The 137,018-nt window shown below is 43.6% G+C and overlaps 1 protein-coding gene and 1 long non-coding RNA gene across 11 annotated transcripts; one reads left to right on the forward strand and one right to left on the reverse strand.

The window, feature by feature from the left end:
* The first annotated feature begins 21,347 nt into the window (after positions 1 to 21,347).
* On the forward strand, positions 21,348 to 42,631 carry PLEKHF2 (pleckstrin homology and FYVE domain containing 2). 10 transcript variants are annotated; one of them, XM_058564654.1, is made up of 6 exons: positions 21,348 to 21,565; positions 22,336 to 22,480; positions 22,600 to 22,855; positions 23,322 to 23,494; positions 29,804 to 29,863; positions 40,042 to 42,631. In XM_058564654.1, exon 6 carries the CDS (start codon positions 40,059 to 40,061, stop codon positions 40,806 to 40,808), a length of 750 nt encoding a protein of 249 aa, XP_058420637.1. In that variant the 5' UTR covers positions 21,348 to 21,565; positions 22,336 to 22,480; positions 22,600 to 22,855; positions 23,322 to 23,494; positions 29,804 to 29,863; positions 40,042 to 40,058; the 3' UTR covers positions 40,809 to 42,631. The 10 variants fall into 10 exon arrangements, with proteins under 10 accessions (XP_058420637.1, XP_058420642.1, XP_058420641.1 ...); XM_058564659.1 differs by lacking the exon at positions 29,804 to 29,863; XM_058564658.1 differs by lacking the exon at positions 23,322 to 23,494.
* Positions 32,649 to 75,971, reverse strand: LOC131419490 (uncharacterized). Its single transcript, XR_009223266.1, has 3 exons — positions 75,792 to 75,971; positions 32,976 to 33,179; positions 32,649 to 32,767 (listed from the first exon to the last, which is right to left on the reverse strand). It is a non-coding gene; the product is annotated as an uncharacterized LOC131419490 (long non-coding RNA).
* Between the last annotated feature and the right edge of the window lie 61,047 nt (positions 75,972 to 137,018).

Genomic DNA, 137,018 nt, shown 5'->3' on the forward strand with positions numbered 1-137,018 from the left:
TTATTTATTTTTTGTGAGGAAGATCAGCCCTGAGCTAACATCCGTGCTAATCCTCCTCTTTTTGCTGAGGAAGACCAGTTCTGAGCTAACATCTATTGCCAATCCTCCTCCTTTTTTTTTTCCCCAAAGCCCCAGTAGATAGTTGTATGTCATAGTTGCACATCCTTCTAGTTGCTGTATGTGGGACGTGGCCTCAGCATGGCTGGAGAAGCAGTGCGTCGGTGCTTACCCGGGATCCGAACCTGGGCCCCCAGTAGCGGAGCGCGCGCACTTAACCGCTAAGCCACGGGGCTGGCCCAGAAAACTGGAATTTGAAGAGAAGTGTTAAAATTTTTTTTATTATTAAGAAATGTTTATTGTAGAAAATTTGGAATATATAAAAAAGTATAAAGAAAATAAACCATCTGTAATCTCATCACTCTGAAGTAACATCCTGGTATTTTGTTGTACTCTTGTCTTTTAAAATTGAATATATAATTTTTTAAAATTATAGTAAAATACAGATAACAAAATTTATCATTTTTTTTTGTGTGTGAGGAAGATCAGCCCTGAGCTAACATCTATGCTAATCCTCCTCTTTTTTTTTGCTGAGGAAGACTGGCTCTGAGCTAACATTTATTGCCAATCCTCCTCCTTTTTGTTCCCCAAAGCCCCAGTAGATAGTTGTATGTCATAGTTGCACATCCTTCTAGTTGCTGTATGTGGGACGTGGCCTCAGCATGGCCGGAGAAGCGATGCGTCAGTGCATGCCCGGGGTTCCGAACCCTGGCCGCCAGTAGTGGAGCACGCGCACTTAACCGCTAAGCCATGGGGCAGGCCCCAAAATTTATCATTTTAACCATTTTTTTTTTGTGAGGAAGATTAGCCCTGAGCTAACATGTATTGCCAATCCTCCTCTTTTTGCTGAGGAAAATTGGCCCTGGGCTAACACCGTGCGCATCTTCCTGTGGTTTATATAGGACACTGCCACAGCATGGCTTGACAAGCAGTAGGTTGGTCCGTGTCCGGGATCCAAACCTGCGAAGCCCAGGCTGCTGAAGCGGAGCTCGTGAACTTAAGTGCTAAGCCACCAGGCCAGTCCCTCATTTTAACCATTTTTAAGTGTATAGTTCAGTAGCATCAAGTACATTCACATTGTTGTGCCGATGTCACCACCATCCATCTCCAGAACTCTTTTCATCTTTCAAAACTGGAACTCTGTTTCCATTAAATGCTAACTCCTCATTCTCCCCTCCTCCAGCCCCTGGCGACCAATATTCTACTTTCTGTCTCTATGATTTTAATTGAACATATCATTTTTATTTAAAATTGAAATTATACCGTATACAGAGTTTTGTGTCCTGCTCTTTTTAAATTAATGTTATATTCCTCATATCATTAAATATTCTTGCCAGAGTCATTTTGCGATATATTCTACTATATGGATATTTCTCTCTTTTTTTCTCTTTTGCTTTTAAAATTGTCCATATGCGTACTTACACATAAAGTTTTGTAAGGGACATTCTTTTTTTTCTTTTAAAGACTGTTGATTTTTATTTATTTATTTTTTTAAGTTGGTGTTCCATATTTTCAAATCAGGTACAAACGTTCATCTATAAAATCTATTCTTAGTTCACTGTCTATACAAAAATAGATCCTGGGCTGCATTGAGTCCACAGGCCACAGTTTTCTCGCCTCTTATATAGAGTCTTTATTAAAAAATTATTTCATTAAGGTCGTAGTGGTTTATAACATTGTGTAATTTCAGGTGTACATTATTATTTATCAGTTTCTGTAGAGACTACATTGTGCTCACCACCAATAGTCTAATTTTTATCCATCACCATATATATGTGAAGAGACATTCTGTAGAGTGTTTTAAGTGACTCCATAAAATTAACAGCTGTTGAAACATGTTTGACAAAACAAGATAAATTCTGTCACATTGTTTATAATTTTTCTATTTTGGTAGAGAAGCTACACTTGTTAGAAACACAAGAAAAATACTTAACTAATCTGTAACTTAGTCAATTTTCTGAGACTATCTTAACATGATAAACATGTGTGCCAACATTGTACACTTTTTCCTAGTGTGATTGTTTACATAGTAAAATAGTGGATTATAAAACACAAAGAAACTTATAGATATGAATAATAGGAGAGTTATAAGATTTTGGGCTTTACTTCCACTATTTCTTGTTTAGACCAAATTTAGACTAAATGCAGAAAAACCTGGGTGGTGGTTGCTTTTAACCTAAAACACTTATCAAGAGGAAAACTTTTCACTTGTGACTTGAAAACAGGAAAAAAGGAAAATCTTTCTTTGGAGGTTCTGGCAAAAAGGCAGAGGCCTGGTTTTGGCCCCACCCACTCCCCACAACCGCTTGATAAGGTGTTAACAGGAGTTCTGTGTGGTATCAGGATCTTTGTGGGGCAGGCACCAAGCTGGTTGGTACCTGGGACCTGGTCATGCCCTTCCTGGGACCAGAGCACCCCTCCAGATGGAAAGAGCCAAACTTACAGTTATGGCGAAGGTAGGGTAGAATCCCTGAATCCTGGAAACATATTTCCTCCTAAGGGCCTCATTTCCCAACAAGCCCTTCCCTAGGACCATACACTATGAAAAGAGTAGAGTGTCTTTTTCCTTTTGACCTTAGAAAATACACCCATGCTTAATCAGCCATGTTCCAAGCATATTAAAACAGGCTGTTGCTAACGATAGATTTCAGCTAGGTCCATCCTCCAATGTAGAGAGCTCAAAGTCTTTAATACAATGGAGGCCTCTCTTCATGTTCGCCAATGTTGTGGGGGCACCAACCCAATCCAGAGAGATCCATTTTCCTTGAAGCCTGGCTTCCCTCTCACGGTGTGTTCATATGGACCACCACCAGTGACCACCAGTTCTTCCAGGCTTTCGGCTGGCCAACAAAAATGACTGCACTCATCACGCCTGCTTCCACGTTCTCTGCAATCCTTCACCTCCACTGCCTGGCCACACTTCTGTGGTTCACGCAAGGGACTGACTGTGAAGAGTTCCTGGTACTTTCCCTGTTCCAGACAGAAAAGAGAGCTCCTCTAGCAGTGGGCTCTGGAGACCAGCCTCTTGAGTGTTCCACATTTTCCTTCTCTTCACTCCAGGGTACAGAGCCCAGGCCTTCTTACTGGGGCTTGCTGGAGGCACACACGTCCCTGGGGTTCAGTTCTCCTCGTTCCTAACTATCACACTTCTCTTGTCTCATCTCTAAAGCATTTCCTATAAGAGGGCATCTGCAAGTGCCTATGAAATAATTAATCTTCCATTAGCAAAAGTTTGGCCTCTAATGCTTTCTCTGGTGCCCCTTTCTTTGCTCCAGGCTTCAGGAAACCATCTGCAGATATGCTTTCCCAAATCCTTCTCTGAGGCGGAGCATGTTGAGGCTCTTCTGCGTTGGTCTGGGCTGCAGATAATGATGCTAAATCAGACATGAGGCTTTGGAGTGAATTGAACATGGATGGGTCTATCTGATCTGGAAACTGATTTTATCTGATCAGGGAAACCAAGTTGTAAAGGCTCAATCCAGAGGCAGTCCCTACCCTTCTCGGCTCCTAATCAATTCCTGCCTTCTCTTACTCTGTGTAAGGAACAAATAAGCAATCACAAAATGTCCCTGAAATGAGGATATCCGTAAGAATTAGGTTTTAAAATGATTTCCTCCTCAGGATGTGGTCTGCATGCAAAAAATAAATAGAGGGAACAATAGTAAATAGAAGGACAAAGCAAGTAGTTAAACTTGAAAGCAAGTTTTGCTCTACAAAAACTGTGATGGAGCTGTGGTTGGATTTTTCCCTCTCAAAGAAAAGCAAAAAATTATTGATAGTGGAAAGGAAATGATCTGATTTGCTGAAATGTTTGGTCTAGAGGACTACTCCATATAAAGTCAGAGGCAAAGTTGCTTCTGACTTCCTGAATATATTACGCCTTTGAGTACACTGTGTTACTGATTTTCTATAGGTTTTAGTTTCACTTTCTATGTTGCTTTGGTATATGTTAAACCAACTTATCCTGAGTGCTAGAACTAGCTAGTTTTGGATCAGATATCTTTAGAAGTTATATTAATTCAGAGGGTGTTCGGAAATATTGGCCACATAATGCAGCTTTCAGTATAATTTATGCCCAGAAAACTTTGCATTAAAAGATTCTGACTCAAAATATTTATTATGTCCATAGATGAATACATTGTTTTCTATTTTTTGTAGGCATTTCCTGTTTAACTTTCACATACTCTGTGATGTAGGTGTGACTATTGTTTTGTTTATTCCTGTACTAAGACCAGCCAGAGCTCAGCAAAATCAAGTTCTTTTTCTTCTTCCACTCCACCCCCGACCCCTTGCCCTAAGTTCACTATAAAAAGCAGTCACTGTTGGCTTCCTCCCAGCTTAATGTTCCGTACCTTGGGTGAAGCCAGATCTTGGAGCACTTTTCACTTACCTACTCATCTAAGCAATCTAATTCTGAGTCAGGGAAATATGCTTGAGCCAAATTAAAACCAAGTGTTTAATATGCTTATTTTCAGAATGATTTTATTTACGTAACTGCTTTCCTGTTTTTCATGCAATACATTGTGTTCTTAGCAGGGCAAAGAAGTCTATTTAAACAGCCATATCAGGTGACTTAGCCCATTTTCTTTGCATCTGATGATAACATCTGGCAGTACCCAAAGCTCCAATCCCAAGTGATTCACATAATACACAATGTTGCCCTTGTCTGGTTTTTCCTTAACTGGGACTTGTCTACTAGGATTTAAGCTAAGGAATTTCCACAAACCTACTAGCAGAATCTTAGATTTGGGAGGGATTTTATGGGGCATTTAGTTGCATTTTCCACCCACGCAATAATCTCTTCCATAGCATACCTGCCAGTGGCTGTCACTCCGTGTCCCCCAACACTTTGAGGGACAGCACCCTCACAATGGACAAAGTTCATTCCACTTTTGAACACTGAATTGCTGGAAAGTTCTTCCTCATGCTGTCATGATGAACTGAGATTCTGTCTCTCCATAACTTCCACCAATTTTGGTCCTAATTTGGTCATCAGATGACAAATTATATTATGGTCATATGATCCAAATTGACCCTAACATTCAAATTCTTCTTTCACATGATGAAAATGTAAATAGTTCTCACACTGCTTCCTAAGAAGATGACATTTTTTTCTAGGTAAACATTTCTTGTTCCTTCTCCTTTTGTGGCTTATGTAATCGAGGTTCTTTAATTTGCCAGAGGCAGAAAACCCAACTCAAAATGGCTCAAGGAAAGAAAAAAAGTACTGGCTTATGTAACTGGAAAGTCCAGAGGAAGAGATGGCTTCTGGTCCAACTGATGCCATCAGGGTCTGGTCACACTCACCACCTGTGTCATTCAGAGTCCCATTAGGAGAGAGAAGCCACATGATCATTTGAACAGGGAAAGTTTAATCTAACGAATTATTAAGTATAACAGAGGATTGGAGTAACAAGGGATTGGCTAGCAAGAAGTACAGAGAATTCTAAGGACTGCAGGAATAGCAGACATAAGGAGCAATACTCCCCCTGGGGCTGAGATAGAGCACCCAAGAAAGAGCCAGCTGCCTCCGTCACCCTACCTCAGGTTGAGATCAAGACCTTGTTGGAGAGGGCACAGCTATGTCTCACTGATTGACAGACAAGTCACTGTCAGGCTGTCTCAGTGCAACTTGCTGAAAATCTACCCCCTGGAACTTGCTGGAAATTCATCCTCTAGGTTGCTGGGAAAGCTGTTCATGAGGAAGTGTACCTGAGGGAGGTGCCAGGGTAAGCTACTGGCCACTAAATACTGCTGGCACTGAAGGAGCCATACGCTAGAGAAGCCATTGATGTTGTAAGAGCCAGACATTGGAGAAGTGGCCCGCATTCCCAGTGAACACACTGCAGCCAGGGGGCAAAACTCTTTCCTTCTGCCATGTTTTCCAGTGCCCTCTACCAACAAAGAGTAATATCACGACAGGTAGTAAAGAAAAATATTTAAGGGTCCACTACATTTTTGCAGAGTAGACAATAAAGGGTGAATTTGGAACTAAAAGGCAATCAATTGATAACTGGCATACCACCTTTACATTCTCAGCCTTCTTCGTGTTTGTTTGTTTTTCCCCATCAAGGTGTCATTGGATAATATCCTTTCTGGATCCCAACATTCAGTGTCAGCTCTAAGATTTGTGTTGCTCTGGAAAATTTCTAGCTGAATGCAGTTTTTCTTATACTTATTGGTAAATAACTTGTAACTTTTTGAGCAATGTGTTTCTGGAAAAGAATTATTATCCTATCTCTGATCTACTTGGAGGTGAAGCCTGGTGGGCTCGCTGACTCTGAGAGGCCCCGGGCGGGATGGCTGAGTTTCTTACCCACAGCTGTGAAGGGGGAGCCAAGACTCCTACCTAGACCAGTTGAGGGCAGCCAGTGAATTCAGAAATTTTATTTGAACAGGTCATGTAAACAAGGTAGAGTTGAGGTAGGTAAAGAGAGCTGAAGCAGGAAGGAAGGAGTCAGAAACCTGGTCAGGACAGGAGCAGAAAGACGCAAGCCAAAACGTTGCTGGAGGGCATTCCGGGCAATTTGGAGCAACTCTGTGCAAGATCAGAGACCAGAAAGCTATTGCCAGAAGCAAAGCCACGTTTAAATAAACTTCACAGAAAACTTAAAATTCTATTTAAATCTTTATTAATTTAGGGATCCCTTAAATATACATGTAATCAATATGAACAATTCTGTACACGTTTTTTACTTAGTGTTAATAAAGCATTTCCAGGAATCAACATAGTCCACATTCTTGGATTTCTGATAGTTTTATGACATTGCTTTCTATTGCTGCATAGCCATTTCCTTATTCTTAAATCGGTTCCAGTATCTTTCTCTACTGGGCGATGCTTTGGTAAGGCGGTGTGGAACTGTGCCTGTTAAAGCAGCATTCCACCCACCACACAGAACCTTGACCAAAATAGTCATCGTGGTCCATCTTGTCCAGCTGTCCACCTATAACAATAACCAAACGGATCCTGGAATTCAGGGCTTCGTAAAAACTTCAAAGGATTAATTGAGAAAGGCCAAACCCAGAGTATGAAAGAAGAAAACTATGTCTTATACCAGTTATTTCTACACATGACCACATATTCCATAAGTTTAAAAATATTGCTTCAGGTGCTTCTATGTGAACTTTTATATCCTCTGGCCACGGCTAACCCTTTTGTCCCTGCTCTCCAGTGAGATTCTTCTTCTAATTTTGTCATCCTGATTCTTCTGCTTTCAATCCTCTGCTTGAAACCCTTCACTGAGTCCTACCGCTCTTAGAAAAAAGCTCAAGTTCCCAACTATGGTCAACAGAATAATGGCCCCCAAAGATGTCCACATCCTAATTGCTGGAACCTGATTATGCTCCAGAGACTTTGCAGATATGATTAAATTAATGATCTTGAGGTGGGAAGGTTATCCTGGATTATCTGGATGTGCCCAATGTAGTCGTAAGTTTCCTTACAAAAGAGAGATAGGAAGGCCAAAGTCAGAGAAGGAAGATGTGATGATGTAAGCAGGGGTGGGAATGATGTGAGGCCATGAGCTGAGGTATGCGGGTGGCCTCTAGAAACTGGAAAAGACAGGAAAACAGATTCTCCCCTAGAGCCAGAGCAGCAGAATGGTGCTGAGGAATATTTCTGGGTAAGTGCCAAGGCTCCCACATTATACTCTTGAATGTCATAGAATTACAGTCTTCTGAAAATCGTCAAGCACAATATAGACACATATCAGCCACAGTATTTATTACATGCCCTCTGTGTGCAAAGGCCTCTGCTTTTCTATATAATTGTAGGGTTGAATAGTAGCCCCCCAAAAGATACATTCAAGTCTTAACCCCCACAACCTGTGAATGTCACCTTATTTTGAAAAAAGTTCTTTGCAGATGCAATTACATTAAGGATCTCAAGATGAGATCACCTTGGATTTAGGGTGGGCCCTAACTCCAATGACAGATGTCTTTATAGGAGAAAGGCAGAGGGAGATTTGAGGCACAGAGACACACAGGGGCACGGCCACATGAAGACGGAGGCAGAGAGTGCAGTGATGCTGCCACAAGCCAGGGAATGCCTGGAGCCACCAGAAGTTGGAAAAGGCAAGGAAGGATTCTTTCCTAGAGACTTCAGAGGGAGCACGGCCCTGCCAACACCTTCAGAGGGAGTTCGGACATCTGGCCTCCCAAGTTGTGAGAAAATAAATTTGTTTTATTTGTAAGCTGAGTCTGTGGTCATTTGTTTTCGCAGCCACAGAAAAGTAACACAACAATCTCCCCCACACTTCTCTATTATGCTGTGAGCATTAGGGTCCTGTTTGCCTATCATGTTGCAGACAGAAGACACCTTGCCATCCTGCTCCCCGCCATCCCTCCGTGCTTCTGCTTGTGATTCCTGTCTCACCCCTCCTGTACTTTAATGACTCATGAGGGTGACTTTGCTTTCAGCACACATAGTACAACGAGCATTAAGATTAAAAATGTTTAGCAACCAGGATGGCTCATGCTCTGCCCAATCGGAATGGATGCTGGCTGCAGTGATGGAGCAAAGTCCAGGAGGCCCCTGCCGTGCCAGGCACTACCCATTTAGGTGCTGGATCGTGGCGACCAGATGTTGGCAAGAGTCCTGACGTTCATTCTTACTGTGTACCAGGAACCCTGCTGTGGACTGTCTCTTTGAAACCTCACCACAACCCAATGGGTGAGGAAATTGAGGCTCAAAGGGATTCAGTGATGTGCCCGAGGTCCCACAGGTAACAAGCAGCTGGCAGAGCAAGGGCTGGACCAGGCAGCCTGACTCTGTGCTCTGTTGTGGGTTTGCGAAGAAATGCCTGGAGAGGGTCATTGCTCTACGGAGTAGGAAATAGAAAGAAGTGTCATCCAATCTGGGGCCTCAGAAATGTAAATTATTTCAGGAAAATGGCGACAGAGGGGTTACTAGTTGACTCTGTCATTCAGTCCGGAATGGAACTGCAGGCCCAAGAATGCATCAACCCTGAGGGAGAGTGGGCTGGCTGGAGTGTGGGGTGCTCCCTCATCCCCACCCCAGGGAGAGGTGAGCTCCGTGCTCACGATACAATTGGGTGCAGAGAACTCAGAGTATGCAGGTGCCAAGGGACTTCCTGGGAGCTGGGAGTTACAGCCAGGACCCTGAAGGTGAGAACTTGGTTAGACTTCTTGAGCCCCGAGGCTTCCCCACACTTGGTGTTCTTTCCCTGCCCGCTTCCCTGAGCTGGTCTGCAGTGAAGCCTTGGCATGGAAAGGGCTCCTGTGCTTTTGTGAGGGAGGAGCAAAGACTAGATAAAACAAGCAAACCTGTGTCTCTGGGCCGGCCCCGTGGCTTAGCGGTTAAGTGTGTGCGCTCCGCTGCTGGCGGCCCGGGTTCGGATCCTGGGTGCGCACCGACACACCACTTCTCTGGCCATGCTGAGGCCGCGTCCCACATACAGCTACTAGAAGGATGTGCAACTATGACATACAACTATCTGCTGGGGCTTTGGGGGCGAAAAAAGGAGGAGGATTGGCAATAGATGTTAGCTCAGAGCCGGTCTTCCTCAGCAAAAAGAGGAGGGTTAGCATGGATGTTAGCTCAGGGCTGATCTCCCTCACAAAAAACAAACAAACAAACCAAAAACAACAAAAAAACCCCTGTATCTCTGGCCCTGGAGGGGAGAAGTGAAGCCAGAGGTAAAATGAGTGGTGTTGGCTTGAAAGAGAGAAGAGCCCTCAGCAGCCTGAGGCCTGTGGAGGAGAAGAAAGGAGAACCAGAGAGGCCTACCTCAGCCTCAGCCAGAGGCGTCGCCCCTGGGGCTTAACCACCAGTTAACACCCAGTGCTCCCCAGACAGGCAGGTGGAGGAGAAAGTGAGAGGGCCTACTTAAAGTAAGAGCAGCTGGTGCCATGGAATTTACCAATAGGCCACCTCCTTGTCTTTTCCCCCTTATATGCTGAGAGCCATGTTTGCTGAAAGTGACATGTTCTGGTACTGTATATGTAGGTGTACTTTACAGGAACTTTTAAATAAATCTAGTCCCAAGTGATTCATTATTCTATTACATTAGTTGTTGGCGGATCTGTCACATCATATACAAAAACCTGAGCTATTTCAGTGCTTGTATTTATGAGTCATCTTGCTGACTTTCTGTATTATATATTTTCTACCACTGTTCTATAATCGCATTCTTTCCTTCAGTGTATACAGGTGATAATTACATTCTTACCTTCTTCTACCTTCTTTTTTTCTGTGAGATCAAAATAGTAACAACAGCAAAAAAAAGGCAGATATGGTTTTCTTTAATATTTCATGCAGATTTATAAAACTAACCTTGACTCTAGTACTTCAACATAGATCTGAAATTACAAATAAGCTAATGTAAATGCTCTTCTGAGATTTGCCATAAGCAAAGGCATATATCAAGATAGCCTTGCATTTGAAGGACCTATCAAATTGTATGTCCATCATGCCAAATTGCCAACTCTTCTAAAATTCTTTTTTATGTTGAATGGATCTGTTTCATCCATCATTGCTACTGAAATCTGAAAAGTTCATCTTGAACACCTCAATATTTGTCAACACCAAGAGAGTTGAAGGAGAGAGGGAAAAAATTATATAGCGACTCAAGAAAGGATGGATTTGTATGACTGAGAAGCCCACAAACCATGTGTTTTATTTACTACACTATTTCTGGAAGGTCTCCCTTGGCAACTTTTAAATGTTGTTATATCATCCTTTCTTGGAGGCTTCTTTAGCTGTTCAAATGTGGTGAGAGGAAGAGAGAATTATGATATGAAGGGAAGGGAGAGTATGGCTTCTTTGACTGAAAAATGTTTCTCCATTTCTGCCTTTTATGTTACCTTGAAACCCTCTCCAGTTGACTCAGCCACACTGGTTGGAGCTGTGTTGCACATACCCAAAGGGACACGCACTTCCCCATTCATATGACCACATCAGGAAGTTAGAAGCATAACTTTGACTCAGCAGGAGTTTTTCTATCCACATGCTTTCTGTACTGGAGCTGTCAGGCCTCAGATGAGGGTCTTGATGCTGTGCCAAGGTTTCTTCTTTGTGGCGCCCAGCCAGATTGCTCAGCAGATAGTTTTGAGAGACCTCAGAGAGCTGCCCATGGTCATTTGTCCAGGCAGTTGCCCTAAAATTACAGATGTCTACAAGTCAATGCTTAAGGAATGGCACTCCTCAACAGCTGCAAATCTAGAATGTTCTCAAATTTTAAAATGTTTCCTAGATGCTGCAGATGCTGATTTTGTTCTTCAGCCATGACTGCAGGGGCCTGCACCATGCTTTTTATGGTAATTATGCTCAATACATTTTGGGCTCAGTTTAACCATATTTTGAAGTAAAAATACATGTATTTTAGAGAACCGAAAGTGACTTAAGCTGGCTTGATCATAATGTTGGTATTATTAATTGGGAGTCTTCTGGTTGAAATCAAGAGAAAACTCTGACTTAAACAATGAAGGGAATTCATCGTTTCACCTAAAAAGCCAGAGGTTGTTCAGGCCAGAGGTGGTTCAGGCTACAGATAAGGCTTGGTGGTGTCCAAGACCTCATTTCTTTTCCTCTCTCTGTTCTGGCTTCCACTGAGTGAGCTGCATCCTTGGGCAGCCTTCCTCTGTGGTCCCAAGGTGGATGCCAATAGTCCTGGGGTTAAATGATTCTTTGTTCTTGTCAGAAGGAGAGAAAATATCTCTTTCCTCAATTGTCAAACAAAATTCCTGGGCTTCATTCTGATGGGACCAAGTACTGCACCCAGGAGTATGTGATAGACTGCTGGGCAAAAGCCAGCTCATCCTTGGAGCTGATGGAGGGTTAATCCCACCCAAACTGTTTTGCTGCAAGTGGGGAAGGAATGGTTAAGCAAAAGAAAATTTGGTATTGTTTTACCAAAAGAAGAGTACATGGATGCAATGGGGGAAAAATAACCAACATCCTCTCTTGAGTGTACTGGGGGGAAAACTGTAAGCTATCCAGAAGGGTGGGCTGAGGAGTGATAGTGAAGGGCTTTGTTAAGGAATCTGAACGTGACTTCCTTTGAAGAGTTGTAATCAGCAATTGTCACCTAACATCCGTGGAAAGCTCTCCAGGAGCATTTAATATCCAATAATCTTTTTATAAATAAAGCTTTTTTCTGTATGATTGTAAGAGTTAGACGTCTGGTTAGTGAGTAGATGGGTGCCTGTTATTTTTGTTAGTGTATTTTTTGTTATGTTTGGAGTATTTTACAATTAAAAAGTGAAAGTAACATACGGGCATAGTAGACATTACCAGTGCTCACCAATATATCATTTTTTCTTGTTACCAGATGCACAAGAGACTACATTTCCTAGGTTACCTTGTGTTGACCAATAGGCTGTGAGCAAAAATGACGTCTGCCTCTTCTGGGCTGAGGCAGTGAAAAGTCTTAAGCAAGTTTCAGCTCTGCCTTCCCCTTCAGAGTGCTGGTGTAGGCCAGATACTGAGATGGTGGGGCCATAAGAGCAAAGCAGCCTGGATCCATGAGTCACTGCATGGATGTCGGCTGCCTTGGAAAGTGGTCACATGTTCTGGTTATTGATTTTTGTGGGTCAAATCACTCCAAAACTTACTGGCTCAAAGCAACAATTTACTGTTTTCTTTCATGGTTCTGTGTGCTGACTGGGCTCAGCTGGGCAGTTCTTGCCATGGTGCTCTCATACTATGGCAGATGGTCGTTGCAGATGGCTGGAGCTGTAGTCATCTAAGGACTCACCTGAGCTGGATGTTTAAAACGACTCACTCATCTGGCTAGAATTGATGTTGGCTATTGAGTAGTGCTCTGGAGCTGTTAACAAGAGCACCTGTGTGGCTTGGGCTTCTCACTGCATGGGTCCTGGGTTCAGAGAGGAAGCATCCCAAGACCTTGTGATCCAAGAGACACAGGAGGAATTGAAAGGCTTCTTATGATCTATCTTTGGATGTCCTGAACCATCATTGCTTCCATATCCTATTGGTCAAGGCAAGTCACCAACACCAGTCTGGGTTCAAAGGAAGGGGAATTAGACTCCTACTCTTGATGCAGGGAGTAGCGTATGGTACAGAGAGGGAAAGTATTGATAGTGGCCATCTTTTATTATGTGCTATTCTTGACCTCCGGTGAACTTTGGGTGAGCAAGAAATAAATTTTATGCATTAAGCCATTGAAATTTCAGAGGTTGTTTGCCACCTTAGCATAAGCGTAGCTAAGCTGATTAATAAAAGGGGAATTATAGAAAATACAGAAAAGGGGGCCAGCCCTGTGGCTTAGCGGTTAAGCGTGCGTGCTCTGCTGCTGGCCGCCTGGGTTCGGATCCCGGTCACGCACCAACGCACCGCTTGTCCGGCCATGCTGAGGTGGCGTCCCACATACAGCAACTAGAAGGATGTGCAACTATGACATACAACTGTCTACTGTGGCTTTGGGGAGAAAAAAGGGGAAAAAAAAGGAGGAGGATTGGCAATAGATGTTAGCTCAGGGCCGGTCTTCCTCAGCAAAAAGAGGAGGATTGGCATGGATGTTAGCTCAGGGCTGATCTTCCTCACACACACAAAAAAGAAAATACAGAAAAGACTGATATACTAATATACTAACCTTGCATATATTTCCTTCTTGTCTTTTCTTATGTATATTTTATATAGTTATATACATCATGCCATGTAGACAAGTTCATAGTGTTTTCTTCCCACTTATCATTATAATATAAACATGCCCCTTTCCTATCAAGAAGTCTAGTAAAGACTTTTAATTATTGAATAATATTTCATTGTGAAAACGTACTCAACTGCTCCCAAATAGACATTTAATGTTTTTGCATTTGATATTATAAATAATACTGCAATAAATATCTGTGCATAAAGCATTATTTCTTTATGATAGATTATATTCATTCATCTTTAGCTCTTTGATTTTAGAAGATTTTATTCTAATAAATTTCTTGGGAGCATCTCTAACATACTCTCCTTCCCCATCTCTCTGTGGACAATGCCCAAATTTAGATTTTCAGTCCTGATCTCTCCCCTTACTCTAGACTTGACATCACTCTTTGGGATCAATAATAAGCATTTCAAACAAAATATGTCAAATCATTCTTGAGTCTCCTCCCATTTTTTCAAGCTAGCTCCTCTCCCAGGCATCTTTATGTCAGTAAATGGGGCCACAATCTACCCAGATGCTCAAGCTAAATCAAAGAGTCATTCGTCATTCCTCCCATTCTGTCACCTTCTTGCAGTCAGTTAGCAAATCCTACCTATTCTACCTCACTTGTCTATTTCTCTTTCTTCCCAAAGCTGCCACCCTGGTCTAAGCTATCGTCGTCTTCTTCTAAACTACTGCAATGACCTGCTGAGAGGTCTTCCTGCTTCCATTTTTGCCTTCCATTCTGAGTTAAATCTGTTAAAACTGTAAATCAAATAGTATCACTCTCTTGCTTGTAACTCTTCAGTTCATGCCCTTCTGGTTCAGGCCAGAACTCTTCTGGCCTCTGCCTACCTCATTTAGCTCTTTACGTCTGCTCCTCCCCAAGCCACACTGATCTTTCTAGTCAGAGTTCACTATGAACTCTTTCTGCCTCAGGGCCTTTGCACATGTTCCTACCTTGGCTTAGAACACTTTTCCCTAGCTCTTCCAAGAGTGGCTTCTTTTTAATCTTTCAATTCAATTGTCATCTCCTTAGAGAGGGTGTATGGACCATACTATCTACAATAGCCAGTCACTTTCCATTAAATACCTTGAGATGGCTCAAGAACTTTTATAGAAGAATAGTTTAGGGACAACAATCTGAATTAGAGTGTGTGATGGTGGGAGGGGCTGGTGGTGATTTTTGGCTAGGACACTTATCTTGAAGATGCAATTTCATAGCAATTAACACGAGATTGAGAGGCTATCGATTGTCCTTCTCAAAGAAGAGTAATAGTGGTTGTGGGGTTGATGAATATTATGCGGCTAAAGTACCCCCCGCCCTAAGCAGTCCTAAGTGACATCATGGTACTTACCACATCTATTTCCTTTATTGCACTTATGATTGTTGGCATTTATCTTGTTTATTCTCTGTCTTTTCTCCCCTTGCTAGAATGTAGGCTCCGTGAAGACATGGTTCTTATCTGTCTTACAATACGTAGCTCATAGCAGTCAGTAGATATTTTTTTAATAAATTTATGAATTGATATATAAATAAATAAGACTAATTCACTCTAGCTTTTCTTTCCACACCAACCTTATCCCCAAGAGGAAGACTTCCATGGATAATTTGGTCTTCAAATCCATGATGTATATATTTGTATTTCTACACATATACACAATACTCCATTTCTGGAAGAGTAGAATGTGTTGCAGGAAAGCAGGGGCTAGGAGAAAATAAGATGAAGATATGCTGGAGATGATATGGAAGAAAAATGATTGGAAAAAAATCCAGTACTTGGAGAAAGTGGGAAAAAGGTGCTGCATGACAGGAAGGGGCCCTTCGTACTTTTGCCTCATCGTCAAAAAGTTATTCAGTATTTTCCAGATCAAAATGTCCTTTCCAACGCTTTGGAGTTTTGACCCTAGCTTTAGAAACAGTCCTCTGCACTACGTCCTATGGTCTCTGTCTGTGAGCCTGTGTCTCGCGCCTCTGTTCCCTGTTTCTTGTCTGCTTTCCCTGCCTTGCCCCTGAGTTTCATTTCCAAATTTGGGTTTCCTTATGTGTGAGTCATAACACAGCACTATTGCACTGTATGTGCTGAGGCCCAGTGCAGGTGGAGCAGGGCAACTGCTCTGCAAGGAGTATGGACCCTTCCTCTGAGTACCCTTGGTCCAGCCACTTTGCCCCTCTTCCAGAACCGGGTGCCCTGTTCAATCTGGCCTTGCCTGTCTGTCCTGGTGCCCACCAGGCCTGGTGGCTGACCTTGAGATAAGAAGTGAAGAAACGTGGGTGGGTTTGAGTAGAAGTCAGGGCTGGAGGTGGATGTTGGGGGCGGCTCCATACAGAGTCAGAGGGAGATGAGGTGAGGAGCGTGATTGGGTGGTTGCTGCTGAATGACGGCTTGTTACATAGGATTTGTCGCGCTTGGGAACGTTCCTTCTTTGTTCTCAGTTCAAAGTGTATAAAGAGTCACTAGAGAGGCAAAAATGTGGAGGAAGGAACTTTGCAAGAATTAGTCAGGGATCTGTGCATCAGGCATGTAAAGTTTTAATATAATATTTCCTGCCTTTTCACATAAGCGGTAAAAATTTATATTTTATTAATAATTTCAACAGCAGCAACATTTAGTACTACAACTATTACCACCACATCCACTGTTTATTGAGCACCTACTATTTGCCAAGCACCTACTATTTGCTATGTGCTTTACTTATATTGTCCCTAATTTTTATAATCCTAAGGGAGCAGGGATTAATTTTCCCATTTTACAAAGTTTACTAATAAGAAAATTGGGGCACAGAACAGTTAAACCATTTACACAAGGTTATACAGCTAATAAGTGGCAGAATCATAATTTGAACCCAGGTCTATCTGGCTCCAAACTATAAAAGTTTTTATTTTTATTTGAAAATGAAATTTTTAATGAAATCATGCTTAAATTTCTTCTCTTTACATAAAAGTATGAATAACCTATTTATACCAGTATTTTAGAAAAGTACATTGCTTTTTAAAATAGAGTCTCTTGATAATATTTGGATTTAAAGTTTCTGTTAAATTTTACTTACTAACTTTTAAAAACTTAATACAGTGGTCTAACTTGGCAGGTTGCATACTTACTTTGAGCTAGTTTTATGGAAGGTAAGCTTACTCAGTAACTGCTTGTTGAGGTTAATGTTTTATTTGTCATTTACAGGAGGTAATGTTGAGGAATAAGGCATTTGTTGTATAATTTCCCTCTACTGGCAGGGAAGGTAATGTGCAAATAATTTAGGAATTTTTTATAGAAGAAAGCAGCCATTGTGTCTTTTAGGGTATGAGTACTTGAATATGACTTATACCACTTCATTGAAAAACTTACCCATGACTATGCCTTGTGTGTTTTTTAAAAAAATGAAACAATACATACTTATTATAGAAGTTTAGTAAAATATAGAGAAGAAAAAGAATCATGCACAATACTACCAAAGATAAAAAATTAATATGGTTGTATATTTTATATGTCTTTTTTGTACAAAAGTTTACATATTTTACATGTAATTCACTAATCTAGCTGGAATTTATTTCGTGTACAAATTGATCTAGACTTACGTTTCTAAGACAGAGATGAGCATGAAACTAGTTCCTTAGTTTCTGATATGACAAATAAATGATATCCCTGTTAGAAATATGTAAACTTAGTTTGGAATGAGGCAAATTCCTGATCAATTTATATCCATTGTTGGGAAAATTCATAGGATTTTTGATACATACTAGGTTTATATGTTAAAACTCCCAAGGTCAAGATCAATCTCTGCCAAGAAAATTTGATTTGTTAAAATATGGATAAGCTTCTCTGTTTAAATTTAAACCTCATTTTTTGATTCTAAGGTAAGATAGCTTGACAGATGGTTAAATGAGCAGTAGTTTGAGTAATATGATTTACAATAAATCTTTCAAGAAATGAATTTAAGTGCCTGCCAAAAATCTTCTTGAATAACTCCCCAAGCTTAAATTCCAACTTCTCCAAGAGACATGTGCAATAATTTTTTTTTGAACAGATGTTATTTTTAAGAGCAGTGTGTGTCAGGTTCAGAGCAAAATCGAGTGGAAAGTACAGAGTTCCCATATATCCGCTCCCCACACGTGCACAGCCTCCCCAACTATCAACATCCACACCAGAGTGGTACATTTGTTACAACTTGTGCACCTACATTGACAGGTCAATATTACCCAAAGTCCATATTTGCACTAGGGTTCACTTGTGGTGGTGTACATTCTATAGCTTTTGACAAATGTATAATGACATGTATCCACCATTACAGTGTCACACAGAATAGTTTCACTGTCCTAAAAACTCTCTGCGCTCTGCCTGTTTATCCCTCCCTCCCAGCTAACACTGATCTTGTTACTGTCTCGCAATATTTTCAAGGGAACCTTCTATGTCATTTAATTGGGAAAATTTTCTAAATGATCTTCTAAGAGCTGACTATAAGGCTCTCTGATAAGACAGCATAGAACTATATTTCCACGAGTCCTGGGGCCTTCCTGCTTCAAAGCAAAAATTACTGCAATTTGGGGATATAGTTATAATCTGGGTTATTCTCCTTACATAGTGAATTTTTATAAGGAGTAAAATATCTGTTCCCACTTCATGCAGCCAGGATCTGCAGCAAATGTGATTGTGCCAAACTGGTCTGTAGGACACAGTGGCCAGCAAGCCACATGTGTCCTATATTTAAATGTTTAGAAAGACACCCTGTGTGTTGTAGGTTATTTTCCCATAGCCGGGGAGCATCTTGGCTGCAAGAAGAGTAAATTCACTTTTTGTTCACTGGGGAATTAGAAAAAAGCATAAAAGTATTATTTTTTAATCATATAGCTATCAGTCTGGGCCTATTCTGAGACTGGATATTTAAGACAACTATCCCAGTTTGTCTTGCTTTATTCAGTATAGTTTATTTAGTGCTTTTTTTTGGGGGGGGGGGGAGATCAGCCCTGAGCTAACATCTGCCAATCCTCCTCTTTTTTTCCTGAGGAAGACTGGCCCTGGGCTAACATCCATGCCCATCTTCCTCCACTTTATATGGGATGCTGCCATATAAAGTGCGTCGGTGCGCGCCTGGGATCTGAATCAGGGAACCCGGGGCTGCCGCAGCGGAGCACGCAGGCTTAACTGCTTGCGCCACCGGGCCGGCCCCTTTAGTGCTTTATTATATATATTTTTTAACTTTTTTCTTGGGGGGGAAATAATTTCAAACTTACAGTTTGCAAGATAGAAATAGTACCAAGAGCATCCATATACTCTGCTCAGATTGACCTAACATTTTACTCCATTTTAAAAATCATTTATATAGGTGGTTTCTCTCTTTTATATATAATATTTAAATTATATGTTATATATTTAAATTTTTTCTGAATCATTTGAGGGTAAATAGTTCAGTGTGTATATCCTAAGAATAGAAATGTTCTCTTATATAACTAGAACAGAAAATTTAACTGTGATACAATTTTATTTAATATTCTGTTCATATTCCACTTTTGTCAATTGACCCAAAAATGTCCTTTATAACATTCTCCCCTTCTAGTATAGGAACCAGTCTAGGGTCAGGTATTGTAATTAGTTGTCATTATCTCTTTTGCCTCTTTATTCTGGAACATTTCCATGGCCTTTTTTTTTTTTTAGAATATAGCCCCCATCCTCCCTTTTAAAAACAGGATATTAGTTTTTTTGGGTTTGTCTAATATTTTCCCAGAAGTCTAGGGAAACAGCCCCCAATGATCTGAGCTGCCTGTTTGAAGATATACTGGAGAATAATGGTTTCCCCTTTTCTTCTGCCTTTCAGATCTAACACGTGTCTCCCTTGGCAGAATTTAACCTGGAACCATTTAAGGAAAAGTCCTCTGGAAAATAGAGTTCTAGGCTTTCTCCCCGCAGCGCAGAGGAGAATGTAGAAAGGGGTGGCAATAAGGCTAAGTCGACCACTGACAAGGTGGCACACACTCCTGTCCTGTGAGGACCTGGGGATAGAAAGGCAAGAAGACAGGGAGCTCCTGCCCTCATGGAGCCTGCCGTCTCCAGGGAGATCTATAAGTACTGTGAGGGAAGCGCACACCCGCACTGTCTCAGGGCACAGAGGCCTGAAAGACGACAAGGGGCCACAGCTATGCAAAGGGCAGGATAGGGTGGGCTTGTGATTGTCTCGGTAGAGAAGCAGCCAGGGCAGTGGGCCCCATAGCAGAAAAGAGCTGGGTGTATTTGAAAAGTGACACAAGGTCAACGTGACTGGACTTGGGTGGAGCTTGGTATCTTTTTAAGGTGGAGAGGATGGCAGACGCTGGGTTGTGCTGGGTCTCATAGGACCTAGTGACCAGCTGGCATTTTGTTGTAAGTGAAACAGAAATGTTCCTACTCCATATGGCACCTTTGGGCAAATTAGAAAAAGGCATCCATTCCTCAAGGCGTTTCCATCTTGTTGGAAAACGGTTGTAAAATACTTTTATTAGAACAAGGCACTTTACTGAAATCTGCCAGAGAATATTTGTAATAAGTATAAAATTTTCAGTGCTCCAATGTGAAAGGACTCTTCCATAGCGTTGTTCTACTATAACTTGTACAATTGTAATTGGCAGCCCCAGTGGGGAGCCATGGAAGGGTTTCTGCAGGCGAGTGACACAATCCTATGTGGTCCCGAGTGGAGGGGAAAAGAGAGGAGGAGGCGTGTTTTAGAGGCAGATTCTACAATATGTTTGAGGAAAAGGGATAGGATGAAGGCGACGGAAGAGAGGATGGGATGGTGATGACTCGGTAGGTTTGCAGATTTCCACCTACATGTTTTGTTTGAGGTTAGTATGCCGTCCCCCCCGCCCCCCCCCATTCCTTGTCTATCCTAGGCATCTTTGGTATCTTCTCCACGTACCCAACAGCACGCTTAGCAAACAGCTGCTGTGGTATAAACGAAAAGGGCAGATTTAACCTTACATACTATCTTGCATTTTTCAGGTATGTGAAGTAGGTAGATGAGGTTTTGTGTCGCCAGAGATAAGTTTTGGAAAGACCAGAGTTCTAAGGCACAGAATAAAGCCAGTCGCTTAAAAGAAAGGGCTGCTAAGAAGAGTACCTGGGGGTATGCAGGTGTATTGCCACCGCAGCTCCCTCGGTTTCAAGAGGCAGGGGTTTTAGAGAAAGCAAATGGAAGATGTGACGGGCAGGATCGCCAAGGTAAGTGGAAACAGGAAACAAATATCTGCCTAGACGCCTTTGGGCATCTAAATCCAAAGCCTTTCCTTCCCGGCTGCGGAAAGTTCTTGAGTGCCGTGGAGATGCCCGTTCGGTGAGGAGGCAAAGGGGGCCTAGCCTTCCTTCAATTCGTCCAGTCTCCTACAAGAACTACGTAGAGAGATGAACAATCTTTTCCAAGAGCTCGCCGCAGCCAGGCGGGCCAGGTAAGGAGTCTCACCTGCACCCAAAGGGCGCCGGGGCACGCGGTCCCACACTGCGCGGAGGAACCAACCGCAGGCGCCAGCTGCCCAGGTGGGTGTGGCCTCCGCGGTGGCCCCGCCCCCTCGGGCGCGTCGCGCGGGGCGGCACGGGCGGGGCGAGGGAACAGGCAAGAAAGGCGGGGAGCGGGCGGTGTGGGTGTGCTCGTGCCCGCGCGCTGGCGTGTGGGCGGCGGCGCGCCCGTGCGCGCGCAGGGGAGCGGCCAGCGCCGGCGGCCGTTGTGGGGTTCGACTGGAGGGGCGGGGGAGTCACCTGCGAGCGGCTGCGCCGGCCGGCCGCCCGTCCGTCCTTCGCGTCTGGATCTGGCCGGCTGCGCGCGGTCGCGGCCGCGCACACCCTGGGAGGCCGGGGCGGGGAGCCGGCAGAGTCCGCGCCCGGCGCCTGGGACGAGGAGCAGTCGGACTTTCGCCGCCGCCCGCGCCTGGCCGGGTAGGTGAAGCCCGGGTTGGTTGTCCGCCGGCCCCTGGCGGGCCGGGAGAGGAGAAGCGAAACTTTCCGGGCGCTTCCCCTCGCGGTCCCTGGCCGTCGGCGGCGCGGGGAGGTGTCGTCGTCGCGGGCGGCGGCGGCGGACGCCATGTTGGGGTCTGTGAGAAACGGGGCGCTCCCGGGCCGCTCCCCTCGCGCTGGGGTCGGCCGGCGCCCGCCCGCAGGACGCGGCTGCCGCCGCCGGCAGGCTGCGGGGCCGCCCGGGGGTCCGCGCTCCGCGGGGCGGGGCCGGGCGGACGCGGGAAGGGGGCCCCGAGGTCGGGCGAGAAGTTGCGGGGCGTGAGGAGTAGGGATCCAGTCGTGGCCGGTGGCGTCTTAGGGCCCCAGCATCTCTCTGTCCAGAAAGTTTGCGAAGTCTGGGCGTCAGAGACGTTGTAACTCGAATAGCATATATTTATGTGACTTGGGGCAAAAAATGGCACCGTAGAATTTGCTCGGATAGGCGATGGCTCTTACACATTATTCATTTTGGAGTCTTTTGAAGTTTCATGGTCTTTTGCCGAATTTATTTTTCCTTTTTAAAATCTTTTTGAAGGCCGAGAGCTTGCTGCTCCCGTGGCCTGAAGACCCTGTGTGCTTGTGCACCACAGCAGTCGCTTGTGTGCGCGAGGGAAGGGGGTAGGGTTACGGGGACGGAGAACTGAGCCTTTCTCTGTGATTCACGGACTCGCCAAGTGTGGAAGTTTTTAAATGCCTTCTTTGTTGTGTTTTAGTACGTTACTGAAGAGACTCATTAAAGAAAGATTTAGACACGAACGTTGACTGAGGGACTTAAAGGTGTGTGTTGTTTTCTTAACAATAAGGTGAAGTGATCTTGACATTGCGAAATTTTTTTCCGCTCCCTTCGGATCCTTGAAGGTGCGTGCCTACCATGTTTTGAGCATTTACCTTTTTCTGTACTCTGGTAGCTCATGGGATCCTCAGGTTGATTCACAATTAACGAAGGCTTCTATTTTTATCTGTTCGGGTCCTGACAGCGCTGGAGAGGTGAAGAGTATTAAGTTACTTATTTGGAAAGCACATAGAATCGCCTCAAAAAGTAAAACTGATATACTGACCAAGGCATCGAAAAAGGTTCAACTTGAGTTACCCCAGTAAATGAATGTATATTACTATTTTTAAGTAAAGACATCTTCGCTTTAAAATTCTGTTAAATGAACTGAAAGGACTCTTAACCACAAATAAGGTCAACTCTAAAACATGTTTTGGAGAATTTCTCTTCTTAATCTACAGGTAAAAATATAGGTTTTGCTCAGATTTGATTGCTAATTTCCTTAAATTCTTAAAAAAAAATTCTTTTTGCTTCATTGTCAAGTAAATGCCATTATATATGTTTGTTTTTCTGGGTGAAGAGTTCTCTAGAAATGAGGTGACAGCTAACTTCACAAATCTAGCAGGCAAGCTGGTATTTAGCTGAGCTCTTATGACTCGGAAGCCTTCTCATTTTTCTTATAGCTAACTGTGTAGGATACATAACTCATTCCTGTGGAGCAGTCTCTGTCCACCTTGTTTGCTTTGTCTTTGCTGCTCTTTCCATCTTTAATTTTGTTCCTCAGTCTACTTATCTCCTAGAGAGCTGATTTACAAGGGTTCTTGTACTGAAATTTTTCCCCTTAAAAATACTCACTTAAGCTAACTGTACTCTTTGAAAAGCCTTTTCTGCCCTGTTCTCCTTATCCCACCCCCTTTGTCTCCCCAGGAATTGGTTCGCTTCTCCCATGGCATCTCCATACATATTACGTTGACCTGCCGTGGCACCCCCTTGACAGCAGACGTTGCATGGGGTCTGATTTGCCTCTCCCTCCCCAGTGTGCAGAGAACATAGCAGATGCTCAGGAAAGGTTTGAATGGATGAGTACACATATGCTCCTTGTAAATATACTTATTGAATTTCTTACTAAAAATTGCAGTTTCGATGGGCATAGTACTTAAATCTTCTCGAATCCTTTTTTTTTTAATTTTACATTGGTAACTCAATAAGTTTTGGCCTGGGGATACAGAACTTGCATGTTTATGAAATTTACAAGTAGATAATGGACTGAAGTATAATCAACAAAGCAGCAGCAGCCCTGGTTCAACAAAAGGATAATCATAATTTTAAAGTGCAATTGAATTTATTTTCACTGGAGGGAGATAGAGTTAATGCCTGAAAATTTTGAAGGTCGTGTTTATACATTTAAGCTCTTTGATAGAGCAAATCTCATTTCTTTATCAATTATTGTTTTGTCAGAATTCTCTTAGAATTTTGTTTTAGAATGCCTCGCTTAATGGAAAGCATATAGAAATTGCTTTTCTATTGATAAGTTTATCTTTGAGAACCAGCTTTGTACACAAGCTGCATGTTTCATAGCAATGTGCATGTTGGCGTAACCAAATAAAATATACTTCATAGATATGCTTTCAGAGGGCTGTTTTAAGTTGCAAGACCTCTCTAGGTGAAGGTGTTCTGTAATTCTGTAACAAAATTATTGTAGAATTTAGGGTTAATTCCCTGCCCAAGATGACTTTCTCTTCAGTCAATCTATAAACCACAGACTGGTGTGCGCAATTTGGGAGGTCCTGAGAAGAGAAGGCATTCAAGAAGTTGCTATGAGTGCTCGAGAAAGCAAGTTGCATGTAGGGTGGACTGGAACAAAAAAAAGCAATTCTGAATCCTAGTTCTGCTCCTTATTAGCTTGTGACTCTTGAACAAGTTTCTTCACTTCTGTAAGCTTCACTGGACTCATTTGTGAAATGGGCACAGAAATATTTGCCTCATAGTGTTGTGAGGATTTACTAAGCTGTTTGTGGAAGTGCCTGGTGCATGATATTCATATTCAGTAAGTTATATTAACAAATGAACAGAGTGGCAGTGAATTATATAGAATCATAGAATTTTAAAATTTTAAAAGGGAAGCAACTTTTAGAAATACCTAGTTTGGTTCTCAACCTTGGCTACACATTATAATTCCCTGAGGAGCTTTTTAAAAGTACTGATGCCTGAACACTACCCTAGAACAAATAAATGAGAATTACTGGGTTTGGGGTCAAAGCATAGGTAGTTTTGCCTGTTTTTTTTTTTTTTTTTTAAGCTAAGCACTCATGATTTTAATGTTCAGTGGGGATTGAGAACCATTAATTCAATCTCCCATTTCCTTATTCTCTTCATTTTGTGGTTGAAGAAAGTGCAGAGAGAGGTTAAGTGCCAGCTGAATTCCTATCAGTCAGGCTAGAAAGGATGTGTTTGCAGTGCAGGAAAGCGAAGTGCATAGAGGTTAAAGTAACGCTTAGATTCGTTTCAGACCAGAAAGGCCGAATTTGGAACTGTAGTTCACTAACTCTCTGACCTTCACCTCCACTCTACATCAAAACCTACGTGGATGACGATGTTCTTTAACCTCGTTGTCATTCAGAACTACCTCAAGTCTTAACCACTGTGGCCAGGGATGGTGATTCAAGGGCCTGTTTTTCTATTTTCTATTTTTCATTATACCTGATGAACCAGCTTTTTGTCCTCATTACCACCTCCAGTCCCTCCCAGGCTGTTAGTTTCCTTCCTTCTTGCCAATCCTGAACTCTAGTTCATATTCCGTGAACTCGCTAGTGCTGCATATGGGCCTCCTCTCCTTGACCTTTGCTGTGCATAGCTGGTCAACTTGTAAATATCACCATTTACTTTTTCTACTTCTGTCCCTGCCCAGCACCCCTGAAAAGAGTCACAGCTGTGGTGACTGTTAAATATTTGTTTTCCAGCTGCCTGAGTACTAGTTGCTTTCTAATCCTTTTCCCATCCCAAAATGAGTTGACTCATTTTCTCTATTGTTTTTTCACTCTATTCAGGTTGCTAACCTCAATCTTGAAATGCTTGACTCTTAGCAGATGACCTTGCTTCCTTCTAAAATGATTAAGATTTTATGATGTGAATTTTCTATTTTCTTCTTTGCGTCAGTTTTTTCATCTTTTTTTTTCTTTCCATTTTCGTAAGTGAAACTGCCTTTAATTCTTTATAGTTGTTTCATTTAAACAATACTTGGGGAAAAACCAAAAAGATTTTTGTATTCTTTGTTCATATTTTTATTAATTGTGTCTGTAACTTTATATTTACTTATTAAATTTATATTTTTCTAAACTTTCTTTGCATTTTATCACTTAATTAAAAAGCTTTTTTCTTTGTCTGTGAGAGACTGTGTGTTCACAGAAAATAATTTAGGCGGTATCAAACTATTTTACCCTAGTACTTGAGAGACAGCCGGTACTCAATTTTTGGTGTGTATCTTTCCAGATTTTTTAAAAAAAAGTTTATATTGTGTGTGCTATTTAGAAACCTTTTTTTTTTTAAGATTTTATTGGCTTTATTTATTTATTTATTTTTGAGAAAGATTGGCCCTGAGCTAACACCTGTTGCCAATCTTTTTTTTTTTTTCTTTTTTCTCCCCGAAGCCCCCAGTACATAGTTGTATATCCTAATTGTATGTCCTTCTAGTTCTTCATGTGGGATGCCGCCTCAACATGGCTTGATGAATGATGAGTAGGTCCTCGCCCAGGATCTGAACCGGTGAACCCCGGGCCGCCGAAGTGGAACTCGTGAACTTAACCGCTGCACACTGGGCCAGCCCTAGAAACCTTTTTTTAATAAATACCTTTTTAACAATTTTCCATATTAAATATTAATCTTTCTTCTCTCAAAAAGTGTCTAAAAATCCATTATATGGTTATGCCATAATTTATTTAACCAATCTCCTGTTGTTGACCATTTAAGTTGTTTCTGGCTTTTCAACATTGTAGACAAAGCTACAGTCTGTATGTCAACAACTTTGTACACTGGTCTAATTATTTTTTGCATATATTCTTGGAAATAGAATTGTGCAAAACTTTCTGAAGTGCTGATATTGCCAAAATGGCATTTAGAAAAGTTCTTTTCCCTCAAGAATATTAGTGCCCATTTCCCCCACATCTTAGAGAGGTGAATGGTACATTATTTTAATTTTAACTTTTTTGATTAGCACTGAGAGCCAGCATTTTTCTATTTACTGGTCATTTTCATATGTTCTTTTGGAAATTGCCATTTGTATCATATTTATCTTTTAGGATATTTTCCTTTTTTCTTATTGATTTACAGGAGCCCTTTATATATTAAAAATGTTGGCCCTTTATCATATGTTGCAAGTATTCTTTTTAACTTTAATGCTTTTTTCCCCTCAGTGTTGAAGTTTAAAAATTTTATGTAGTAAGATGTTTTCTTTTATGATGTTTGGCTTTTTCATTTTATATTAACCATTCCTCTCTGTGACTAGAAATTTAGTTTCTATTTTTCACTATTTAAAGCCAGAGAGAAAACTTATTGTATACAGTATCCCACGCGCACCCCCCCGCCATAGTTTATTTCTTGGGATAAATTTCTGTGGTTAAAAATTCCAGGGTCAAAGGTCAGTGCTTTCTGAAATATTTTATTATTTTTACATTACCATTAGTCCTCAGTTTTTCCATGTTTCACTGCTTATTGTGACCATTTGGCTCAATAAGGTTGTGTTGTTTAGTCTCTGAGACTTGTGAAATGTGTGAAAGCATGTTGAAAAGGTGCTGTGTGCTCTCTCCTCTGCCCTTCTTTCTTCTCTTGCTTCTCCTCCTCTTTCTAAATTAGATGTTCCTTGAAGTTGAGTCCTCTGCCTTCCTCTCTCTTCCACAGCATCAACCAGCATCTCTACATTGATGACGACTCAATCTCTTTCTAACCGGGAGCGCCCTGCTCATCCTTGTATTTCTCTTTGTCTGACAGATGTTTGTCTTGTAGATACCCTGAAGGTACTTCAAGATAAATGTGTCCCAAACCAGTTTCTTCTTCCTCCTGAAACAAAACTAGCATCTGCCCAGTGGCTTATGGGTAAACTTGTGAAGTCATCTTACACTTTAACTTTTCAGCCACATATTCAGTTCATTCCTAAATCCTATCTGCTGTACCTCAGTCATCTCTCTTATTTCTGTCTTCCCCTTTTATTTCTGCTGTCATTTATTGTCGCTCAGGCTTTTGTTACCTTTCACTTAGAGACTATTGTAATACCCTTCTGACTTGTTTTTTTGCCTTCAATCTTGCTTCTTCAATAGTCTCTCCAGTTCATCCTGTATACTGCTTCTGTATACTGATTAATATTTTCCTGTTTAAAAGACTTTGTCTTCCCATTGCCTGTATAATAAAGTCTGAACTCTTCAATCTGATGCTTATTGTCCTTTGCAGATTTCTGTTCTAGCGCCATACTTTCTCCTGGCCCTACCTCTTCCAGCCTGGGCTCAACTGTTTCCTCTCTGAGGAATATATTTATACACTATCATCCCCTTTCTTTCTCCCTCTCCCCCAAATAGTTTGACCAACTACTTTTGCTTTAAGGCCCAGCTTGAATTTCTAGTCATTTAAGAGTTGTTCCTAGATGTTCCCCCTGGTAAAAATTACCTCCCAACTAAACTTTTTGGCCCTAGCCTTCATCACTCTTTTTATTTTTTCAAACAAACAAAAAAAAACATGTGTTTTGGTTTGTTTTTCTCTGTTCATTTAGACCTCGAGTCTGCACATTTGAGTTAATCATATTCCTTAGTCCCTAGCACATTACGTGGGTACCAAACCTTTTTCTGGTTTTGTTTTGTTTTTTGCTTCCTTATTAATAACTCCCATCATCCTCTTTCCTGTAGAAACACGCTCAAATGTGTAATACATGAATTATATAGACTTGGGAATATGGCTGTCTTTATCCTCTTTCTCCTTCATAAAGATTGTTAGTTTTGAGTACTTCTATCTTTTAATACTACTTTGTACAGAGTAAGTGGTCAATAAATGTTCGCTACTTGAAATTCATTGAAAATTATTATTGGTTTTACTAACTTCCATATTTCTTAGTCTGAAAACCTAGGGATTTAATTTCAGCTTTACACTGCTACAGTAGTTAGTCAGTCATGACGATTCTGAATCTGATCTAGCCTTTCTTTTCCTGTTGCAAACTTCAGACTCGCATGAACTTTCCCCCCGTAACAATTATCTTGCAATAATTTTTCACCAGGGTTCTGCTTTCAGTCTCTCCCTTCTCAGTTTATCTTTTGTTGTTTCCACAGTTATCTAAGAAAAATCCAGATCAAATCCTAGAAAAATCCAGATCAAATCAGGCCATTTCTTCCAAAAGCTTTAGAAAGAACTTTCAGGAACCAACAAGATCTCTTGTCTTATTTTTTCTCCTGTTTTTCTACTAAATAACTCCCTCTAGCTTCTGCTGCAGCTGTACATGTCCTTTTTTTTACACATTTTTACTTGCAGAGCTTTGTGCCTTTACTTAGCATTTTTTGCCATTTGAAGTTCCACTTACTGTTCAGAACCTGTTTCAAGTGTTCAAATGTTATGTTCTCCAAGCCATGCCTTCATTCTTTCCGTTTTTGCTTCCTTACCACTTGGTTAATATTTTTATTATACTGCTTATTCCATTGTGCTTTGTATTTAAACCTTGTGGTACATGTCTTAATTCCCAGTGTCTGGTTCCTTCTTTTTTCCTCTAACACAAAGCATAAAGCCTTGAGTGTAGTGAGCAGATTGTAACTGCTTTGAAAAATACTAAAGAGAATTTGTTAGGGATGTGATGGGGTAGCCAGTTGCACAGAGTATTTTAGTTGAGCTTTACCAGCTTTATTTTTCAAATATTATACGGTGTTTCTTTACAGCTGTCAGCACTGTACAGCTGCCCCTGTACAAACACTTTTTGAAATGATGCAGTTCTTTATCTGAATTTTGTTGATGATGAAAATATGCGCACATCATCATTTTTTATTTGCTAACTAAACAGCTGTGCGTTTTGGCAAGAGAAGAAGAAATCATTTTTATATATTATCATGAGATTGAAATTTTTTTAAAAACAAGATCTGCCATGCTCAATACTTAAAATTCATCATTAGATACTATAGTTAAATGGACCAGAACATTTGCTTGTAAATTTAAAATCTCTGGGGCTGGTGAAGCCGTTGATATGTGGGGCGTGGTTCCTGTTTTCTGTGAAAATTAGTTATAGACATCAAAAACGAAGTCTTTGATTTTTGTCGAACTCCACGTCAAGAAGCTGTTGCCACTTTTAACTGCTGGTCATATTTAACTCAGTGTATATTGATAGTTTGTATTTGCAAGCATTTTTGTAGGTGCTGTTGGGAATACAAAGATAATTTTCTTGTTTTCAGGAACCTCCAGATCTGTTGGGGATTAGCAGATACACAAATCTTCATAAAACATAATAGAACGTAAGTGCATTAAAGTGGTACAGATAAAACAGAATGAGGATTTAAAGGTGAAACAGTAGCTGGCTGTGAGGCTGCTGAACTGACTGCATCTTGAAGGACTGGTAAGATTTCAGAATAGCAAGGGAGGGGAGGACATATTGAGCTCAGAGGTAGCGGAGGAAGCCTAGAGCATATTCTGGGAATACCTAGTAGTCTTGTTTGACTATAACAAAGAGAACATATGGAAAGAGGTAAAGCTGGAAAGATAGATTGGAACAGGCTGGGGCTTGACTGTAAAGGTCTTTGAATACTAGGTTAAGGATTTTGGGTTTAATTCAATTAGCCAGAGAACCTTTGGTTTTTGAATAAAGAATTATCTGATCATAGCAGTAGTTAAAGAATGCAGTCATATGTTGCTTAATGATGGGGATAACTTCTGAGAAATGCATCGTTAGGCGATTTCATAGTTGTGCGAACATCATAGAGTGTACTTATACAAACCTAGATAGTATAGCCTACTACACACCTAGGCTATATGATACTAATTTTATGGGACCACCGTCCTATATGTGGTTCATTGTTGACTGTATTGATCTTGCCTTATGTGTTATGGTTTAAATGCTAGTTAAAGACTGGAGAGAGGACTTGTTTAAAAGTTGAGGTCCATATTCTTCCCCTCTCTCCTACCTTTCTAAAGACCTTTTGTAACTCCCAGTGTGGCTGTTCTGGTTTTCCAAATTAATTTTCTAACTATGGCTTAGTTGTTCTTGTATACCATAGTGAGTTTCTCTATCAAGCCTAACCTGTTTGAAACTGTTAGTACTGGCACCCTAAATTAGTCACAACTTTAGTTTTCACTTCCCTTTAGTATTTGAAGAATCATTTTGAGCATATTTTATACTTATTACCATGTGTTTTAAATTTTTTTTCTTATTTTATCAGTGGCTTTCCCCAAATACATAATAAGGTCCACATGAGTGAAATAGTTCTAGAATATTTATTTCTGAAGGTAGCAAAGTATAATGGAGAGAACATTTTTACAAAAACTAGCTGTGAGACCATGGGAAAATTGCTTAACTAGTCCATGACTTAATTTACTTTTTTGTAAAATGGATGTAATTATCACTTAACAAAATTGAGATTGTTAAACAAAATAGTAAAATGTGGACATGCCTAGCACATGTGTAGGTGTTGAGTAGATGTTTTTTCTTTTTTCATTTCTTGGCTAAGACTACATAGTAACGCATTTGAGTCTGCTGTTCAGTAATAGGCATATTTGGTGCCTAGGAGAGACTTTAAAAAAATTACTATGGCTTCTCTCTAAATGTGATGCAAAATTTTGAAGTTTCAATTCTTCTCAATCCAGCTTTACATGGGTTTAAAATTAAAACATTAAAGCTTCTTCCTTTTTTTTTTCTACCTAAGAAATAAACTTGTTTCTTTTATCACTACTGATTTCTACAATACATATTGAGTAGTTGGTTTGCCACAGTGCCAGAAATCCTACTGGAAAGGGGAGGAAAAGACTTTGTCTCTTCTTGTTGATGGAATAAGTAAAGTTTACTAAAACTTCAAATTTAATTTGCTAAATTTTCCAGTAGTTTTTCTTTTCTTTATCATCCTAATATTTTATTGAAAGTCTTACCTAGAATTCCCTGATGATTGTTGTGCTTACTAAACTATAAAACTTTTGAAGTTAAGAACTGTCTTGTCCTTTGCATATGGTGGGCACTCAGAATAATTGCTCGTTTGACTTAGGTGGTTTAGGAGAGGGAGTGGTTTGCTCTGATACTTAGACATTTGCCCAGGGAGGATGGACCTCTGAGAGCTTGTTGCCTTTTGCTTTTACCTTTTCTTTCTCCACGTTCCTGTTTGTCTCTCTCTTTCCTTTTACATTTTGTAAAATCTCAATTCAGCAGTAACACAGATTTTAAAATCTTGATTGATACTAAGACAGTCAAAACTTTGATCAAAAATTAGTTTATAGGCAAGTGAGGCTTGCAGTAAACCAGAAATATGGCCCATTTACTATCAAAGTTCATTATTTTGAGGACAAAAAGGGCTTTGCAGATTATTTTATGCAAGGTGGTGGCTGCTGCTGCTGCTTTTTTTTAGAGCAGATAAGTAATCTCTGTAAAATCTCTCATTCACTGCCTGAGCTGAGATTAGAATCCAGGTCCTTTTGGTTCATGGTTCATTGGTTTTTCCAGTATAACGCACAGTTGAATACTGAAGCTCACTGATATCAGATGTCATGGTTACGTGTAAGAAATTAATTACACGATTTTTCATTTTAAACTCACTTGAAAGGATGAGGTAAGAAGTATTGATTTTCAGTAAGAAGAACTGGGCCATGGTATTCTGTGACAATTGGGCTCTCTTCTCAATTGTAAATAGTATTCTGTCTCTTTTTTTAAAAGAGTTTTTCCCTCTTCTAATATTACGTTTTTAACAGGTGGTAGACACTCCACTGAAGAACATACTACTTTAGAAACAAGATGTTACCAAAAGACTAGGGTGTAGCTTGCACGGTTCAATGCAGTGCTTGTCTACAGTTGTGAAGGAGATGACTTGAAACTTTTGGATTGTTTAATTTTTTTCAATTGGTGTATAAAGCTGGCTTCCTGAAAGTTAAGAGAGTTTTTTTTGGTATGTTTTTACTATAGTTCTTACATTTTTAACTATGAATTAGGGCTGCTAGACACTATTTGCTGGACAAGACGACGAAGTCAGTTGGAAACCTGTTGGAATTTATGAGTTCTGTGAAAAAAACAAAACACAGAAATATCAGTAGTAGTAAGTAGTTAGGAAATATAATGTACAAAGAGATTAAATTCAGATTCAGAATAGCAACAAAAAGTATAAAATACCTGGGAAGCTACTTCAGAAATGTAACAATCTTGTGAGAAGAAACCTATAAAATAACTGGGGCACAAAAGATTTGAGACCTTGGAAAGAGAGTCTATCAGCTTGGCTAGGAATACTCAAAACTATAAAGATGTTAATTTATTCCAAATTAATTTATGGGTGTAATATGAGTTCCATCAAAATTTCAGTGGATTTGTCTTTATTCTTCCACTTATTTATTGTAATTGAAAAATGGTTTTGAATCTTAGTTGCACATTAGAATTACCTGGGGAGCTTTAAAATATTCCAGTTCCCAGGGACCAGCCCTGTGTCGTAGTGGTTGGTTTCACATGCTTCACTTCTGTGGCCTGGGGTTCGCAGGTTTGGATCCCGGCTGCGTACCTGTGCACTGCTCATCAAGCCATGATGCGGCGGCATCCAGATGTACAAAGTGGAAGAGGGTGGGCCTGGATGTTGGCTCAGAGCCAATCTTCCTCAGCAAAAAAAATTAAATAAATAAATAAATATTCCAGTGCCCAGGCCATACTCGACATTCCCCGGACCAATAAAATCAGAATATCTGGGAGAGGGATCTAGGTAGACATTTCAGAACTATTAGACAAGTCAGAAGATGACGGGAAAGAAACAGCAACACTTAAACTAACAATAATAGTGAATCATTGTAAGTACAAGTGAAATCTCAGACATCATCAGTCTTCAGATGATGACTTTTAGATGTTTGTTTTTTTTTTTTTTTTTTTGTGAGGAGATCAGCCCTGAGCTAACATCCGCCAATCCTCCTCTTTTTTTGCTGAGGAAGACGGCCCTGGGCTAACATCCGTGCCCATCTTACTCCACTTTATATGGGACGCCGCCACAGCATGGCTTACCAAGCAGTGCGTCGGTGCGCGCCCGGGATCCGAACCAGCGAACCCCGGGCCGCCGCCGCGGAGCGCGCGCACCTAACCGCTTGCGCCACCGGGCTGGCCCCGACTTTTAGATGTTTACTCATTAATTCTGAGTTTGAGAAAACAATATTCCTAAAGACAAAAATGGAAATATTACAGATTTGTGCATGATAACTTATGAGTGGTTTGTTGCATTATTCAAAGGACGCTGCTATTTTGGATATATATATACCTTCAATACCAGCGAAATACGGAATAAGAAATTTGCTGTATTTAAATTTTTATAAAGATTCCTCTTAAAGTTATTGGTTTTTTTTTTTTTTTACTGTCCCCTTATTTCTGTGAATTAGTCATAAAATGGCTTAAAATATTAAAAATAAATGAAAAGGGTATTTTGGACCCAGATAGTAAATTGGGATGACTATTTTTTTCTGGTGTACTGAAGGTTAAAGCTCCCCTGTGATTCCAGTGTGCAGCTAAGGTTGAGAACTGTCCTTCATCTGGACAAGTAAACAGATTAGGTAAATCATTTTTGAAAAGTTAAGTAATGGGGGATAGTCCAGACTAGTTCTACCAGATGCTTGATACTGACACAAGAATTACAAAACAGATTAATGGGGTAGACCAGACAGCCCAAAAGCAGATTTTAGAATATATAAAAATTTAATATGGTAAAGAGAGTGTTATAAGTCAGTAGATTAGATAATTAATAAGAGCTAACCACTTGCTGACTACTTGCTAAACATTTTATATGCATTTCTCATTTAATCCTCCCCCTGACATAGCTGCTGCTATGATTCCCATTTACAAGTGAAGAAACCTGAGGCCACACAGTAGCTGGTGATTCTGGAACAGTTATCTCTTTTAGAATGCAAATAGTTGAAAAGAAGAAAGGAATTTTTACCTGTGCCAGAATAATTCAAGTGGATAAAAGAATTAAATGTAAAATTCATGTCGTAAAACATAGATAATAAATAGGTGTATCTGATATCTGGTTAAGGGAAGCTTAGGAGTCGTGGAAGAAATCACAAAGGAAAAGATCTGTAAGTTTAACTTCTTAAGAAAGAAAACTGCTTCTATGTCAAACACCATAAACTAAATTATAGATTAATATACTAGGAAAAGCAAAGAAGTAAATGGGTTAATAGCCTTTATGTGTAAAACACTCATACAGATTAATAACCCCTAAGTATATGGACTTAGAAATACAAGTGGTTAATAAACACATTAGAAAGTGGTTGACCTCGCTAGGTAGCTATGAAATAAAACATTCAATTAAATTAAGAGAGTACTATTCTTTCCTGTCTTAGGACCTTTGTCCATAGTATTAATTCCTTTGCATGACTGACTCTTTATCCTTTAAGACCCAGCGTATAGCACCACTTCAGGGAGGCTGTTTTGAACTACTCAATAAGTGACTTTTTCCCTGTATCTTAGCATCCTACCGATTTCCTTCTTTGCACTTCACCTTTCGGAAAACCACCTGTTTGTTTACTTACTTGTTGTCTTTGTCTTCCACTAGATTCTAAGCTCTGAGAGGAAAAAAAACGTGGTGTCTAGAAAGTGTTCAATAAATAATTGCTGAATGGATAAATGATGAATAAAAGAGAAGTGAATGAATTGGATAAAATGAGATACCCTTTTTAAAATCTATCCTGTTTGTTGAAATTTTTTAAGAAAAATACTCTGTGAGACAAGATGGGATGGGTACAGTCATTGTGCTGCCTGGTAAATTGGTGTTACCTTTCAGAGTGGAAATTTTGTAAAAGGTAGCAAGAGCCTTCAACATTCATGCCTTTGACCCAGTAATTTTACTTCTTGGAATCTGTCCTAAAGAAGTCATCTCTGCCAGAGGATGGGCAAGTTTTCTTCCTAGCTCTTCCTATAGTCACTGGTATTCCTTCTTAGAACAGGAGACAGCAGTCCAATTTGGCCACGTTTTATAGCTGTCTTTGGCTTCCCCTTTCTGCGCCCCTCAGTGAGTAAGATGTGCGAAGGGCTCAGTCCTTGGCTAGGTCTGGTAATCTTGTATTCTAATACTCGCACAAAAGTCATCTGAGAGTTCATGCTACTTGGGGAACCTCAATGTGCTGTGGGTAAATTTGGATTTGGGCTGTGGGGGAAGGCAGAGAGGCCCCGCTTAGCCTCTGAGCCAAAGGATGGTGCACTAATCGAGTTTACCAAAGAACCTTGCTCTGGAGTATCTAGCAGTCATCCAGATAAGAGTGGTACTTTGATTTCCCTTTGCATTCTCCTCATCCCCTGCTGTCTCCTCCTCAACCATCTTTTTCGTGTGTGTGTGTGTGTGTGTGTGTGTGTGTGTGTGTGTGTGTATAGGGCATTTGTGTATTCCTGGGTTTTCTAGCTCAGTGCTTTCCTTCTTTTTCATGTCAGACACATACAGAAAATATTGCAGGACCAACAGGGATAATGGAAGGTGCTGCTTAAGGCCAAAGGCTTAATCTTCATGCTCATTGTTTCTAAAATATAGGTCACAAACCATTAGTGAAATCAATCAGGTGGGCTGCAACTATCATTAAAATAAATGAAGATAATAGAATACATTATTCATAGTTGAAAGAATTATATGAGTATGTGTTTGTAACCTTGCCGTATGAGATGTATTTCTTATGTGGGTCACTGTCAAACTTTGAAAGCTATTTGTTCTAGCCAAATACCGGTTGATAATGCCCCAAACTTCTTTTATGTTGCATCATTCTTAAATAGGGGGACAGATTTATGAACAGAGATTCAGGCTTAATATATTGCAAAATTGAAACAATGAAACATTATCAGGAGACTGCCTAAATAAATCATGATGACCTATCCTTTCAGGTTTGCTCGGGTTAGTATTTTCTTATCTTTCTACAGTATTTGTGGGTTTGTAGTGAATGTCCAGAGGTTAGCCATAGCTTTCTTAGTTCTTATAGAGTCAGTGGAGACTTAAGGAATAATTAGTGTACCATAATATGCTGGTTAGAGCACAGAGGACTTGGGTTTAAGCCCCAGTTCTCTGACAGCCTTGGGCAGGGTACTTAACTCCTTTATGTCTGTTTACTCATCTATAAAATGGCGATAATAATGCGTATCTATTATAAGTTTGCCCTGAGTAGGAAATGCAGTAAGGTGTGCACAGTGCTCAGCTCGGTGCTTGGGCTCCCAGTGAGTAGAGTTAATTCCAGGCTGTTTGCCTCTTACGTTATTGAATCTCTCTCTTTGTGCCTTAATTTCAAACTTCAGCTCACGTTTCAGCTATATTATTAGATGCTTCTTGGGGAGATAAAAACTTCTCTAGAAGTTTTGCTTCACAGGAGTTTGAGACAGTTAAAATCAGAAAATGATAAATGTGAAAAGCACCACTCAGGTTTGTGGTGGTATTAATTCCAGTAGTAGCAATAGTGGGAAACCTGTTTGCATTGCGTATGAGCTGATTAATAACTGGATGTCCAAATGAGTAGAATTGACAGTTGATTCAGATGGAATAAATAGATACTTTCACTTCTCTAAAAGTGCCAGCCTCTTTCCTGCCTCAGGACCTTTGCAGTTATTCCTTTTGCCTAGAATATTCTCCCTTGTCCCCACCCCTCATATTTGCATATCTAGTTCCTCCGTATCAGCTGAAACAATACCACTTTAGAAAGGCCTTCTCCGACCATCCAGTCCGAGGAGCTCTCAGTTGGCTTTTTAAAAATCACTCTAAAATATCGTAACATTAATTGCTTCTGGGTTCTTGATTTTGTTTTCTGTTTTCTCCCTCCCCAACTGGGGTGTAAGCCTTGAAGAGCAGGGACCTTGCCTGGGTTGTTGTTTATTTTTTTTCCTTCACTTAGATCACTGGCTAACAAAATAAATACTTGTTGACTGTTTGAATATAATGTAAAGTGTGAAAAATTATCCATAATTGTACTTCCCAGAGATAAATAATCTGTGTTGATACTATGGTATATAGTTTTCTAATTTTATTTTTTGGGCACGTGCTTACATATTTACAAGTGTCTGTGGTTATGCATTTACACCATATTTCATTGAGTCTAAAGATGAACATGTTTTACCGTATTTTATATCTCTGAAATTGGGATGTCATATAAACAGGTATGCCATGATTTAATTGGCAGCATTTTTCTTAGTGGCACCTAAAATGGGTATGTCTTAAAATCTGTAGCATCTTAGATTTGATGAAATGTGATATATATTTGAAACAAAAATGAGATTATGATGTTCAACTCTTTCCCCACCTAGGTATTTTGAGCATTTTCCCATATAACTATATTTAGATCTAACTCATTCTTAACAGATATCTAGTGTATTATTAGGGGTGTATCATAAATTGTTCAGGTAATTCCTCTTGGTGGACATTTGGAGCTTTTTCCAATTTTTTTTCTGTTACCGACTGTGCTGTGTTGAATATCCTTGTACATATCTTTATGCACTTGGGTCACATTTCTTCTTTTTTTGTGTGTGTGTGTGAGGAAGATCAGCCCTGAGCTAACATCTGCCAATCCTTCTCTTTTTTTTTGCTGAGGAGGACTGGCCCTGGGCTAACATCCGTGCCCATCGTCCTCTACTTTATATGGTACGCAGACACAGCATGGCTTGCCAAGCGGTGCGTCGGTGCGCTCCTGGGATCAGAACCAGCGAACCCCGGGCCACCGCAGCGGAGTGTGCGCACTTAACTGCTTGCGCCACCCGGCCGGCCCCTCAAATTTCTTTTGATTAAATACCTAGATCAGTGGGTACACATTTTCTGTGGTATATAAGGGTGTCTGTTTTCCTATATCCTCAGTAGTACTGCACCTTAGGAAATGTTTTAAATTTTTGTTAATCTGATAAGTGAAAAAATATCATATTGTTTTATTATCATTTTTTAAGTTATGAATGAGCATCTTTTCAAGTTTATTGGCTGTTTTTATTTCCTCTTCTGTGATGTACTTGTGCATAGGACAGTAGACCTTTAATGGGCTGGCACACTTGCCCTAATTAGAAAGAGAAGCCATCACAGTTTGGAGCTATGCATTATCATATTAATTCTTGGAAATAACTTTCAGGGCAGAGCCCACACTTGTGGAGGGCAAGAGGGCTTTAGAAGACCCAAGATTGGAGGAGAGACAGAATTCGAGAATTATCAGAATTATGTCCTTTATAATGGAGGCCAAGAAGGGCTACAGTATTATCAGTTCGTGAGCTGAATCCTGAAACTTCCACTATGTTGTTAGTCTTGGAACTTTAAATGCTCTTCTTCTCTTTACTGTGATTTGGTTATAGTATAGTAGTATTAGGTTAGTAGGTCTGAATTAGGGCACACCTCTGGGACTTGAGTGAAGTCAATATTGGATCTAGAGATTAAATCTGTAATCTTTTAAGATTAGATTAATATGAGTTTTTTGCACATTGCCAAAATGTTCTTGTCAACATTTTTGAGCACCTTTGCTATGCCACATGGTGTCAGTTTAAAGATAGATATCAAATGGTCTGTGCCTTTTAGGTTCCACTGCAGCCTGTGGAGGAGACAGAGTTCAGTGCTTTGGTAAGAGTGAAGCTAGAAGGTACATGGAATATGAAAAGCACAGAGGAAGGTGTTGAGTCTAATAGAGTTTAAAGAAGGCTTACTGAAATAGATATGATAACCTAAACTGAGTCTTGCAGGATGAGTAAGAGTTAGCCGGTAGGGTAGTAAGTAGTGAAGGATGCAACAGCGTGAGAGAAGACGTGGGTGGATGAAATGGACTGCAAGTAGTAGGGTATTCTTAGAATATAAAGTTTGAAGTGAAGAGTGACTTAGGATAAGTCTAGGGAGATAGACAAGAACCAGATAAGGAAGGGCCTTAAATGTCATGCTAAAGATTTTGTAGGTTAAGGGGAGGCGTTTTGAGTAAGGGCCTGATCAAATTTGCATTTGAGAGATCATTGCCTGAAGACAGCTTTGGGGGGCAAGACCAACAGTAAGGAGATGTGTCGGGAAACAGTTCTGGGTATTCCAGGTGAGAGAATTAAGGCCATTGCTCAGTAGTAATAGCTTATTGGAAAAATCATGGTCATTTCCCTTAATTTATATAATATTTGGCCCTCTTGTTCAGAATCCCTCTGAGATTAAATTTCATGGAACTGGGTTTATTATTTTGCAGAGATGACTTATATTCATTGTCCAATTGTTTGTTGTTCCTTTATGTCTGTAAGAAGTTTACACTTTTATAAATACCTGCTTAACTAGTGTGGTGCTATAATGTAAATGGTTAATAAGTGTTTTTGATGATTATAAAAATTAGGTGATGTTAGCCCTTATCGTATGCTTAGTGATTATCTTAGAGGTAAACTGTTTTGGAGCATTTTGCCTTTGGGTAAAAGTAATGACTTATTAGATTAAATTTAGGTTATATAGTTTCTTAATTTATATGAATTTATAATTTCTATGTGCTAATTGGTTTTTCCTTTTTTTTTTTTTTTAAGGCTATTAGCAAAAAAAGATGGTGGATCGCTTGGCAAACAGTGAAGCAAATACTAGACGTATAAATATAGTAGAACACTGTTTTGGAGCAGCTGGTCAACCCTTAACTATACCTGGACGGGTTCTTATTGGAGAAGGAGTATTGACTAAGTTGTGCAGAAAAAAGCCCAAAGCAAGGCAGTTTTTCTTATTTAATGATATTCTTGTGTATGGCAATATTGTCATCCAGAAGAAAAAATATAACAAACAACATATTATTCCCCTGGAAAATGTCACTATTGATTCCATCAAAGATGAGGGAGACTTGAGGAATGGATGGCTTATCAAGACACCAACTAAATCATTTGCAGTTTATGCTGCTACTGCCACCGAGAAATCAGAATGGATGAATCACATAAATAAATGTGTTACTGATTTACTCTCCAAAAGTGGGAAAACACCCAGTAATGAACATGCTGCTGTCTGGGTTCCTGACTCTGAGGCAACTGTATGTATGCGTTGTCAGAAAGCAAAATTCACACCTGTTAATCGTCGTCACCATTGCCGCAAATGTGGTTTTGTTGTCTGTGGGCCCTGCTCCGAAAAGAGATTTCTTCTTCCCAGCCAGTCCTCTAAGCCTGTGCGGATTTGTGACTTCTGCTATGACCTGCTTTCTAGTGGGGACATGGCCTCATGCCAGCCTACTAGATCAGACTCTTACAGTCAGCCACTGAAGTCTCCTTTAAATGATGTATCTGATGATGATGATGATGATGATAGCAGTGACTAAGGAAATATTTTGAAATATTTAATTGGGTGCGACTATCTAAAAAATCAGCTTTGAGGGGAATGTAAAATTCTGAGCGCTCTCACTTTTGCTCTAGCCATGAATTTGCCTGAGAAACTTTTAACCTATGTGCCTCAATATATTCTATAGAAAATAGGTCCTGTCATCGTCCCCCTCCCCACCAACTCCCCACTCTTCTACAGGGATAGACTATTGAAAATATATCAGATAAATATTTTGTTTCTTATTCTTGTTTAATTCTAGATTATTTTCTTGGAAGTTTGGGGAAAGATGTTTATTTAACAGATCATGTACTACATTGTTGTTTATTATATGTTCTGTTACGTGGAAAAACTGAGAGCAAAGAATGATGGAAAAAGGAGTGTAATGTGGTTAGTTAATAATATTGTTAGCTTTTTTTTAAACCTTCCTATCTAATGGTTAAGACACCAGTAACAAAAATATATGCTTTGGAAATCCTTTGTTTGGCTTTTTCGTATACCAAATGGTGCCTTATCACAGTAGCACTGTTACATGAAATAAGCCCCGACTTGCTCACTTTTCATTTTGTTTTAAAAATACACTGGTGCTCTTTGAGGTGATAAAATGAGTGTTGGTGAATGGATGTAATTGGAAAATACTTCTCATCCAATAGCTACCAAGTACTAAATTTAGAGGTTCTTCATTCTATATGAATATTTTCCATATAAAATAGTTGTGATTATATTTTGTTTTATACGTACCAAATTATAATTTGTCAATACATATTTTAAATAGGTTGTCATTATTAGGAATTTGGTTTGAAATTTATCAAATATAGAATGGTCATATTGCATTAATTTCTACTTTTAGTAAGACATTTGTAGATAAAAATTCATCTGATTTAATAATATTTCTAAAATGAAAAATCTTATAAAACCTTTGAAATTAAATAATCTCTTAAAACAAAAAAATCCCATAATAGAGCACAGATCTACTTAGGCTGAATATTTGGAAGAAATAATGTGTAAGAAAGGTCAAGACAGACCAGTTAAGTTTGACTAGACTTCATACCTGTAGAAGTGTTATCTATTTCAGTGTGAAACTATCTTGAATTTACAAATATAGTGTTATATTTTATAAAGTTTTGTAAAGTCCCAAACAATATTTCTATTTTTATAAAACAATTGTATGTTTAATCTGTTTCTGAAATCATTTTACAATCTATGGAAATAGAGTAGCAATTGATCTTTCTAAATTGTGATCTTTATTGAGTCAGTGTAGATTGCTTATGAGAAGTGGCAGTTTTTCACTCTTCGCTTCTGAGGCAGCCATTAGGTTGAAGGTATATTTATGATATAAAACGTGATGCATTTTGCACAACTCTCCATTTGTATGCTGCAAATAACTACAGTCTTTCAAATATGAAAAATCAGTCTAAAGTTTGTTTTAAATATTAAATTCTTTTGTTTTTAAATATTTAAATCTGAACATATTGCAAATGTCATAAGAGTTGATTCAGTAACTTGTGCTGGAGGGTTCTTTGGTTTGGTTAAGGCGTTAACTTTACTGTTAAATTGTGAAAGCTCCTGAGATATATAGATCTCCCTGTAGGAAATGTGAAAGAAAGGCACAGCAGGTTTTTTGTTTGTTTTAATATCAGATGGACATTTCTTTCTAAGCAATATATACATATAATCAATCAACATATCTGAAAAGGACCATGAAACCTGAGAAGTGCTAATGGAGACTTCCTGGTACATGGGAACCACGGGGATGTTCTGAGATATTTGCATTGTCAACCTCTATTGACTCTGTTTTTACAATAAAAAATATTTTACAACTCACCTTCTCTTTTGTGCATATCATGACTTGATTTTTTCCCCCTTGCTGAGGTAATGGAAGTGGTTAAGTGTGTTTTGCCTCATTCAGCAGCTGTGAGTGCCTTCTATGTGCCGGGCATTGTTCTAGGCACTGAGGGTAGAGCAGGGAACAAAATTCCCTCCTTTTCATGGAGTTTACACGCAAATAGAATCCAAAGTTGTGTTTCTTCCAGAATTTTTTAAACTTTTATAAATCTTCATTATAAGGAAACCTGCAATGATTTTGGTGCTGATTTCTCATGCCATTCCTATTGAATGAAGTTTACTTGGACTGTACTGGACCACCAATATACTGACCAGATTGGTAACTGTTGGTGTAAAGGGAGCAAGGTTTTGTAGACACCAAGGAAAAATAGTAAATTGAATATACCTTAATACAGGAATTCATGCCCCTGGGTCAAGTGCATAAAGTGGCCATAGTTAATATAAAGCATTTGTTTATATATCTTTGTCACCTTTATGATGAAGTTCTTATAAGTAGGTAGTATTAAATTGTGTAACTTAAGAGTCTTGAAAGGTCCCACTACTTGAGCTGCAATCTCCTTTCTCTTGGATATGCTAATTTTCTCAAATACACACGTTGTAGATTTAAAAATATGGTAACAACTACATATCCACAAGTATTAGATTGCAATACATTTTACGAGATAAAATTTAATAGTGAAGTCTAGGATGAAAATACATGAAATTGCATTTTAGTTCATTTTAAAGTCTTTTTTTTTTTTGAGGAAGATCAGCCCTGAGCTAACATCCATGCTAATCCTCCTCTTTTTGCTGAGGAAGACCAGCTCTGAGCTAACATCTGTTGCCAATCTTTTTTCTCCCGGAAGCCCCCAGTACGTAGTTGTATGTCCTAGTTGTAGGTCCTTCTAGTTCTATGTGGGACACTGCTTCAGTATGGCTTGTTGAGCAGTGAGTAGGTCTGTGCCCAGAATCCGAATCGGTGAACCCCAGCCTGCTGAAGTGGAACATGTGAACTTAACCGCTATGCCACCGGGCTGGCCCTGATTATGACTCTTGGTTATTGATAAACAGAATTAGAGTTGGGAACTGTTTCCTAATGAATTAGATAAATTCATTAGTGAATTTCCAGTCAAGTAAAATAGCAACGTGTTCATGTCAGCCTTTTCTTTCAAGTCTGTCAAAAACTATGCTTTTGGGAGCCAGTCCTAATGGCCTAATGGTTAAAGTTCAGTGCTCTCACTGCTTGGGTGGCCTGGGTTCTTTTCCTGGTCGCAGAACAACACCATCCGTCTGTCAGTTGCCATGCTGTGGTGGCAGCTCACATAGAAGAACTAGAACGACTTACAACTAGGATATACAACCATGCTCTGAGGCTTTGGGGAGAAAAAAAAAAAAAGTAAGATTGGCAACAGATGTTAGCTCAGGGTGAAGCCTGCAAAAAAAGAAAAAAAAATTATGCTTTTGGATCTCCTGCAGACAGGCTCAGAAAACAGAAACATTCTTCCATATGCTGAAGACATGGTTGGTGTTATTGGGAGCTGCCTTAATATAATTTGGATCTGTCGTCCAATTACAGTGGACGAGAAAGAATGACTCAAACTATTCTGACTTATAAATTATTACAAAAGTATTGGTAAAATTTTAAAGTTTCGATTTTTTGTATAGATCATGCTTTCTTATAGGAATATTCTAATCACTTTAAGAAACCAAAATTCCAGAGCTATTTAAGGCAAACTTTTTACTCCGTAAACATTTATTGAGCACTTTTAACGTGTCTACTACTGTTGGAAAGAACGACTTGGAACAGCAACTCATTCTTTCCTTGATTTTCGTGACTTTGATATTTTTAGAGATAGTGCACCAGTGATTTTGTAGAATGATCCTCAGTAGGAGTTTGTCTGACATTTTCTCATTAAATTCAGGTTATGCATCTGTGAAGCAGGAATATCACAGAAGTTATGATGTTTTCTCATCACATCAGCTGGTGCTCAATTTCAATTTGTCTTATTATTTATATTCACTTTGATCACTTGATTAAGGTGGTTTATCCCAGACTTTTTATTGTCAAGTTACTCTTTTTCTCTTTAAATATTTTGTGAGGTGGTATTTTGAAGACTATGTAGATATCATATTCCTCATCAAACTTTCATTTTATTCATTTCTTTTGATATTAGTAGGGACTCATGTTTTCTTAGTTTGGTGGTTCTCAGACTTCAGTGTTCATGAGAATCCCTTGGAAGGCTTGTTAAAACCACCCCGTCTCTAGAGTTCCTAATTCTGTAGGTCTAGAGTGGGACCTGAGACTGCATTTCTAACAAGTTTCTGGGTGATGCTGTTGCTGCTGGCCCAGGGGCCGTATTTTATTACCTGTTATTATCGTTTATTTTGATGCTCAAATTTTCCCTAATTTGGCCAGTGGCAGGCTGGCCTCTGTGGCCTATTGACAAATCTCCTTCATTATTTGAGCCCTTCTTTACTTTTTTGCTACATGATGTTCTAGATAATCTTGAACTTTCCCTGTCCCAACCCTAGAATTGACCATTTCTTCAAGGAGCCCTAGTTTCTTTTAGGGCAGAGTGGTGCTTAGAAGCCAAGATCTGGGCACAAAGTGTGCTTGTTGCTTTGGAGAAAGTACCACTCCCAGTCCCTTTCAGCAGACAAATCTGGAGAATATAGGCATGCACATACATATATATACACATTTATATCTAAACATCTGTATTTCTATATTGAAACTCGTGACTTCATACTGATACTTCCAATTCTAACCACACTGTAGGGTTCCTCTCTGACAGTGAAAAACTGGGTCTCATTAGCTTTAATATATTTAAATTATTCAATCAGTCTCTATGTATATAGGTTATCTCTCGTCACCCCTGCTGCCTCTCTCCCGTGTGAGATACCCCCTCACCCCACTCAGGCTCTGATGGTTCAAACCAGGCTGCTCCTATATGAATGCCCCCCTTATCCCACTTAGGCTCCAACACCCCATGCTGGGTCTTCCGCACAAGTGGATGTCCTTCTCATCCTGTTTGTTTTCAAATACCTCGTTCTGGGCTGCCCTCACATATGGATACTCTCCACACTTGGGCTCCAGCATTCAGCAATGGACCACCTTTGTGGGGATGCTCTCCTCACCCTGCCTAGCTCTGACACCCCACTCTGGGCCACCCACACAAAGAACACTTTACCCTGTTGGGTCTCTGACTCTCCTCATGGAGTCACTCCCATGCCTGAGCACCCTTCTCACCCTGCTTGAGATTTGACACCAGGCCTCAAGCCTTCCCCCTATGTGGATGCCCTCCTCACCATGCTTGGGATATAGAACTATGTGCCAAGCTGCCCACGTGGGAGAGTGCCTTTCTCCTCACTCTACCAGGCTCTGGCTACTCATGCTAAGCAGCTCCCCTGACGTGGACACCTTGCCCTCTTTGGGCTCTGACTCACTAACCAGGTTGCCTACCCTCCTGCCCCCATCGCCACACACTCACTCTCCTCTCTGGCTCTGACACCCCACACCAGGCTGCTCCTCTGCACAGATCCCTGTCTTGCTCTGGCCCACCTAATGGCTTTAGGACTGAATTGTTCAGAAGGAGAAGGGAAGGGCTAGGCACATGATAAAGCAGAAAGCAAGCAAGCCAGCCAGCAGGGGATTGTCTTTAAAACAAACTCATCTGGTAGTATACACAAATAAGATAGCAAAGCTAGAGCTCCGAGCTGCTCTGGCTGAAGGGCGGTTGGAGAGCCAAGAAGCAGGCCAGCCCCTCCCTTGTCGTCACTCACCTTGCTGAGAACCCAGGGGATTTGAAAACGACTGCTTTAAACCAAGTCAGTTGATACTTGTCATAGCACCCAGGTGCTTGGTTGCCCGAGATAACCTAAGGGGTTTGGAATTGTTCTTTTTTAATGATAATTGAAAAGTAAAGGTGTAAAGCTATTTTCAGAGCTTTAGTTTATAAATAGCAAATCAACTTGTTTTAGCAGTGTTGTGACCCTGACACAGAGTAGGCTCGAGGGAGGAGACTTATGACCTCAATTTGGAGGAGGAATTCATGAACAGAATTTATTGGATTTTAAGAGAGTTGTAGTGAAAAGAATCAAAAGTAATGGGTTTGAAGTACACAATTCTCCAGAAATTATTTGAAAATTTATTCCTGTGATATGAAAAATTATATACAGTTCTACATTTGTGTTTGAGCCAATGTCGTAAATCATGGTATATTTCAGAAAAATAATATATCTAAATAGAAACTTTGGTATTCACAAGTACAAAGGGAATATTGCTAATTAAGTGAAGATAATTATACCGAGTAACATGTCATTGAGAAATAGAAAAAGCAGAGCAAACTGCTAGAGCAAGGGCAATGAGTTTAAAAGAGATTATATTTTTGGAATACCTAGGTTTTTGTGAAAAGTAGTTTACTTTTTTATTTTTGAGGAAGATTGGCCCTGAGCTAACATCTGTTGCCAATCTTCCTCCTTTTTTTCCTTTTTTCTCCCCAATGCCTCAGTAGATAGTTGTATGTATGTCATCGTTGTACATCCTTCTAGTTGCTCTATGTAGGACGCCACCTCAGCATGGCTTGATGAGTGTTGTGTAGGTCTGCGCCCAGGATCCAAAGCACCGAACCCCAGGCCGCTGAAGCAGAGTGTGTGAACTTAATTGCTATGCCACTGGGCCAGCCCTAAATCTAGTTTACTTTTAAATTGGTATCACAAAGCCTATTTTGGGGTGTAATGACTCCCAGTTTCATAGACGTCTATCTTTTAAAAGCATTTCTTGGAGATATTTTATCTAAGTCTCTGAGCATAGAAGCTGAAACCTGTGCTAATAAAGGTTTTTTTTCCTTGTTGCTTTGCATGAATAAAAGAGTGAAAAGCATGTTTGATGTATAAATATAAATAAGTGACTTATAACGTTTTTACTGTTTTCCTGAAATTTGTATTCCATAATAGGGAAGCGTCAATGGTAACATCCTTAATAACAGTAATAATTTGACATCTTACATCTAGTGGTTTAGAAATAGCTTCTGTGGCTTAGAATATTTGGTAGTAGCTTTGAAGGTTGTGGGAGATCAAGATTTGACCATCCTAAAATGTATCTCTTTACCTTGATTGTTTTCTCTGAGGGACATTTGACCTCCCCCACTAACTGCCTAAAGAATTTGACATGGTGGCTCCTTCCTGGAACAGATCTATCATGATGGCTGTAAAGATAATGTAGGATAAATGTCACAATAGGAAAGGCACCAACAAGCCCATCTTATCAGAAGTTCTGTCTCTCTGGCATTCTCTGGATGGCCCTGCGAGGAGTTGCCAGACAATCATTTACATTTATGAGGGAAATCTCCATTTGTAAAGGTATCTCCCTCTCTGTTTTGGGAAGGGGGGGGTGGCCTTATTTCTAGAGGCTTATCAATGTGAAAGGTGAGGCCTTAAATCTGCATAATAACCTTACTCTTGTTTACTGTGCTTTAGTGTTAATCTCCTGTAACTGACTGCCCCCACCCCCAACATCCTCCTGTGTCGTTGGCTGAACGTGGTATTTAAGATAAAATTTCTGCTATTGTGTTGAGAAACGCAGTGTCCCTGCTTTCTCCCATGTATACATGTTATTAAACTTGGTATTATTTTCTCCTGCTAACCTGTCTTGTTAATTATTTGGCCAGCCATGAGAACCTTAAGGAAAAGGGCAGAGGGAGATACTCCCTCTTTCCCCGACAGTTTTGGCGTAGTCGGCAGGATCCACACTGGCTGGCAAGTTGCCTTCTCTGGCTGGAAGACCTGCCTTCTCCCTGGACTCCTGCAGATGATGAGATACGGGAACGCCTGACGAAAGCCGGCAAAAGGTAAGACTTCTTACCACGTCAGCCTCCCGGAATCTCTATCTGCGGGGTCCGGCGGAAGGAAGTGGTGAGAATTTTTTTCTCTTTCTAAATTTAGATTGGCAGGAGAAAATATTTGGGAAACTAGTTTCTTGTGCTTTCAGTGACTCTTGGTTTAAATTTGTTAGAGTACTCTTGGTTTTGATCTTGATCCCTTGTTGTGTCCTGAAAACTTGGCTTTGTGACCAGTGAGAATATTCTCATTGGTCTCCACCATACGGAAGGTGCATTTACTGGGGTGCCCTTTGGTGGCCAGTCGAGTAGACTGGGGTTCCGAACTGTCTCTTTGTCCAGCTGTGCCAAGCTCTCAGTGGAGTTTGTCATAAAGGGCCCAGTCCATAAGGGCTTTTGTCGTCTTAACCTTCTTTGCTTGTTAGTGCTGGAAAAATCCCATTCCAGTATCGCCCTCCCGGTGTCACAGATTAGCGGGTCTGTGGCTGGAGGCGTCCCACACTATTGTGGGAGACCGGAGACACTGTTTTCACTACACCATCCTTACCGCCTGTGCAACAAAGGTCTTTACTTTCTCTGAATATCTTTGGGAGTGAATTCTGTGGATCATGGGGGCTACATCATCTGTGCCCTCACCAGGGATGCCTCTTGTGTCCATGGTAAAGATTTATTCTAAGCGTGGAAAGTTACCTCTGGGTCTTTCCTTACAAAGGCTTATTGGATCGAGTCACTATTGGAATAAATATACAAATGAAGATCCTACTCATCAATGGCCAGACAACGGATCCTTTGAATTGGGAAAACTTCTAAATTGGGGGAAAAAAAATGTTTTGAGAGCTCTCACATAATTGTTTAATTGGTACCTAAGAAAAGGCCAGAAAAAAGAAGGGAAAAATTTGACTAGCCTTAAGACCTTGACTCAGGTTACAATTGGATTGAGAACATGTAAAAGTGTAAGTGTTGATAAGGTTATAAAGGTTAAAATGTTTGAGCTAATTTTATATAAAGAAGTTACATCAACTTTGCCTGAGTATGTTTTAAAATGTCTGACTGGGAATGCTTCCCTTGTCCAAAATTAGAAGACCAAGACCTATTGATAAAAATCTTAATGATAACTATGTTTAGAGGTATAAGAGGTGATGAAATTTACATGAAATTTTGTAGAAAAAAACTGATGTTATTTCTATTACAGAACTGGTTAACAAAAATAGTAATTTAAATGATGGCTAATTTTATCTAATGTCTTAAGAAGTCTTATAGGCAATCTAAATAATTATTGAGAATAAGTAACTAAATAGTTGTGAAAAAGATGAATGTTGGATAAACTTTAAACAATAATTATGTGTTATGGTGGTTACAGCTTCCAAACTCTTTTTGGTGACTTAAAACTTTAGAGTTTTGCTAAATTTTATGATAAAAATTCAGTTGAGTAGATCATTTCCAAATAACATAAGATATTAGACATTGATTGCTAAATGTACATTTGTCTACTTTTGGCTTTCCATTACAGGAAAACTAAAAGGTGTTTTGGGTCTATTGGTAAACATGTGTTTTATTAAAAGATTGTACTATAAAGTAACATATTTCTAGAAATTATGAAGTGTTTATAAATTTTCCGAGCCACAAGATACTAATGTAAAAGAAAGTTTATAATTGTTTACTTAGTTTTTACTTACAAATTAAGGTTCCTAAGGGTTAAAATTTCTAATTAGTATATGTGATTGAAGCTACTAAAACTTAAGAAAAATATGTCTGTGTACAGGGAAAGTAAGATATATTAAAAAAATACAAAGAATGAAAATATTTTGTTTGATTGATTAAGAAAGATAAATTTGTCTTCAAGTACTAGGAGGGAAAAGAAAGACATGGGACAAATTCCGAATGTAAAAAGGAAGTTATAGAAAGTTTGTGGAAGGAATTCTGGAAAAGGAGTTTTATGCATGGTCAACTTGGCTAAGATTAAAATGAATTTAATTAAGTAAATGAGTTTTAATATCAGAAGTAAGCTGGTACAAAATTATAATTTGGTCTTATTTCTCTTAAAAGGATAATTTGCTTAAACTTGATAAAGAGGTTATAAAAGATTTTTCTTTACCTTTGGGTAAGTCTACCTAAAAGACAGAAAAAAAAAACAAAACAAAAACAAAACTGTTAAAATAATTTCCTACGTTCAAAAGACTGAGGTCTCTCTATTTAGGCTTTTTGGACTGTTAGTGCTCTGTTTGCCTTGACTTTTTACATTTTTGACAAGCTCCCCAAAATTCATACAAAAGTCTTTCTTTTACTTTTTTTCTTTGAGAATTTTCAAAGGGCCCTGGAACTTCTCAAAGAAATTTGCTCTCTTCCTATAAGGAGAAAGATACTAAACTTATTAGGCTGATTCAGTATGTTAAATTACATGGAAAGCATTGTCAGACAAGTGATGATAAGCCTGCTTAGGTAGTATTTTGTGGGTAAATGTTATTGATGTAGGCGTTTTAAAATTGTATAACATTACTGAAATTCTGATTTGTCCTGGTTATCAGTCATAATTCTGGTTATTATTATTTTAAAGTGTTGTATGTCACAAAATTAACCAAATTTCTTTGTGAATTGCCATTTTGAGGTCTTGTTGTTTACAGACATTTCTTTGCTCTAATGCTTTTGCAAAATATGTTTCAACTTCAGAAAAATTCATGGAAAGGACTCTGACATTTACACTGGAACACAGGTTTCTGACAAACTTTCTGATCATAAAACTGAACTTGGTAAGAAATTACAGAAATCTGATGGAGAGACTGATGACTTCATGAAGCTGCTAACAAAAAGATCGAGATCAAGAATGGATTACACAGGACTGAATGAATTGATAAGGATGATTATAATCTTTATGATTTTTCATTTGAAGTATTGCTAAATTTTTAATGTTTTGTTTTTTTCAGATTTAAGGAAAACTTTTTCTCTTTTCTCCTGAGCTAGCTATGACTTATAGCAATTTGGTAAATGATACTTTTGTAAGTAAAATTGAAATATTTATCTTTTTCTCTCTATCTGATCCCTCGAATTTGGAAACTCTTAGTGAGTGAGTATTGTTGTTTTCATGGCAATATAGTTATTTGCATAAGTTCAATAAGAATCTGTTCTCCTTATAACAGGACACAATTGGAAACACTGGTTATATTACCAAGGTTGTGACTGGAACATCATATTTGCGATATAACCATACAGCTTTTGAGGAATGGAGATTGGACTTTATGGAATAAAGCCACGTGGAAATATTGGCCTGATACCTTATGTTCCAAGCAGCACTTACCAGAATAAGTAAAGAATGTCACTTATCTGGCAGGTACAAGGAACCTTGAAATATTTTGGGGGAACCTCGGAAGAGAGGAATTCACCCAAATCTGTAGGTATTACAGGCAAAGTCTGATGACAAAATCCTTGGCTTGGCTTTCCTGGCCTTGAGAGGCCTTTAAAGTTCAATCTGAGATTCCTTATAAAAAGTTCCAGCAAAGCAGATTTAAAAGAGCTTATATGATTAATTGCTGTTCTTGCTGTACTTATGTAAATAATTGGGCCAACTTTATTGGAACTAGACTTATTTTGCAAACTAGTTAGTTTTAATTTGGCTATCTTTGATAAAAATGAGGGTGATTTTAGAGAGAAAAATTATATTTCAGTAAAAACTATAGTATAAATTTGCGGATATTAGATCCTAGTTTTTTTAATTGTCTTTTGAGGTTTTTGTTTTATATCTGTTGACTGGACTGGATCCTGATTTCTTCTAGTCTCCTGGAATATCTGGCTACAGATGTCCAAACTAACGTTTTTGATTTTTTCCATCATTTTCATTTGGAATCACTGAAAACTGAACCTGCCCTTTTTCCTGAAGCCTTACAAACTAAAGCTGATGGACTTGATATAAACTTAAGAGATTATCTGATGACATCATCAGAGACATTTTAAACTGCACAAGATACTTTGACACTGACATCTAAAAATCTTCTTAACTGGCTATCCTCTTAACTCAAACTCGTTTCCAATTTGCTCCAACCATTAACCTTGTTTTTCTTTTGTTTACATACAAATGCTTCTATTAAATACTTGATTGCTTGCTTCCATAATATAGGCGTAACCTTGAGAGCCCACCTGCATCACCACCTTCTGAAATGAACTTCAGTGAACTGATCTATTATCAGGACTAAGAAGTGTGTTCAGTGAGATGAAACAAGCTACCAACTCAGCTTCTGGACTATGGAACTTCTTTAAGTTTCAAAAGGACTGTGAAACTTCTAGTTTCAAAGGCAGGACTGTGGGAGATCAAGATTTGACCATCCTAAAATATATCTCTTTACCTTGATTGTTTTCTCTGAGGGACATTTGACCTCCCCCACTAACTGCCTAAAGAATTTGACATGGTGGCTCCTTCCTGGAACAGATCTATCATGATGGCTGTAAAGATAATGTAGGGTAAATGTTACAATAGGAAAGGCAGCAACACACCCATCTTATCAGAAGTTCTGTCTCTCTGGCCACATTCTCTGGATGGCCCTTCGAGGAGTTGCCAGACAATCATTTACATTTATAAGGGAAATCTCCATTTGTAAAGGTATCTCCCTTTCTGTTTTGGGAAGAGTGGGGGATGGCCTCATTTCTAGAGGCTTATCAATGTGAAAGGTGAGGCCTTAAATCTGCATAATAACCTTACTCTTGTTTACTGTGCTTTAGTGGTAATCTCCTGTAACTAACTCCCCCCACCCCCAAGATCCTCCTTTGTCTTGGCTGAACATGGTATTTAAGATGAGAATTTCTGCTATTGTGTTGAGAAACGCGGTGTCCCTGCTTTCTCCCATGTATACATGTTATTAAACTTGGTATTATTTTCTCCTGCTAACGTGTCTTGTTAATTATTTGGCCAGCCATAGGAACCTTAAGGAAAAGGGCAGAGGGAGATCCTCCCTCTTCCCCCGACAAGGTCTTAAAAGCAGAAAGAATCAATGACAAAATGTTAAAAGTAGCTTTTCACTTGTCCAGTTGCTAAGATGCCAAATTATCTTAATTTCAACCAAAGCAAGTTGTAGAGTCTGGGCGGAATGGTATAAATTAATATAATCCCTCATTTTCCTTGGGAGCTTCCCTTCCCAAGGATATGTAATGTCTCTGACTATTATCTAAGCTCATGGTGTATGTGTGTGAATAATTCAATTCGATTTCCCTTTACATTAAAAGCTGTGTTGTGTGTTTTAGGTTCAAGATTTACCGGGACTGTTAAAATCTTCCTTCTCTCTGGTATGAGCCCTCATTTGGAGGGCCAGTTGACCTCACTGCTTAGAGTAGAAACTAGAACTGCCTTCAAGTCATAACTGATCATTTGTTTTCCTTAAGCATGCTATTCTCTTCATAACAACAACAATAATAGTTATTCCATTAATAACGGTAACAAAAATAATAACACTTGATATTACTAGGTATGGCAGGCCCTGTTCTAAGTACATTTGTCACTGACTAGGTGCCCCAAGGAACTTCAGGGTGGGTTAGGAAGCATTTAACTGTTTTTCCAAATTGTTTTTTTCCCTTTTGTTATGTTAAGGAGATGCAATCACCAACCACCCTCAACAAGACCACGCCTCACCACAAGAGCTACGCCCCTGACCTTTGCCTTATTTTTAATGCTAAGATCTCTCCAGGAGGAGCTTAGCCCTCATTACTGTAAGCTGCAGTGTATGTGGAAGCATGTTCTCCAACTGAGCCTGTGCAAGCAAATACCCGCCTCTCCCTTTTGAATATTCATTCCCCAACCAAAATAAAGGTCCCTGCCTCGGAAATGATTCCTCGTGGCCTCCTATTTGCTGCAAATACATTTTACTTTGTGAGGCAGCTTCCACTGGTGTAGAGTCTTATTTAACTTGCCAGGAGGGGAACCCACTTGGTTCGGTAACACATTTACTAAATCAATTAATTCTCATGTCAATGGGGATAATATTATTCTTAATTTATAGGGATAGCAAGGGAGGTCTCACATCTAGTAAGTGGTGGTCCCAGGATGTGAACCCAGGCAGTCCGGCTCAGAGGTCATGCTCCGATGTCTAACCTAAAGAGGCTATACAAAGCTAGGGAAGCCTCTAGGTGTGTTTGAGGGAACTACTGACGATTTTTTTCAAATCGTATGGGCAACACTGGCAAATTCCTACTCTTAAGAGTAGGCCTCAGCTCAAATGTGCTCATCTGTCTTCCTCATTTAGTTGATTTTCTGGGGCTTCCTTAACAGTTTATTTATGTATGTTTGCAACCACCATGTTTATCTTAATGGCTCTGGTTACCCTATTAAATGTGACTTCCTGAGGGAAAGGATCCTATATATTAGTGGCAGGCATTTAGCTGTTTTCCCATAATCTCCATTATTCTTCTACCAAATCACCCCAAATCAACATGTAATCTAAGTAGAAGCAATGTGCTTGCTATGCAAACCATCTTTAAGGCACATCGCCTCCTTCCAACCCTATCTGAGACCCATCAACTCCTTTCACACGGAAATGGTGTAGCTGCCCTACATTCTGTAACTTGATGCCCACTACAGCACACACTGCCTGGCTCATTCACTCACCTGAGTGAACAAGCGTCTCATTGAGCAAGTACTTTGCACCAGGCCTTGTTTTAGGCGCTGGGATTATAGCAGTGACCAAAGCAGTCTGAAGCCCCTGCCCTCCTGAAGCTTGTGTTCTAGTGTACCATATAATGCAGCGTCAGGCAGTGTACGTGCCAGGATGAAAATAAGGTGAGTGCAGGAGACTGAAAGTGGTAGAGGGAGTGCCATTTTGAATCCCTACTATGTACAGAGAAGGTGCTTCGTAAATGCAGGAATGAATAAAAATTAAGATCAAGATAGAAATTTAGTCTACTGTCCTAACCTCGAATCAACTATTAGGTTACAATTCCATTCTGACGGATGAATATTTGTTTGTTACCTGTGCTTAGAAACAAAATCGTCCTCTAGTCCTGGCTGAAGCTGGGCCCTGCCCGGAAGTACTTGACTTGGATTCAAGAACTTGCCCACTGACGGAATTCAAACAGAATGATAGTTTTCAGGGTCAAGTTTACATGCGTCTTTTATTTTTTTGTTTATTTATTTTTTTTGTGAGGAAGATCAGCCCTGAGCTAACATCTGCCAATCCTCTTCTTTTTGCTGAGAAAGACTAGCCCTGGACTAACATCCCTGCCCATCTTCCTCCACTTTATATGGGGCGCTGCCACAGCATGGCTCAACAAGCAGTGCATCGGTGCACGCCCGGGATCTGAACCTGCGAACCCCGGGCCCCCGCAGCGGAGCTCGCACACATAACCCTTTGCACCACCAGGCCAACCCCACATGTGTCTTTTAATTAATGAATTTGTTAATATTTCTTTTTGGGGACTACTGAAGAAAGATTTATCTCGCTCTGGGAAGACAGAGAGAAAAAGACTTTGTGAGTGAATAAATCAGGCATGCTAGCAGGTGGTAATTGGGATGGTAGAAAATGTAGCTCAGCCAGGCTTTATTCTCATTTAAAGTCATTCTGTGTCCTAGTTTGTCGTCAGAGGAGTGGCTTTGAAGTCTGCTGTCCGGCTGCTTTGTTTGGTTTCGGAGGACAGCCACTAATTAGCAGGTTATGTATTTGAAGAACGTAGCTCTTTCCAGTTTTCAGAAGAGTGAACTCTGAGAGATTGGGACTTGCTTCCTGGCTCTGGAAGTTTGGAGAAAACCCAGCTCAGACGTGGCCACTTCCGAGCAGCTTTCCTAGCACTCTCCTCCTCTTCGCCTCTCGCATTTTCCACCCGCACCGCCCAGCAGGACTGCTCCTGTTGTCTTAGCGTTGCTTTATCTGTGCCTGTTTCTTAGGCTAGTTTGAGACCCGTCAGGGGCATCCCCAGCACCTCACACAGTGCCTGGCATATGGGAGGTGCTTAATAATGCTTGTTGAATTGACTGTGATGAGAGCGTCCACCTGAGCCTACTCTCATAGGAGAAAGAGAAATGTCTCCCATTATGTTCTTTAAGCAAGTGTTGGAAGCTTAAAGGAAGCGCTGCTGCCTGTCGACAATTTAATTCACCCAGTGCGAGGGTGCCGGGGACGCCAGGCTGCCCGCTCCCGCTCAACAGGCGCCTCTGTGGGCGTGACAGGAGGGGTGGCTTGCCGGCCTGTGTTCCCAGCGCCAGAAGGACAAACCCACGGCGGAGATTTCCTTTCAAAAGGCATCTGTGCCACTTCCCTGTTCTGTGCTCTGCCTTTGCTGAGCAAGGGCCTTTTCCTGATTTTCATGTATCTGCAAAAGAAGCTTCAGCAGGTTTTTCCTTTTCAAAGTGAGCTTCGGAAATGACAGACAGAGTCTGCTCCAGAAAGGTGAAGAATGTCTGTTTTACTCATCCTCCCCTCTTTCCTACCCTCTCACTTTAGTTACTTGATACCCTCTCACTTTAGTTACTTGAATCCTTTCTCAAACCAGTTTAAGACGACTAAGTTTTAGGCTGACTTCTAATTGGATTCCACTACCTCTCAGGAGGAAAAGCTTTTCTACTCACTTTTCTTTGGGAATCATTTTTTTTTTTTTTGTGAGGAAGATCAGCCCTGAGCTAACATCCCTGCTAATCCTCTTTTTGCTGAGGAAGACCGGCTCTGAGTTAACATCTATTGCCAATCCTCCTCCTTTTTTTTTTTTTTCTGCCAAAGCCCCAGTAGATAGTTGTATGTCATAGCTGTACATCCTTTTGGTTGCTGTATGTGGAACGCGACCTCAACATGGCTGGAGAAGCAGTGCATTGGTGCGCACCCGGGATCCCAACTCAGGCCGCCAGTAGTGGAGTGCACCCACTTAACAGCTAAGCCATGGGGCCAGCCCCTGGGAATCAGTTGAATCTGTTTATTTAAATTTAGAAGACTCACTACTATGTTTCCTATGAAGTGAGAAACCTAAAGCTGCCTTGTTATTGTAGTTCATGGCTGGTTTTTAGGTCAGCAGAGGGCAAGACCGTGATCAATTGGTGACTTCAAAAAATATAGCACATTATAGGGATGTGTATGGAGAGGAATATAATCTTTTTTCAGTGACTGCTAAAATTTTATTCAGTCTTTTAAACTCTATGGCTGAAGAAAAATTCCAGATCTTAGAAGTTTTTTTGTAGAACATTATGGTGATCAGAGTTTGAAAAATAGGAGCTTTAAAACTTGGTATCACTACTGTTTCTAATGGCAAAAAAGACAGTTGAGAACTGACCTTTAAATAGGATTCCCTTACAATAAAGCTTTATAAACAAAATCTGGATAAAGTACATTTTAATAAAGGAAATTTCATAATATTAAAAAAATATATGGCACAGGTGTGGAATAATCTCTTTGACAGATGTCATCCATATAGTCAATTCTAGGGAAAATCTATAGTTGGTGCTATAGTTCTTGATTATAACGTGGCATATTGTTTACATGTCATAAATAACAAATCTTCTCTGTTAGCATTGTTAAGAAGCCCATATCATTGAACTGGACAGGTACAGAAATTCCCATATTGGAGAAGCAATATGGGTGGAAAGGAGACAGGCTTTAGTTTCCATCAGCAGCAGGAGTACATTCCAGCCCTGTAATTGGCCAGCTGCATGACCTTGTTGGTTATATAGGTTGTATAATCTCTCTCCGTCTCAGTTTCTTCATTTGAAAGTTAGGGTCAATAATACTTACCTTGCAGAATTGTTGGGTAGGTTCTATGAGAATCCACAAAGCTCTTACACCCATGCTTGACACACAATAACTGTCCAAAACATGGTGGCTATCAGAAATTTGAAATTATCTCATTGTAAAAATCCCATAAACCTGCATCAGTAGCAAATTTCATTTTGTTCTTTTGGCAGTATTTTAAACTTACATTTGTGTCAAGATAATTCTCTGGTTCCAAAAATTAAATACGGAGATTATATAGTCTCTTTGTGAAAAGAAATTGCAAAGCAAATAACTTGACATCTTATATAGAAAAAAAAATTAAATGCCAGAAACATCCAAGCAGAGTACATGAGATTATCAAGGGAGAGTGGGAAGAATCCAACAGAGTCACTCAAGAATGCTGACGCTTAAGGGAAAGGCAAAAGACGTCTTGGAAACGAGATTTTGAGGAGGGAAATTCAAGTGTTCCTGAAGCCAAAGGAGGAGAGCATTTATGGACGAGAGAGTAATCAGTCAAGAGGGGCAAAGTTAGAAGTGTCTGTTGGAGTAAATAAGGCAGTTCTCGGTCAGTTGGCTCAGAGCTCCTTTATAGAATGTTTAGGTCCAAAGTTTGAGGCAATGTGGAAGGAGGGGAGAGGGCATAGAGAGCGCAAACGTGAATAATCCTTGCATCAAGTTTGGCTGGGAAGAAAAGGTACTAGCCAGAGAGGGGCTCGGAGGTGATAGTTCTGTTTTTGTTATAACATGGGAGCCAATCAAACCTGTTTAAGTGCTGATGGGAAGGAGCCAGTGGAGAGAGTTGGGTTGCAATAGAGGATAACTGATGGATCTTTGAGCCAAGAAAGCAGGAAAGGTGGGAACATTGGAGGAGGAACACACTTCCATTGTGCCTGGAGGGAGGAGGCAAGCCACAGTGCAGATGCAGATGGGTTTGTAGGTGGCCTGGCCAGCTCCCTTCCAATGACTTCTCTTTTCTTGTGAAGTTAGGGGTGAGATATTCTTCTGAAGGGGCAGAATGTGGGGACAAGTGATGGGGTAGGAGGTTTGAGGAATGTAAAAAACTTGACTTGGCTGTCATGTAGACTGGCCAAGAACCTAGAAGGATTGCTGGACTGCCCTGGAGGCCCAGCTGCAGTTGGAGACCATGAACTTGTGGTGGCCCAACCACGAGGTTGAGGGACATTTCTACAGGTTCCCTTTGAAGCCAGGGTTGGGGCAGGGGGGCAGGTGGAGGAGGGCTGGAGTTATCCAGATTTGGGGAGTTTTGCCAGGTGAGTGCAATGGAAAGACAATGAACTTAGCAGTGGAGTTGAGGATATTTGTAAGGCAGTGACTGACATGATGTGTCATGGAGTCTGGGTTTGATAGGGAAGTAAGTAAAAACATGAGGGGATTGCTAGAGAAGGAGAAGGCAGAGGAGTCCAGATACTGAAGACTTGCTGAAATAAAATACAGATGTGGTGACAGTAATTGGAATAAAAAGTGGTAGCTTGTGATCAGAGTAAGCTATTGGTTTTAAGATTTCATAGGTAGAGCAATTCTTAGTGATGATAAGGTCCAGGGGGTAGCCAAGGGAAGGGTGGCTTAAGTGGCATTGAAGGGACACTCTTTCGAGATCAAAGAACTAAGATCTTGTTTTTTTTTTTTTTTTTTTTTTGTGAGGGAGATCAGCCCTGAGCTAACATCTGCCAATCCTCTTTTGCCGAGGAAGATTGGCTCTGGGCTAATATCTGTGCCCATCTTCCTCTACTTTATATGGGATGCCACCACAGCATGGCGTGACAAGTGGTACGCGCCAGGGATCGGAACCAGTGAACCCCGGGCCGCCAAAGTGGAGCGTGCGCACTTAGCTGCTTATGCCACTGGGCCGGCCCCCAAAGAACTAAGATCTTAAAGCTACCCAGAATATTGGCAGGGCTTGGAGTGGAAAGAAAGATTGAGCAAGGTGCCAAAGGCTCCTTGAATGAGAAGGAGGAATGACTGGGGGTTGGCATTTGACACTGACAGAGTGGAGTAGACAGGCTACTTTACCATCAGCCTGAGTAGAGGAATTATCTTCTGGAACTGACGTTGGGGTTCTCCTCCCACTTCCTGGGAACAGTCTGTGAGGTGAGGGACAATGACTGGCATCTCCTTGGGAAGGCTACAGGGGAGAAGCAGTGTCCTTGCAGGGATGAGCTGGGGTTCATTTAACCCAAGGAGGTGGAGGGAAGGACCCATTAATGACATGATTGTGGATGAGAGAGATTTTACCATGGAATGATGTTCTAGAGGGCTTGGGTAAAGGTTACAGAGAGAAGGGTGCAGTAGGAGGTTGGTCACAGCAAGGACGCTCAGACCTCTTTGAGTGTTAGAGTGTAGGCAGAGATGACCGGAGGGGATCACATTTTTGCCATTGGCCAAAGATAATAGGAATCATCTTGGAGGGATTGGTTGCGTGCAAGGGTTCCAAAGGAATGAGTCCAGAAGTCTGCTAGTAGATGGGAGGGGGGCAGGGCTGAGGTCTTTCTGGGAGGAGGCAGCCTTCCTTGGGCTGGGAAGGGAATATTTTCCACCGAGGGAAGTCATGGTCAGAGGCACAGAGAAGAGGAAGTTTCATGCTACTGGGGACCAATGACTAAGTAGTTCAGTGTGGCTGGAATGCAGTGTTTGTGGAAGAGTGACTGAGTGTCAGGTGGGCCAGATCGTGAGGGGCCTTGTAGCACCTGCTCAAGCATTAGGACTTTAAGCAGGGATGTGCCACGATCAGTTATGTGATGCCAGTGAGGAGAGTGGGCTGAATGCAGACGAGAGGGGGAGAGGGAGTCTTCAGAACATCGAGATTTTGACCCTTGCTGGACTGACCCCCACCCCCCAAACAGAAACATCTAAATACTAACATAGGCACCAAGGAGCAGATCTTTTTGTACATTTTGCTTTTTAAGGACCTAATATGAACAAATAGATGTGGTTGCTGTTTGTTATCCTTCCTTTTTATAAATGATGATCATCAACTCTAATAAATCTTTTGTAATTTAATCTAAAACCCTGAGCTCACTTAGAAACCAAATATATGCACATCAGCAACACACAGTGACTGCACCACCTGACAATCCTTAAATGAGACATTGTTACTCTTATAAATTTATAAGAGTAAATTTTATAAGAAGCCTTGACTTCTTTAATGAAAAATCCCAGGAATAAGTAATTCAGAAACACATGGACAGACTAGAGAAATAAAAGGTAACTGAAATAAAAATCTAAGAAGGGACCCAAGGTAGGATTGAGGCTCTGAAGTGCTACAGAGATTGATGGATTCACACGGTGATGATTAGATGTGACAGTCTCAGAGTTGTCAACCGTTGGGTCGTTGAAACATTCTGAATTGACTCTGGTTTCTCCATGACCGCTCAACAATTAACTATTAACTTATCATTCTTATTCTCTTTTCTCTTTTGTAATAAAAACAGCAGGAGTCTATATAGGTTGGGAAGTTCAGTCCCATTTCAGATCAAGGACGGATCATTTTGCTGATCATCAGTCTGTCCTAAGATGTTCTTACCGAGTCCTGTCCAGTAATAAAGACTAATTTTTTATTCTGTGTTTGTGTGATACAACTCCCCAGCCTGCGGATGGTGTAAGAGGTAGAGGCTGTGTATATGTGGGTACTCATGCAAGTGTGTGTGTTCTTACGCGTGAGTGGGAGCTGGTCGGTCTTGGGTAGACTAGCCAAGGTTCACACATTGGTCAGAATTTGAGATTTCGAATTCTTTTTACCTCCAGCTTTTGCCTGCTGTGAGGCAGCAGGTGAGCACAACAATAGAAGTTTGTAGCTGGACAGGTTTTAGGTCACCTGACCCACTCTATCCGTCCAGATGAGGAATCGGAGAGCCAGGGTGGTGACACGCCTGAGGTCATGCAGAGTCAGTGAGACAGAGGCGTGCCGAGAACCCCAATTTCTTCCTCGTCTAGTTACTCGGCATTTGCTAATTGGAATCGTTGAGGCACTGGTGTAATTTTGATAAAGAATGCTGAAATGCAGGCGTGTCTTCTAAAATGAAAGTTATAATGACGAGAACAGGGAGCATCCACCACTGTGGATGCTGGGTGTGGCTTCCCCTAATGGCCCATCTCTCAGTCCCGGATGGTTCTAGTGTTTGGGTGCATTTAGGTGGGGAGTGGAAGGACAGCTGCCCCACGAGTCCTTCCGTACATGGGGGTTACATTCTACAACAGCACACGAGGCAAAAATCCAGCAAAGTTAAGGCTCCTGCTGAAAATCCTTCGGGAAGAGACCTGTGTACACTCTCTGGGTGAGACAAACAGCTCACGTCTCCTCCAGCATGGGAACGAGCGGCAGTTTCTTCATTTAAGCACCAGATGAAGCTGCTGGCTTGCATTTGGAGCCATGCTGTACCCCAAACACGTATCTTTAAGCACCGAGCAGTGAGAGGTTCACCCCATGCGAGGCCCATGCGTCCGAGACTGAGGGGACAGTAGGGACAGCAGCTTAAGCTCCGAGGGAGGGTGGTAGGGCAGGCAGCAGCATCTACGCTAAGCGAAAACTAAAGTCTACTTAAAGGTTTTAAATTTAATCATATAATTAAAGAAATTTAAAAGCATGTTTGCACAGTTGATGCCACTGTAGACTATCGTTTTGTTGAAACCAATTAATTCCAATATGAAAGTCACACAAATGAGATTGTCCCACCCCATTAACATACTTCTTTCTCTCTTCTCTTACGTCCTCCCTTTCCTCCTATTTACTTTCTTTCTCTGAACTTAGCTTCTGTTTTTTTTTTCTGGCAGTATTCTTTAACCTCTGCACCCCTCTCAGCTGTGCCTTGCTTAGAAAGTGATGCCCACTTTCTATGTCCCTGCATTCAGTCCTTTCCTCTCCTCTCCTCCAACCTTGTCAACTACAGCTTGTTTATCCTTTAGAGGTAAGGTCAGGGCTGTTTTTCTTTTTTTTAATTAAAAAAATGTTGTGTTTATTTTGTTCTAGGCAAAAAAATTTGATGACGTCCCCTCTCCTTTAATTTTCCCTCTGTTGAGCTAATGCTAGTCTCCCAGCTGGTGGTTTATTGGCTGCACGACTGGACACAATTTTCTTAACCTGCTTAAGCCTGTTTCCTCTTCTGTGAAGTAAGGATAATAATAGCATTTTCCTGATAGAGTTGTTTTTAAAAAGTCCGTGAGATAATTAAAGTGCTTGGTCCAGGGTACAGCAAATGTCTAATTAATGGTAACTGCAAAGATTTTTAGTTTTTTAATGGAATACTTGTATTTTAAATTATATGCCAATAGCTGCTGCCTAAGGATAAAGAATATTCTTATTGTTAGTTTTCATTTCATCCCCACAGTATATGAAAACTTTTGAATAGGGAGATTTCCTCATAGCTTTTTATTTTTTTTAGTCTTTAATAGACTTTATTTTTTAAGTGTGGAAAATACAGAGAGTCCCCATATGCCCCCCCACACAGCCTCCTCCACCATCAACATCCGCACCAGAGTGGTACATTTGTTACAGTCAATGAACTTACATTGGCTTCTGATTTTTTTAACTATAATACTTGCAAGTATAAATTGTTCCTTAAAGTGGCCATCCCTGTGTTCCGTGAGCCCTCCTGAGGGCTCCCTTTATCCGGCCTCTTAGCAGAAGGCCGCAGGTCAATGGGGCCCGGCTGCGCATTAACCTTTCATTATCTATTCAAGATGCAGGAGCTCCTTGGAATTGGATGGACTGGTAAGAATAGTACAACCAGTGTGTCCCGGCTGACTGCCCCTTTTCGTGTCTGTCTTACTTCATGAAGTGCTTTAAGGGCCTCCAAATGCAAAAACACAGCCTGAACCCAACAATGGGGAGGGAGACAAAGCCAGCTTCAGAGATGCCAGTGTTTACGCTGAAGGGACGTGGGCAGAATCCACCAACAAATAATAACACCAGAGTCCATTCAGACTGAGTTCCGAGTGGGAGTGGTGAATGATGCACGAGGTCCCACCAGCCCTCTTCCTTCTGCATGAGAGCACAGAAGAAACCGTGAGGTGCCGGGGTGGGCGCTCCCCCGCCTCCAGTTACTGTTTCCCCCCTGGGCTGCCCCAGAGCAGCTCCTCCTGCCAGCCCGAAGGGACGGGCTTGGAGAACCAGGGAGGGAGACTGCGCTAAGCATTGAGCTTCATATTACGCTCTGCCCAGTTAAGGAGGGGACAACATACAGGGCCCTGTGCCTGATGCTTGGCATATTCAATGCTGATTTCTTCTTTGCAAGGTCATGACACTTTAGTTACAGAAGTGATAATATAATTTCTTCTCTCCAAACCACCAGACATCTTAAAAACTAACAGAAGTGGAATTTGAACCAGTGAAAATGACTCAAGAGCAAGGTCCCAGAGAGCCTCCTGGTAATCTTGGTCTATTGACTTACTGAAAGAGGGAGAAAAACATTATATGAGCAAGGGAAAAAGAGGAAATCTTTATTCTTTCGAAATTTTTCCTTCTTAATGTCTATTGTCAAGTATTATATTTGTCAAGAAATGCATTATAACCTCATTTTAAAAAATGATCAGAAATTAGTAAGCAATTCTCTTGGAGAGCAAATTGAATGATTTCTAAAGATGTTTAAAGAGACAGACTGGCGTGCGCAGTGTTCTGGAAGGTCTGGTTTTGGTCTGTGTTCAGCTGGCTGAATAAAACCCTGGCGGAAGTCACCTAACCCTCTCTCTTTCGCTTAGGCAAGTTAGACATCTGATTACAGGACCTGGGAGAAGAAAAAAACCCACCATTTTTGGCTGAAGTTATGGAGCCTAATCAACTGGCTCATTTGACCGTGAACGTCAAAGTTTTGACTGGAAAGCTAATTTACATGTGGGCTCCTGAGTGTCCCTGGGCCCACGAGAACTCATCATTCGTTCAGCCCTTACACCCAGGGAAACGCTCCTAAAGAACCTCATCTCACGTTTACGCAGAATAGACCAGCTGGGCTGGAGGAGACAGGAAGCTCCCTGTGCAGACCCCTCCATAAGGGGATCCGGGGGATCACACCTCGGTCCCCACTTCGGAAAAGCTTTGCATTCTCCAGCTCCCAGAACCTGCCATTCCCCCGTCAGCCCGCTCGGCTTTCTCCTGTGATATTTTCTCTACCTTTAACTAGTGCAGTAAATGGCTGTAAAATGTTAAACATTAACACGTAAAGCTGCACCCCGATCCAATCTTTCCTGCTCCTTCCCTGGTTTATTTTTGCTTCCTCTGCACTTACTACCAACTAACACACTATTTATTTGGATTGTTGTCTCGCTCACTAGAAAGTCAGGTTCATGAGCCCAGGGCTTTTGTTTGTTTGTTTATTGTTTTATCTCCAGCACCTAAAACGGTGCCTGGCACAGAATAGGTGCTCTGTAAATATTCGGGGCTTGAATGAAGAATGGCCGGCCCCGTGGCTCAAGCCTCCTTCATGCCTCTTAGGCCAGTGTTATTCAGAGTTGCTAACCATGAGACCAGTTGATTTTGTGGCAGAGTTAAGGGGGAGGGGATGCGGTTGTCCTCAGGGCCAGCTTCATGATGTGCTCTGTGCAGTCGCATAGACCGTGCTCGGAAGGGTCCTGTGCTTGGCTTAAGGCTCTGTTGTCACTGTCTCAAAATTCTTAATAATTTTCTCTTTGAACTTCTGCTTTGTGAGTGAAGTCTGATGGGACAATGGAGAATGCACATGAGAGAGATACATGCGATGAGTGTGCAACGCCATTCCTCACCACCCCATCTTACATGTAATGTCCGTGATGCCCTGAGAGCACAGCATTCCGGGGACTCACGGTGCGTGGAGTTCAGTGAGACTCAAGGCAGGTACAAGTAAGTGTGTTATGTCTCTGCCTGGTGGGCAGGGGCTCCAACAGCCTGAGAGGCCATGCTTTTTGTTTGAATCTGAGCTTGCTTCGAACACAGAAAGAAGGCAAGAAACCCAAACAAACAGGAATTCTGTCATATCCTTTCTTAATCCTGTTACTTTCCTGTATTAGCAAACGACTTGCACTGAAAATGATGATGCAGGAGGAAAGGGAAAGACAGATCAATCCGTAGTTCCTGTCGTTTCCATCCTTCCTCACTTGTCAGTGAGCTGAAGGTAGAGCATTGGTGCTCCCGCTTTATATTAAGAAGGGAAATAAAATTAGTGGGGTTAGTTTTGTGCAGCATTTCCACTGTTTGGTTAAATACGAGATACATATGCATGTAATAACTCTGATACAGGAATTTAAAAAATGCTCTTATATTTGCATTTAAAACGGGCATTGCACAATATAAAAATCAACAGTATAATTTATGCTGATACTTTAAATGTTTACTTTTTCTTTACTAAAAACAATATTAAATAGCAAATTAAAAATACCCATGGAGGAAAGGAAAAAGCTTTATATTTTAATAGCTTTTTTCTTGCCTTTTGAACAAGGGGCTCCACGACAGAGACCCACAAATTATGTAGCCAGCTCTGTTTGTTGTGGCTGTGGTTGAAGAATTCAATCCAGCCTGTCAAATTCTGGGGCCATGTTTCTAAAATAATTTTTTAAGTATAGGAAGCCCAACTTACCAACAGATTGCATTGCATCTTATTTTATAAGTTAGCTACTTGGAAGTTGGCACATATTTTCTTACAGGAACAGTTTTGAATAGTGGTCAGGTTTCCAAGGTAGCCACAAAACATACTGAAACTGTGTATAATATAGCGGATTGTCTTCTGTATATTTGAATTGTTGGATTAATGTAGCTGAAGACCATTAGTGCTATTAGTCAAGTATTGCACTGTAGGGTTGCACTCAATAGTTGGGTGGGGCCATGGGAATTCTGGTTGGTTTTGGCCAATGAGCTGTGAGCACTGGCATGTGCCAGCCAGGGCCAGAGAATTTAATGGACAGTGGGAGACCCTCTGAGGTGCTCTTTTCCCTCTGCCATAGTGCCTGGCAATATTCCAGGGATGGCTCCTCCATCAGCCTAGGACCTGGTGAGGGGATGACACAGAGCAGAGCCCCTGGTGGACTGTGATGGCCTGTAGCATTACCAGAGCATGGCCTGACCCACTCTGATCAATAAAGTCATCCATTAGAGTTCTTCGATTGCAGGCAATAGAAACCAATTCTGGCCAGTTAAAGCAAAAAGGGACTTATTGGATCCTGGGCAGTTCACAGACTTGAAGAAACATCCAGGTCTTAGGCGGCAGGGCAGCTCCAGGACTCTTGTTATTCATGGGCCGATACCAGCATAACTCAACTCCAACCATTTTCTGCTCCTGTGCTACTCCACCCCAGAGTCAGATTTCTGGGGGAGAGGGCTGGATCGGCTTAGTTTGGGTCATCTGCCCCTCCCTTGGCCAGGAGGTAGGGACCCTGATGGACAGTCCCAGCAGGACTGCCCCCAAAGAAACATGAAGATGTTTGTTTCCAAAAGTAACAGATGTCCACCATAACACTGCTCAGCCACCACTGGAGCAGCCTAAAGGGGCGGGGGCAGAGGAAAGCAATGTGAAACTAACCATATCCCTGGAACACGATTTCATATGTTGGGGTCTGTAGCCTTGGGGATGCTGATTCATCTTTTGTGTCTGGATGTTATAGTGGCTGCTATGGGCACTCTGGTTGCTGAGGCCTTTCCCTCCCAGCCTTTAGGCCAGTGGTTCTCAACCCTGGCTGCACACCAGGGGTGGGGGCGGGGAGGGGGAGGTTCTGTAAAAATAACTGATGCCCAGGCCTTACCCTTGAGATTCTGATTTAATTGTCTGGTGAGGCGGGCATCAGCATTTATTACCAGCTCCCCAGTTAAGCTTATATGTAGCCAGGGTTGAGTGGATCCCTTAACCTGGCCAAGTCCCACCATAGCACTTGGTGGTTAAGGGGCGGGAGGGCTGTGTGTGGAGTGCTCCTCTCTCTTACGTTTACAGCCTGAAACATGTTCAAGCTGCTTGTTCTTTTCCTAGAAGCTCGAGATAGTTTTCTGCAGTGGCTTAGGCCCCCTTTGTTTACCCAGGGCAATTGTAGGCTTGATACTGGAGCAAGTATACTGACCTACACTCAAAGGAGGAGAAAAACTGGAAAGAGTCTGGGCTGGAACCCATTCATCCTTCTGCTGTTGCTTCCTCTGCTATGGCTGCCCTGGGGACCACTATACAGTCCCACTTAGCCCCTGATCCCTGCCTGGAGAGAAAAAGGGACAGAGGAAAATATTGCAGTTGTAGATCCTCATCCACACGCACGTGGTGAGGTCCCATCTTCTGCCCCCGGGTGCAAAGCCTTGCCGGGGTTGCATGTGCTCTTTCATGGCTTGAGTCAACTTCCCTTTGCAAAGCAGTCACCGCAGCCAGCTGGAGCATCAGACACCCTGGGAGTGGGGGCTTGTTTTATTTTTGAGTTGCAGTTATCATGAGATCTGTCACTGTTGAATTGCTTCATCTTTTTCATCCCGACTTAGTGCGTTTCATGTTGGTGCCATAGTCCCCCATCATCTGTCAGAGTGCTGAGGAAGAAATGCTCCCTCCAGCTTTGGCATGTCATTCCAGAATGTGTAGTCCAGGGTACCCTGCAAGTTGTATGCGGAGGCATTTATGGACACGTCCACTTGGCAGACGGTCTCTGCTGTGGGGAGGAGGAAGTGGTAACCCAGGGCAGCTGGGCGCTCTCTGTGTGACTCAGGCTGCCACCTGGCACCAGCCAGCCAGAGGGGATGGGAAGCAAAGCATCATCCTTTGGGGGTGAAGCCGGAGCACAGCTACCCAGCTGCAGCCTTATTTTGGGGTCACACTCCAGGGGCTTACTGGCCACAGCAGTGGCCTGTGCTGCTCCCGTGGATGTGCTTGGGTCCATCCCAGTGTCTCTTTGCTTCTTTGGCCTCTTAGGGATGTTCTTAAAACATTCACCAGCTGGAACAAGTCTCAGGGTCTCATTCTGTCTCCGTTTTTCCTTTGTTACATGAAGGAGATACCCTCTGGTGCTAAAATTCTGTGTTCCTATACATTTCCTTAGAATCATTCAATTTCAGTAGTGGAAGGATATTCGATATTATCTGACCTGCCCAAGGGAAACTTTTCACAGGAACGAGTTTGAAAGCTCTACCTAACAGTCTGCGAACTGGCAGTGTAGGTTTTACTAGGGAAGCGGCGTGGTGTGTAAACAGAGCTTTGACTAGGAGAGTGAGGCTCTTGACTCCCACACTGTCTGTCCACCTTAGGCTCTCTGTCCCCATGTTAATTTACCCAGAATCTAGGGAGATTAGGCACCGAGTGGTTAGGGACGTGGACTTTGAAGTCAGACTGACCTGGGGCTAGGACTCGGTTCGACCAGTTATGAACCATGTGAACTTGCAAGGCCTTGATCTAGTTAAGGCCTCAATTCCTTCATCTGTAAAATGGGGACATAATGATTTGCATGAATTTGCATTTTCTTAATCTCCTTAGATCCTCGGTTCCCTCAACTGTAAACTAGGGATAATAATTGTACCTAACCTCAGAGGGTTGTAGGATGAAATGATACAAGGGTTTTTTTTTTTTTTTTTGTGAGAAGGACTAGCCCTGAGCTAACATCTGATGCCAATCCTCTCCTTTTTTCTTGAGGAAGATTGGCCCCGAGCTAACATCCGTGGCCATCTTCCTCTATTTTATATGGGACGCCGCCACGGCACGGCTTAACAAGCAGTACTTGGGTGCACGCCCGGGATCTGAACCAGCGAACCCCGGGCCGCTGCAGCGGAGTGCGCACACTTAACCGCTTGCGCCACTGGGCTGGCCCCAATATGAGGTTTTTAAAGCACTTAGGCCAATACCGGGTGCATAGTAGTCCCTCAGAAAATTGAAGCTATTTTTATTAGGAATGATGGTATCTGCCTTGTCTCCATTACAGGCAGTTCTTTGGATCAAATGAAGCAATGTTTTCAAAAGCATTCAGTAAACTAGACATGGACATACATACAAGATAATTGTTTGGAAACAAGATAATTGTTTTGTTGTACCACTAAACCTAAAATGCTACCTTTCTAAAGGAGCAAAACTTCCTAGTTTTGCTGTGATCTCAGACTCACTGATATCCATTTGGCTTTCATGAACAATTTAGTGAGATACCATAAAAAATGTGTAACCAGTAGTTTCTAAGAGCTTGCTTTTGAAACCTTGAAAGGCAAACTGGGATTTCCAGGACGATGCTCTATTAATTATCCAATTCCATCCTGTATCTTTAGCCAATCTATTTCTATTTCTGTCTCTGTCTTTCTCTCTCTCCTGACTCTCAGAGACACGCCCTTAGGCATCCCCCATCTTAAACAATTAAGAAAAGCATCACAAACACAATCCTCCGTGACCTTTGTCCCCCTCCAGCTACTACCTCACCTCTCCACGTCCCCTCTGTGCAAACATCTGAGGAGAGAATGGAGACTTCTTATTCCCCCAGCAGTTCTATCCAAAGACATTACAGCTTTTCACATTTTACCATGTATTTCTAAAATTGAGCTGAAACTTGTGTGTGTGTTTTTTTTTTAATTTCTTTTTTCCACCCCAAAGCTCCAGTAGATAGTTGTACGTCATAGCTGCACATCCTTCTAGTTGCTGTATGTGGGACGTGGCCTCAGCATGGCCGGAGAAGCAGTGCGTCGGTGCGCGCCCGGGATCGAACCGGGCAGCCAGCAGCAGAGTGCACGCACCCAACCGCTAAGCCACGGGGCCGGCCCTGTGTGTGTGTTCTAATAGAACTTTCCTTATGGGTGCTGAAATTTTAGTTTCAAATAATTTTCATGATTATGAAGTTAAAAAAAATTTTTTTCAACCATTTATTAATGTAAAAGCCATTCCTGGCTCCTGAGCCATACAGAAGCAGGCCTTCAGCCCTAGTTTGCCAATCCCTGCACTATGTCTTCTAATCCTGTCAAAAGAAACTTGCCAGCCAGGCTGATGACCAGCTATCATGAGTGTCTTGGCCTCTGCACATGTGATAACTTGGCCTGAACTTTATCTGATGTGCATTTCACTGAGCTATTTGCTTAGATGGCACCTTGCAGGAATAAATTTTAACTTAAACTTAAATTCTTAATTATTACTTAGTGTCTTCAGAAAGATCACCCAATGACATGGCATTGAAATGAAAGTTCAGCAGATGGCTTGCATATGCCAGGGAATGGAATTGAAGGCAGCAGAAATGGCCAAATCCCTCAGAATAGATCCCAGAATTATCAAAAATCAGAAAAGTTAGAGTGACAGACAGTTTGTCAAAAACTTCTGGTTTGACTTTCAGGAGTCATCTAATTTCCATAATGTGGAATCCCATAAAGGAAATAAGAAACTTCAAGGGGACCTAGAAAATGCAGAGACTCCTAGAATTCTTGCACTGGCCTTGAACTTATACTGTCAATTTTGAAGTTACCACAGAGGCCAAGATCACAAGTCCGGGTTATGGAAAGCAGTATGCCATTGTGGATGCTTTGCGTAGCTGCCGATGCCCAAAAATGATTCCCAAGGCTCTTCAGATGTTGAATACAAAGCAGGCTTAGACTTAAATGTTGATTATGATACTAAAGAAGAAGGGGATATGTTGGTGTTTTGACAAAGGTATGCTATTGACAGTTGAAAATACTATGTAATTGAAGCAGGACCAGGGTGAGGGGAGTGAGGTGCCTAGGACGCAAACGTAAGGAGGCGGTCACGCTCAGGTCGCAGCACAGGTGTGAGCGCTCCGAGAGCCAGCACCTCCTTACATTTTGTGTCCTAGGAACCTCACTCACCTCACCCTGGTCCCGGCCCCGAGTTTAAACATAGCTCATTTTTTCTTCCTAAGGAGCTGAGAAGTCCATGATGTATCTTTTTTTTTTTTTTTTTTAGCATGATTAACACTTTATTTATTTTTTTTTTTAATTTTTTGTTTATTGCAGTAACATTGGTTTTTAACATTGTAAAAATTTCAGGTGTACATCATTGTACTTCTATTTCTGCATGGACTACATCATGTTCACCACCAAAATACTAATTACAACCCATCACCACACACATGTACCCAATTATCCCTTTTGCCCTCCCCCCTCCCCCCTTCCCCTCTGGTAACCACCAATCCAATCTCTGTCCCTATGTGTTTGTTTATTGTTGTTATTATCTACTACTTAATGAAGGAAATCATACGGTATTTGACCTTCTCCCTCTGACTTATTTCACTTTGCATTATACCCTCAATGTCCATCCATGTTGTCACAAAGGGCTGATTTTCATCGTTTCTTATGGCTGAGTAGTATTCCATTGTGTATATACACCACATCTTCTTTATCCATTCGTCCCTTGATGGGCACTTAGGTTGCTTCCAAGTCTTGGCTATTGTGAATAACGCTGCCATGAACACAGGGGTGCATGTATCTTTACACATTGGTGTTTTCAAGTTCTTTGGATAAATACCCAACAGTGGAATAGCTGGATCATATGGTAGTTCTATCCTTGATTTTTTGAGGAATCTCCATACTGTTTTCCATAGTGGTTGCACCAGTTTGCACTCCCACCAGCAGTGTATGAGAGTTCCCTTTTCTCCACATCCTCTCCAACACATATTGTTTCCTGTCTTGTTAATTATAGCCATTCTGACGGGCGTGAGGTGATATCTCATTGTAGTTTTAATTTGCATTTCCCTGATAGTTAGTGATTTTGAACATCTTTTCATGTGTCTGTTGGCCATCTGTATATCTTCTTTGGAGAAATGTCTGTTCAGGTCTTTTGCCCATTTTTTAATTGGGTTGGTAGTTTTTTTGTTGTTGAGATGCATGAGTTCTTTATATATTTTGGAGATTAAGCCCTTATCAGATGTATGGTTTGCAAATATCTTCTCCCAAGTGTTAGGTTGTCTTTTCGTTTTGTTGATCATGATGTATCTTACAATCCACAGTGCGTTAGAATCCAGGAAACAGTGATCGCAGTTCTCCTAAGGAGGCCGGGCCCTGGCCTCCTGATGGGGTCTTCCTGGCCTGGCTGCCTTGCTGTATCTTTTCCGCCCAAGTTCCAGCTCCCTGGGGTTGCCGGGAGGCTCCCTTCCTCCGTGCTCTCGTGCCCTGCGCTTATCTTTGTATGGGTCCTCATCTCAGTGTAATTGTTTTTTTTTCCAGATCTGTCTCACCTCCAGACTATGAGTTTTTTAGGAAGAGAAACTCTCCGTCTCTTTATTTTGCCATTGCCAAGTCTCGTGTGTGGCAACACTCAGCGAATGCCAGGGCAGTGGATTCCGAAAGAGAAACTGTTGAATGAATACACATTTTTCATACTAGAGTTCAAATCGCTTTTAGTGATTGGGAGTTGCAGAGAATGCAAAACTTGACCTCACTGTGCAAGTTGTTTTTGAAAATATCTTCCTTAATCTGGCCAATTGGAATTATACGGTGACCTGATTTGGAAAATCTGAATTTTCACCTTTTCAGATCATGAATCTGCTTTACGATTTTCCAGCTCAGAGCGATGACCAAATCATCGGCCTCCAAATGCCTCTTGAGGGCCACAAGGGCAGCTCTGAGGGTTGGGATTTGAGCAATTGTGTTGTACCGTCCGCAGTTGGGCCCACGGCAAAGAGTCGACGAGCTAGGACATCCTTTAGGGATGGAAAGAAGAATGAATTCCTCTGCTGGCTGAATGATGGATTTTTCTCCTTTAATGGACAGTGCAGCTGCATGGTGGGCCGCCCTCGGGAGCCAGAGGGCCCTGCTGGTTCAAGCCTTGCCTTGCCTTCAGTGGAGGGCTAACCTGACCATCCGGATAAAAGGAATATGTAACTTTTACTTAAGACTCACAACTCTAGATGTTTTTTTGTTTTTGTTTTTGTTTTTTTAACAGCTCAAGAAAGTTAGTCAAAGTGCGTGCAGTGCCCTGGAATCTTTGGAAGGAAGATGCCAGTATCCATTACCGGCCATAACGTGAGGCTGCAGGTGCATCGAGTGAGGCTGCAAGCTCTTTAAAATCCCTCTTGTCTTTTAAAGCCAAGATGCCAACTTGCTAAAGGAACAAGACTTCCTAGCTTTGCTGAGGTCCCTAGGTAAATCGTCTGCTCTCACGTACGCAGAGGCAGAGCTTATACCTGACTCCAGGTTCCAAAATGCCGTGTTCACCGCCGACAGCCTACCCGACCCTGCCCACACTGAACAGCCACAGAATTTCCCTTTCATTTTTTCCTGAGACTAGTTTAGGTCTGTTTGTATTGGCTTATTATAATTTGAGAAACCCTGAATTTGTAGCATTTAAAAAAGTAATGATGTAAATGTGTATATTTGAATTTTTTGGTCAGCAGGGCGGGGGCGTGGACAGAAAGAAGGAGGTGCTGATGGCTGCAGAGATTCACAGCACGGGCAGAGGAGACACAAGTCACATCCCATCCCCGCTTCCAGAGATACGTGCTAATGTAGTTCCAGCCAATCTCTTTTAATGGTGTATATTTACAGCATTTTGTTATAAAAATAATACTCAATTATTATAGAAAATGAAAGGAAAATCCCCTGTAATCCCACCACCTAGATAACCAGTGTTACCATCGTGATGGCCTTTGTTTTTCTGTGCTGCATTTAAAGGCAAACACTGACTATGCATACAGCACACGTATTTTCTCAAACAAAAACCAAACTTTAATTGCACGAGATAGAAATGATCGCGCGCAGAGCGCGCACACATATCCCACGTTTCAATCCTATTTATAAACATTGATGAAAATCAAATAAAATATTGGGAATAGAATCCAGCACTATACTTTAAGAAAGGTACTATGACCAGGTGAAGTTCATTCAGGAATACAGAGATAATAAAATATTAGGAAATCTATTAATATAATCAATCTTATATGAAAACTCCATATGATTATTTTGATACTGAAAAGCCATATGAAAACTCATAATGTGATTAAAAAAAAATCTCAAGCTAACAGAATTATGCTTAATTAAACACAATTCTGTTAAAGTCAGAGAAAGACAAGTGTCACCATTATCTCCGTGTTAAAAAGTGCTTGTCAATACAATGAGCAAGATAATTAAGGAAAATGTCTACATATTGGAGAGAAAAAGGCAAAATTATCTTCATTTGAAGATGATATGATTGCCTACCAAGAGAATCGTTAAAAAAACTTGTAGGGGCTGGCCTGGTGGCGTAGTGGTTAAGTTCATGCGCTGCACTTCAGCAGCCCAGGGTTCGCTGGTTCGGATCCCCAGCACGGACATATGCACCCGCTCGGTAAGCCATGCTGTGGTGGCATCCCATATACAAAATACAGGAAGATGGGCATGGATGTTAGCTCAGGACTAATCTTCCTTAGCAAAAAGAGAAAGATTGGCAATGGATGTTAGCTTAGGGCCAATCTTCCTCACACACACAAAAATTTTTGGAAGTAATAGCGTTCAATATAAGTGTTCAGGTACAAAATAAACACATATAAAATGCACAGTTTCTTATATATCAGCAACAATCAGTTAGAAAATATAATGGAAAAGATACTGATGCTCACAATAGTATCAATAAAATAAAATACCTAGGAATACATGTAATCAAAAACAAAAAACAAAACAGAGTAGAATCTTTATGAAACTCTCCTGAGAGACTCTCATAATAAGGTTTGAACACACGGAAAGGCAAATCTTATTATTAGATAGTGTATTAGTTTCCTAGGGCTGCCGTAACAAATCACCACAAACAAAGTGCCTAAGAAATTTGTTCTTACAGTTCTGGAGGCTAGAATTCTGAAATCAAGGTGTCAGCCGACTCTCTGAAGGCTCGAGGAGAGGCTGTTGAATGCCTTTCTTTTAGCTTGTGGTGTTGCAGGACTCTTTGGTATTCCTTGGCTTGTAGACACACTGCTCCAATCTTGGCCTCTGTCACCACATAGCTTTCTCCTTGTGTTTCTGTCTTTACATCTCTGCTCCTCTTCTTATAAGGACACCAGTCATACTGGATTAAAGACCATCCTAATGACCTCATCTTAACTTGACTACATCTGCAAAGACACTATTTCCAAATAAGGTCATATTCAAAGGTAATGGGAGTTAGGACTTCAACATATCTTTTGCGGGGGTGGGGGGGTGGGGTGGCGCACACAATTCAACCCATAACAGATGGGAAGACTCAATGTTAAAAAGATGCACATTTTCAAACCAATCTATAAATCCTATGCAGTCTCAATAAAAATCCCAAAGGGATTCCAAATGAATTCTGAAACTCAGAGGGGGAGGGGAGCAATATGAAAATAGCCAGGACAATTCTGAAAAAGTAAGTCACAAGGAGGTACTTGTCCCACTAAGTATTAAGATGTATTACAAAGCTATGGTAATTAAGTGTGTGAGATACTAATGGAGGAACAGACAGATCAGTGAAACAAGAGAGTGCAGACCCAAGTGAGCAAGTGTGTATGTGTGTGTTGTGAGTTGAACTGTGTCCCTCTAAAATTCACATGTTGAAATTCTAATCCACCCTACCTCAGAATGTGATTGTATTTGGAGATAGGATCTTTGAAGAGGTATTTAAATTAAATGAGATCATTAGGTTGGGCTTTAATCCAATATGATTGGTGTCCTCATAAGAAGAGGAGATCAGGACACAGACATGCACAGAGGTAAGACCATGTGAATATGCAGAGAGAAGACGGCCATCTACAAACCAAGGAGCCTCAGAAGAAATCAACCCTGTTGACAACTTGATCTCAGACTTCCAGCTTTAGAATTGTCAGAAAATAAATTTCTGTTGTTTAAGCCATCCAGTCTGTGGCACTTTGTTATGGCAGCCCTAACAGACTAACACAGTGTGTATATATAAATATATCTCAGAATTTAGCATATATGTGTGATAAAGGTGGAATTTCAAATCTCTGAGACAACTAACAGGAAAACCATGAAGCTTGATCCTTACGCCATTTTTTTTTTTTGTGAGGAGGACTAGCCCTGAGCTAACATCTGATGCCAATCCTCCCCTTTTTTCTTGAGGAAGATTGGCCCTGAGCTAACATCTGTGGCCATCTTCCTCTACTTTATATGGGATGGCGCCACAGCATGACTTAACAAGCGGTGTGTCGGTGTGCGCCCGGGGTTCCGAACCTGCAAACCCGTGGCCGCCTCAGCGGTGCACACGCACTTAACCGCTTAAGCCACCGGGCCGGCCCCCTTACGCCATTTTTTATACCAAAATAAATTTGTAAATAATAAAAAAATTCAAATATTAAAAATGAGCCATAAAATACTAAAATGTGGGTAAATATTTTTATAGTCCTGAAGTTCAGAATGTATGATACTAATGGGAAATGATAAAGGAATATTTTATAGATTCAAATATATACAATTGAAAAAAAACATGTTTCATGTTAAGAATAATAAAGTTGAAATACAAATGACAAACTAGGAAATATGTTTGCAACGTATATGACACTGAATTAATATCTCTAATATACAAGAGACATTTACAAATTAATTTAAAAAAAACAAGATCTTTAAAAAGCGAGCAAAAGATATAAAGAACAGTTCACAAAAGATGAAAAGCAAATGAGACAAAAATATATGAAAATGTGTTCATTCGCATTCATCATTAAAGGAATATCAATCAAACAATAAAGACAGTCCATGTTTGGTGGCAATTGAGAGTGATTACAAAGACGGATAGTATCAGGTGATGGTTACAGGGTGGGGCAATGGGCTCCCAGAAACTCTTGCTGGGGGTATAATTGGTTCAGACTTTCTGGAGGGCACTTGACAGTATGTGTTGCCATTAAAGTAGGCATATTCTTTGGCCCAGAGAATCTAGTTTCTGATTGTATCCTAAGAAAATAATTGGATGAATGTGCAAAGATGATCGCATGAATATGCTCCTGTGATGACTGTAATAGCATAATGTAGGAAAATCTAAATGTCTATCAGTAGGAAATTAGTTATCCAAATAGTAGGCTAGCCATATTCTGGAATACAATATGGCCATTAGAAATAAAAGCCAAAAAAAAAAAAGTCTTTATTTATTGTTATGTAAAAATGTATATTAGAGACTCAGTAGAATAAGCAGTTTGAAAAAAAATGGATATCATGATTTCATTTTATAAAATTATATGCCCAGAAAGATGTCTGGAGGATAATTTGTTGGAATATTGATAGTGATTGCCTCCTGATGGTGGGATTTGGGGTAATTGTCATTTTTTCTCTTTATACTTTTTTATGTTGTCTGGAATCACAATGAACACAGACTATTTTTTGTCATTAGAGCAGATTCATAAAACTATTTTCCTTTCGGGAAAACTATTCATAAATATTTTTAGGGCTGGCCCTGTGGCTTAGCGGTTAAGTGCGAGCGCTCCGCTGCTGGCGGCCCGGGGTTCGGATCCCAGGCGCGCACTGACGCACTGCTTCTCGGGCCATGCTGAGGCCGCGTCCCACATACAGCAACTAGAAGGATGTGCAACTACGACATACAACTATCTACTGGGGCTTTGGGGAAAAAGAAATAAATAAATAAAATTATATAAAATAAATAAATATTTTTAATGATTGTAAAATAATAATGGTTCCCCTATTGCTAGGCATTTATATTTTTCTAAATTTTCAGTATTACAAATAATGCTGTGATGAACATTTTTGTGCACAAATGTTCGTTTATATTTCCGATTATTTATTTTCCTGGAGTGGAATTACTAGATAAAAAGGTATAAACATTTTTAAGGCTCTTGATACATATTATCAAATTGTTTTTGAGAAAGGCTGTATCAGTTTACATGGCCTTGATCATCACATCCTTATCAATATTGAGTATTATCACTCTAGACAATATTTGCTAGATTAATAGGAAGAAATGATATTCCATTGCTGTTTTTATTTGAATTTCATTTTTCACACTTTTATTAGTCACTAGAGAAGATATTTCTTTTATAAATTATTTAGTCACGTCATACGTATTTTTCTATTGAGGTCTTGCTGATTATCTTTTAAATACCACAGATATAGTAACATTTTGTCATATTAATAGTAATATTTTAAAAATTTGAGTTAATGTTAAGATTTTTGCTATGAATTTTAAGTTGTTTAGTAGTTAATTTACCATTTCCTTTGTCATTTCTTTTGTTGCTATTATGCTTATATAGTCTTTCCCTATCCAGATATAAGATAAAATATCTATATTTTCTTATATTTTGTGTGTCAATTTTTTTTACACTTTAACTGGAAAGTTTTTTGGGTTTGAAGTGACATGGTATTCTAAATATTTTCCAAAGTTTGCATTTCCTTATAACCTTAAAAAATCTTTTAAAAAATTTAAATAGACTTCATTTTTTAGAGCAGTTTTAGGTTCACAGCAAAATTGAGCAGAAAGTACAGCGAGTTCCCATATACCCCCTGCTCCCCATGTACACATAGCCTCTTCCACTATCAAAATACCCCACCAGATGGTACATTTGTTACAATCCATGAACCTACATTCATGTCACATCATTATCATCCAGAGTCCATAGTTTACATTAGGGTTCGCTCTTGGAGTTGTACATTCTATGGGTTTGGACAAATGTATAATGACATGTATCCACTGTGATAGTGTCATACAAAATAGTTTCACTGCCCTGAAAATCCTTTGTGCTCCACCTGTTCATCCCTCCCCACCCCCCAATCCCTGGCAACCACTGATCTTTTTACTATCTCCATAGTTTTCCTTTTCCAAGATGTTATCATATGATTGGAATCATATAGTTGAAATCACACAGTATCTAGCTTTTTCAGATTGTCTCCTTTCACTTAATAATATGCATTTAAGTTTCCTCTATATCTTTTTATGGCTTGATAGCTTATATGTTTTAGTGCTGAATAATATTTCATTGTATTGATATACCAGTTTATTTACCCATTCACCTACTGAAGGACATCTTGGTTGCTTCCAAGTTTTGGCAATTATGAATAAAGCTGTTATAAACATCCATGTGCAGGTTTTTGTGTGGATATAAGTTTTCGTCTCATTTGGGTAAATACCAAGGAGAGCAATTGCTGGATCTTAAGGTAAGAGTATGTTTAGTTTTGTAAGAAACCACCAAACTGTCTTCCAAAATGACTGTACTATTTTGCATTCCCACCAGCAATGAATGAGATTTCTCATTGCTCCACGTCCTCACCAGTATTTGGTGTAGTCAGTGTTCTGGATTTTGGCCATTCTGGTAGGTGTATAGTGGTATCTCACTGTTATTTTAATTGGCATTTTTCCCAATGACATATGATGTTGAGCTTCTTTTCATGTGCTTATTTGCCATTTGTATATCTTCTTTGATGAACTGTCTGTTCAGATCTTTAGCCCATTTTTAAATCAAGTTGCTCATTTTCTTATTGTTGAGTTTTAAGAGTCCTTTGAATATTTTGGATACCAATCCTTTGTCAGATATATCTTTTGAAAATATTTTCTTCCACCCTGTAGCTTGTCTTTTCATTCGTTTGATAGCGTCTTTCACAGGGCAGTTTTTAATTTTAGTGAAGTCCAACGTATTGATTAGATCTTTCCTGGTTTGTGCCTTTGGTGCTGTATCTGAAGTTATCACCACATCCAAGGTCACCTAGATTTTCTTCTATGTTATCTTCCAGGAATTTTATAGTTTTGCATTTTACATCTAGGTCTATGATCCATTTTGAGTTGTGAGGAGTGTAAGGTCTATGTGTGGATTCATTTTTTTTGCATGTGGTTATCCAGTTGTTCCAACACCATTTGTTGGAAAGACTGTCTTTTCTCCATTGTATTGCCCCTCATAACTTTTTGTTAAGTAATCCATCCTTTTGTTTTTTATTTGAGGTGCATCCTTTATCATATATCAAGTTCTTTGTATAAGGTATATTTCTACATTCTTAATTCTGTGCTATTAATGTATTTGCCTATAACTTGCATATACTTGCCATTTTAGTTTAATAATAAGTGTTAAAATGAAGAAACACCAGTCTCCAATTATTACTATTTTTTTCCCTTTAAGTTTCTTGGTTTTGGGGCTGGCCCGGTGGCGCAAGTTGTTAAGTGTGCGTGCTCTGCTGCGGCGGCCCTGGGTTTGCCGGTTTGGATCCAGGGCGAGCACCGATGCACTGCTTGGCAAGCCGTGCTGTGGCGGCGTCCCATATAAACTGGAGGAAGATGGGCATGGATGTTAGCCCAGGGCCAGTCTTCCTCAGCGAAAAAACAAAGAGGAAGATTGGCAGATTTTAGCACATGACTGATCTTCCTCACACACACACAAAAAAAGTTTCTTGGTTTTCCCTGGCTACTTATTTTTCCAAATTTGTGAAGTTTCATCAAAAAAATTTTGTTAACATTTTGAATGGAATTAATGAAGTGATAAATTAATTTGGGAATTTGACATGTTGGTTTCTCATTTTTAGGAACCTGGTAGGTCTCTTGGTGGTATAGTTTTGCTCATTCATCAAACCAGGCCAAAGGACACAGAGCTGGAAAGTACCTCAGCAGAAAGGTGGACCTCAGACCATGACAGGCACTCCCTAAGGCTGACTTACGTGAGGAAGTGGCCAGAAACTGTGGGGATCACAGGGCACTCCCAGTGATAATGTCAACCAGAGACATTATGGGGCCCAGACTTCGTTCTGAAGTTTTTATTCCGCTACAGATTGGCTGCACGTGGAAGTGAGGCTGTGTTTTGACACAGATTCCTTTGTCTGGGTGGAGGGGCGTGGAATTGCTGGCTGTAACTGGCACTGTCGTGCTCTGCCTGCCTTCCTTCCGCAGGGACTACCGTGGTAAGAGGGGCCGTGTGGAAAGCACGTGGGCTTTGGAATAAGGCAGATCTGCCTTTGAATTCTGACAGCTCTGTGATCTTGGGCCTGCTTCTTAACTTCTCTGATTCTCATCTGAAATGAAGATAATGATACTCACCTGATAGGGTTGTTGTTTATGTTAAATGAGATAATAACATAAAGAACTTGCATAGGCCTGGCACATGGTAACACTTAACAAATGGTGGCTATCAGTAACAGTAATAAAATCATTGTTTTTTTGGTGGTGATGGGGATTAAAAGAACTAATGGATATAAAGAGTTATCACGATGTCTGGTCCATATTAGCTACTCTTTTTGTTGTCACTGTATTGTTATTATTGTGGTGGTTGTTATTCATGTAGCATGCAGGCATTCCACACATGACCCTAAACCACTTGGGTGCAAAGACATTAATTATGAGCTGTGGTGGCAGGTGCCGGGGGGCAGTCCCTGCCTGCCTGCGTAGTGTTGCCCACAGGAACCCTGGTGAACTCGGTCCACGTGCCTGGGCTTAGCCCTAAGAGCTGAGTCTCCCTTCTAGGATCCACCTTCTCTGACCATAATGATGTGGGATCTCCCACAGCTCGGGGCTATCACAGCCCCTCCTAGCCCTGGAACCCCCAGCCCCCTAAAGAGTAGAGTAGGCGAAGCAGCCCTCAACTGGGAGGCCAGGGGCTCAAGGTTCCAGTACCCACCCACTTTCTCTGAACTGTGGTACATTAAGCAAATGGGTTACCTCCCAAAGTATTCTTTCTTATCTGTACAGTGAAGTCAATATAACTTAATAGTCACTCCCTCCCACCATCAAATGAGAAAATGCAGAGATGTAGGCCTCCACCTAGGATTAGCCAATAAAACATAGGATGCCCAGTTAAATTTGAATTTCAGATAAACAACAAAGAATTTTTTAGTATAAGCATATCCCAAATATTCACTGGACATACTTATAGTAAAAAAATTCTTTGCTGTTTATCTGAAATTCAAATTCAACTGGGAATCCTGTACTTTTATTTCCTAAGCCTGGCACCCTTACCCCTAACAAGTGTCAGTTCCTTTCCGTTCTTACCATCTGTGAGCGTGAATTTGTAACCCTGACTACCTCCCAAGGCTCTCTGAGGATTTCCTTAATTCCCACGAACTGATTCAACCGACAAAGACCTGTTGTGTGGGTACGGAAGGTGCGTGAAGGCAGAGGACTATAGATTAAGCAAGGTTTCTGGCTCGGCTTGTGTTGTGAAACGCCCTGAAGGAGGTCAAGGCCATCCAAACCTGAGCGGTTGGTGTCCTGGTGGCCCTTCAGTTTCCAGGCCTCCTTTCCGGCTGGAAACTCCAGAAGAACGGCATTTGATCTTTTCAGGAGCTTAATGTGGTATCTGTCACCTCCCCCTGGTTCTCTAGGAAGCCTGTCAGTGCAGAGGAAGAGCTGGGTCACCTACAGGGTAGGGGAGATGCCGAGATTAACACCTCTAGGCTTGCAAAGCCGCACCCCCCGCCCCCCTCTCTGCTCACTCCTGCCCGTGAGTCAGCACTTCGTTCTGGCTCCCATGAAGGCAGAAGCCCTCCTGTCTGCCCCGCTGTGGAGAGTCCCCTTTGGGCTCTTCAGAACTATAAAGGGAGAGGGCAGAGGGCTGCTCTGGCCCACGCCTTCAGATGTCCCCTGGGTGCTGTGTCAGCTCTGTCCCCTGAGCAGGGAGAGGGGCTGCAGAGCCCATGCCTCATGCTGTCCCCAGCTCCTCCCAGGTCCTGCTGGCCTGCTGAGGCCGAAAGAAGGCCTCACCCTGTGGCTGGGTCCCTGCCTGCGTGGGTAAAGCAATGACCCGCCTACCAGAGTCTGAGGACAGCGGGATGGGAGCAGATCCGTGCAGTGGGCTGTCCTCTTGCCTTTTTGGGGCGCTTGGGGTGGAGGTAAGCAAAGCTGTCAGTCATCTGAGGGAGGGGAGAAGAGGTCCAAGCTGGAGGCTTTTTATAAACTCGTGTGGCATCAGATGACTTGCAGGTGGCTGGCTGAGCAGCTCTCACCCACAAGGAGCAGAGGGGCCCTGTAGCACAGGCCGGGTCAAGCTCTGGTGCAAACACCGTACCCTCAGATTAGTGCTTTTTTGTGCCTCAATTCCCTCTCTGCAAATTAGGTATAATAAACTGCCAGCCTCATGGAAAGGCTGTGAGATATGATGAAAAGATGCAACTCAAGCGCTTAGTCCAACACTTTGTACTCATAAGAGAAGGAACAGGCTGCTCTGAAGGTGGGTTGAAATGGTTTCTCTTGAGTAAGATGAACAGATCTCCATGACACCTCGCTTTGTGCAGATGTCCTCGGGGCGGACATCAGGCTTCTGTTCCCCCTCCCCTCTCCCTGGTATCCAGTAAGGGTGTGTGTGTGTGTGTGTGTGTGTGTGTGTGTGGAGTGTGGAGGGGGTGCGATTATCTCACTGGCTCACAGCAAAACCACCTGATCTTTATAAACTGAAAACCCGTCCCTGCAGACTACCAACTAGCAGGCACACCCGAAAGGCAGTGCCAGAGGAATTTGTCACACTCAGGATGGACCACTGGTTATTTGATGATGCCGCTGTGCTTAGTCCCAGATGTGTTTGCATCTGTGTGACGTAAGGACTAAATGGTAAATATTCCTCCCTTTTTCCTATGCCCACCCATATAGAGACACAAATAAAAGTTACCCCAAAACAGACAGGAGGGCGTCTTAGAGGTGGAAAGAAGGGAATAACATTTATTGGGTGCAGCTAGGTCCCAGGTTTATAGAAATGGGCACCCAGAGATTAAGCACCATCCCCAATGTTACACAACTTTTAAGTGGCGGAGTCAGGATTCATACCCAGGACCGACTCTGCAGCCGCCTTTCCACTGTATTAGAGAGAGTTCCAAACCACCACTCTGCCCCCCTTGCCCATGACGGTGAAACTCTCACCAAATCCAGGGCAGCCTCAGTACTCTTCCGAACACCACTGGACACTACAGTGATGAGTCTTGTAACAACGGGATACGTTCTCAGAAATGCATCCTTAGGTGATTTCGTCGTTGTCTGAACATCATAGAGTGTACTTACACAAACCTAGATTGTACAGCCTGCTACACACCTAGGCTATATGGCACGAATCTCATGGGACCACTGTCGTATATGTGGTCTGTCTATGACAAAGACATCGTTATGCAGCGCACAACTGTACTGACTGACAGGGTGGGCAAGCAAACCAAGCTTGGGGCCATCTCGGCTCCAGGCTGCCTTCCAATCGGCCATTACAGGCTCTTTGTGCCAGGTCAGGTGTGTCTTAGGGCCCAGCTCCCACTGTAGAATGCTGATGCCAGGCTCAAATAGGCAGCGCCAGGTGTAGGACAGGCTTCCTGTGAAAGTTTATTGTTGATGCGGGGCAGTTTTTTCATTAGCAATGCATACGTTTAAGTCAGTCATTGCTCTCTCCTCTGTTAAAATGTGAGTACCTCTGGGATAAGTGACACCTGTATTTTCCCGCAACTTTATTTTCTGAATCACTTTTTTCTTTGTCCGGAAGGATAGGCTAGACTTTTCCAGCTGTCTGGAGATATTGGCTAAAACCCAAAGCTGAGAACAATAGGTAATCTCCTGCTCTCCCCACTCTCACCTCTGCCAACACGCATACATTTTAGAGAGAGACCAGACCATCCATGAGGAACTTGTTAAGAAGTATCCAAACTGGTCCTGCAACTCCTAGTCTTGGCACATCACCCACCTCCAGACTAGATCTAAGAAAAGGCTAAAGATTACTCAGAGTCGAGGATTTCTTTAACGAGAAAGAACACGCAGGCCACCCCTGTGGCTCCATTAACTGTGTCTTGGGAGTGGCATACACTTCCAGAATTTGTTGGGGCCAGGGCTGAAATGTTTTCTTGGGGTCCAAGGTGACCTGAAACCTTGGGAGATACCGAGGCTTGAGGGTCTTGAAAGCACCCGGCCCCCCAAGATTTCTGCCTGTTCAGGAGAGGAGACCCCAGCAGAAAATGCCTCTGTGGACTGTACCTTCAAGCAGGAACTGAGGAATTTTTGTAGAAAGTTAGCTGGAGAGGGCATCCCCCACGTTGCCTGGATCAGAGAATGGGGCAGCGCTGGGGATCCAGCAGGGAGGTCTCCAAAGAACCCACTAACTGCCCCTTGAGGGAAAGGGCAAGAGCCTGCCTGTAGACAACTGCTAAATAACAGCCCCCAAAGATGTACGTCCTAATTCCTGGAACCTGTGAATATGTTTCCTTAATGGCAAAAGGGACTTTGCAGATGTAATTGTCAAGGATCTTGAGATGGGGAAATTATCTTGGCTTGTCCAGGTAGCCCCATTTAATCACCAAGGCTGTTACAGGAGAGAAGATGTGAGGATGGAAGCAGAAGTCAGAGAGGAGAGAAGATGCTGTGCTGCCGGCTTTGAAGATGGAGGAGGAGACCATGGGTCAAGGAATGGAGGTGGCCTCTATAAGCTGAAAAAGGCAAGGAAACGGATTCTCCCCTGGAGCCTCCGGAAGGAATGCAGCTCTGCTAACCTATTTTAACCCTTTCTGACCTCCAGAATTGTAAGAAAATAAATATGAGTTGTTTTAAGCATCTAAGTTTGTGGCAGTTTGTTGCAGCAACGAGAGGAAACTAATACACTTTCCATGACTTGGAGGTGTTTGGCAGCCCGAATATTGTTACCAGATAAGGTATAGGAGGCCCAAATGTGGCGTGCAACATTCGTACACCAAAAAATTATTCATTGATTATCTGACATTCACATTTAACTGGGCATTCTGTTTTTTTATTTAATAATTCTGGCCAGGGAGGAGTAGACAACCCATTAACTAATCAAAAGGGCATGTTTGCCCCCTTGCTTCTTGTTTCTCCCTGCTCCAAACCTGGAGAGCCCAAAGCAGGTGGTGAATGTGGAAAGAGGAGTAGAAACGTCAGGAGGAGAAGACAAAGAAGAGACCGTGACCCCTCCCCAAGGTGGGTTTCTGTGTCTGGGTCAGGCATGGGGGTGGAAGATGGGAGGAGGAGGGAAGATCTAGGAGAGGGAATAAACCTTGAATTGGCTGAGCGATTCAAATTTTCATTTAGATTGGCCTGGAATTTTAATATCTGAAAATAAGGATAATTGGTTAATATCTGCAAGTGACCAAAAAGTTTTGGGATCTTCAAAAGATGTTGTCCCAGGTCGGGAGGAGAGAACCAAAAGCAAAGGTTTGAAAGGCAGGGTGGGAGGAAAGTCGGGTTGATGCCCTATTATGTGACGAGTCCAGCACAGCAATCAGCCAGTTCCGATCTCCACCCAATCAGTGCTCTCTCCTCTGTTGATTTCACTCGTCATTTCCAGGGAGAGTGACACCCACATCTTACCATGCCATAATTTTACTAGATTGCTTTTTATCCCCTGCCAGGGAGGAGGATCTGGCACCACAGTGAGGACAGGGGAAGAAATTCCATAAGGGACCTCAAGAATGAGGAGGACCACATGTGAACCTGATGATCTTTCAGGGCCTGGCCATCTGTTGAGACTGGGCCTGAGCAGCTCTGGTGAACCAGTCCCAAATCCCACCATCAGAAGGGAAAACATGGGGGCCGGCCCCATGCCATAGTGGTTAGGTTCGGTGTGTTCCGCTTCAGTGGCCCAGGTTTGTTGGTTCAGATCCTTGGCGCGGACCTACACCACTTGTCAGCCATGCTGAGTTGGCGACCCACATACAAGATAGAGGGAGATTGGCACAGATGTCAGCTCAGGGAAAATCTTCCTCAGCAAAAACAAAAGAAAGAAAATAGGGAAAATATAGTGAGGTTGCAGAGTTATATGCCCAGAGTTTTCTGGACAGGTTCTGTGAAAATTTCCCAAAGCAGAGATCTTCCCAGAATTCCATGTGACAACAAAAGCATTGGCTGCAGAGAACTACTTAGAACATTTCTCTCCACCTGGGTTTTTGAGACCTAAGCAGATGTGAATGGCTTCTGTCTGACTCACCCTTAGCCTGACCTATTTGTGAAATGCTTTCTTTACAAAAAGCTGGAGATAAGTACAGAGAATTATACATTTATAATCCCAGTATAGACAGGATCGTCTAACCCTCTCATTTTAGCTGCTCCCTGCCCTGCCAGTGGTAGGTGAGTGCTGACCAAATGTTGGTGCGTGTCTAATGGCCTAACCTATTTGCTCCCCCAGTAATTGCCAGGAAGGTGGGTGGGGAGGGGGGCGTGCAAAGTGCCAGAGCAGCATGCTGGGGGAGGCTGCGAGGACCCCTGAGATCCATTTCTAATTCTGCTTCTGCTTCATGGGCCACCAGGAACCCCTTGAAGGTAAGTGGGCTGCTGATGAGGTATCAGCACAGCAGGCCATTGGCTTGGTCTGGTGGGAACAGTGAGACTTCGCACTCAGATCTGGGTTTGGATTTTTTTCTGCCATTTTGCTCACCATGTGATGGTAGCTTTTCACTGTATCTTCCAGAACCAGTTTCCTTGCCTAACAAATGGTCATGGTGATCCACCCTTCACGCCTCTCAGACTTCACGTAAGAGTAAATGAAATATTGCCTGTGAAGTGATATATATACTGCAAAGTGCTCTACAAAATTTACTGAAAGCGCTTGGAGAGCTTTCAATGGGGTTTCTGAAAATTTGCCTTTTCATGGGTAGAAGGAGGAGAGGAGGCTGAGTTAATTCCAAACGATGGCTGATGCTAACACCGTTTGGCCTGGCTGAGCCAGCCTGAGGCCCTCCAGGTTGCCGAGACTGTCTCCCACCTGACTCCCCATCAGGGTTTGGGTGCGGGAGCCCAGCGGGTCCCACATCACTCTGGGTCATAACTAGAACTGCCACCATGAATACTGAGAGCTGCTGGTCTAGCGCCCCTGAGGGTCCCCAATTCCATCTCTGTGCCAACAGACGAGGAGGAGGGAGCACTCTGGGACTGGAGGAAACGTGGTGGAGCAGAGAGCACTTTGCTGGTTCTGCCATGGCCACCACTGGCTGCCTTAGTCAGCTGGTCTGAACGTGGTCACTGAACGTGGAAACTTGAGGGGGTTTGGGGGTGACCTTGGGTTCAGCTCAGATGACACACTTGTTCCTGCTGCTGAGAGCAGCTCCCTGAAAGGGCAGGTATGAGGCTTTTCTGCCACAGAGGCTGGGGTTGTACCACACTCCTACAGCTCCCTCCAGCTCTATCTTTGAAAAGAGAAGATGCGATACGGTGGCTGAGTTGTGTGCTGGGACTCTGGCTTGTCTCCTTGGAGATGTGACTTGTTGCCATTGGGACCGGAGGCAGGGCTGGAGCTGGCCTCCTCTGATTCTGTTCTCCTGGATTCATTCAATACAGAATGCCCGGATTCCAGGGAGTTCCCATGTCTGGCTGGACCAGTTTAGACAGTGCCAGGGATCTGCAATTAGGCCCACAGCCGGGTCAGGGAATACACAGGCCGCGGAGGGCACAAGGGAAGGAGGGAGACGGTGAGGCCCAGCCACAGCCGAAGTCTCAGACCTGCTTCCCGCTGGGCTCTGCTCCCTGTCCCCGGTCTGGCCAGCCTGGGCCTGCAGATGAGCTGCTCTGGGAGGTGGGAAGTGGGGGAGTCAGCCACACTGAGAAGCAGAACCAGAGCAAGGTGTGTTGACTGACGAAAGCATCTCTTTAAGGACTTCAGAGAACAGTCTTCTAGGATGTTATAAGTCACCTTTGCTGATGTCCGATGCGCAAAACTGTAAAGTGGTTCTGGTCTTTGTCTTTGCTGCGACCATCAGCTGAAAACACCCAGCACGTGGATGGGTGTTTTCAGCTGCCAATGTAGTGTAACAGTTTTTTAAGTATTCAAGTTTTGGACCCAGACTGCCTCAATTTAAATCCTGACTTTACCCCTTATTCACTGGGTGACTTTGGGCAAGTAACTTAACCTATCTGTGCCTCAGGTTTCTTATACGGAAAATGCGGCTCATAATAGTATCAAGCTCATAGGATTGTTGTGAGGGTGGGAAATGTGAGTTACTACATGTAAAGTGCTTAGAACAGGGACTGACACAAGGTAAACCCTCAATAAGTGTGAGCTCTTCTTGCTTCATGTCAGTATCTCAAGAGTATAACATTTCCTCTTTCCTTTTGGAATGCCTAGCTCTGATGGAAGATAAGTTTCAACCTGTGCGTCAAGTTCAATCAATTGGTTGTAGCCACCTGGACAGCTGTGTTGAGAGGGATTCTGAGGCCACATCTAGTCTCAGCACAGGGAATTATAAGTGTCCCATTAGCAGAGTCTGCCATGGGTGAGGAAATAGCGATCCGTGGCACGGGTGCCACATAGTTTCCTGTTCTGTGACTTGTCCTGCTTTAAGGTTTTTTTTCCCTACCTCTGTCCTAGCACCCTCCCAACCACCCCCCCAACCTGCCACCGCCCCCCGCCTCGCACCTACCGCCACCCTCCCGCCCCCCACCTGCCTTTGCCTCTGCAAGGCATCCTGGTCGTTGGACAGGCTTTCTTGCCAATAGCCACTCTGCAGAATCTGGAGTCCATTCCAAATAGGAGCCTTCCAAGATTATTTTCTTTGAAGAAAGCAAAGCCCACGTGGCCTGGAATTGAGGATGCTGGTAGCTCAGTGGGGAGCCTGCAGGTTCCTCTGTGTGCATAGCAAGGATATTCTTAGAGAAACCAGGAAGCTCTTCACAGAGCAAGTTAGTCTTCTGTGACCCCCATGATTCTGGAATTTAAACACAAATGATTAACACAGGATTCCTCACCGCCTTAGGGATCATTGACTTGTTAATCCATGCGGGACGTTATGCTGAGTTATGTCTATTTCCATTCAGTGGTCAGACTTTCTCCCTGAACCCAGAAGGACCATTGTGATCAGGTCATCTGACGGCACCTCTGGGGCCACCTTTGTTTGCAGAGTGCCTTTCTGCCAATTTTTGTGAGCTGTGCTCTGTCTTGAGTCAAAGAGATTTGGGTTTGAATTCCTTGCTCTACTAATTACTAGCGTTATAATTTGAGTAAGTTGCTTAAACTCTCTGAGCCTCACTCTCCTTGTCTGTAAAATGGTAAGAATAACAGACCCACCTCAGCGGGTTGGAGTGAGGCCTGAGTGAAGAATGCACTGAAAGCACGTGGCACAGGCCTTGCCCAGATTAAGTGTGCCAAAAGAGGTAGCTATTATTTTCTTAACCAGAAAGCTCACTTTCATTAATGATATAATATAAAAATAATGGTTCCAATTTGTATGACACGTTCACGTTTATTATGCCTAGCAGTGAGCAAGTGCTCGATAAATATCAGCTATTATTATTATTAATAATATTGACAGCAGCAGTTCTATCTCAGCAGCTATGAAGGGTGAGATCATCATCCAGTGCTGACCAGGCTTCTTAATCTGGGGCCCATGGACCGTTGATGGCCTATGGATAGAATTCACGGGGTCTGTGACCCTGGATGGGAAAAAATTTTGACCTTTTATTTTCACCAACCTCTAAGTGAAATTTAGAGTCTCGTTCAATTATGGATGCAGGCAGCAAAATACACTAGCAGTATCAATGTCCGTGACTTTGACACCAACACAAGTCTACATTTCTTTATAGTTGTTGCAGATAACTTGAAATATTGGCTACACTTGTTGCTACTTCAAAACCGGGTATTAAATTAGCTGCTAGAACGTGTTATTTAATGTGTTAATAAAGAAGCACATGTTTGTTTTTGGTGAGGAAGATTAGCCCTGAGCTAACATCTGTGCCAGTCTTCTTCTATTTTGTATGTGAGTCGGTGCCACAGCACGGCTGATGAGTGGTGTAAGTCTGTGCCCAAGATCTGAACCTGTGAACCTTGGCCGCCGAAGCAGAGTGTGTGAACTTAACCACTATGCCACTGGGCTGGCCCCAAGAAGCACATATTTTGATACTCATATTTCAACATAACTGGTTTTCTTGGAATACTGTCTATTTCATTTTATGCATTTAAGAACATTATCTTGAGAAAAGGTCCATAGGCTTCATCCGACTGCCAGAGGAATCCAGGGCACAAAAACGGTTAAGAACTCACAGAGTGTGGAGGCAGTCCCTAAGACCACTCTTACTTCTGACGTCAACTGCAAGTCTGGGGGTCCTCAAGACACCCTCAGTTTCAATAAATTACTAGAAGGACTTACAGAATTTACTGAAAGCTGTTATACTTATGATTCAAGTTTATTACAGTGAAAGGAATCAGCCAAGGGAAGAGACATACGAAGTGAAAATTTCCGTTGGAGTCGTGAACAGCACCAACTTGTCCTGACAACGATGTGTGACAATATGTGGAGTATTGCCAACCAGGGAAGCTCACCTGAGCCTTGGTGTCCAGGGTTTTTATTGGGGCTCAGTCAGGAAGCCATAGGGGACCACCTGCTTGGCTGCCCTTTAATCTCCAGTCCTTCAAGCTGATACCATGTGGCCCAAAGCCCCCGCCATAACACATTGTTAGACTATCCACTGTGGTCCAAGGCTCCCAGGTAAACTCTTATCAGGTAGGACATTCCAGCGGCTTAGAGAAACCTTGCAGGAGCCAAGGGCAAAGGCCAGATCTCTCTTTGGGTAAGGTTAATTCTTTAGGACACAGTGCTCTGCTCTGGAAACTGCTACAAGCTTGGAGGTGGGTGTGTGTGGGGAGGATGGGAATCAGCTGACACACAGTTGTAGCTACTGAAACATAATTTAGAGGAAGATTTGTTTTGTACCCTGCAAAGACAAGGGGAGTTCATTGTTCCAGAGGCAACTGAAGAATGCCACTGATTACAAACATCACTTGGCCTTGGCTTCGTGCCTAACGCTTTTCAAAGTGTATTTTCATCTGTTGTCTCATTTAATCCTCAAAAGAGGTGGAAAGAGGGGTATTGTTAAGCCTCCAAGAAGCGAGAAGCTCAGAGGTTGGGGCAGAATGTGGACTGTCCTGGCTTCCTTCCTCACCCCACAGTGCCTGACGCCTCCTCCTGGGGTGTTCAGACAGGGGGAGTCCTGTGACCAAGAAGATCAGCAGATATTTTGCAGACTCAGGTATCTGGTAATTCCAGGGTGGTGCTAGGGCAAAAGCGGCTTTGGAGACGGCCCGTTCTGGAGTACACCGCACGGGGTGATTACATGAGGTCACTGCCCGCCTGATGTGACTAACGTACCTGTGAGAAAGCACGCCGTTTGCCAGAGTGAGGCCCAACGTGCTTCGACTCATCTAGAGCAAGCCCAGAGCCATGACCTCACTCTGAGCTGTGATGTAAACCACAGGCAGTCCATCTCTGTGTGAACGCTGGAAAGCCACTCTGCCAGGACCCTTTCCAGACCTCCACCTGGGTTAGGCTGTTTCCATGAGACTGTCAGCGGCTGTGGCCTGGCCCTCTGTGCAGGGGCCTGCATTTCCTGAGGGGCAGAAGTGCAGTGAGAGCGGGTATCCCACCAGCCCCCTCTGGCCGGCACTGTCCCCGCAGGGATGGAGGCTTCTGGGGTGCGGCTGGGCTCTAGAGAGCTTTCTGTTTTCCCTGAAGGGCTCGTCTGTGCTCACAAGGATGCTTGAATATAATTTGTGCAGGAATTGCCACTATTTTATGGAGGTCCGTGCATCTTTTTTAAGGCCACCCTGAAAAAGGATCATTTAAAATGTTCATTCTCTCCTCCTCCTCGTCTGTAATTATCGGGAGCAAGCTCTTTTGTTACTGAGCCCTAAGGGACTAGAGACCCGCAAGTGGGTCCTTTTGCCTGGAGCCACTTGCACCAATAGAACCAGACCGGTTCAGAAGAGCAGAGCAGAAACATTATTCACTGATCAACGAATGGGGGAGGCAGAGCTCCTGCTCTGAGACACCTTCTCCCTGAAGGGAAGGTGAGCAGAGTTCTTATGGGATGCGGTGGGGAGGTCATTGCTCAGGACGGGGGCATTTGGGGCATGCCCAGATCTTCCCTTCTTGCACACGGCACCTTTTGCACACGTTTCCTTTTGCGCAGGGCACCCCATCGCCATCTTGGACTTTTCTGGTTTGGACCAGTTCTTCAGTTTGGCCATCTGGCGTTGTTCTGCCTTGGTTCCTGTAAACAAGCTGTCGATGCAAAATAACCAACGACCATTCTATAGATAAGAGAAATAAGGTGAGTTTTACCTGAGCCAGAGTGAGGCTCATAACCCGGGAAGGCCTTAGAAAGCGTTCTGGAGAAGCATGGTTTTCAGTACAGTCTTATATCTTTTTAGAACAAAGAACATACATTAAACACACCCAGGATACATTTTTATCAAAGTTTCAAAGAGGTATTCAATTGCAAATTCACAGGTCAACGTGACCGTGATGTCAGGGGAAGGGACTAATCCAGGCATTACCAATAGAGTGGTACCAATAGGGAGTTACCAATAGGACATTACCAATAGGGCATTACTAATAGGGCATAGGAGGGGAAGTAGGCATTCATCTTAAGAGAGTGCATTCTTTACTTTAATGGTTAAGCAGATGTACAATGTATGTTTGATAGGCCACAAGTCAGGCTTTTTAGTTCAAGCTAAATCAGTTTTGAACTCAATAGTTACCCCATATACCTCAATATGTGAGAATCTCTTGTCAAAGCACAACTTAAAAACAAAGCATTAGACATAGAAAATGTTTTAGGGACTTCCCTGGGTGACACTTTCAGGTGATCATCTACAGGCCCTTGGGCCCCCTACGCTCAGCTGGGCTGCAGCTTTGTGGGGCAAGGCCTGTCCTGTCCTGTTCATGGCCGCATCTCAGCTCCGACAACACTGCCTGGCATATAGAAGACAGTTGGTAGAGGTTTGTTGAATGAGTAAGAGAAATAAAGGTGAGATCACTCACTGTGTTAATTTCCTGTGGCTCCTGTAACAAATTACCACAAAGTCAGTATCAGTGGGCCAAAATGAAGGTGTCACTCCCTCTGGAGGCTCTAGGGGAGAATCTGTTCCTTGTTTCTTCAGCCTCTGGTGGCTGTGGCATTCCTTGGCTTGTGGCTGCATCACTGCAATCTCTCCCCCTGTGGTCACATTGCCTTCTCCTCTGCATGTGAAATCTCCCTCTGCCTCCCTCTTATAAGGATACATGTGATGGCGTTTGGGACCCACCAGGAAATTCAGTATAACCTCCCCTTCTCAAGATCCTTGATCACTCCTGCAAAGTCCTCCCCTCCCCCACCTTCTTTTCTATGTAAGGTGGCATTCACAGGTTCTAGGATTAGAACATGTAGATCTTTGGGGGGCCATTGTTCTGCCTACCATTATTCAGAGGATTTAAACATGAAGAAGGCTGGCATGGTCCCTCACTGAGGGGTCTGGCAGGGAGGGTGCTAATTCAGCGAGAGTGTCAACAGCGGACTCTGGTTCACGAGGAGAGCCATCATGCCGGGATTTGGGAGCCCACATTACTATGGAGAATGTAAGAACTAGGACTAACCACCTCCTTTGTCGTCAGAGTCCAAGCTTTCAGCAGACTCACACATGCCCTCCCCAGAGCAGAGTCCCTGACCTGAACCTCAGGTGGCAGTGGCACATGTCAGGAGAATCAGGGAAGAGAGCCCTTCCCCCGGTGCATCCTTGGGAGGGCCCTGGCCCGGGCTTCCTGGGCGTCTCTACAGGGTCCCGTCTCTTCCTGATCAGTGTAGATTAGTCACTCTTCCCATTGGCACCCACCCAGTGCTCCTCAGGCCTGCTGAGGTAGGTGAGGGGTGGGTGGAAGAAGCAGATAAGGGAGTAGCTGATAACTTGGAAAGGTCAGATGCCAGATGAAGACAGGTCAGATAAGGCAGAATCAGCCTCAGGCTGGCTGCTAGACCTGCAGCAAGACTGTGCTCCCTGGGACCCGCAGATGCTCTGTGACCCTCTGTCCCCAAACAGGTCGTGAAAAAGCAAGACTGTGAGAAAATAGAAAGGGGCTGGTTGTCTGAATTTAGCAAATTTAAATACGCTCACTCCCACTCCACATCACCCTTCTACTGGATGCCCCTGCCCCCAATGGTTCTGAGTAATTTTTGACCTATTCTTCCAGGGATCTGCATCACTGAGATCTGTTATTCCCCATTCTCCAGATTTTCTCTAAAATTGCCCTAATCTTATTGTTGCTCCCAGGTAAATGTGGGAATAAAGCAGAGTGTAATTCCGGGACCTCTCTGCTCGGGTCCCTGCTAACACCCAGCTGGGACGGAGCTGGGCTGAGGGGTGTGGTGGGCACAGATTCACATTTTCCTTCCTGCCAGGGCTCAGCTGTCCTCTGCTCTGCCTGGATGGGCTGCCCTCTCTGGGAGCCTGGGAGCATCACCTCTGCTGAGCCCTGAGCGAAGTCTTCATCCACTGTTGCATGGCTCCCTTTTATCTGACTCATCTGCGGGCACAAGAGCTATTGTGGGATGCCAGGCAGAGCCCTGAATGAGGAGTCAGGTGGTCTCAGGTGTACCTCTGCCCTGGACGGCTGAGTTTTCACAGACAGGACAGCATCTCTGGGCCTCTGTCTGCTGTTCCAAAACGGGACAGGATGAAATGGGCTGATCAATAAGGATCTTTCCAAGGATCTTTCCAGGGGTGCCACTCTGGGCCTCTGTGGTGTTAGAATTGGCTCAAGGACCCAGCCAGGCTCTCGAAGCCCAGGTTTTACGTTGTCTGTATCTGTAGTTTTCTTTAAAGAGCAGAGTTCAAAGAACTAGTTTAGTGGCACTTGGCTCTGGGTCTGTCTGAAATTGGAGCCACTGTGTTTTATTTGTTCCAGGACCAGCGAAGGCCGGCCTAGGCCTTGCATTTTCAGATAGGGGAGACCAGGCTCTGGGGCACACTCTCACAGGAAGGGGCGGGGCACTGGAGCTGAGGAAGGGGCGTGGTTGGAAGGCTGCCTGCACCCTCCCCTCTACGCCACCCTCCCTGGGTGGATCTGTACATCATTCTGCCGGGGAGAAGAGCCTGAGGGGATATGCCAGGAGGTGGATGCCATGACAAAATACCACAGAGTGGGGGCTCAAACAACAGAAATGTAGTTCTCATGGTTCTGCAGGCTTGAAGTCTGAGATCAGGGTACCAGTGTGGTCAGGTTCTGGTCAGGGCTCTTTTCCTGGCTTGCAGGCAGTCTCCTTGTGGCGTCCTCACGTGGTGGAGAGAGAGATCATCTCTTGTGTTTCTTCCTTGACGGCACTAATCCCACTGATGAGGGCTCCACCCTCATGAGCTCATCTAAACCTAATCACCTCCCAAAGACCCCGCCTCCAAATGCCATCACATTGAGGGTTAGGCCTCCACATGGGAATGTTGGGGGCACACACACAGCACTGTTCTCGAGGGGCAGTGAGGGCAGCATCACTCCTGCTGGCAAGTCTGGGCGTGGACATGAGGGTGGGTACAAAGGGGACATCCATGCCCCACCATTTCCCTGGGGATACGCTTGGCTGGACAGAGGCTCCCAGTTCACACGTGACACCTTCATCAGGTCCACTGTCTCTCCGTTCACCTGCAATCCCCTGAGCTCCTCCTGGGCGCGGCATCCTGCAGTAGCAAGAGGCGGAGGTGAGTCAGACCCGGAGCCCGCCCTCCAGGGGCTCTTCCCGGTAGGTAGGAAGACCAGCAGGTGAACCGGTGTGGAGAGTCCAGCAAGAGAAGCCTGTACAAGGTTTAGACTTGCCATCTTGATATTTTTGATATGCCATGTTCCTTCTTACCTCAAGGCCTCGATGCATGCTGTTCCCTCTGTCGAATACCTCTCTCCCCTTCTCCTGGTGAGCCCCTACTTATCCTCCAGGTGCCCGTGAAAGCCTTCTCTGAGGCCCTTTCCCTCATTAGTTCAATTCCTCTTGACATCTCACAGCTCTGTTACCTTTTCCTCTCCCTCCTGCAGGGCAGGGACCGTCTGTCATGTTCCTTGTTGTACCTCAGTGCCTAGCACATAGTAAGTGCTTAGTGACTGTTTATTGGATCACTAAAGAAAGCTGTCGTACAGAGGAGGCACTGGTTAACTTCATCAGGAAGGAATCAGAAAAGGCTTGCTGGAGGAGGAGGTGATGACTAGCAGGAGTTTAAAGGAAGAATAAAGTTTGCTGGACATCCTGGCAGTGGGAACAGCATGTACAAAGGCCCAGAGAGGTGACATCATATGGAAGGTCAATGTTGTTGGGATGTAGAGTGAGGGGGGTATGGGGTGAGATGAAGGTATAGGACAGGCCTGCTCTTGGAAGGCCCAGTGTGTGTGTTCAGAAGCTGGGGGATGTGGATACCAAGGGGCACAATGCGACTGTCCTGATGACTGTGTTAGGTGGACTGAGGGCTCCCAGACTGGAGCTAGGGGGCCAGTAAAGAGGCTATCGTGATGCATCAGGAGAGAAATGACGAGGCCTGAACCCAGGCGGTAGCTGTGAAGATGGGGAGGATGGCTGCATTTGAGATTTCAGGCCGCAGTCCCAGGGGTCGATGACTAATTTGATGTGGTAGAAGGAGTAGTGGAGAGTGGAAGGTGAGTCCACTAACCAGAACCACAGACAAGAAGAAGAACAACTTTGAGGAAGTCAGGGACAGAATGTCTAGATCAGTTCTGCTTTAGACACACTGAGTATGAGGATCCCTTGGGACATCATGGAGCAAACAGTTATATATTTGTGTCTAGAGCTCAAGAGACAGTTCCGAGCAGGAGGTACAGATGTGGAACCCTGGGCATATATGTAGAAAGTAAAATCACAGGGATGCATGAGGCTGCTGGGGAGAGGGTGTGGAGGAGGACAGAAGAAGTCTGGGCATAAAACCCTCAGGAAAGTAAAAATCCAAGTTACCTTCAGAGGAAGAGGACCCAGGAGAGGACACCAAGAAAGAATGTCAGAGCAGCAGGAGAGCCAGGAAGAGGAGTGGTCAAGGAAACTGCTGCGGGGGCTCTGGGTTGCCCACCCAACACATGTCCCTCTATCCTCCTTGACATAAGCATGTGGACCTCCCTGCTCCAGAGAGTGGATTGTGATAGTGGAAGCCAGTGCTGGTAAGCTCTTTCCCCTTGTCAGTGATTGGCTTGGAATGGACACGTGACCCATTCTGACCAATGAAACATGAGAGAAAGACTTCTAAAGGGCTTCTGGGAAAGGTTTCCCACTCTTAAGACAGAGGCAAGGATGAGATGGTTCTATTTTACCTCTGGACTTTGTCGAGTCTGTATGTGATACCTGGAACAGTTGCAGCTATCTCATGACCATAAGAAAAACCAGCCTAGGGATCAAGTCAACACACCAAAGCTGGCAGAGAGAAGAAATGGGAAGAACTAGGGTCTTTGATGACATTGGTGATCCACTGTAGCAACCATCCCTGGAATCCACTATTCCACTGAACCTCTTCCTATGTGGTTTAATGAATTGTATTTCTGTTTTAGCCAGTTTGGATCAGATTTTCTGGTACTTTCTATTAGAATAACCAAGAGAGGAAAATATTTCAACAGAGTCACACTCCTCAGAAATTCAGTCAATTGGATTTGGCAATATGGTTGTCAGAGGGCAAATTCAGTAGAGAGATGGGCTAGAAAGCTGACCAAAGAGACTGGAAGGTGAATGGGAGGTATGGAAGTAAAGATAGTAAGTGTAGACAACTCCTTTAAGCAGCTTGGTCAAGAAAGGATGATGGAAAAACACCCAGTGAGGAGACTTGGATTTGTAGTCAGTTAAGGACGGGCTATGCTGTGATAAACAAATGCCAGATCTCAGTGGCTCAACACACACGAGTTTTGTATTTTGTTTTTTTTTTTCACGCATATGAAGTCCTCTGTGGATCAGACAGCTCCCTTCCAGCAATGGCTCAGGGGTCTGGGTTGTTTCCGTATTGTGGTTATGCCATCTTGGCATGAGACCTCATGGTCTCCAGGGCAGGTGAAGGGAGAGTTGGAGGAACTCCCTTGCCTTATCCTGCTAGTGACACTTATCACTTTTGCTTGTAGTCCATTGGACAGAACTGGTCACAGGGGCCTGCCTAGCTGCAGGGCAGCTGGGAAATTTGGGGGCACACGTGGGTATGTGGTGAGCGTCAACTGTGTCTGCTGGGTCTTAACTTGCTGAGCTTGACTTTTTCCTCAGTAAAATAAAATATCACCCCACTCACAGAGTGGCTGTGAGCATCAAACAAGATATGGAGCAACTCTGTTTTCCATTGGCTTCCATGATCCTGTTTTGTCCTGGTTTTTCCATGCCTACATGGCTTGGGTGTTAAAAACAAATCCCACCTACTGAACACCTACTATCTAATAATAATGGTAATAGCTGGAATTTATTGAGAGCTTACTATGAATCAGGCACAATTCCAGGCTCTACCTCATATGTCAATTCGGTATTGCATGTGGGTGGGTTCACATTTCGCAGAGAAGGGAAGTGTCTCAGGCCCAGCACAGTGCCTGGCACACGGAAGGTGTTCAATAAGTGTTTGGATAAACTAGGCAACTGTTCAAGCCACGGATCTAGCAAGGGGCGAAGTGATGCTCAAGGCCAGGACTCTCAGCCCAGTGCTCTTTCCTCTATTCACCATCTCTATTCTACTTTCACCCAACTGCTGCTGATTCTCTGAGGTGGCTCGGGGTATGGATTTGGGGCTGGGGAGATTTAGATCTTCCTGCACCCAGAGTTGCTGCATGGCCAAGTGAGTTAGACTAAATAATAGCCCCCCAAATATAGCTAGGTCTTAATCCCTGGAACCTGTGAATGTCACCCTATATGGCAAAAAAGGACTTCCCTGTAATGCAGATGTGATTAAGTTAAATTTAATCCAGATATAGTTAAGGATCTCAAAATGGAAAGGTTATCCTGGATTGTCCAGGTAGGCCTAAATGCAATCACATGTGTCTTTATCAGAGGGAGCAGAAGGAGATTTCACACACAGGAAGAGGAGGAGGCAATGTACCCACAGAGGCAGAGATTGGAGTGATACGGCCACAGCCAAAGCCACCAGAAGTTGGAAGAGGTAAGGAGTAGATTCTTTCCTTCCCTAGAGCCTCTGGAGGGAGTGTGGCCCTCCCAATTCCTTGATTTCAGCCCAAGGGTACTGATTTCAGACTTCTGGCCTCTAGAACTGTGAGAGAATAAATTTCTGTTGTTTGAAGTGACTCAGTTTATGGTAATTTGTTATGACAGCCACAGGAAACTGATACACCAGGTTTCGGAGATGACCTAGGAACACCTCAGGGTCTGCAGTCTCCTGACCTCGCCCATCTGGGAGGTCAAGAAGGGGTTCCCACGGGCCCCTGTGCCTGTAGCAGAAATGGAGGAAGAGGCTGAGCTGCACTGGTATTGGACTGGAAGAAGATTTTTAAAAAATGGTCTATAGACTCCCAGGAATCAGAAGTTGAAAGCCCTCTGTCCAGGAATCTTATTATGCACCTGCTGTGTGGCAAACCTGCTGGGAATCCAGATATAGTAAGACTCAGAATTGGATGCGGGTGGATTCACGTTGTCGAGGTCAGGCCAGTCCGTCCTGAGGCTGGGCTGTGGGCAGGAGCTGCCGGGGCGCAGGAATCCCCAGCCCCATCCTGTTGGCCCTGCTAAGGGGTCAAGCGCCTGAGCAGGAAGGCACTGGAATCCGGGATCTCCTCCGCCCGTGAAAGCAGATGTGAGGAGGGTGCTGGTCCCAAGGACAGGTGTTTGGCTCAGGTTTCTCAGAGTCAAGACAAGGGTCATGGAGGAATCCGGCCTGGAGTCCTGCCTGATCTGGAAGGAAATTCACAGGGTGAAGTGTGGAGCTGGCAAGCTCCAGGGGGCCTGGGAGGCCTGGAGCTGAGGTGTGGAGTGCAGGGGCCGGCAATAGCGAGGAATGGGGGCTGGGGATGCTGGTAAGCACCCGGCAACTGAAACATTCCAGCGCTTTCCTGAAAGAGAGCCCCTCAGGAGGAGAAGTCGCTGTTCTGTTCATTTTTTTGAGGGGGGGGGCCCTTTGAGAATCTGACGTCATGAAGACCATCACAGCTTCTGTGGTCCTGTGTGGCTCCCTGCCTCTCCTGTTTCTCTTTGTCTTTCTTCCTTTCTCCTCTCCTCTCCCTTCTCTTTTCTCCCTCTAGCCTTTCTTTTGTCTCTGTATGTCTCCTGGACTCGTCCTGTGTCTCTTTCTGCTCATGTCTCCACTGCTTATGTCTGCATCTGTGTGTGTGTCTCTCTCTCACACACACACAGCCTGACTTTGTTCAGATCACTTCAGCTAAAGGGCCAGGATGTCACAGGAAGCACCTGTGCTCTGACACTCCCAAGCTCACTTTTTCTATTTTCTCATTTATACTTCCTCTTTCATCCCTTCTTTCGTAAATACTTGCTCACAATGTCATTGGTGCCTTTCTGGTCCCCTCACATATCTTCATCTATTTTTATCAGCAAATACCCAAGCATCTTCCTCGTGCCTCCCCACACCCATCCCTTTGTGTGGACCCAGCCCAGCGGAGAAGTCTCAGCTCCTTGGGGCAGTTGGGTTCAGGAGCCTGCTTGGGGGTGGGCGGCAGGCACGTGGTGCCCAGAGAGGCCTGGCTCCTCACCTGGACTCCTGAGAAGGGAGTCAAGAGGAGGAGGAGATTATAGCTTCCCCTCAGCCCTTAGCCCCCTGAGCTGCTCACTCCTGAAGCCCAGGAGCCCTTGAAGAGCAGAAGAGTGCCCAGAGGAGGGCTGCAGGGCTCCCCATTAGCACAGGATCTGGAGCTGGGATACCGGACGGGTGTCTGGATCCTGCCCCTATTCCTGGTGACCTCTGGCAAGACACGTAATCTCTTTGAGCCTTTGAGTATTTTTAATCTGAAAAATGGGTCTTTTTATTTGCTCTGCCTGTTACACAAAGGCTTCTGTGGCGTGAGCTACCTCCAAGGGTGATGACAACGAGCATAAGGTTGATGCTGGTGACAGCAACAGTCATTACTGTGTGTCAGGCACTGTTCTAAGTGCCTTAATGTATCGACTCAATCCTACAACAACCTCATGAGTAGGTACTATTGTCATCTCTGTTTTACAGGTGAAGAAATGGAAGTGCAGAGAGGTTAAGCTACTTGTCCAAGGTTGCACAGCTGGTAAATGGCAGAGCTGGAAGTCAAACCTGGCAGTCTGGCCACAGACCTCACACCCTTATGACCGAGTGTTTCCGATGGCCTGGGATTTACTCTCTCCTTCCTATACTTTTCTGCGATGGCCTGGGAGAACAATGTTGGTGACCCTCTCTCAGGTACCTCTGAGAAACTACTTTTACAGGCCTGGCTCTGTGGACAAGTGCTCAGGCAGAGGGGATCCAGTCTGCAGAATTGATTATCCAGGTCCTGAGAGCATGCGGCTGTCTCCCCCTTGGTCTTCTGAGGGAGAGGGGGTCACTGGGAAGAGGAAGGGGGTGCTGCTCCAGGGCTTCAGTAACCATCTGTGTTTTTCAGTGAAGCTTCTTCAGGCTTTGTTACCACAATACATTTATTTTTGGAGAATTACTATTTCCAGCCCGCACACCAGGCCTCTTGTTTGTCAGCTGCATTCTTTCTGGTTTCTGTTTAAATGTGTTGTGTATCGACTTTGCTGCTGCTATCTTTGCTTCTCTTCTAAAAACAGTATTCGAGTGGGAAGCTCTGTGTCTTCACTCCTTCAACAAACATGCCTTCCATGTACGGGACACTGTGCTGATTGCTCTGGGGGACATCAAAGATGAAATTGGTGTGGGCTTTGCCCTCTAGAATCTTACAGTCCACTAGCAACAACAGAACATGCACAGAAGTCACTGTAATGGCACATGGAGTGCTGGTATGAGCATTGCCGCCAAAGTACTCACGACAGGACTTCAGACAGGGCTCCCAGGGGATCTTTCACAGAGGAGATGGTAGATAACTAAATAAGTTATGGTGCAGGGATCCCAAAACATAGTGATTTATATAAGGTCAATCTTAACATATAATTTTATTTCTCTCTCCTGTAACAGTGCAGATGTAGGTGGCAGTCTAGGCACATGGGACAGCTCAGCTCCACAGTGCCATTCAGAAACCCAGTTCTTCTCTACCCCTTTGCTTTGCTCCCATGTCCTGTTGCATATTGTCTTCATCTGTATGGTTACAGCTTGGTCATCGCTGCATTGGTCTGCTGGCCTGTGGGAAGGGCTAAGAGAAGATGGAGGAACACACAACAGATGCTTTAAGGCCCAGGCCCAGAAGTGGCTTGCATGTCCTGTTGGCCAGAATTTGGTCATTTGGCCACATCTAGTTACAAAGGAGGCTGGGAAATGTAGTCTACAGCCAAGTGGCCAAGTGTCCAGCCAAAATGTTAATGTGGAAGAAAGGGACAAAAGAAACCTTATTATCTCTATCATGAGGACTGGAGCCTTGGCATATGGATAGGATATTGTTAGGTGGAAATTAAAGGGGGACGGCATTCCAGGAAATGAGAGAGGTGTGGGAAGGTACATGATGGATTTGGAGAAAGTGAATATCCAGCATAACTGGAGTGTAGGATTTATATAGAGGAGGTTGTAACCCACCTCTGGGTGGAGATGGGGCAGGCCTCATCTCGTTAATAGGCTGCTCAATCTTCTCATAGAACGTGACCCTTGTCACCTGCTATCCAAAAACTTGAATCTTCTTTAATCAACCACACAGGACGTGTGTGCTGTCAGCCTTACTCAGGAAATTTAATCCTCCACCGATATCGATCTAGATCCTATCAAAATCTTGGCTCCCCAAGCATGTGCTATTTGACTCCTCTTTTCAGCAGTGATTCTTGTATTCATGCTGCTCACTGTGTTGGATTTTATGTTAAGTCCTCAGAAGAAATGGCCACATGAAGAACACTTTGGTATGTTCCAATAAAACATTAAGGATGTTGCCCACTGTTTTGTTCATTGTATAACATAGTATTTTTCTTTGTATAAGAATCAACCAGGTATATCTCTTAATATCATGCTGCTCTGTCCTTGGCATTCAACACTTGAATGTTTATTAATGTTTATGTTTATTAAGACTGACTATTGACAGGCGGTACTGTGCCAGGTGTTAGGTATAGAGAGAAGAGACACAGGCCCAAACTTCAAGGAGTTCCCAGTCTGAGGCAAAGGATTGGGGTGTGTGGTATGTGGAGTGGACAGATGAGTAACAGGCATGTATGATATAATCTGTAAGCGTTGTGAGAGACGTAGGACAGGATGCTATGGGAGCTTGGAGAAGGAAGGTTGAAGAAGGCCTTCTGAAGTAGCTAAGTCTTGAAGGTTGAGTCTTGAAGGTTAATAATGTGAGGAATAGATAAAAGAATGTTTCCACAGAAGAGAACTGCTTATGCAAAGGCCTAGAGAAATGAGAGAGGGTGAGGCAGAGGTGGTTAGGAAACTGTGAGCAGCTCTGCATGGCTCTGATTTAGGGGCCTATAGGGGCATGGCTGGAGAGGAAGCTGGGGCTGGTCACATGGGCGGGCCTTGCAGCCACGCTGAGGAGGTTGGTCTTTGGCCCAAAGGCTCTGTGCAGTCCTGGCACACGATTAGATCCATGTCTTAGAAATGTCAGCCTCATTAACATAAACTGGGCAGAGAAGGAACTAAGAAGGGAAGCTGTTGCATTATTTCAGGTGAGAAATGATGTGACTTTATTTTTTTTGTGTGAGGAAGATCAGCCCTGTGCTAACATCTGCCAATCCTCCTCTTTTTCTGCTGAGGAAGATTGGCCCTGGGCTAACATCCGTGCCCATCTTCCTCTACTTTATATGGGACGCCGCCACAGCATGGCCTGACAAGCAGTGCGTCGGTGCGCGCCCGGGGTTGCGAACCGGCGAACCCTGGGCCACCGCAGCAGAGCGAGCGCACTTAACCGCTTGCGCCACCGGGCCGGCCCCTGATGTGACTTTAAATGTGTGAAGACAAAGTGGCCATAAAGAGGTGGGGAGAGATCTGAAGAATATGAACGAAGGAGGACCAGGAGCACTTGGTGACTGATTTGGAGTAAAGGAGAGCTGCTCGTCGATGTTTGGATTGGGTGGTTACTCGCGCGGAGCAAGAGGACAGGAGGGAGAGCAGGCAAAGGGCGGGAGACGGGGAGTTTGACCGTGGACGCGTTGAGACAGGGTCAGGCAGCCAGACATGTGGGGGGAAGATGGACATTGAGGAGTCACCAATATGCAGGTGCTGGTTACAGAGAGGAGTGTGTTCAAACCTGGTGAACGTGAGTGATGCGCCTGCTGTGTCGTCAGACACTTTTATTCGATAAAGTAAGTGTTGATGGAATGCCTACTGTGGGCCTGGAACCTTCACACTTACTGGTTCAGCCCTCTGCCTAAGCCTGTGAGGAAGGATGTGCTTGTTGATACTTGGCCTGGCGGGAGAAAGGATTTAAGTCTGTAGGCATTATTGTCAGTCTGATTTTACAGTGAGCTTCAGAGAAGGGAAGTGAGCAGCTCCAGGTCAGACAGCACAAAAGGTGGCAGAGGGGGATGTGGAGCAGGTCTTCTGTGGCCTGGTCTTCACCACAACTGCCTTTTGTGATGTGGGGGAACTTGGAGCAGGAGATGCTTAGATTAGGGTGGAACGTGATGTTCACGGGGGGTGCGTGAGTCAGCGGGGCCAGGGCAACCTGACTATGGCCTTGACCCACGTTTGTGTGCTGGGTTCTGCATCTGGGGCACCCTGGGGGGACTCAGCACAGTGATCTCCTGGGAACACTCTGAGGGCTTGGCACCTCTTTTCCTATCCTTGTTGGAGCAGGCTTTCTGCCTCTCGGTCCTCCGCATCCTCACTGTCCCAGCTGCTGGAGGGAGGCCTGCAATGAGCCGCAACTGACACCAGGGCGGGCCTGTCCCTGGCGGGAGGAGAGGTTCACCAGCATTCTGTTCTGAAAGGTCTGCACAAGGGGGCGGGAGGTAGGGAACAAAGGGGAGGGGGCACTTAATCACTGATATTTATTTAGTACAAGGCTGGTGTAATGGGTCCAACTGAGTCCCCCCCAAAATGTGTTCGAGTCCTAACCCCTGGTACCTGTGAATGTGACCTTATTTGGAAAAGTGGTCTTTGCAGATCTAACTAAGAAGCTCAAGATGAGATCATCTTGGATTTAGGCTGGGCCCTAAATCCCTAGAAATTGGATCCCTAAATCTAGTCTTTGTTTTTTTCCACAGGGTAACGCAGTTTATTGCTGAATTGCTCTTGCACCGTCACACAGACTGTTTCAAAGAGCCAGAGCAAGTGCGGGGTGGAGGCTGGGCAGGGACAGGCGCCCCGCCTAAAGGCGGGGGGGGGGGGGGCGGGGAGCTCTGACACCCAGGGAAGAGCCACGTGAAGACGGAGGCAGAGGTTGGAGTGGTGCTGCCACAAGCCAAGGAACGCCCGGGGCCACCGGAAGCTGGGAGGCAAGGACAGATCCTCCCCGAGAGCCTTCGGAGGGAGCACAGCCCTGCCAACGTCTTGATTGGACCAGTGAGACTAATTTCAGATTTCTGGCCTCCAGAACTGTGAGAGAATAAATGTCTGTTGTTGTAAGCCACCAAGTTTGTGGCCATTTGTTGTGGCAGCCCCAGGAAACTAATACAGCTAGCAAACATGTGGCATGCAGGTGCCTCCTATGCCTAAGGCAGACATCAATAATCACTCTCAGCAATCTCTCCCTTGGAACCCGACACTGCCTCCCATCCTGTCCACAGGGCCCTCCAGGTAGCTGCTATCCCGGGACTAGAGCTGACAAGCTCCATGAAACCAATGGCATCATTGACTGAGTGCCTCCTGCCTACCTAACACTGGGCGAGGCACTGGCAGTTCAGAAAGGGGTTTGGAGGCCACTGTTCTCAAGGGGCTCAGAGTCTTGGCCTGTGTGTGGGTGTGGGCATATCACCTCTGTAGCATTAACAGCTCTTGCTAGACTTTGAGTATCTGCTCAGGCCCACTTGGGCTCTGCTCAACAGCTGGGCCTCCACCAGCTCCCTGGCTGTCCAGCTATGGCTCAGCAGACAGCAGCCTGGGAGCCGTGGCTTCACTCCCCTGCAAGGGGGATAACTCACCCACAAGGCATTAAGGGGTGTAAACCACCACTTGAGTCAATATGATAAAGAAAATGCACCAGTGCCTGGATTTAAGGGCTATGGAATTCCTGAGGGGGCCTCTTTATTCTTTCTGGAGCCATGGAGAAAGATAGCACAGGGGAGGCATGACATGGGAGCTGGGGCTTGAAGGAGGGGTAGATTATCCAGGTACGGAGAAAGGGACGAGAAATCATTAAGGATGCAGCCTCCCCCACCCCCACGGAGGAGTGTCACCAAACCAGGCTCCTTTTGCCCTCTGCACAGTAGGCCAGTCACCGAGACCACACGTTTACAGCAGAGTGAGGAGGCAGCCAAGTGAGGAGACAAGAGAACAAGTCTCAAACTCGCCTCTCCAAAAATGAGAATTAGGGATATTTATGGGATAGAGGGGCAGGGGGGTCTGAAGTGTGGGGATAGATAATTGAAGGTAAGGAAAAGTGAGGTAATCAGTTACCTGCGCAAATGCAGTCAAGCTTCATGGCTCTACCCTGGATGCATGTTCACAAAATGGTGGCATTAGCATGATCTGAGGGTGGAGTTTTCAGCCCCCTGACATCAAAGGGTCACCTAGCCAGCATTTGCGCAGGCCCAGTTGATGAGTCAGTGGTCTTAACTGGCCTGAACTGGACAAGGAGTCAACTCTCAGTTCCTGAAAAATTTAGGTACCTGTTACCATGGTGACCCAAGCGCCAGAGATGTTATCTAATAGAGTGCGCTTTAGTAATGCGTTATCTAACTACTTTTGCAAACAGACAACTAACTGAGTATAGTTAAAGCAAGTTGCCCACCCCCAACCAAGGGCTAATTCCTCACTCAGGGTGCTTTTTTCTCCTCTCTCCTCCTTCCTTTCTTCCTCCCTTTCTCCTTTCCTTCTTTTCTTCCTTCTTTCCTCCCCTCCTTTTTTTTCAGCATGGCCCTCCAATGACTTGTGTCAGAATCACTGGCTAACTTATAAAAATGCAGATTCCTGGGCCACATCCCAGACATAATGAATAAGAATCTCTGAGGTTAAGATCTAGGATCTGTATTTTTTTTTTTTCTTGTGAGGAAGATCAGCCCTGAGCTAACATCCATGCCAATCCTCCTCTTTTTGCTGAGGAAGACTGGCTCTGGGCTAATTTTTGTGCCCATCTTCCTCCACTTTATATGGGATGCCGCCACAGCACGGCCTGACAAGCGGTGCATCGGTGCGCGCCCGGGATCCAAACCCGGGCGGCCAGCAGCAGATCGCACGCACTTAACCGCTACGCCACGGGTCCGGCCCCTACGATCTGTATTTTTAACACCCTCCCCTGATGATTCTGATGCGCCATCAACTGGGAATTATTGACCTAAAGGTACTTCAACACAGCCCACTGCCCACTGTTGCTGGATTGATACAAAGCAGGAATGTGTGCTTTTTTTGTGTGTGTGAGGAGATCAGCCCCGTGCTAACATCTGCCAGTCCTCCTCTTTTTTTGCTGAGGAAGACTGGCCCTGGGCTAACATCCGTGCCCATCTTCCTCCAGTTTATATGGGATGCCCCACGGCATGGCTTGCCAAGCGGTGCGTCGGTGCGCGCCTGGACTCCGAACTGGCAAACCGCGGGCCGCCGCAGCGGAGTGGGCGCACTTAACCGCTTGCGCCACTGTGCCGGCCCCAGGTATGTGTGTTTTTGGGCAGAGCCCCTTTCTCACCTTAGGAAACTTGTCATGGGTTATGGAGGCTCCTCGGCTCAGAACAACCCTGAGCCATGGGCCAGTTTGTGCAGGCTGAGCACAGGGGTATAGCCCTGGGTGGCTAGCCAGGGATTTGATGAGAATGGCTTTGCTACTTATTAGCTGGGTGGTCTTAAGCAAGCTATTTAACCTCTGTCTCAATTTTCTCATCTGTAAAGTGGGGTGACCACCAATAGAACCAACCTCAATGGGTTGCTGGGAGGACCAAGCGAGGTTGAGTAGATAAAGGGCCTCATCTGGTGCACAGTACAGTTCAATAAAGCAGAGGTTTTGTTTGTTTGCTTTTAAGTAATGATGATGAAGAAAACTAAACTAAGTTATATCTTTTCCAGAAGAGAGAAAACTTGATTAAAATCATCATTACAAAGCCAAGTTGAAGCTTAGCTGTTTAGGAGCTAGTGGTCTAATTGGTGAAAACAGGGTACGATATGCCTGAAGGTCAGCAGTGATACTCGCTAGACTGCACTGCAGACCCACTGTGCTCAAACGCATCAGTGTAACCTGGTCTCCTTCCCCCCATTAAACCAGAATCTCTGGTGAGGAGGCATCTGCATTAGAAAAAAGAAAAAGAAAGAAAGCTTTCCTACATAAGAATCACCTGGGGGCACTTGTGGACATATTTCCTGACTTCCCCAGGAGATTCTGCTTTAGGGGTTGGGATTGGGTTCCGGAATTTGCATTTTTAAACAGGTACTTCTTGTGAGAAGTTAGGGAAGCATTGATTTAAAGCAAGTTTGAGCTTTTGTGGTGGAGAGTTTTGGGCGCCAGCTGACTAGTCAGGAGCCTCCTCCTTTACTACCCACAATTCTTTCTGATGGCTCCACACCCAGCCAGGACTCTGGAAATATTGTTCGTGGTATGGAGACCTGAGAGTTGTGTTCGGAGATTACAAAGCATAAAATCTTAGTATGTGTATGTGTTTGTACAAACACACACACACTCATACACACACTTCTGAAAACTACCTAAAATGATGGTAGAAAAAAAGAATTGGCTAAAGTCATAGAAGTCGTGAGCCAGACAGTGCTCAGAGGAAAATTATCTCTAATCCTAAATAAAAACAAAAGGATGAGGGGATATGCTCACAGACAGACGGGCAGAATTTGGGACTCAATCCTGCATGGAGGGTCCTGCAACTGAAACTCAACAGTCCCCACTTCTGTCACTTTCCAAGATGGTGCAGCTTCACAGACTGCTTCCACCTGGGAATTCTGGGAGGGCTAACCCTTCCCCATGTGCTTCAAGCCTAGAAAATGCTAGAACCTGTCCTACTGCTCGTGGGACAGAGAGGTCCACTTAGCCAACCCTACTGAGACATGGGCCAGGGAGAGGCTAAGGCTCTCGCTCCTCCCCCTCCCCATCTCTTTGTAAGGACCATTCTCCTCATTCTAGACCCTCTTCTCTGTCTCCTCCCTGGGAGTGCCTGTCAAGGGGATGGCTTTGCTTGTTGAACCCTGTGGGGGAAGAGGGAGAATCCCCCTCTGTCCTTTCCCTTAAGGTTCCTATGGCTGGCCAAATAATTAACAAGACACGTTAGCAGGAGAAAATAATACCAAGTTTAATAACATGTATACATGGGAGAAACCAGGGACACTGCATTTCTCAACACAATAGCTGAAATTCTCGTCTTAAATACCACGTTCAGCTAAAGACAAAGGAGGATGTTGGGAGTGGGGGAGTCAGTTACAGGAGATTACCACTAAAGCACAGTAAACAAGAGTAAGGTTATTATGCAGATTTAAGGCCTCACCTTCCACATTGATAAGTTTCTAGAAATGAGGTCATCCCCCCTCTTCCCAATACAGAGAGGGAGATACCTTTACAAATGGAGATTTCCCTTATAAATGTAAATGTTTGTATGGCAACTCCTTGCAGGGCCATCCAGAGAATGTGGCCAGAGAGACAAAATTTCCTATAAGATGGGCTTGTTGGTGCCTTTCCTATTGTAACATCTATTTTACATTATATTACAGCCATCAGATAGAAGATCTGTTCCAGGAAGGAGTTACTACGTCCAATTCTTTAGGCAGTAAGTGGCGGAGGTCAAATGTCTGTCGGAGAAAACCATCAAGGTAAAGAGAGAGATTTCAGGGTGGCCAAATCGTGATCTCCCACAACCCCATGCTGCTGGTGCCTGAGCTTTTCTGACATGACTTCTGTAACAGGAACTTGAAGATCATATTTTGAACAGTATCATGCTCAAATGGTCACATTTTGAGAAACCATCCATACCGGGTGTGTTGAAGTTTGGAATGAACCAGTGCTGGATTAACAGTATTCTTCCAAGACTGGACCAGGAACACTAGATATGGCAGGAATTGAACAGGCCATTGGAAAATGATTTATGAAAACAAAACAACAACAAAGAGAATATGCAACTCTGTGAATGTATTAAAAACCATTGAAATGTGTAATTTAAATGGGTAAATGGGTAAATTAGATGTGTTAGTGTTTAAGTTCATGCGTTCTGCTTCAGAGGCCTGGGGTTCGTGGCTTTGGATCCTGGGCGTGGAACTACACACCACTCATCAAGCCATGCTGTGGCAGCGTCCCACATACAAAATAGAGGAAGACTGGTACAGATGTTATCTCAGCGACAATCTTCCTCAAGCAAAAAGAGGAAGATTGGCAATGGATGTTAGCTCAGGGCCAATCTTTCTCACCAAAAAAACAATTAAAATTAAAAAAAATTGAAAAAATAAATGGGTAAATTGTACTGTGTGTGAATTATATCTCAACAAAACTGTTACCCATCCCCCCCCCCCAAAAGAAGAAGAATTAAATGCTGAAAAGTAGATGATTTCCTGGAAAGGTACTTGCTCCTTTTAGGACATAATGACCAGCCTGAGTAGGACCTGGTTTTCTCTCCTACCCTAGCCTGTTTAGAAATACCAGCATGTGATCATCTTTCAGCACCACAGACCTGACCCATCCCCATCCCCACAAACCATGCCACTATTTAAGAGGGTGAGATTTGACAAATCCTCAAAAAGCCAAAGAGGCTAACCATTACTTTTCAGGTCTGGGTTGACAAACTGAATCCTGACTACTATTAATAATAGTAGCTAGCACTTAGTGACGAGTTACTACATGCCAGGCACTGCCTAAGCACATTCAACTCTCACAAGAACCCTATAAGGTAGTGCTAGCAGTATCTGCAATTCACACAGGAGAAAACTGAAGCACAGTTGGAGTAAATTGCCCAAAGTCACACAGCTGGTAAATGGCAGAGCCAGAGCTCAACCTCAGGTTCTAACTTTGGCTGCACGTTGGAAACATCTAGAGAGCTTTACAATCCACTGGTGCCTGGTTCTTGCCCCTGGAGATTCGGATTTTATTGATTTGGGGTGTGGCCTCAGCATCAGGCTTTTTATTTTTGTTTTCTTTTATAGTGCACAGGTGATTTCAATAAGAACCACTCTCTACAGTCCAAGGTCTGCATGAAAGAAGCTGTTCACTCCTTGCAGGTACCACACCTGTGACTTGGGTCCCTATCACTGGCAGCATGGCTAAATTCCTCCATTTTGGGTTAATAGAGGGAAGAGGTATGAAATAAGAGAAACCTCAACTAAATTGGATTTGAGAAGGCCTGTAGGGGGAGCTCTCATGCCCTATCACATCATCAATTACACCAAACAGGAAGTGACCTATGCTGGCATTTTTGACAGGAAGTAGAACTACTTTACTACTGAAGGAAGATTTATCTCCCCTCCCAGCAACAGCCCCACCAACGAGAAACGCTGCAGCTCAGCCAATAAGAAGCCATTGCCTCCCTGAGCTGTTACTTTCCCTCAATGGACTTTCATTTAGAACAGCCCCTCCCTAACCTCCCTATTTCTCTATAAAAGCTGCGCCCCTCCTTGGTGCTCTGGATTTGCCTATGGGTCGCCATTGCATGCACATCCTGAACTGCACTTCTTCTGGCTATTGCCGAATAAACTTGTTTTGAGGGTAAAATATCAAGTGAATTTGCTTTTTAAGTTGACATAGGAATATAAGTTTCCAGGACAGTGGCCATGACTGCAGGCTTCCGCACAATTTGTCAGGCCCTGTCTGACCCTTGACCTCTGCTGGAAACCATGATCTCACCCCGAAGTCCAGACCCACCCCACCCTAAGCCCTCTGCCTGTCTCACTCCGCATGGGGGGGACTCAAGGCAGCTTCAGCTCAAGAGTGTGTGTCAACAGCAAGAATTCTGGTTGCTAATCCACCCGACCCTGTGCTAAATTCCTACAACCAGCTTTTGGACTTTGTCCTGGGCCTGAACTGTGAACGTAATTAAGGTACCTGCATGTCTGCCCAGCTCCTCGGTAAAGTCCTCGTCGGGAGCACTGACTGCTCTTTCTCATGTGTGGCCCCTGCATTTCACTGAGGGACGAACGAGGCTCTCTTCAGCCTTTGATCCCTCTGGCTGCCACCTTTATATTTACAGTCCTAAACTCCTATCCTGCCACAGTCCTGAGTAGGTCTCCCTCCATCTAGTTAGGCGCTGGCTTCCTTTGGAGTACTGACAGGCTGCTTCCTAAGAAATGGTCCTCTTAAAGACCTGCACACTTGCCCAGGATTCACATTTCAACTCTCTTGAAAGTTCTGCCCTTCAGAATAGAAATGTACAGTAGAGTCCTCTGAAGTTAATATGGAAATTAGTTTGGAAACATATGACTAAAATATTCAAGGAAAGAACGTGGGAAACCTGAGCCTGAGAACACAACGCCCCACCCTCAGGACAGCTAGGTGGTGGGCCATTCCCTGGCACGCTGGGCTGCAGGAGGGGCAGCCTCTCTCCCCTGCCCTCCCAAGCCTGGGCTGGCTTCCTGCCAGCGTCACCCTCAGGAGGAGCTACAGGAAGGAGCTCGAGTCTCCCCAGATTTGACAAGTGCAGCAGGAGATTAGCTAACCTCTACTGGAAAATGTGAGCCTGGTTAGATCCTTGGCTCTCACCGTTGGCCTCTGTCCTAAATATGGACCCCTCTGTGGTTGGCCACATAATGCTCTGACCTGACAGCTCCCAACTCGTCTTCTCGCTGCTGAGCTTCTCAAGCCTTTCAGCTTTGCCTTTTAGAAACCCTGTGCTGTTGACAACGCCCTCTCCCTATGGCTTCCAGCTCTTTGCAGAACCTCCCTCTTCCTCCTCCTTTGAGCTAAGGAATGAAACTTCCTGGAGCCCTTGTGAGTGGAGGCTGTTTGTTCTCACACTCCCAATTTACCTTAGGCCTGGAAGCCACTGTCGACATTGTTGTAGCTTCTCATTGCTGTTTATAGGCAAACACGTGTTTACTCTCCTCTAGGAAATGCTCCTCCTTTAAGATCTGTGCCATCCTCCTACACCATCTGTAGCGTTTAGGATTAGTTCCTCTGCTGACAGAAAACTTAAAATAATGGTGTCTCAAACACACAAGACTTTATTTTTTTAAGTTAAAGAAGTCTCAGGGGTAGATGGTCCAGAGCAGGGAAGTTGGCTTCATGAAGTCTTCAAGGACCCAGGCTTCTTGCTGCTCACTGTCCTGCCATTCTCAGGATGGGAACCTCATCCTCACGGCCCAAGACACAGTTCAAGCTTCAGTCATCACACGAGGTCGGCCACAGAGGGAAGGAAACAAGAAGGCTTCCAGAAGTACCACAGAGCAGTCACATGGCCACTCCAAGCTGCCAGCTAGGCTGGGCAACGTGATTTTAATGTTCTAGCAATGGTTCCAGCTAAAAATCGAACTACTTCTTGCCGAGGAAGAAGTGGCAGTGTCTCCCATGCCGTCTTCTGCCCTCCTCCTTGCTGCCATCCACTTGCTTCTTGGGTCTCCTTCACAAGCTCTGAGGACTTGGGTTCTTGTTTCCCTCTAACTTGATCATCATCTTGGGAGACCTCAGCATCTGCGTCAATGATCCGCTCCCGGACCTCTCCAGGCCAGCATTCATTACTCCGTCCAGCTACCCCACCTCCAGCCAGTGGCCCCATCTTCACGGCCACAGGGTGGAGCTTGTCATTTTACATGTGAAGTGTCGACAGACCTCTTATCCTTCCCTGCTCTCTCCCTCCTCCCATGATCTATTCTGGGACCTCATTAGGATCTTGAGTTCCTCCCCTCTTCTGCATTTACCATCCTCAGTTCATTCCCGTCCCCCCGTTCCCGCCCTCTCATGCCTCATTAACCCAGCACTCGGCCTCCATCCGCTGCTGCTCCTCTGCAGAGACCACACAGCCCCACATTCATGATGTCCGTGGCAGCCGCTTCCACACACTGCTCTCGAAGCCCCTTATGTGGCCTTTGTCAGCTCCTTCCCCCATTTCGCTTCACAGCTATTTCAAACTGCCATGCTTTCCTCAGGCCCTCCTTGCCCCCCCGTAATAACCCTGCTTCCTATTTTTCAGAAAAGGGGTCCTCAGGCGTGGCCTCCTCCACTTCCTGACCCCCCGAACAGCCTCCCCTGCCTCCCCCGTCCTCCCGCTCTGCAAGCTTCTGGGACCAGCCTTTTCCTTCTGCCCCCATCTCCGAGGAGGAGGGGTCCCCTTGCTGAGCTAAGGCCCAACTGGCTACAGGCAGCTACCCTTCTGATCTTCCCGCCTTCTCGGCATGATTACCCCTTTGAGTATCCCCTGGGTTCTGGTAAGTTCAACCTCGTCATTTTCAATGGCTTCCTCCTCCCTGGATATAAATAGGAGGATCTCTTCCAAATTGGAAAAGCCCTCCGTGTGTCTCGCTCTGTCTGTCGGGCTACAGATGTCTTTGCAGCCCAGTGTGTTGAAAAGTTGCCTATGCTCCTTTTCTCCACTTCCTCACCCCAATCGGGCTTCCACCCTTTCCTGTCCCGCTCCTGCTCTTACTATTTCCTGGAAACTGGGCCTGGGTGCCACTGACATGGTCTTTTCGGGCCTCTCCCTGGTGACTCCCGGGGGGCAGGACTCTCTATCAGCCACCCCCCCGCTTCCACATTCTCTGTTCCTTAGCTTTCCTGGCGCCACCCCTTCTCTGGTCACCCGCTCTCTGTCTCCTGGGCCAGCTCCTTCTCCTCTGTGTGAGAATAAAGGTAATTTGTATATCCCACAGAATGGAGGCCGCCCCAGGGCCCGGCCCACCTCACCAATCGAAGTCAGCGGGCACTTCTGGGCCACAGCTCACTGTCAAGGAATCCTAACATACTCCAATCCCAGTCCTCCAGCTCAGCTGTAGCTTGCTCCACCCTGGAAAACAGGACTGGCCAGCTTTGTAAGGAAACCCTCAGCCTCCTTGCCAGTCATGCCATTTCCACGCCGCCTCCTCTCACGCTCTATAAAACTCCCTCTGGGGCCGGCCCGGTGGCGCAAGCGGTTAAGTGCGCGCGCTCCGCTGCGGCGGCCCGGGGTTCGCTGGTTCGGATCCCGGGCGCGCACCGACGCGCTGCTTGGTAAGCCATGCTGTGGCGGCGTCCCATATAAAGTGGAGGAAGATAGGCACCGATGTTAGCCCAGGGCCGTCTTCCTCAGCAAAAAAAGGAGGAGGATTGGCGGATGTTAGCTCAGGGCTGATCTCCTCACAAAAAAAAAAAAAAAAAACAAAAAAAAAAAAACTCCCTCTTCCCCAAGGACCTCGGAAATTGTGCTTCACCGCTTGTGAGGCGCTATACCCACCCAATCTGTGGATTGTTCTTCCTTGAACAAAGGACATCAACCTCCTTACTAAATTGTTTTATTTTCGTCATTTGACAGTGTCTTGGGACTGCTGTGTTCTCCCCGCGTTCCTCTCAGCCCCTTGCTCCTCTCAGGGTCCATGTTCCCCAGTCATCTCTTTCATACCCAGGGTTTCAGCTGCTCTCCACATCCCAGCAGGGCTCTCTGGTTTGAACCAAGCTAAGTTCACCCCATTCTCAGGCATGTTGGGGCATATCTGGGAGCCCAGTGGACCTGACTCGCCCAGGTCTATTTGTGAGGGAACTAGGAGTTCCTGGGGAAGAACCCAGCTGTTGTTTCATTCCCTCACTCACAACCAGTCAACAGATTTAATTCAACACACGTTAACGAGCACTCTTCTAGGCACTGGGGGGTCAGCAGGGAACAAAACAGACCAAATTTTGATCTTCATGGAGACAGACATAAATAAGGTAAATAAGTAAGATATATTGTGAGAAATGCTAAGAAGAAAAATTAAGCACGGCAAAGAGATAGGAAGTGTGTGTGTGTATGTGTGTGTGCACAGGAGGGGGGTTGTTAAGGCTGATAGCACAGGGCTTTGTAAGGACTTGGGTTTTACTCCGAGGTGGGAAGAGGAGGAGGGTTTTGAGCAGAGGAGTGATGTGGTCTGACTGATGTTTTAAAGGGTTCACTCAGGCTACTGTGTTAAGAATAGGCTGAAGGGCAGACACAGGAAGACCAGTTCAGAGGCTGTTGCAATAATCCAGGCCACAGATAACGGTGGCTAGATCTGGTCTGGGAACAGTGGAGGTGGTGGGAAGTGGTTAAAATCTGCATGGGTTTTGAGGGTAGCGCCAAGAGAATTTGCTAACGGTGGATCCACCGATGATGCTGTTTAAGACGAATGATCCAGACTCTGGATCATTATTGTCTACTTGGGCTATGCCTTCAGATTGCACAGTGTAGGTAGAGTTAGGGACTTTTTTCCTGAAGCAAATCTGTGTTCCTAGTGTCAATCATTGTGGAAAGATGCTAATCCTGGGGTAGGAAGGGAAGCAGGCTCAGACTGGAGCTAGGGTGTCAAAGGGGCCTGGATGTCCAGGTGTGGAAATGCTGGAGACACTCCTGGTGATGGTGGTAGTGGTGGTGGTGTAGGTACTGGTGGTTTTGGTGGGGGTGAGGGCTGAGTAAGTTAGCCCTGCCCTGGAGTGAGTTACTCTGTCCTGGATGGGGCCTGGCCTGCTGAGGGACTAGAGTCCGGTTGGGTTCTGTTCATTTTCAGAGAAGCCACTTCTAATAGTGGTCATACTTTACCTGCTTGTTGCACATTTGTCCCTTTTCAAGGTAGACATCAATGCCCTTGACGGTGGGCACTGGCCGGTGGGTCAGAGCTAGAATCATGGCTCTTGGAGTGGGCATCAGGACTAGGGCATGGCTCTGAGCCCTGGGTGATCCACAGTGAGCAGGAGTAGGGAAGGGGGAAACCGTGGACACCATGTGGCAGCAGAGGTCTAGTTCAAGAAGTAAGTTCATGTACGACCCCTTCCCCTTACACACACCAGGGGTCCCCAGAATTCCCTGAGATGTGTTTGGGTGGGGCTGGAGTTCCCTAAGAGTGAGAAGAGATCAAGGCAGAGAAAGCCCGTCCTGGGTGACTCACTGTCATGCTATTTTTCACTCCAGGCTCCTGTTGCCTGGGAAATGTGCCTTCTTTTGTCAGCTGACTCCTGATCTCTCTTTCCAGGCTAGTGTTCTCTCCTGATAGCCACACCTCCTGGGCATGTTGACTTCCAATATCCGAGACCTCAAACCTAACGTGTGCCAGAGTGAGCACTTCTTCCCTGCCAACCTGTAGCCCTGTGTTGTCTCAGTCTCCAGAGCGACACCACCACCCACCCAGCTGCCCAGCCAGATCCCTGGAGTGCAATTTGACCTCCTCTTTCCTTTTGTCTTTCACACCCAATTAATCATCTGGCCCTGCGTGCCACCTCCTAAACACCTCTTGATTCCCTCTCCTTTTTCCATCCTCGCTGCCTGGGCCAGAGTTCTGGGGTGACTCCTCACAGGTTACCCTCCCAATCATGTCCTCCTGCCTACCCTCCTCACCCCACAGCTCCCAGAGTGAACTTCCTGGGGCGATTACCATTCTGCTCACCATTCTTCAGTGTGTCCTCATCACCTTCGGGAGTAAATCTCACCCCACTGCACAGCATACAAGGCTCTTGGCATGGCCTGGGCTACCTGTCCAGCCTTCGGTCCCCCTGCAGCACTTCCCATGGCAGCCACTGTGGGGATGGGGTAGAGGGCACTTATGCCAACATCTGTTTCTATAGACTGGAGGGAATTTCAGACTCCCCAGAGGGAATGGTATGGAAGAAACAGCGCCTCTCTTTATTCTCCTGGGGCTGGGGGTGGGCAATTTGGTGACTTGGGAGAAGAAATAGCACTTTCAGCTGTGAATCCTTCCTTTCCTGTCTTGCAGAAAGATGCACTTGGGTCTATTTTCCAGTGTTCCTTGACTGGGTGGACTTTGCTTTGGGAAGGGGGAGGCCTGCAGTTTTGGGTAGGAGGAGTTCAACTTATCGGGGACACCTTAGAAAGCCCACTCCCTCCAGGGTGCTATTTATTATTCTCCTAAAACCCTAGCCAAGCCAGCCTCCTTCAGACCTCTGTGCTTCTGCCTCTGCTCTTTCCTCCCTGAAATGTCCTGTCCTTGTGGCAAATTCCTCTCGTGTCCAGTCTCAGGCAGGCTCTGAGTCAGCCTGGCGGTCACCCCACCCCTTTCCCCCCACTCCAGTGCTCCCTCCTCATGCTGCCACCACACTCGTGCGTTCTTCCGTTCTGACAAGTACCTAATTCTATTGCAGTACTTGTATGTCTGATGCAGGTGGTTGTTGTACCCTCCTTTTCACCTTTGTCATCCTTGTTCCTGGCACAAGGCCTGGCACACAGTATTGTGCGTGGCAAAAGTTTGCTGAATAATTCAGTTCAGCGTAGTCTATTCAGCATACACTATGGTCTGGGTGGTGTGCTCAGTAAGCATTGGGACATAAGAGTGAGTAAGATGGGGACACCCGGAGGTGTATGGTCTAGTGGAAAAGGCACACACACTTGCAATTAAGTAATTATTAAGTAATATAATAAGGCCTACACTGAATCTATGAAGGATGCAGCTCTAGTGGGGTTAAGATGTGCTGGATCTGGAGTTAGGACACAGGTTTAAATCCTAGCTCCATAGCCTACTAACTTCCATTTTCATGGCTGTGAAATGGCAATAATAGTACCTATCTCAATAGGTTAAGGATAAAATGAGATAAAGTATGTAAAAGCATCCTGCATGGTTCCTGGCACATAATATCTGCGCAATTAACGTTTGCAGAGTTGTCTGTGCTGCATTGTGTGGGAGCCTGGAGCCTTTGATTTTGCCTGGGGCAGTTGGCACAGAGGAAGGACACTGGCATTGGATGCAGAGAGAGCAGCTGTAATTGCATTTCTGGAGAGAGGTCTCTGAGCTGGGGGCTGTAACTCGGTGAAGCTGCAGGCAGGGCAGCTTCCAGAGGAGCATGTGAGCTGACAGGAACAGAAATGAGATCTGTGGCGATGTGTCCCCGCCCGCCCCAGAGCTGCTGAGTCAGGCCCAGGCCCAAGGGGCTCTGTTTTGTTCCGAGGGAACTTGCTGTGAAGGACAGGCCTGGACAGGGCCTGCGCGCCGGGACTTCGTGCCCAGCTGTTCACGAGAACAGCTCAGGGCCCTGCCGGGCCCCTCCTGTTCCTCCCGCCCCTGCAGGGAGGCCCCTGGGAGCCCCTGCCCAGATTCATAAAGTGAGTTCCAGCTGGGACTTAGAGTGGGGCTGTTTCTGGCTTGAGGCTTTGTTTTGGGCGCAGCCCCTAAAGCAAAGAATTCCTGCCTCAGGAATTCTCACGTGGCAAGTCTAGAGGTCAAGCAGCTGGGGTGAAATCCCAGCTCTTTGGGTTTGTAACCTTGGGCAAGTAGTCTAACCCCTTTAAGCCTAGTCCCTTCATCTGTAAAATGGGGACAACAATACCCACCTCCCAGGGCTGTTACCAGAATTCAGTAAGAAAAGGTGCATTTTCTTACTTTGCACAATGAAGACCTTGCACCTGGCCTTTATTACTCACAGTAGCTGTGGGGGAGGGTAAAGCAATGACCTGGAGACTCGCGCATGATCTCATCAATCATGGAGTCCTATAGAATTCAGCGCAGCTCAGACTTTCACATCACCGGGGATCTGTACAGTGCAGCTTCTCATGCAGCAGGCCTGGGGTGGGAGCCGCGGGTCTGCATTTCTAACCAGCTCCCAGGTGATGCCCACTCTGCCCCGCCAGGACCACGCGTGAGCTGCATGGCTTAGGTGTTACCCCTCTCTCCGCCCCCACGCCACCGTGCAGTTCTCCGTCTTATTTTTGCCCTGTTCTCCTAACTGGCCTGGCTGCCTCCAGCCTTCCCCAACACCATGCATGCCGCTCACTGTTGCTAGATGGATCTTCTGAGGTGGAGGAGAAAATTGATGTGCAGCCGTGAACAATTGCAGGAGCTGCTACTTTTGCTGGGAGAGGGGAGGCAGGGCAGAGTTGTCTCAGGAGTAGATGGCCTTTTATCTAGCAAAACACTTTCAAGGCTACTTGGCGTGTGGGAGGTGAGTCACCCAGGGCTTGTTTTTTTCTGTTTTATTTATTTTTTATTGTGAAATTTTTGTTGTACATTATTGTTTGTCAGTCACCATATAAGTGCATCCCTCCACCCCTTGTGCCCACCCCCACCCCCCCCAGCCCCTGGTAACCACCAAACAGTTCTATCTGTCCGTGTGTTGGTTTATCTTTCACATATGCGTGAAATCATGCACTGTTTGTCTTTCTCTTTCTGGCTTATTTCACTTCACATAATACCATTCAGGTCCATCCATGTTGTTGCAAATGGGACGATTTTGTCTTTTTTTTATGGCTGAGTAGTAGTCCATGGTATATATATACCACATCTTCTTTATCCATTCATCAGTCAAGGGACACTTGGGTTGCTTCCATGTCTTGGCGATAGTGAATAATGCTCTGATGAACATAGGGGTGCATAAGCCTCTTTGGATTGTTGATTTCAGGTTCATTGGGTAGATACCCAGTAGTGGGATAGCTCGCTCATAAGGTATTTCTATTTTTAATTTTTTGAGGAATCTCCATACTGTTTTCCATAGAGGCTGCACAGGGCTTGTTTTTAAGGAGTGCTTAAGTGGTGTGAGGCTTAGCAAGAAAGGTGGCTGTTTCAGACGTGACCTCTCTCCGCGTGGGGGATAGTTGCTGTTAGGCTTCTGACTGGGACTCACTTTCTCTGTTGGGAAAGGGCTTAGCAGGTGCCTGGAAGCCCTGGCGGATAGGCAGTGAGGAGCACCTGCTCCGGGGAGGAGGCCAGAGAAAAGGCCCCAGCCATCCTGCCGTCTCGTCCCTGCTCAGCTCCAGTGTCGGGGGAGGAGAGAGGAGGGTTGGTTTAGTCACTTGGCCTTGTAGAAACAATGGTCACACAGACATTCAGACAGATCAAGTACTGCTTTAAAGAGCTCACAGCCATATCCCTAATGTGCCTGGAGATACTCTGGAGAAAAGAGGAGAACGGGCAGATGGGTGCTGAGGAATAGGGTTGATGTCCCAACTGAGTGGCACCTAGCACTGCCAGGGTCTCCATCCTGCACGGACCTTCCCCTCGGCTGGGGGGTTCTCCACAGCCTTCTGTAGCCATGGCTTCAGCCTGCAAGAAGCTCTGTGTGGGCTTCCCACAGTTCTAATGTCAAGAAATATAAAATTGAGATTTACTAAATTGTACAAAACTGAAGGAGGAGCTGTGTGCTGTGAGAGTCTGGAGTTGTAGCCGGAGATTCGATTGGAGTGAGATTGGAGGATTTGATTAGAGATTGGAGTTGGAGCGGAGATGGGAGTGGTCGACCTCTAAGGTCAGATTCTAAGAGTAGATCCGGAGGAGCGTCATTTTCCAGCTGATGAATGAGAAAATGCAGATGGCAATTACTACACACAAACCGCATTCAAGAGAACATCCGGGCCCCTGTGAGCCTTTATCCACTTTTTCAGTCTTCTTGCATAAAAGATGATTGGCGTGAGCCTGGCTGGTCGGTTAGCTAAACACAGATGTGTGCTTGCAGCTGTAGTTACCCTTGTCGAGCTGTCAGGAGGAAATTGTATATTGTGCATTAATGAGCAACTGATTAAATAGAGGAAGCTGACGGTCCACTGGTGGTGGCTGTGATTCCACTTTGACACAGCACAGACATAAGATAAGGAAGTGCCTTAAAATGTAGGAGGACCTGGAGTAGATCTATAGCAAATTATTTTACACCTATGATGGCTCTGTGGAATTAAAGAGCCCACTTTCATAATATTCTTTCATTTATTTATTAATCTACTTCCAGAAAGTAGTGGAGGTAATATATGATTAAAAACACATATGTAAACTGAGCAGCTTAAATATAAGTCAGAAACCAGAGAGGAAGTGGGGAGAAAATTCTGCCCAGAACCAAGGGTAAGAGATACTAGGCATTAAATGGCGTTCTGAACCTTCCTTGTCTTGCTTTCTCCACCTTCCTATGTATGTGACCCTGAAGAAGTCACATTTCTCACAGCTTTCCCCAAAGTAGTCATGAAAAATTTCCCCAGGAATTCAAAGCTGGAGTCTGGATCAGCTTTCAGCAGTGTCAGAGCCCAGAGCTAGTGCTCAGAAGCATCGTTTTTGGTCCCATGGCCCCCTGCTCTGCTGGCCTCTCCTCATCCCAGAAGGTTACGGCTCACTCTGCATGTTTGTTCTCGACCCCAGGCCCTAAGAAACCTGCTGTCCAGGCTTCAGTTCACAGGGTGGGCATCCAGTGGAGAGGCAGCCTTGGTGAGTACAGTGAGGCCAGGTGCTGTGCCTGAGAATGGGTCCTGAGGACAGGCCTGCAGCTTGTGCCCACACCTGGCTTGAGTCCCCTCTGAATGGACCTCTGAATTGGGGATGTGGGACCAAGCACAGGGAGAAGCCAAGGGTGGGCGAGACAGGAAGCTGGAGAGTGGGCAGGGCCTTGAAGGCCATGTTGAACGTGGAACTCTGTGTTTTAAGCAGAGAAGTGACATAGTCAGATTTGATCCTCATACTCACAAAGCACCGGGTCCCCTGCCACCATGCTGGTGAGAGGCCTGAACACTCAGCCCACCAGAGAATCCATTACGTTGGAGCTCAGCAGTGGACTATGGCTTGGGTCAAAGGTGGCAGGTCCATCTTATAGGCTCCTGTCCCATGTGGGTTTCCTGCCTCACTGATGTCATTCCCCATGCCTGCTCTCTGAGCCCCAGTCATACTGTAGATTTTTAAGTTCCTCGCAAGGAACTTAAAAAGGGCTTCATTCTCTCCTGCCTCTGGGCCTCCCCATGCCAGTTTCCCCTCCCATGAATATAAACCCACAACCTTCACTTGGGTGATGCCTGCTCCTTCCTTAGGGAACATGCCCTTGTTGCCTCACCCTGTGTCAGGACCCCTGTGGCACCTTGCAATTCCCCTTTAAAATACTCACCTCACTTGTAATTACATGGATGGGGTGGATATTCCCTATTTTTGTGGCCTGGCAGCCTATTTTGTGTGTGTGGCTACAGTACCCTTGTTTTATTTTACAGTACCACCCTTCCTTCACTCTCAGCATATGTGCTTGGGGTAAAGTTGACCCCCACCCTTGGGCTCTGAGAGTGGAGCATATGACCTAGGTTAGACCAATCAATACAGTCCATCCCCCTTGGCTTTAGTGATTGGTTCAGGAATGAGCAGGTGATCAAAATAAGCCAATCAGGGCTAAGGACACTCTATCCCTGGATATTTGTTTGAGTTCTCGGGATCCCTGACTCACTCACTTCCAGTGGCCTAAGGCAGTTATGATAGGAACCTGAGGTTGCCTGGGCCACTAAGAGTAGCCTGAGAATTGAACTAACCCAGAAGGAGCAGAGCCAAGAGGTGGCTCCTAGTGACATCATTTAAGTTCCAAAACAAGCTGTACCTAAAGCCAACTCTATCCTTGCACGTTTCAGTTATGGGAGCCAATCAATTCCCTTTTTAAACATAGACCTGTTTGGGTTAAATTTGCTGTCAGGTGCAATTGAAATAATCTAAATGATAGCCTTGGTCTATGTTGTCTTCCTTTTGCCATGAGCACAGGGACTCTGTCTGTGTCCCCATGGCCTGGCTCAGTGCCTGGCGCATAGGAATGTTCAATAAATGAATCAAGAAATGAAGAGAGGGGTCTCAGAGCTTCTCCAACCCCACCCTTCTTCCTTTCAGACCTGGGAATGAGGCAACGTATTGTGGTTCTTTCTGGGTGATGATCTTGGTACAGAGTCCCATTGGAACTCATTTTCTTCAGAGCAAGGAACTTCAACTACAAGAAGGCAGCCACTTATCCGTCATAACAAAAGAGGCCCTGGGAAAGCCTTGTTGCTCAATGAGATTTTCAAAGTGCCTGAAGTTCTACTGTTAGCAGAATTCCTTTGGCTTACGGTTCTGAGAACTCTTAAGAATTCTCTGTAAATATGTATTTGCTTATATGAGTATTAAAAAAACTGAAAAGATACACAGAAAACTAATAAAAATAGTTACCTGCAGGGAGTTGGGGTGGGAATTGGCTCAGCGGAAGGCAGGCAGGCAGAATGAGAATTTTTATATTGTTTGAATTTTGAGCCACATGAATATATTGCCTTTTCAAAAATTGAGTTAAAAAAAGAATATCCATTAGAGTGCAGAACCATTAGGAGCCATTATCAGCTCTTCAGTGGGGGGTGGCATTTATCAGCTCATTTTTCAACTGGGAGAGCTGGTTTCAGAGGCAGAAGCCTTGATAGGGCAGGAGTGGGTTGTCTTGGTTAAGAAAGGGGAGGTGGCAGGAGGGAGGCAGAACCCAGGGGACCATCTGGACAGGTCTGCCCTGGGCAGGTCACACACCTGACAACGTGAGAGCAAGAATTAGGCAGGCCAAAGGCGGGGGGAAGGCATCAAAGATACTCTTTTCCAGAGGCCCACTTGCCCCTGGCTGGACTTGATAATTTCCAAGACTCCTCTTATCTAAAGAAGTTCCTGACACCAACTATCTGTGTGTCTGTAGGCATGGCCTTTCAACTTTCGGAGCCTATTGACTCATCTGTAAAAAACAAGGGCTGGATTAATGATGTAGTGTAATGTCCTTTCCAGTTCTGATACTCCCATTCTAAGATACTGTCTTCTGGCCTCGTGTCCCCTGTCCTGAAGCCCCGCCCCCGCTGAGAAGACACAAGTTATAAGTAGGAACAACACATGTGCCTTCAGGACATGCCAAACTTCAACACTGAGAGAGCTCTAGGGTCAAAGCATCTAGCAAGGGCATTCACAGTTCCTTCCCGTGTTTAAATGTCACTCAGCAAGGTTAAGTGGACGCGTGGGTGATGAATTAGCTGACTGTGCTGTTGACATGCTTCCTGCCCCGCTCACCCTGCACCCCCCGGGGCTCCCTTGCAGGCCCTCTAGCACCCTCCTGATACAGTGTGCTCCCTCACTGGCCAGTGGACTTCTGCAGAGCTGAAAACCTGTCCCCGTGACTGATCCTAGAAAGGCTGCTACTCCTCGCCTCTGAGAGAACACTGGTGAGAACAGGGCAGGCCCTCACCTTAGGAGTGCAGTGGTGGCAGTTGCTGTGGTTGTCAGTCAAGTGGGGACAGGCAGCATTTGGGGATGACTGGATGAACACAGAATGATGTGGGCTGATGGTGGAGCACCCAGGCTGGTCTGTGGGGCTGCAGGATGGTGGGGACCCTCTGGCACAGGGTCTCTTAAGGGTGGGAAGACAGGAGGCCTACTGGGAACACTCACCAAGGGTTCAGGCTTAGATTTTGATATTACAGCAAAGGAGACAATAAATACACAGATACAGTGACAGGACTGAAGGTGTTCAAACTTCACTTAAAACCGGCAGGTCCTGGCATACAGCTCCTACGGTAGGGCAAGAACAGCAGCAGCTGCTCACCGGTGGGAGAACAGAGCGGGGTCAAGACGCCATTCAAGCCCTGGGGAACCCACTGCCTGTAATGCACTGTAAAAGAAGAAAATGTAGATATACAGTTTCTATATTACATACAATATATATGCTATATGTAATTAAATTCTGTAATTATTGCATGGCTTGTACTTTTGTACACTAATTTAATGCACTAATTTGCTCAATGTAATAATTTAAACAATATCAGAATTTTTGTGACCTTGTTTTGAGCCTCCATTTTCTAACTGATTGAGAGTCACAGTACGTGAAGGCAGACAAGGCTCTTCTTCCCCAGGAGGCTCTGGGGGTGACGGCTGGCCCCAGGGAGCCCTCTTCCATGGGTGGTGGATTCATGCTTGCCCAGGCAGCCAATGGGGAGTTGGAATAGCAGCTAAAGAACCGACTCAGCTGTCTTCTCACATCTGAGCACAGGGCTCTGGCGTCCATCTCTTTACCTCTATCACCTGCCCCAGGTGAGGAAAGTAGCACTGGATGTCAGGTGCCTTTCTGTGCCAGCGGCCTCTGCACTGGGAGCTCCATGGCCCTATCACCAGGTGCCTGGGACTGGATTGCCTGAACTCTCTGCTCAGGCGCTCATCATTTACACGCCTCTCTCTTTTTGGAATATAACTTTGATTGGCTCCTCTTGCTTTGCATTTCTCAAGGATTTTTCATTTCCCTATTTCTCCCTGGCCTCCTCTCATTCCCAATCCCTGCCAATAGGAACCTCATAGCAAACTCCTGTTCCCACTCCCTGCCTGCCCCCGCCCCAGCCCCTCTTCCACGACGCTCTGGCAGAATTCTGATGCCGAGGCTGTGGCTCACGCGCTTGTCTGCAGCCTGCGGGGTGCCAAAGCCAAGGGAGTGGCCCGACTTCGGCTGTGGCTGGGAGAGAGGAGGGGAGGGCCAGAGGACCAGCCAAATGTTTGTTTTCTCTTTCTTCTCCTTTTAAGTTCTGTGATCTTCAGAAGCAACTCAGGCAATAGGACTCAAAGTCTGAGACTTTCAATATCATTTATCTACGATTTGAGTTACACTATATGAAAAGGGATCTCAGTAAACGAAATGAGTTTGGGCTTTGAAGTTAAATTTGGGTTGAAATTTCAGTTTAACAATTTAGCTGAAGTGGATAATTTTCTGGAGAAAAATAATAATTAAATTTGACTCAAGAAGCAATAAAAATACTTATGAATCAGTATTTTACCCTCTTCTCTGCACTTTCCTGTATGTTTGAAATATTTTATAATAAAATATATTTTGAAAGCCAATAATGCTCAACAAGTATACTCTACATTCCATTCCTTTAGGGAGAAAACTAGTTGTTCTCATTTATAGTTGGCACTAATATAAACCGATGCAATCTTGTGAAAGGGTAATTTGGCAATATTATCTAAATTAAAAATGTGCACATTCCATGGTCAAGCAATCCTAATTTTTTCTTTTTCTTTGGCTTAAAACAACCACCATTTATTATATCTCACAATTTATGAATCATGAATTCAGACAGGGCTTGCCTGGAGCAATTCTGCTCCACACCAACAAGGTCACTTGCTGACCTCAGTTAGACTCAGATGGGCTGATCTGGAAGGTCCAAGATAGCTTCACCAAATGGGAAAGGCTGGGCTCCACTGGCTCCAGAGTGCCTATGTGTAGCCTCTTTGGCATGTGGAGCAAATCAATCTCAGATTAGCTGGAATTGTTACATGATGGACTACTTACATGGCCTGGCTGCTCAAAACATGGTCCATAGACTAGCAGTATAGCCATCACCTGGAAGCTTCTTAGAAATGCAGACTCTGGCCAGTAATCCCATTATTAATAATCTATAGGAAATACTAGCAAGTACATGTACAGATATATGTACAAAGATATTCCCTGAAGCATTGTTTATAGCAGAAAAACACTGAAACAGAAATCTCCAAAAATAGAAGAATGGTCAAATAAATCATGGAACATCCATACCATGGAATACCATGGAACCATTATAAATAATGAGGTAAGTCTACGTGTACTGGCCAGGAAAGATGTCTGCAATATACTATTTAGTAAAAAAAAAGCAAGTGGCAGGTATATATACATATTAGGACTCCATTTTTGTTAAGAAAAAAATTTCAGTAAATATCTCCATCCATTCATCCTAAAGTCCAGAAGGATGGGCACCAAATGAACAGCAGTTACCTCTTGGGCTAGTGCAGGATTTCTGCATTTTTATATATTGTATTTCAATGCACAAAAAAGTGAGAGTATGAAATAATTTTTTCTTTTCTGTGTTTTTTGTACATTTAAATAAAAAACCTTAAAAATACAACCAAATCACTGTGTTCTGGGAATATTTGTGAACCATCATGGCCAGAGGTCATGAAGATATGCTTTCCCGGTGGAAAGCCTGTCAGCACAAACTCATGCACCCTTGCCATTTCCTCAGCGCCTCTGCCAAGCCTGCCACCTTGATTTCCCATCTTTTGTTGTAGGTGAGGAATCATTTCATCGCTCCTTTTTAACTTGAGATCCACTTAGATTTCTTGAAGTGCTTGAGTCGATTTTTGAAGTGAATCAGTTAAAATATTCCAATTTTCTTTCCAAGGTGGAGCCACAAGCTCAAGATGACAAGTGCTTCGGTGTAGACAGGGTTGTTAAACGTCGTTGGTAAGACTGAGCTAGTGTTTGGGGCCTATCCTTTTCTCCTAAAAACAAAGACTGGTAGTTTAGACTAGGGAGGATTTCTGTTTTCGGCCCGAGAAACACATTTAACTCCACCACTGCAGGATATCGTTAACAACAGCAGACAGCTTTTGATGAAAAATGGAACAGATGATGTTTCAGAAAAGTGTTCTCAGTGCGTCTCCGAGACCAAAGCCCAACATGGAAATTAGATCGGGTCCTCAGTGCAGGGCTGCCCCCTATGGGCTGGATTCTCAATTTATTAGTTTTACCGAGTCTGTAGGGCTCAGAATAATGGGTCTTTTTAAATCCCCAAGTTCCTGGAGCAAAATTTGTCCCTCTCTTCTCCACTGTAACTAGCTTTAGCCCTGTAAAGCCTTCTTCAGGATCTCCTTCCTTTGCTGGGTCCCTCAGACCTCAGGGATGGCCGAAGTTGGGCTCAAAATATGACTCAACAGCTGACCCTTAGTTGCAGTAAGAATTTTAGACTATAAAAGGAGAAGTTTAAGTGAAGTGCTTTCCTTTCTCCCTCTCTGTGAGCAGTGCATGTTTCTAGCACAAGTGTTGGCACGCAGTCTAGCAGTTTCCATTTTGGTCATATTATAATCAGTGGTGAGCAAACGGGAGATGTCCAGCATTGAATTTCACTAGGTTGTGAAATAGCTCTGCCTGTAGATGTCTGTATTTTGATGTTTGGTATTGACCAGAGTCAAAGACACTTAACATCAAAGACCAATTATTACAATTCCTTAGGAAACGACTCATGTTTTACCAACTCTACTCCTGTCTGATGACTTCCATCTCTGGGCCCTGTTGCCACGAACCCAGCACAGTGCAAGCGGGCAACTGAAGAGAAACGCGCCTGTGCTTTGAAGCTCCCTTTAAGTGGATCACTTTGGGTTGCCTGCTATAAGGTGAAGCTTGGCGGTGCTAAAACATGTTTAACGCCACACAGGAAGAATGATGAAGGTGAAAACCTGTTTAGAATTTTGGCAGAAAGCTGTCTTTAAGGTATGCATGTTCATATTGACAGAGACCTTAGCAAAGAATTCACACTTACTAAGCACTTACTATGTGCTAGGTACCATGCTAAATGCTTTCCATGGATTATTTATTTCATTCACTTCCTCCCAGCAATTATGTGAGGTAAGCATTCTTATAATCTCTGTTCCACAGGTTGGGGAGTAGAGGCTCAGGGGGGTTGTGACCTGTAACACATCTCATCCCCTGTAAGCTGTAGAGCCAGAATTCAAATCCAGGAAGCCTGACTCCGGACCTGTGCTCCTAACCTCACCCAGCACAGCTGCTTACTTAGGGCATGACTCTGCTGATTAACAGGGGCAAAGGCAAGAAGGAGCATGGAGCTCCTTTGCTGAGGACATGGTGCTGAGCTTCACGAATGCACACATCATCTATGCCTTTACAGGTGGGGCCGTACAAATCCTTTCCATTTCCTGGGTTTTCACTGGATCTGGGATAGTTCACAATAAATTTGTGCTGGCAATTACATTAAATACCTAAAGGTCTTCCATAAAAGCTGAGTGGAAAGAAGCCCAGTGGTCTTTTGTACATAGACAGCTGTGGAGGGAAACCAAGGCCAGAGGGAAGGGACTTGGAAGGCACTTGCTGGGTCGTTCCAGGTGCTATATGCTGAGGCTAAAGATACTTATAATAGGATATCCCTCAATCCACTGGGAATAATCTTGTTTAATCCTTTATCCCTCAAGAAAAATGTATAAATAAAGCATTATATTCTTTTTTTTTTTTTTTTTGTGAGGAAGATCAGCCCTGAGCTAACATTCATGCTAATCCTCCTCTTTTTTGCTGAGGAAGACCAGCTCTGAGCTAACATCTATTGCCAATCCTCCTCCTTTTTTTTTCCCCCAAAGCCCGCAGTAGATAATTGTATGTCATAGTTGCATATCTTTCTAGTTGCTGTATGTGGGATGTGGCCTCAGCATGGCGCGATCTGAACCCGGGCCGCCAGTAGGGGAGCGCGTGCACTTAACCGCTAAGCCATGGGGCCGGCCCTAAAGCATTATATTCTTTGAGAGCAAATCTTTTATAATTTTCCTTACACATCTTGTGGATGTCAGTTGTACAACATCTTGAATATAACAACTTACATTGGCTTTTAAGTTATGTAAAGTTTCTCTACTGACTTAAAATTCTTTTCTGTCTACTTTCTAGAGTCCTGCTTTGTACTTGGTATTATTAGTAAGTGCTGCTCTTTGCAATGGAAGATGGTGTCAGTGACTCCCTTTCCGAAGGGCCACATGCTCTGAGGTGCTTCTCCTAGTGGGGAGGATTTGCATTATCCACATTTGGAGGTTGCTATTCTTTTCCATGTAAGATGAATGGGTCGTTACGGGACTCAAACCTTGAACTTGGTATTGACGCCATGCTATTTTTAGGGACTGAGAGAAACACTGATGACAATACACTCTGAACCCTAAATGAAATAATTATTTTAGAATGATTACATCATGAAAAGAGATTCATGAAAGTTTAATCCTGGAGGGGACATTAAGAATCACTTAGTATTAAACCTCATATTTTTATACTGGCAGTGAAAGCTCTTAGCTAAATGATTTTTTTTTTTTTTTTTTTACAGGTGAGGACACTAAAGCCCAAAGAGGAATGTGACATGCCCAAGGTCATATTGCTTCTAGTGGATATCAACACTGGCTTGACACTGGAATAACTGGGAGAGTTTTTGAAAAATATTGATGCTTGGGTCTTGCTGCGGACAAATTAATCAGGGATTTCTGGGCCTAGGGCCTGGGCACTGGCACTTTTTAAAGCTCTCCAGGTGTCTCAATCTGAAGCCAGAGTTGAGAACCACTGAGCAAGACAAGAACCCAGGACCTAACCCTGTCCCAGGGTTATCAAATCCATGGTAGTCTCTCATTCCTCATTCCTGAGCCCATGGCACACTTGACTAATGGATTATGGAATTCTTTCCCACTCTGCCCAACCTGCCTCCTTCTCATATTGTTCCTGGAAGCTACCACCTGTCCATCAGCACTGGGAGACAACCTGAAACCTAGCTACACCTGGGCACTGTATCGTGCTTTCTCTAAACAAAGTCATAGAAAATATCTGAGTGTTATTCTGGTAAAACTGAGATTATATGTTCTCACAGTCACGAGTTTTTATCTATTAGTCCATCAGGGCTCTGCTGGGGAACACCAGGGTGAAAGCCCTGACTTACTCAACTGAGGATCTGCTCTAGCTCATCTTGCATAAAGCAACTTCTCCTTTTCCTTTCTACATAGATGCAGAGTTGACTAGGTTTGAATTCTATTCTGCTATTTACAATATGACTTTGGGCCTCAGTTTCCTCATCTATAAATAAGAATAATGATGAAACTATTTCACGGGACCATCCTTCTTGCCTCTCCTCTGGTACTGATCTCTAGCAAAATGAAGCCTGGGCCCTCAGTCTAGGTCAGCCTTCTTTGTCTGGCTGAATCCCAATCCTCTCAGCCCCGATAATAACTTGTTCTGATGAACAAATTCTTGATAAGAAAGTGTTAGTTCTTAGACCTTACTCCTCAGTATTCAGAAGGCCTGTAAATGGCTTTCTGAAGATAATGACTACATTTCAATACATTTTTTCTTCAGCACTTTGCACTCTTCCAGCCAGAGATGAGTTTTGCAGTCTCCTAACAATTTGAATTTTATTAGAATCAACTCTATTCAAAACTGAGAGCAAAGGATGTAGACTGCTGGCCTGGGTGCAAGAGCAGCTGTCCGGCAGCCTGGGCCACGCCCCAGGGCCGCAAGCCTGCCGCACACGGGCACCCCGTGTCTAGTTGGAACCAGGCTTTCAGTTAGATCCTTGAGGCTGGCCAATCCCCCACTGCTCTGACCCCTATTGTTTTTGGGTTGAAATGTAAGTTCCTTCCAGGCTCTCATCTCAAATCTGCTCTGTTCGTCTTCCCCATCTCTTGCCCTTCCCTGCTCCCCCATCTTCCTCCATTGTTGCCTCTTGGTCAACTCCATTCACCACGCCTTCTGGAACAGCCATTTCATAGTAAACTCCACACGTCCTCACTCGGCCTTAACTGAACATGGCTTTCTTGGAAAGGCCTCCCTGAGGTCCTTTCATTCTCCAAGTGTGAGATGTCATTCTTATCCACCTGAGTTCAGGTGAGGATGTGCAGTCCTCCTGAGGGAGTGGAAAGAGCAATTGTGAACAACTGTACCACTCACAGTACATGTCACTTGAAAAAAGTGTTTTGACAAACACTTACTTTCTCTCTCAACTGCCTCTTCCGACTAGTTCAATTTCTATCCCATGGGACTATGCAATCCTACTGATGCATCCTACTTAATGCAATCCTACTGACCTCTCTAGTGCAACCTCAGATCTTACCACTGCATTCGCCCACATTCACTATAAAAATCAAGTCAAATCAATTTACTTGTGGTTCTTCAAAAACATCAAGACAACTTAAGAATCATTTCATACAAGGAAGAAGAACCTCCCTCCTTCCCATCCTGATTTAAATGCCTGTCTTCTGTAAGGACCTGATTACTTCTCTCTGAGAGCACTGACGGTCTCAGCAGTAAGAGGTTCACTTCTTTCCTCCACTGACTAAAAGCTCCGAGAGGACGCAGATCACGTATTTGAAACCCATGTCTCTGACCCCAGAATCTGAGCCCCACTACACATACCTCATCTCCCAGTGTACGGCTAGCACAAAGGATTTTGAGAGGAACAGTATTCATACCATTTTCAATCTAGAAGGAAACTTATAACTTATTAAATCCAACTCTCATTTTATAGATGAGCCCCAAAACACAGTAGCTTACCCACAGTGCTCCAGGAAGTTAGCCGCACAAGTGTCCCAGATGGTTTCCCCTATACCACTGAGAGACCATTCAAGACTTTTAAAAAGTTTGGCATCTAATCTCCAAGATGAATACAGTAAGCACACATAATTATAATACAAGGTATTACACGAGAAATAGAAAATTTGAAAGCAGATGAAAGGGGGAGAAATCACATCTTTAGGCTGGGGTGGGGTGTGGGCAGGGAGGGTAATCAGGATTGTGTGTAACAGTTCTCAATCTTTTTGGTCTCAAGACCCTTTTACACTCTTAAAAATGATTATGAACCCCAAAGAGCTTGGTTTTTGTGGTTATATATATTGATATTTATCATATTAGAAATAAAAACTATTTAAGTTAAAAATAATAATAAACCCATTACATGTTGTCAAATTTTATTGAAAATAACTATTTTTTCCAAAAGAAATATAGTAAGAGTTGCATTTGTTTTACATTTCTGCTACTCTCTTTAATCTCTGACTTAATAGAAGATAGCTGGATTCTCATAGCTACTGCTGCACTCACTCTTTTGAGATGATGTTTTAGTTGAAGCCTTAGAAGAAAATTTAGCCTCATGCAGGCATGTAGTCTGGACATGTAGACATGGAAAAGACATATAGTCTGGACATGCAGACATGGAAAAGAGAAGAGTATTTTAATAGTCTTTTCAGATAATCGTGGCTCTTCAATACTACACCAAAACTTGACAAGTGCTAGTTTCTTAAAAGTTAGTTGCAATGTGGAAATGAAATCATATCAATGAACTTTTAGTACTCTGTTACATTAAAATCCATTGGTCTATCTTGCACTTTAAATGCACAGTATTGTAACCAATGCATATTGGTTGTTTGGCAATAATGGTTTGCTGAATTATATAGATCTTCCAAATATTGTCACATTTCATTATATAGCACCCCCCAAAATCACTTGTTCATTTCACCACTAGTCTTATCAGGAAAGTCTTTAAGTATTGGAGAAGATGTGATGCTCACAGTGGTGAATACAAGTTTTCCAAACAAAATTCTAATTTTTGCTTGAAGATTTGAATTTTATCATCGGCAACAAATAATGTCAGTTATTTTCCTGGAGGTTACTCACTTAATTTTTGAGAAAATGTGTGCCATATATTCAAGTCTGGGTACCCACAGTTTGTCTGCCAGTTGTTCTTTCAAACAAAAATGGGGGCCGGCCCCGTGGCTTAGCGGTTAAGTGCACGTGCTCCACTGCTGGTGGCCCGGGTTCAGATCCCGGGTACCCACCGACGCACCACTTCTCCGGTCATGCTGAGGCCACGTCCCACATACAGCAACTAGAAGAATGTGCAACTATGACATACAACTATCTACTGGGGCTTTGGGGGAAAAAATAAATAAATAAAAAATTATAAATAAAAACAAAACAAAAAAAACCAAAAATGGATTCTATGAAAAAAGTGATTTGTTCAGCTCAAAAACCAGTTGCACAGTGCTTTTTGTATACTCCCCATTTAGTCACACAAGGATAGTAAAAAGATATGTTCTTGAAGGCTGAGATTAATAAAATTAATAATTTTTACTGCCTTTATCAAGGATATGCTAAGTGAAACTGTTTTTTTCTACTACAAGTGCATGGTGCCACTGCTTGGACTCATGCTAAGTAAGGTGCCAGCAGGTTTACCTACATTTGCACCAATGTCAATGCAGCGAAAAAGGAAATTAACGTCTTAGTGTTGTAAAAATAGATTTGACCACATGGACCCCCTGAAAGACTCCTAGCGACTCCCCTGAGAGTGGACAACACTCTAAGAACGACTGGTGTACAAGAGAGAGGCTTTGAAAAATGAATCAGATTTTGAAAGGATAAGATGAGGGAGAGCAGAAACATGAAGAAGGCAGTAAAATGTGAGGTATATCTAAGGAATAGTGAGTAGCATGTAGGTTTGGTTGGAAGAGGAGGGAAGCAGAAGCAGATGAAGCTGAAAAGGTACTGTGAAAGGCCCGGAGAGTCTTCATGATGATCAATAAGGTTTAAACCCAGACAGGAAGAGAAGGGTAGGGTGAGTGGGTTTTTGTTTTGTTTTTAAAAATTGTAGTTTCAATTTATATAAAAATAAAGTTGACCATGTTTGCATTTACTAGTTATAAAATAAAAATGATAGCATAGCTTCTTTTCTCATAAGGAATGTGCAGACAATGAAAAAATAAACGTGGTCAAATGCTTTGCTTAAGAAACATGCTGCACTATTACTTTAATTTAGATAGTGTTATTTTCAGAAGGAAAAAGAATATTTATTAAGCACTTATTCTGAACTTAACACCATGCTAGTCACTTTTCATGTTATATAATTTAATCCTTACAGCAAGCTTACAAAACAGATATCACCATTCATATAGATGAGGCAAATGAAGCCCAAAAAGTTAAGTAACTCTCCAACGGGTGTGACTCTT

The sequence above is a fragment of the Diceros bicornis genome, chromosome 21 (genome assembly GCF_020826845.1).
Source record: "Diceros bicornis minor isolate mBicDic1 chromosome 21, mDicBic1.mat.cur, whole genome shotgun sequence".
Classification (NCBI taxonomy): domain Eukaryota; kingdom Metazoa; phylum Chordata; class Mammalia; order Perissodactyla; family Rhinocerotidae; genus Diceros; species Diceros bicornis.

Excerpts from the sequence above, each read along its gene's own strand:
- PLEKHF2 (XM_058564654.1), top strand. The coding sequence starts at position 40,059 with ATGGTGGATCGCTTGGCAAACAGTGAAGCAAATACTAGACGTATAAAT.